The sequence below is a fragment of the Phytophthora cinnamomi genome, assembly GCF_018691715.1.
Source record: "Phytophthora cinnamomi strain GKB4 chromosome Unknown Contig15, whole genome shotgun sequence".
In the NCBI taxonomy this organism is placed as follows: domain Eukaryota; phylum Oomycota; class Peronosporomycetes; order Peronosporales; family Peronosporaceae; genus Phytophthora; species Phytophthora cinnamomi.
In genome coordinates, this window is record NW_027150948.1 from 333,931 (window position 1) to 472,397 (window position 138,467).

The 138,467-nt window shown below is 53.6% G+C and overlaps 28 protein-coding genes across 30 annotated transcripts; 16 read left to right on the forward strand and 12 right to left on the reverse strand.

Moving 5' to 3' along the window:
• Positions 1–2,023: 2,023 nt before the first annotated feature.
• IUM83_09516 (uncharacterized protein) lies at positions 2,024–3,475 on the forward strand (the record flags this gene model as incomplete). Its single annotated transcript, XM_067933961.1, has 1 exon — positions 2,024–3,475. The coding sequence occupies one exon, from the start codon at positions 2,024–2,026 to the stop codon at positions 3,473–3,475; it is 1,452 nt and encodes a 483-aa protein (XP_067796932.1).
• A 2,463-nt stretch (positions 3,476–5,938) lies between these two features.
• Positions 5,939–7,798, forward strand: IUM83_09517 (Protocadherin protein; the record flags this gene model as incomplete). Its single annotated transcript, XM_067933962.1, has 1 exon — positions 5,939–7,798. One exon carries the CDS (start codon positions 5,939–5,941, stop codon positions 7,796–7,798), a length of 1,860 nt encoding a protein of 619 aa, XP_067796931.1.
• A 1,900-nt stretch (positions 7,799–9,698) lies between these two features.
• IUM83_09518 (Potassium voltage-gated channel subfamily A member 5) lies at positions 9,699–13,000 on the forward strand (the record flags this gene model as incomplete). The annotated part of the gene is made up of 2 exons (XM_067933963.1): positions 9,699–10,840; positions 12,868–13,000. 2 exons carry the CDS (start codon positions 9,699–9,701, stop codon positions 12,998–13,000), a joined length of 1,275 nt encoding a protein of 424 aa, XP_067796936.1.
• Positions 13,001–14,717: 1,717 nt separating this feature from the next.
• Positions 14,718–16,094, reverse strand: IUM83_09519 (uncharacterized protein; the record flags this gene model as incomplete). Its single annotated transcript, XM_067933964.1, has 3 exons — positions 14,718–15,656; positions 15,739–15,936; positions 16,032–16,094. The coding sequence occupies 3 exons, from the start codon at positions 16,092–16,094 to the stop codon at positions 14,718–14,720; spliced, it is 1,200 nt and encodes a 399-aa protein (XP_067796935.1).
• Positions 16,095–16,266: 172 nt separating this feature from the next.
• On the forward strand, positions 16,267–17,760 carry IUM83_09520 (parafibromin-like protein; the record flags this gene model as incomplete). The annotated part of the gene is made up of 4 exons (XM_067933965.1): positions 16,267–17,264; positions 17,357–17,445; positions 17,514–17,590; positions 17,671–17,760. The coding sequence occupies 4 exons, from the start codon at positions 16,267–16,269 to the stop codon at positions 17,758–17,760; spliced, it is 1,254 nt and encodes a 417-aa protein (XP_067797051.1).
• A 285-nt stretch (positions 17,761–18,045) lies between these two features.
• IUM83_09521 (Voltage-gated Ion Channel (VIC) Superfamily) lies at positions 18,046–21,332 on the forward strand (the record flags this gene model as incomplete). The annotated part of the gene is made up of 4 exons (XM_067933966.1): positions 18,046–18,099; positions 18,194–18,232; positions 18,312–18,372; positions 18,535–21,332. 4 exons carry the CDS (start codon positions 18,046–18,048, stop codon positions 21,330–21,332), a joined length of 2,952 nt encoding a protein of 983 aa, XP_067797052.1.
• A 3,690-nt stretch (positions 21,333–25,022) lies between these two features.
• On the reverse strand, positions 25,023–28,936 carry IUM83_09522 (Valyl-tRNA synthetase; the record flags this gene model as incomplete). The annotated part of the gene is made up of 9 exons (XM_067933967.1): positions 25,023–25,279; positions 25,376–25,557; positions 25,632–25,717; positions 26,402–26,587; positions 26,664–26,816; positions 26,890–27,021; positions 27,088–27,519; positions 27,610–27,809; positions 27,877–28,936. 9 exons carry the CDS (start codon positions 28,934–28,936, stop codon positions 25,023–25,025), a joined length of 2,688 nt encoding a protein of 895 aa, XP_067796851.1.
• Positions 28,937–29,153: 217 nt separating this feature from the next.
• On the forward strand, positions 29,154–31,114 carry IUM83_09523 (peptidyl-prolyl cis-trans isomerase-like protein; the record flags this gene model as incomplete). Its single annotated transcript, XM_067933968.1, has 4 exons — positions 29,154–30,216; positions 30,895–30,968; positions 31,034–31,046; positions 31,110–31,114. The coding sequence occupies 4 exons, from the start codon at positions 29,154–29,156 to the stop codon at positions 31,112–31,114; spliced, it is 1,155 nt and encodes a 384-aa protein (XP_067797050.1).
• Positions 31,115–32,488: 1,374 nt separating this feature from the next.
• On the reverse strand, positions 32,489–33,175 carry IUM83_09524 (serine hydrolase-like; the record flags this gene model as incomplete). Its single annotated transcript, XM_067933969.1, has 1 exon — positions 32,489–33,175. The coding sequence occupies one exon, from the start codon at positions 33,173–33,175 to the stop codon at positions 32,489–32,491; it is 687 nt and encodes a 228-aa protein (XP_067797055.1).
• Positions 33,176–34,181: 1,006 nt separating this feature from the next.
• On the reverse strand, positions 34,182–36,018 carry IUM83_09525 (uncharacterized protein; the record flags this gene model as incomplete). The annotated part of the gene is made up of 2 exons (XM_067933970.1): positions 34,182–34,186; positions 34,251–36,018. 2 exons carry the CDS (start codon positions 36,016–36,018, stop codon positions 34,182–34,184), a joined length of 1,773 nt encoding a protein of 590 aa, XP_067797056.1.
• Positions 36,019–39,250: 3,232 nt separating this feature from the next.
• On the forward strand, positions 39,251–41,159 carry IUM83_09526 (uncharacterized protein; the record flags this gene model as incomplete). The annotated part of the gene is made up of 2 exons (XM_067933971.1): positions 39,251–41,090; positions 41,155–41,159. The coding sequence occupies 2 exons, from the start codon at positions 39,251–39,253 to the stop codon at positions 41,157–41,159; spliced, it is 1,845 nt and encodes a 614-aa protein (XP_067797053.1).
• A 1,092-nt stretch (positions 41,160–42,251) lies between these two features.
• IUM83_09527 (serine hydrolase-like) lies at positions 42,252–42,938 on the forward strand (the record flags this gene model as incomplete). Its single annotated transcript, XM_067933972.1, has 1 exon — positions 42,252–42,938. One exon carries the CDS (start codon positions 42,252–42,254, stop codon positions 42,936–42,938), a length of 687 nt encoding a protein of 228 aa, XP_067797054.1.
• Positions 42,939–44,094: 1,156 nt separating this feature from the next.
• Positions 44,095–44,337, reverse strand: IUM83_09528 (Peptidyl-prolyl cis-trans isomerase-like protein; the record flags this gene model as incomplete). The annotated part of the gene is made up of 1 exon (XM_067933973.1): positions 44,095–44,337. The coding sequence occupies one exon, from the start codon at positions 44,335–44,337 to the stop codon at positions 44,095–44,097; it is 243 nt and encodes an 80-aa protein (XP_067797048.1).
• Positions 44,338–53,903: 9,566 nt separating this feature from the next.
• Positions 53,904–54,482, forward strand: IUM83_09529 (serine hydrolase-like; the record flags this gene model as incomplete). The annotated part of the gene is made up of 1 exon (XM_067933974.1): positions 53,904–54,482. One exon carries the CDS (start codon positions 53,904–53,906, stop codon positions 54,480–54,482), a length of 579 nt encoding a protein of 192 aa, XP_067797049.1.
• Positions 54,483–55,663: 1,181 nt separating this feature from the next.
• Positions 55,664–56,049, reverse strand: IUM83_09530 (Peptidyl-prolyl cis-trans isomerase-like protein; the record flags this gene model as incomplete). Its single annotated transcript, XM_067933975.1, has 2 exons — positions 55,664–55,968; positions 56,037–56,049. The coding sequence occupies 2 exons, from the start codon at positions 56,047–56,049 to the stop codon at positions 55,664–55,666; spliced, it is 318 nt and encodes a 105-aa protein (XP_067796942.1).
• An 81-nt stretch (positions 56,050–56,130) lies between these two features.
• Positions 56,131–57,346, forward strand: IUM83_09531 (Pol Polyprotein; the record flags this gene model as incomplete). Of its 2 annotated transcripts, none has more annotated exons than XM_067933976.1 (2): positions 56,131–57,008; positions 57,190–57,346. In XM_067933976.1, 2 exons carry the CDS (start codon positions 56,131–56,133, stop codon positions 57,344–57,346), a joined length of 1,035 nt encoding a protein of 344 aa, XP_067796940.1. The 2 variants fall into 2 exon arrangements, with proteins under 2 accessions (XP_067796940.1, XP_067796941.1); XM_067933977.1 differs by having other exon boundaries at positions 56,629–57,008.
• Positions 57,347–57,725: 379 nt separating this feature from the next.
• IUM83_09532 (Integrase catalytic core protein) lies at positions 57,726–59,081 on the forward strand (the record flags this gene model as incomplete). The annotated part of the gene is made up of 1 exon (XM_067933978.1): positions 57,726–59,081. The coding sequence occupies one exon, from the start codon at positions 57,726–57,728 to the stop codon at positions 59,079–59,081; it is 1,356 nt and encodes a 451-aa protein (XP_067796944.1).
• A 2,121-nt stretch (positions 59,082–61,202) lies between these two features.
• Positions 61,203–65,116, forward strand: IUM83_09533 (Valyl-tRNA synthetase; the record flags this gene model as incomplete). Its single annotated transcript, XM_067933979.1, has 9 exons — positions 61,203–62,262; positions 62,330–62,529; positions 62,620–63,051; positions 63,118–63,249; positions 63,323–63,475; positions 63,552–63,737; positions 64,422–64,507; positions 64,582–64,763; positions 64,860–65,116. The coding sequence occupies 9 exons, from the start codon at positions 61,203–61,205 to the stop codon at positions 65,114–65,116; spliced, it is 2,688 nt and encodes an 895-aa protein (XP_067796943.1).
• Positions 65,117–71,718: 6,602 nt separating this feature from the next.
• Positions 71,719–74,258, forward strand: IUM83_09534 (Ankyrin repeat-containing protein; the record flags this gene model as incomplete). The annotated part of the gene is made up of 8 exons (XM_067933980.1): positions 71,719–72,261; positions 72,335–72,433; positions 72,503–72,680; positions 72,745–72,828; positions 73,243–73,421; positions 73,482–73,640; positions 73,703–74,047; positions 74,142–74,258. 8 exons carry the CDS (start codon positions 71,719–71,721, stop codon positions 74,256–74,258), a joined length of 1,704 nt encoding a protein of 567 aa, XP_067796938.1.
• A 20-nt stretch (positions 74,259–74,278) lies between these two features.
• On the reverse strand, positions 74,279–75,304 carry IUM83_09535 (mrna-capping enzyme-like; the record flags this gene model as incomplete). Its single annotated transcript, XM_067933981.1, has 1 exon — positions 74,279–75,304. One exon carries the CDS (start codon positions 75,302–75,304, stop codon positions 74,279–74,281), a length of 1,026 nt encoding a protein of 341 aa, XP_067796937.1.
• A 1,643-nt stretch (positions 75,305–76,947) lies between these two features.
• On the reverse strand, positions 76,948–78,150 carry IUM83_09536 (TBC1 domain family member 13 protein; the record flags this gene model as incomplete). The annotated part of the gene is made up of 3 exons (XM_067933982.1): positions 76,948–77,274; positions 77,340–77,690; positions 77,758–78,150. 3 exons carry the CDS (start codon positions 78,148–78,150, stop codon positions 76,948–76,950), a joined length of 1,071 nt encoding a protein of 356 aa, XP_067796939.1.
• Positions 78,151–79,462: 1,312 nt separating this feature from the next.
• On the forward strand, positions 79,463–81,379 carry IUM83_09537 (WRKY transcription factor 19; the record flags this gene model as incomplete). The annotated part of the gene is made up of 1 exon (XM_067933983.1): positions 79,463–81,379. The coding sequence occupies one exon, from the start codon at positions 79,463–79,465 to the stop codon at positions 81,377–81,379; it is 1,917 nt and encodes a 638-aa protein (XP_067797047.1).
• A 4,242-nt stretch (positions 81,380–85,621) lies between these two features.
• On the forward strand, positions 85,622–86,335 carry IUM83_09538 (Necrosis inducing-like protein NPP1 type; the record flags this gene model as incomplete). The annotated part of the gene is made up of 1 exon (XM_067933984.1): positions 85,622–86,335. The coding sequence occupies one exon, from the start codon at positions 85,622–85,624 to the stop codon at positions 86,333–86,335; it is 714 nt and encodes a 237-aa protein (XP_067796946.1).
• A 3,774-nt stretch (positions 86,336–90,109) lies between these two features.
• IUM83_09539 (uncharacterized protein) lies at positions 90,110–90,628 on the forward strand (the record flags this gene model as incomplete). Its single annotated transcript, XM_067933985.1, has 1 exon — positions 90,110–90,628. The coding sequence occupies one exon, from the start codon at positions 90,110–90,112 to the stop codon at positions 90,626–90,628; it is 519 nt and encodes a 172-aa protein (XP_067796945.1).
• A 2,936-nt stretch (positions 90,629–93,564) lies between these two features.
• On the reverse strand, positions 93,565–94,084 carry IUM83_09540 (uncharacterized protein; the record flags this gene model as incomplete). Its single annotated transcript, XM_067933986.1, has 2 exons — positions 93,565–93,886; positions 93,948–94,084. The coding sequence occupies 2 exons, from the start codon at positions 94,082–94,084 to the stop codon at positions 93,565–93,567; spliced, it is 459 nt and encodes a 152-aa protein (XP_067796833.1).
• Positions 94,085–95,092: 1,008 nt separating this feature from the next.
• Positions 95,093–95,459, reverse strand: IUM83_09541 (uncharacterized protein; the record flags this gene model as incomplete). The annotated part of the gene is made up of 3 exons (XM_067933987.1): positions 95,093–95,289; positions 95,363–95,378; positions 95,451–95,459. The coding sequence occupies 3 exons, from the start codon at positions 95,457–95,459 to the stop codon at positions 95,093–95,095; spliced, it is 222 nt and encodes a 73-aa protein (XP_067796834.1).
• A 2,214-nt stretch (positions 95,460–97,673) lies between these two features.
• IUM83_09542 (fact complex subunit) lies at positions 97,674–99,768 on the reverse strand (the record flags this gene model as incomplete). 2 transcript variants are annotated; one of them, XM_067933989.1, is made up of 10 exons in its annotated part: positions 97,674–97,777; positions 97,845–98,026; positions 98,105–98,288; positions 98,372–98,601; positions 98,664–98,727; positions 98,809–98,881; positions 98,952–98,984; positions 99,040–99,144; positions 99,210–99,272; positions 99,364–99,768. In XM_067933989.1, the coding sequence occupies 10 exons, from the start codon at positions 99,766–99,768 to the stop codon at positions 97,674–97,676; spliced, it is 1,443 nt and encodes a 480-aa protein (XP_067796836.1). The 2 variants fall into 2 exon arrangements, with proteins under 2 accessions (XP_067796836.1, XP_067796835.1); XM_067933988.1 differs by having other exon boundaries at positions 97,674–97,780.
• Positions 99,769–99,920: 152 nt separating this feature from the next.
• Positions 99,921–100,790, reverse strand: IUM83_09543 (RRP15 protein; the record flags this gene model as incomplete). The annotated part of the gene is made up of 1 exon (XM_067933990.1): positions 99,921–100,790. One exon carries the CDS (start codon positions 100,788–100,790, stop codon positions 99,921–99,923), a length of 870 nt encoding a protein of 289 aa, XP_067796837.1.
• Between the last annotated feature and the right edge of the window lie 37,677 nt (positions 100,791–138,467).

Genomic DNA, 138,467 nt, shown 5'->3' on the forward strand with positions numbered 1-138,467 from the left:
GATTGGCCAAAACTAAAAGCTACGAGACGACGGCAAAGCACTGTACAACCTAACAGGTCTCCATGGACCTGTAAATGCATTACCGCACGAGCCACAAACAGTTCGTGACCTGCCATAATTGTTTTCTCGTCTAGCTAGCAGCCCCGCCTCCTTCGTGGACAAAAGAACTTCGATGCGTTGTTCAATGTAGCCGACGACGACACGTGAGACTGGGAGACCGACATGGACCCTGGCCTGGAAGGGTGCGGAGCAGGTTCGAATGTATACGAGCTAATATTCAAATTCATACATCAGGCAACGCTACAGAATCCTAACCAAACTAGATAAGCTTACAGTGATAGCGTTATAGCAAGCCAGTGTGAATGTTACGCAGGATTGCATGTGCAGGAGTGCGAGCGGTTGGCGGATGTAGATTGGAAACTGCTACTACATGGGGTGCTCGGCTAAGCACGCATACTTGGGATAATGCTATAACGGAATGACGCTGAGTCGAGAGCGCGCGGGCTCCGACGCCACCGCTCGGAGGTCAGCATCCTCAGTGGGCTCGCCGTGATGTCCACCCCAAACGGCTCCTACTTCCATAGACCATTGCCGTTGTAGCGACACTGACCAGGGCGCGACGGCATGTAGCTCGACCTCTCAAACTTTTGATTGGGAGTACCGTGAAGTAAACCACCGTCGCCACGTGTAAAAATTGGTGTTTTTGATTGGTCGTTTTTTCCCCTGTGCGTTGAATTGATTTGCTGGAGCCATAGGTCCAAGGAGACCCGTAAGAAATCTCTGGTAGTGAAAGGGTTAATATCTTCTACCATTCGTCCACAATCGAAGATTATGTGCGTAGCTGTGCCTTTCATAGATTGTACAGTACAGAGAGGATACAGTAAGTGCAGCCGGAATAAAATCGCATGGAGCACTTGCGACGAGATCGGCTTGCCCACGTGTGTAGCACCGTTCGAGCCAAGCTTGTGGTCGACCTTTCACAGTCGCCAGGTATTAACACCAACGCCCTCCAGACTGCTCCCAGATTCAGGACTGAAGTTCGGACAGCCCGCTGTCCAGCAGGCACCAAAACGTACCCCCGGGCTGTGTGTTGTTACAACACAACACTGTTGTATAATGTACAGTGTGGCACATGCTGTAGCCAACGGCATCTGGATGAGCTGAGCGTCCACGACCGGCTGTTTGCTGCGTCTTCTTGCGTGGTTTATGTACAGTTACTGCACTCCACAGTGTGAAGTGCAGTATCTGTACGGGGCCGGCACTGTGAATCACAGTGCCGGCCCCCTGCGGGCTGCACACCGTGTGTGGGCAGCTATTCTGCAATATAAGTCTGATAAGTATTCCGCATACATGAATATACTGAGGCTTCTAGCCAATTGTACTTGGGTTATCTGAAAATCGAGGCATTCAGTGCGCGAGGGCGGAATGGGCTTTCCAACATCTGTCCGGTCGAAATATCTTCAAGAGACCTTAATCAACGACCAGGGCTTCCCGTGTTGCAGTGGCAGTCCATCACCATCCGGCGATGGCTCGCAGCCGATATCTATGCTTGCCTGATGGCGGTAGCCTCCCCAGTCGCCTCTTACTCAAGACTTCGTGGGGTTGCCGGCGTAGCTCCCCCTTCACGCACTCACCGCGTGGCAGCGAAAAGAATTCATTTTGCGCTGATCCTCACAAGTCCTGTCCGCTGATTTCCTTCGGCACAATCATGGCTCGATTGCGAGTGGTTCTCACCGTGCTCGCAGTTGTCGCCAGCTTCACTGCAGCCGCGGGCATCGACTGGGACGATAACGCTAGTTCAGCGTCGAGTTCTTCGTCTCGTGACTCCGCAACGCAGCCGCCTCGAACGACACGGCCGTCCCGTAGACATACAACTTCCCCGACCACGGCACCCCCGTCCGTGGAACTTGTGTCCGGGTCATCTTCACTAGACGATGACGAGCTACCCAGCACTTTCGCCACTCCCGCTACAGCCATTAGCACGGTCAGATCAACCTACCGGAATTGGGTCGGTCCATGGAGCATGTCGCCCGATACCGCGTGCTACCGAGAAGCCCACGTCATGGACGTCTGTCCAAGCAACTACGATCGCAACGAAAAGACCAGCACTTGCTGGACGGAATGTCCCATGGAGTATCCTGTAGAGTGCGGCATGGAATGCATCCGACAAAACGACGACTGCGGAATCGAGGTGGCCAGCAAGGTCTCGGCTGTAGCTATGATGATCTTCAGTACCGCTACGATGGGCGTGTTCGGCGAGCTGGCGAAACTGGGTAAGACGATCTCTTGGGCGGTCAAGTGTAGCAACTCGATGATGCTGGTGATGAGAGGTATCATTCGTTACATTCGCACCATGAAGGCGGAGGATCCACAGGCGACGGATCGCAAGTTGCTGATCTTGCTGTACCAGACGAGCACCGTCGTCACGGATCTACCTATCGCCATTACGGTCTGCATGGGGAAGGCTGTACCTCCGAACCTTCGACTGTCCCAATATGTGTTGTCGACGACGCAGTGGATGCTAATGCAAGCTCTTGCACACGACGACGACATTATCTCCAGTTGGTCGAGGTTCAAGGCCTTCCTTAAGGGGGCCAATTTCACGGAAGCCACCGAGGAGATCACAGAAGGGGAGATCTCGTCGCTCGAGACGGCCATGAAGCAGAACTCGACTTGCGGCGGCGACTTGAAATCGCTGACAGATCGCGTCTGGCTGACTGTGAATGAGTACAGGCAAGACAACCCGGGCATCACCGAAGACGAGTTGCGACTAAAGATGAGCGACTCGGATCTCGTACTCTACGATGTCCCCACTGTGACGAACAACTGCATGAAGCAGATGATCGCCGAGTCCACCAAAGAGACCGCCTACAAAACCCGCGAGACCCTCCGTAAAACCTTCGGAGTGATCATCAACGATCTCATCTCGTCCGGCAAGAGTGACAACGGTACCTCCTTAGAAGAGAAGCAAACTGCCTACAAGGTGATCGACACGGCTCTATCTACTGTCGCTGCTTCACTACTTGATCCCACCCGCCTCACGTTGCTGCTATCGGAGTACATCCAAACGATCTGTGGTCCGACGCAGTTTATAGGCGAGATCGATGACGGCACAGAGGCCGCCACGCTGGGTCTGAACACTCTCGAAGATGCCTTCAAGGGTAGTTCCATTTCCTGGACTAAGAAGGGTGACGGCCAAGTTATTCTCAACTTTACAAGCACAGACAAGAAGGACGTGACTGTGAACATTATGTCTGGCGGAGATAAAATCGACGAAGTGGATGTCGCCGCGGGCAAGACTGCCCAATGGAAGTCAAGCGTCAAGAAACTCGGTGGCAAAACGTTGTACTTGGATCGCTGGCGTCCCGGCTTCCTCGGTCTTCCCGGCACGGGCGGCGGGTCGCTAGTGTTGTGGGTCCCCAGAGCGTCACAGGGTGGCCACTTGGAAGTTGAAGTGAAAATCAATGTGAGTTAGAGGCGATCTACCGCTCAATCGAATCGTATAGAGAATAAAACTACCATGATCAAATACAAACCTACACGCTTGGACATTAATTTTGGCCTGGCGTAATGATTTGTCTCGTGGAATTAATACCCAATTTATGGTACATTTCAGCTTTTTCGTATACGAGAAGTGGCAATTTCCGCATACGCTTGACGCACTTAATTTTGTTGTAGCGCATACGGGTCTGAGAGTGCTTGAACGGCCTGGGTGAACACTACCGTACCAGAAACCGAGTTGTGATCTTCTGTTTTACTAGATCTTCCCACATACTGCCAGTCCCGCAGTCCCGTGGTTGATCTCTTACTGCTCTGAGTGCCATATATTGTTGGAGTGCCCGATTCTATCATTTTGGAGCACAATTTGAAAATTCGTCGATTCATGGCGTTGCTTCTTGGCAATTAAAGCCAGCGACCGTTCGAGATTATTGCGATCTTCCTCCCACAACTTTGCGCTGAGTTGTGCAACGCCAACCCGAAGGACAAACCACCTCCAAATCCCAAAATCATGGCAGTCGCTGCTTGAGCAACTTAACATCTTCAAAGCTTGAAGCTGTGCTTACCCCGCCAGGCGATCCAGGCGCGTTTGTCATCGTGCAACATCAATTAACCTTTAAGCTACACTAACTAGGCAACATTACCCTTGCCGTGCGCAACGTTACCCAGGGTAATTCAGAAGCACAGAAAAAACAATGCAGTGCAATTCAAGATAATGCAAGGGTAGATAACAGAACCCGCAAACAATTAATTTGCTGAATTCTCAATTAATCAACAGTTCAATTGTTTTTCCGATTGCAACTGGTCGTTTTGCGAGCACAAGGATATAAACGACACTTGCAATCTTTTCAGGTGATGTATCTGTGGTCAAAACTAGGGGAAATGAAGAATTACAGAACAGCTCTCGGTTGTAACGCGATTTGAAATTGACCACTTATCAGCAAAATTTGCATTCGATAGATCGATAAGCGAGAGGCATAGACACATAAAAAGAAAAAGCAAGAAGATCGTAGCTCGTTGTTTTTCTTTAACTGTTGTTCTATAGTTTTTGCAAAATTGTCTGGCAATCCTATAAAACTACCACATAAATTAACATGGTGTCTATAAGAATGTTTTAAGATTTAGTTTGTACAAATTCATTAAAAGCTATATCAAGCGGGCCTTAATTAATGACCGCGACCCAGCTTTTACGGAATAGTGCATGAATCTGTCATTTCCCCGACCTAAAAGCATAGCGACATGAGAGAGACGACCTCGGTTCGGATGTTGCTTCGTGAGCGCATCGAATGGTGCTACGAGAATCCATAGAGCGTGTATTACACGATAACAGAGTCTCTGCAACATCGACTCAAAATATATTGTATTATCCGGCCAGCAAAATTCCCGCGAAGGAGTATCCGCTCAAGCCTAGAGCGACTAGCATGTCCGAGTTCATCCAGCTGTCCATTCTTCCAGCTCGAGCTTTGCTCATCTGGTACTAAAGCGATGCGGTTACCTTGACGGGTGTGCTCAGATCGCAGCGAACGGACTACATACAGTGTGACCTAGCCTGAATAGCACGCGCATCTTATCACCGAACAATCCAGCGCTGTCACGCTTACACAACGGCTCAAAGTATCGTTCTGAATGGTGACAACAGTGGGAGGCTGGCGTGTACTTGCGGCCATCAGTATGTATGTACGCCAGTCCAACGTAGCCCAATGAGTGATTGGGCGAGCAGCGTGAAGATGCCCCGGAAAAGGGGCGAGGCCAGCGACTGGAGGTGATCTCCGTGGCTACGAAGCCGTTATTGCAGAAGTGGTGGTGCAGTTGTTGGGTTATTCACGATCTACGCATTCTATTCGCCGCAAGAACCAGCGTCTTGCCTTCCTAGCAAATCCGAGTGAGACCTTGATCGCTGACGACGATGACGACTTGAAGACAGCTGGCACACTCCACGATGTTGTTTCGAATCCCCCGTGTAAACGCTTCTTCCAGCTACACTCCGATTTGACAGATGTATAGGGAAAAGTATGCATTATGATTCGTCTCATTTTCTCGATAATGCATAGTGGAACGCTCATCCCCCATCTGACTACGACTGGCAAAAACTTCAAATTCGCCACTTTCCCCTCGCCTTTGTCACAATGAACGCTGGCGGCGTCACGACGGCCTTGGTGGACTAGCTCAGCGGAGACCAAGAATTTCAGTCGCATTTGGACCGAATAGCGCAGCAAGGTGCAACTCGCGGTGCAACTAGCACCCGTCAGGCCTAAGTCAGTATGGAGAGCGGCATGTTACAGCCTTCGAACACACCCAGCCTAAGCACGCACGCTTCACGTTTCACGCTCCGCTGTCTACAATTTACTGCCGGCCTCCTTGATCCCGTGTCATTCTACAATTTGCTTCGAACGGCGAAGACCAACGACGCACTCGGTACTTCCTCGCCCTCCGTGACTCGATGGTGAGGAAGACAGTGACACTATTGCGCATCCTGGCGACGCTGGCTGTGCTCGCCAGCGAATGCGACGCAGCGTTTGGAGGCAGCGCAGCATCTTCATCGACCTCGGGGTTTGTCGGCCAGGTTGAAGCGGCTCAAGTCGCTGTGCAGAGCAATGCTTCAGGTTCCTCCAACTCGACTGCGCTGCTCCCAACATCCCAATCGGCTGTGACGCAGGAGGACACTGCCCAGCAAGCAACTGTCGCGACGAATGTCTACGCTAACGCTTCCACTCAAAGTGTGAGCCAAGTTCAGACTACATCAACTGTCTCGAATGCTGGATCGGTGGCTGCTCTCGAAGCTACGACTTCGTCGAGCTCCTCGGCTTTGGTAGCGGACACCACTTCGACTACGACTTCCCTTCTGCCCAATTGGGTGGGTACCGTGGACCCGTCCGACGACGCCTGCTATCGCAAGACCTACATCTCAAGAACCTGTTCGACAGGCTACGCTTACGACAATATCGCCACGTGCTGGGCGCAGTGTCCGCTGAACTACCCCGTGCAGTGTGGCATGGAGTGTATCCCCCAGAACGATGACTGTGCGCTGGAGGTGATCACAAAGGTTCAATCGGTTGCTACTGTAGCGCTGAATGCAGCGACCTCGGGTGTGTTCGGACAGCTCAGCACGGCCAGCGCTGCGGTACAGCAAGGTGTTAAGTGCGGGCAAAAGCTGTTCACTGTCGTGAATGACATTGTGAAGTATGCGGAAAAGCTGCAGACTAGCTTCCCCAATGGGACAGAGGAGCAGATCATCTCACTCCTGAACAACTCGGATATCGTCATCAAGGACCTTCCTACCGCAGTGTGCGTCTGTCTCGGTCTGAACGTGCCTACGGACTACCTGAACCTGGCTTCCGAAGTCGTGAGCGTCGTGAACAAGGTGCTCACTCAAGCGGTCGAGAAGGGCTCCTCGCTGCTCAGTGTCGATACGTTCATGTCCTTCATCAGTTCTGTTGGAGCGGGAAGTTCTGTGGAGTCTCTGAGCGAGGACGACACGACCACGCTAGAGAAACTCATCGCGGAGGGCAAGACCTGTGGTACCCAGCTGCAGTCGATCATCACGAAAGTTACAGAAGCAGTTGCTGATATCAAAGCGGCCGACGCCGCATCTACGGTCAGTGCGATCCGCCTGGCCCTGAGCGACACCTCTCTCTTTTTGACTGAGATCCCCACGGTGACCAACAACTGCATCAAGAACATTACGAGCACAAGCGACGCGTACACTGTGCGTGACAAGATCCGCAAAGCTCTAAGCGTGATCACGGACAACCTCATCAACTCCTCCAACAACAATAACGGCAACGCTCTCTCAAGGGCCGATTATATCCTCAAGGTGGCCGACATGGGACTTGACGTCATCGCCATGTTCGACCCCACAGGCATCGCGAAAATGCTCGAGGAATTCATCCAGCCAGTGTGTGGCCCCACCTCTTTCATTGGCGAAATCGACGACGGCTCCCTCGCCGATGCACTCGCTCTCGTTGCGGACGGCGATGCCTTCGCAGACAGCTACGGCACCTGGACGCACGCTGGCGATGGAGCAGTCAACATTGCGTTTGAGAGCACGGATACAGAGGACGTGACGGTGGAAATTCACTCGGCTGGCGAGACCATCGACTCCGTCAAGGTAAAGAGCGGCGAGACGGTGACCTGGAACTCGACGGTGTCGGTGTTGCAGGACAAGACTATGTACTTCGACCGGTGGCGTCCGGGTCTCCTCGGCCTCCCCGGTTCGGGTGGCGGTTCGCTGGTGATGTGGGTCCCGCGCTCCTCAGAAGGGGGACACATCGACCTCGTTGCGAAGATTAACGTCAGTTAAGGAAGAGCGTAGCGCTGAGTCGATGGAAGACTCGACAGCTACACTGCATGTACGTGTACTGTAGTGCCATGGAGCTACAGAACACCTAGAAAAATGCTTGTAATTACATGAGCTGTACCAAGCTTCTTCGTAAGCAGAAGTGATGATGGGCAGAAGCTCTGACTCACATGATACGCTTTCTTGAGCTGTACATCCAGGAAGCTTAGAACCCGAACGTCCCTCACGACTGACAAAATGTGAGGGACTCGGCAATACGACCGCAGTGTCCCTCCAAGAAGACCACCACGACGATCGTACATATGCCGTAGCGGTCTTCGTTGTGGTCCGGTACAATAGGCGTACGTGCGAATTTTCTCGAGATGTTGTTGTCGCGCTCTACATGTAGAATTTCTATGAGCAAGCTTTGTGCCTCCGAAGGACAAAGCTTGCTCATCGAAACATATCGTGTTCGTGCTGTAGTGTTGTTCTGAATGGCAGCTAGATATGCGTCCGCGTTGGGCAGAGAGAATGAAATGAGCAAGAAAAACGCTGCAGGCTGCTCTTCAGCGAGAAATCACTGGCGTCGAAAGCTTCCACCTCACTTGGTGTACTGTTGCCGCAGCAGCAAATGGCTGCAACAGCTCCGCATTCAACACCTCAAGACTCCCATCCTCGCGCACCGGGCCCCGCTTTGAGAGCCGGCTCCAGTCCGCTTTACAACACCGGAAGCCGTGCGCAACCGCACAGAGCGCGGCCTCCAGTCGTTGAAGCTCTTGCTGTTCGCGCGGGACGTCAAGAAAACTGCATGACATCAACCTAGATGGTGTCTTTGCTGCCGACTCGTAACGCCGGGTGGACTCTTTTCTGCGGGGGAACGGGTGGTTGTCTGGGCCAAAGGCTTTAGTCCAAAGCAGGCACCGCACTCGCACAGTGCGAGTCGCACTTTGCACCGCGGGTTGATGGGTTTGTGGTGGTCGTACAGCGAGGCACACGTGCGACAACACGGAGTGGAGACTTCCGTCTGCGCAGGTGGCGTGAGGAAGACGCGGCGGCAATAACGACCGCAAGCTGGTCAGCTCCGCATGTCCGGCAGCCCCACCGCAAGGACTGGACAAGCTTGGCATGCAAGCGAACACGCAGCGCTGGCGGGGCTGCGGCGTCCTTGACGGTTCTCACTACATGTACACCGATGACGTTGCCTTCGCCTCTTGTCTACACACATCCCATTGCTCGCCAGCACCAAGGCGCGGGCGTCCAGCGCAGCCCCGGTACTGTACTGTGCTGAAGCGCACAATCTAACTGGTACTGTACATCTCCTTCCAAACTTTAATCTGGTCGTTGGAGGTGTAACATTCAACTTCGCCCACGTGGCTGACAAACTACTGTTTCTCGGCCTGGAGCGTTTGCCGCAGAGAGGGCCAAGGTGGAAATGGAGATCAGCTTGTTTGGGAGAAAGACCACCGGTTTTGGTTGAACATGATGTTCAACCAGGTCCAAGGTACATATACACAGAACACTATTCTCCGTCAAATTGCAGTGTACATGTAACTTAGACGCCCACGGTACTGTGCAGGTAGGCAAGCAGTTCAATACTTACTGCTTCGCCACCGGGTGAAGTTGTGTGCTCGCACTGTCCGTGACCATTAGCAACCGAGGCCATCTCGGGCTTTGCTCTGGTCGCACTCGCTTTACCAGCGGTATCGAAACGAACCGGTTTCGGGCACCCGTTTCTCGGTCGCAACGCGGTTTGGCCTGCAGCTCGTCACGAGCCTCGGCGGTATGACGTCCGGTGAGACTCTCGCACCAACCAGCAGGAGGCGCGCCCATAACACCGGGCCAACAAGATGCAGTCGCGGGTTTCGGGTTGCTCACTTTGTAATCGGCGGTGCTGCCTGCAGGAACGGGGGGAAGAGCCTCGAGGATGTTGAGGACATGGCTGCTACTTTTCCTGCTGTTCGTGCTCGCTCTGTGCGCGAACCGAGCGGCGGCGGTCAGCTTCGCCTCGTGGAGCACGCCCATCGATTCCTCCGCCAGCGGAGATGAGGGAGCACCAGGCGCGGTCTCACCTTTCCACGAGACCCCGTCGCCGTCGCCGTCGCCGTCGCCGTCGGCACCACCACCAACTGCCCCACAATCATTTTTCTCGTACACCTTGCTTCCGGATGTCAAGCTGAACATTCCGCTCAACGGCTCTGTGCCCCCCAACTGGGTGGGCCCCTCCATCGGAGACTTCACCGACTCGGCGTGCTACCGCAAGACGCACAAGAAGAACTCGCTGGGCGAGTGCTCGCAGGGCTACAACACGAGCGGACACAGGTGCTGGGCTCAATGCCCCATTTCGTACCCGGTGCAGTGCTTCGCCGAGTGCATCCCGCAGAACGATGACTGCACTCTGGAGCTCATGTCCAAGATCACCAACCCGGGCTACGTGGTACTCAACCTAGCCACGGCTGGAGTCTTCAATGCCATCTACAAGTCCTTCAAGACCGTCAGGAGAAGCCTCATGTGTGCGTTCAACATGTTCAACATCGCCGAAGGCATCTCTCGCTTTATGCGGTTCCGGCAGATGATGACGCCGAACGGCACCAAGGAGGAGATCCTCGCCATGGTATACCAGACCGACCTCTTCCTCGTCGACCTGCCCGTCGCCATCACGGCGTGCTTGGGCTATGAAGTGCCGAGGTACGCCTACTTCACGGACGCAGTCGTCACCGCTGCGGAAACCATGGTCAAGCAACTCATGATCAACCGTAACCTGATCATGAGCTCACTGGACAGCTTCTTGGCCTTCTTTAGGAATTCCACGGTAGGAAACGCGACGGACCTCGACGCGGAGACCGTGTCGAACCTTACGACAATGATCGACTCCGGTTCGACCTGCGGCTTCGAGCTCAAGCGACTCACCGACCGAGTCATCGCCAAGGTGACCAACATCCGCGACGAGAACCCGCAGGCCACCAACGAAGACATCCGCACCCAAATGAGCAAGACGCCGATCGTGCTGAACGGCGTCCCCACCGTCACCAACAACTGCATGGGCGAGCTGCTAAAGACGAAAAAGCCGTACGCCGCGTACCAGACGCGCGATACGCTGCGCAAGACCTTCGGAGTGATCATCGATCAACTGATCGATTCGTCGACCACAGATATGGGCAAGGCCATGGCTCGAGAAGACTACTGGATCAAGACTGCCAACTTCGGTCTGCAAGGACTCTCGGCACTGGACCCCACGGGTATCGCTTTCATGATGTTCAACTACGTGCAGCCTGTGTGCGGTCCGACGGAGTTTATTGGAGAAATTGACGATGGCTCCTGCACAGATGCCCTTGGTCTCACCACCAAAGATGACGCGTTCCGCGGCAGCGAAGGCACGTGGACCAAAAAGGGAGACGGCGTCGTCAATATCAAGTTTGTCAGCACGGACACCAAGAACGTCAAGGTGCGGATCCACTCAGGTGGCAAGAAGTTCGATTCGGTGAAAGTAGATGCCGGGGAAACCGTGACGTGGACATCAACGGTGGTGAAGCTGCAGGACAAGACCATGTACTTGGACCGTTGGCGTCCGGGCCTGTTTGGTCTCCCCGGAACGGGCGGTGGCTCGCTCCTGCTGTGGATTCCGAGGTCTTCCGAAGGCGGCCACCTGGAAATGACAGTGAAGATCAACAAAAGCTAGACTAGATAGAGAACTCAATAAATTATGAGCGCGCGTATGCGTGCGCGTTTGTGTCGATTCCTCGAGCAGCCAGTCTTTGTATCGAGGCGTTGCAGCCTGCATGTTGGTGCCCTGCCATGGAGAAGTCATGGAAGCGTACGTAGCAGTGCTCAAGTTGATCCACGCCAGAAAAATACGCCAACCCATCGTTTTGTCCGATAAAGTCATTTTATCCGCACCGCTTCTTGCTTTATCCTATGAGCGTCACAAGCAGGGGGTCGTAGTAACTGCAGTATATATTAACGATAGTAATGATATAATACCAATATAATATTAATATAATATCTATAAATTCCATGAATTGATATTAGTAATATAATATCAATAGATTTGAACTGATATTTTGATAGTAATAAATCGACCAATGTAATATACTGGACACCAAAGATTCAGTTGGTTATGCCTGGTTCCTACTACTTGCTACTAAAAATACTGGACACTCTAGAGAATCGAATGTTTGTTTGTTCTATTGACCAAGTCGCCACTTGATGCTGTAAGCGGTTCTTGTTATCTGAGTAGATTATATCACACATACCCACCAGGTACAACCCAAAATGCACCGTCCTGCCGATGAGGCTGACCTACGTTATCAGGAGAGACCAGTAGCGGCTGGCTCTGTCGTCCTGCATGAACGTGGTCAGGTTTCGAAATAAGTACTTAAATATCATAGTTTGCATATTATATGTTACCCACCCCGCCCGCCCGCTTTTCCCAGGGTGATCCGATGGCACTTTTCGAGTACCCGAATTTACCCGGTTCATTTTGCCGCATAAATTCCTAGGCGGTGAATTAATTATCAGTTTTCGCACAAGAAGGCGGACAACACGCACCCGAGTACACGTGGGTGGTCCAGACACCACCATTCACCCAAGGCCTTGTAAGATGTGCGCTTGGCCCGAAAGAAATCACCAGCAAGGACTTGACAACCGATATGGCGTCGCTGTCGCCCGACTCGCATTAGTCCAAGGTACGTAGCGCCTCCTGATATTCATGAATTGTACCAATCGTACTTAATCGTACGGAAATAGTAATTAATGTTAATATAATATTATTAATATGTATTTTACCAATCATCCTAATATATTTCATAGAATATATTAGAACATGTGATGCAGTATTAATATACTAGAATACCCCGATATCTGCGTTACTACGAAGCCAGCCACTTCTAATCTGAGATTCAGAATCTCGATCGCTGACTCGACTCGGCGAGTCGGACTCGGTGTCCAGCAATGCACACACCGAGATCCGGCGACACCCTCCATACGGTCATACGGTTCACCAGCCGAGATTTTAGGACGAGATCGGGATTCCATTGCCGTGTTGACGGCCCGCAAGAAAGCAAGGATTGCGCGTGTTGGAGTGGAAGGTGCGGCAGGAAAAACTGCAGGAAGCTCACGACGAGCTTTGGCTGCTGCATGGAGACTGTGACAGGAAAGCAGCTCAACACGTCCAGAGCCCTCGATACACCAGTGAAGCCAGCTGAAGCGGAAGGTAAAATCAACACCTGAGTGGCGTGAGCGAGCGCATGAGCAAACTGAAATGACACCAATTCAAGATTTGGAAGCTCGCCTCGCAGTTGCTCTACAGCATTGCGGAAGTTCCAACTCTCTTAAGTTGTACCCGTTCAGGTAGTTCCTTCATCGATACCAGAGATGGCTGCTGAAGCTTTCAGCAGGCCAACAGATCTCATCTGCTGGTTCTTCAACTTTCGTTTCACTGCGAATACCTCGTGCTGGTTGCGTATGTCGAATGTGCTGTGCCATTCGTGTATCTGAAGTACAAGTCAGTGCTTGAGCAGTTGCCGAATGTTGCTTTTTATCCTGGCGGCGTTGGCAAATGGGGAACGGCCCCAGTGACGAATTTGCTCGTGTATGCGGTTCTGGAGGTTGGATCGCTCCTGCTTCTCCACAGCTCCTTGAAGCACAAGTTTTCATTCTCACCGTTGTACTTGCTCGCGCTCGTTTTGGAGACGCAGTTGTACGCTGTACAAGCAACGCTGTTTGCGGTAATAATTTTCTTGCTCCAGTTTCAGCTCGCGCATCTAGGTCTGTGTTCCCTTTTCTTGGAGAAAGCAGTTCTTAAATTGTTAAAATAATCTCTTGGACCAAAGACACCCGTCGCTTCCAGTTCTTGCAAGCGAGTATATTGATTCCAGAAATAAGGTAAGGTGGGCTTGCCCATAGCCGTACACCGTCCAACGATCGCACCTGATACGTGCTGGAGTTACGAACCACATCAATAATCATCTTCAATAATCGCAGTGACTCTGTATTTTGGATTCCGGCACAGCGTTGATCTTGAATAATGTCTAGTACTATGCAGTAGTATTCATTTCTGTGCCAATGATAATGAATGTCGCTGGAAGAGCCTTTCAACCGAAAGCAGTTCATTGCGAAAACCTTTCGCCGCCGAATTGTGTCCGTTAGTTTCTTTTTGAAATGATACTCAATCTGTCCCCAAGGATTTTAATGAAGAGTCTTTGGCGAACAGTGAAGGTCCCCATAACTCTAATCATCAAGGGCATGAATATCCCGATAGGTATCGCTCCGATCTCAATCATGAATAGGATGGGAAATCCGATTGTAGCTGCTGCCAGGATGCATGTCCCCACGTATCCACAAGCTACTGATAGCACCGCGATGAATCGTGATAGACAGGGTAGTCGGGCCCAGGTACCAACTTGAGTGATAATGCGTTCCCCACAAAAGCGACCACAGCAATAAACGGAGCCAAAAGACCCAATTCGCAGTCCACCCTTCAGATGGGGGTCGCAATGGTAAACATCCCAGTAACAAGGCAATAGAAAAGGAGGGCAGCGGGGTGAGAAAGCACAGCACACACAAGCTGCTCAAGTCGTGGGTGTGGTAGAGCCAAGCTCTCGGTGCGCTCGACGGAATAGACCCTTGCATTTGGTTATTTCTTCAGGATACTTCCCCTGCGCGAAGCCTTCAGCCTACGTCATGGTACTGCGCCATCCTCCATTGATGCGGAAATGTGCTTAGCACCAGGATATTCTTAACTTACAGACATATCCTGCTGGTTGGGACGGGACCATTTTGTGCACGCGGGCATGGACCTCCTCAACTCGGCCAGAACTAGCTTCAGTCAGACTACCAAAACGTATTGCCTCATGCTTTCAAACTGGGTTCAAACTAGGTAAAACAATTCTGGGATGCATAGTTGCATTTGCAGCACAATTGCTAGAATAAGACTAACTGCACAGACTTACTGCAGTTTCTGGCTCCATCGTTGCAGCGAGGTTTCAAACCTGCGAATAAAGTAGTCTTCATTCTGAATGACATCAAGCGGTTCCACACGCATCAGATACAGCTCCCGCGTCTCCTCGAAAGCCAAAGCTAAGTTGTTGTGTACGAGTCGCGCGTCGACGATGTGCGCGTCGTGGGACAGAATGTTGTCGTCGAAAAACATGGCGTGGACGCCTTCATCAGCGTCATCTGGGTCCAGTACCAACAGTTTTCCGGCTGTTGGATCTTCCTTATTGCGGAACCAATGCGGATAGAAGTCACGCAGCGCCAATGTCGCCTGAGAGTCACGCCAGCGGCGAGCTAGGAAGTTGTGGATGTTGGGCAGACCTTGCACGATCTGGACCGAATCTTCCTGGGTAGTGTAGAATGCCAAGGGATCCGCATCATCAGCGACGTTGGGCTGCTTGAAGGTGCCCATAACCAGCGCCGTGGTGCCCTCCGCTCGCAAGAACGTCCCAAACCTAGGCATCTCTCCACCTGGCATCCCATGAAGATGAATGCGGCGATCAATTCCCCCATCCGATCCATCCATAGGCTTGATCAGTGGGAAACACGGATGCTTCCCCTCGCAGAAGCAGTTGAATTCTTGAGCCACGCGATGCAGATCATCACCAAACGTCCGGAAGATGAGGTTGAACTTGATCTCGTTCCGCTGCAAGTGCTCCATCAACCGGAAGAACGCCGGCACAATGAAGCAGTAGGGTGAGTCGCGCAGCCCCACTTGCTCCAGCTGCGCCTCACTCGCCGCCGTACTAGGCAGCAGCAGGTGTAGCAGCAGTTCCTCGTGTTCACTCGCGAGTCCCTCGCCGGGGTTGCCTTTCGCCGTGAAATCTTGACGCAGCACCTTCCTCATGTGCTTGTTATGCTTGGCAACCTGTGGGTCCCCAGACAAGGGGAACTGCAGTCGCAACAGCGTCACCCCTTCAGTTCCACCAACCGGCAACGGGGTCACCGCCAACCGCTCACTTCATTTGACCCACCTTGGCCCTCAGATACGACCCGTACGACACGCGGTCGTCCTCTCCCGTGTCCAGCTCCGCCGCTGGCCGCAGCGCTTCCTCCTCGTCCCAGACCCACTGGGCGTCTCCGTCCACGCGCCCCAGGGCCCGCTCCGTCAGCAGGTCGTTCAGAATGTGAGGCAGCGTCTTGCCCTGCACGGGGTCGTGCATGATCACCGTCTGCAGACACAGCAGGGCAACCACCGGCAACGCATCAACACGCACAATACCAATAAACCAGCGACGCCTCTCGCGCTGCCGCAGCACAGCCGGACCTTGTTCACATCGAAGTACAGCAGCACGTGCGGCGTCTCCGCCGTCCCGGTCTCGTCCGCCATCTTCGCCTGCTTAAGTGCGCAGTGGCGTACACTGTACTTAGTCCACTTTCAGTGTGCGCCACACCAAACATCTCGTCTGCTGAAGTGCGCAGCGTCGTCTGCGTACTTATCCCACCTCCGTGTACGCCACACCAAATACCCTCCAAGCGCACCAAGCACAAGCAAGCGGAGCATGGCCGACGCTGCCGAGATGGCGTCGCCGCTGGAGGCGCTGCGGCTCCTGCGCCAGCACCTGATCGAGGGCAAGCCCGTGGCCGTGGAGGGGGAGCACCTGGTGTTCCGCGACGCCGGCGGGGCGGAGCTGCGGCGCCTGCCCAAGCACAGCGCCACGGCCTACCACTCGAAGAAGCTGGACAAGAGCTACGACCTGCTGGCCGTCTACACGTGCTTCGCGCACGCCGAGCTGGGCTTCAGCGACTACGTGCTCAAGTGCCGCGAGCAGAAGGCGGCCATGGTGTCCACCGTGGACAAGAAGGAGCTCGTGGCCTTCCTCCGGGGCGACATCGAGGCCAGCGCGCAGATCCTGGACGCCAGCGGCCAGCCCACGGGCCGCAAGCCGTCAAGCTCCAGCGCCAGCAGCAGTAGCAGCAGCGCCAAGAAGAGGGAGGGCGCAGAGGACGAGGCACGCCGAGACGCTGCCGCCAAGAAGCGCAAGCTGCCGCCGCCCGACGCGCGCCACCACCGAGACAAGCACGACAAGACGCCCGAGGAGCTGCAGGCCGAGGCCCAGATGCGCCGCATCGCCGACAAGGAGTACGCCCACCGCAGCCGCACCACCGTGCTGGACGCGCACAAGACCAAGTTCGACAACGTGGCCAAGACGCTCGAGCTCGTGAACGCCGAGACGAAGGAGAAGATCGAGAAGGCCAGCAAGGCCTCGGCGCTGCTGGCCTCCACCACGGCCAGGAAGGAGCAGCTGCCGCTGCACCGCCTCGTCAAGGAGAAGATCCTCGGCACGCCGATCATCGTCGTGCCCGCGGGCTTCTCGGACCTGTTCACGATGCTCAACGCCAAGGACTTCCTCGAGGACGGCGTCTACGTCTCCAACATGCAGAAGAAGGCCGAGGGCCACCGCAAGCAGCAGTCGATCATGATCACCCACGAGGAGGACGGACACGTGTACACGTTCAAGGTCGTGGACACCGTCAGTCGATTCCGGGACAAGGACTGGTGCGTCAATTAAGCAGAGAGGGAGAGAGCGTCGTGTCGGGATTGTTGGCTAACTCGTTCTTGCTGCTGCTGCTGCTGGATGACGGGTGTAGGCGCTCGGTGGTCGGCGTCATCGTGTCGGGGCAGTCGTGGCAGTTTAAGGGCTGGAAGTGGAAATTCCCGCTCGAAGTGTTCAAGAAAGGTGGGCTATGGTTGGTGCAACTGCGGTGGTGCTTGCTCTGACATGACGAGTGCGCTATTGTGTTGTAGTGTGCGGAGTTCACATCTACAACCAAGGCTCGCAGCTGAACCCAGACATTAAGCAGTGGGACGTGAAGGTGCTTATGGTACGTTGTGTAGTCCATGCCCCCACGTTCAGATCGGCCTGGGATTTCGTGCTAATTTCACGCTTGTCGGCTGCGCGTAGATCCACCCCGACAAGCGGCATTTGGACAAGGTGGCAGCCAAAGAGTTCTGGCGCTACTTGTTTGCCTTCATCAAGCTGAAGCTGCAGTAAAACAAAAGCTCGCCCAAACTGCTAATTCGCTCTATCCAGTTGATGCCATTCTGCATCGCTTCGGCATTCCGTGCAGCAGTAGGAGATGTTACCGCAGAATTCCATGGCACGCTACCGCAGACAACACCATAACAGGCAAACAACAGCAAGCGCCGCTGGAACTTCGGAGTGTACTGTGTGTGGAACTCTTTTATACACTGATTTGACAGAGTGGGGTGTCTCCTCGTAACGAGAGGCTAGTTAGCTTCAGGGGCTGGACGAGTGTTGTGGCAGTCAGTCGCCTGAATGCGCCGAAGGCTGGAGGAGATTAATGCAGGCTTCGGGGCGATTCTAATTCCGGTACGTGCCTTGCTGTGATTGCGCCTGCACTCGCCTTCCTGTGTGGTTGAACCAGGTCTTCGGGAACTGATCGGTCTCGGTTGGCCCGGAATAGCTGGAGTGCAGCAAGCCGCTAATAGTCAGCAGTTTCAAGGTCGCTGCTGCCCGACGGTCGTTTTCGTTGATGTGAAGGCTGAGCTCTAATTCGAGATGAAGCTGCGACGTGTTTTCAGGGCGATGGTGACATTTTGGCGTTTGTAGTTGCAGCCCCGGAGAATTCGTCTTGGAAGCGGAGTCACGGAAGACGCTGCAGCCGAGGCGACAGGAGCGTTGCCGCAGTGCAGTCGATCTGCTGCGGACAGTACAGTAATCGTGCCATTGCCCAACGTGTTTCCAGTCGAAGCAACCATCTTCCCGACGTTCGGCTATCCTCGTAAATTCCGCGTGCGCGATTAGGACGGACGTACTCCACAACGCAAGAGGCGGGTGGGTACTCAGCCAAGGTGGCGCTACGACATCGCAAAAAGAAGCACGAGGAAGAGCCATCGGTAGTGGCAGTGGCAGATAGCGAGGAGCAAATAACGGGTCAAGTCACGCGTGCGGGACCGCAGATGCCGGCACTTTCTGCGAGCAGCCAGCGGGGAATCCCCGTCAAGAAGATCGGCGGGTCTACTGGCGGGGCATCAGACAGCAATGACGGTGTTGGACCCAAACGCACGCTACGTCACGCGATGACGTTATCCCATTTCCCGTCCAATCGCAGCTTGAATAAAGTAGCGCCAGAGGACGTGGTGTCACCACCGCCTCTGACGCGGAAGCAGAAGGTGCTTGCGTTTGTGGAGAACAAGTACGTGAGCGCCTTTATGACGGCGTGTACGATTTTCACGCTGTTCGGCGACGACTTTCGCGTGAGCTTTTTCCCGAAAAGTGCGGACACGCAAGTGTACAACGTATTGTTTGCTCTATTCATCTTCTTCGCCATTGAGCTCGTCCTCAACGTGTACAGCAGACCGAACTATTTCAACCACGGGCGGGGTTTCTCCTTTTACATGGACTTGATCTCGACGCTGTCAGTGATTCCTGATGTCGATTGGATATGGGTACAAATTGTTGGTACATCGACCTCGTCGAACTCGTCACAAACTGCTGCGCTTAAAGCTGGCCGAGCATCGCGTGCTGGTACGAAAGCTGGTCGAATAGTACGTCTTGTGCGTCTGTTTCGAGTGCTGCGTATTCTGCGCGTGGTCAAGAAAAACAAGAATGGGGAAGCCAAGAAAGTGCAGATCTCCGAACCATCAAAAATCGGCAAGGTGCTGACCGAGAAGACTACACGGCGATTGATAGTGCTGGTCCTCCTCATTATTATCGTATCGCCGATTATCGACGGCAGTGTAGATCCGACACAAGATGATTTCCAGACATCTCAGTTCGAGCGACTGCACCGCTACTCTCAGGACTACAACACAACTGGTACTATCTCGATGGCTCACATGCAAAGCCTCGTCAACGAATACGTGCGGGATTCCAACGGTTTACTTGTGCAGATTCAACTCGCAGGCATCGATGGTACCGTACTTAAGACATGGTTGGAGGAGCTTAAGTTTCAGCCACTCAGTAGCGATGGCAGTGATTGGCAGTTCGGGGCAAACCAGACTTTGACAACTAACCCGAAAACAGGGTGGTCAGCCTCATATCTCCTCGATGACTTGACCTCGAAGTACCGATCGACGGAGATTACTACCGTGGACAACCTGGGGTGCTATCTCAACGATGTGTGCGTCGACTGTGACTCGTCCAACGGCACGAGTTCCTGCCACTCCTACGTCACGTATGACATTTCGTCGTACACGAAAAACACGGCAAACTTGAATATCGGCAAGACAATCATCGTGATGTTTTGTTTTGGCGTGTCCATCTTCGTGCTTACCAAGGACGCAGAAACGATGGTTATCGGACCCATCGAACGTATGATGCGTCTCGTCACTCAGCTGGCTCAAAACCCACTGGGATCAACAGAGGCCAAGCGCGAGGAGTACGAGGAGGAGGCGACGACCGGCACGGATTACGAGACCAAGATGCTGGAGAATACACTGAGCAAAATTGGTCGGCTGTTGCAGGTGGGCTTTGGTGCTGCTGGCACGGAGATCATTGCGAAGAACATGGGAGGTGCCGGCGACCTAGACGTGATGATTCCGGGCAAGAAGATCACGTCCGTCTTCGGATTCGGCATCATCGAGCACTTTACCGAGACGTGTAGCATTCTCGAGGAGGATGTGATCACGTACATCAACACCATTGCAGAGATTGTGCACGGCGACGCCAAAGTATTCCACGGTGCAGCCAACAAAAATATTGGCTCGGCTTTCCTGCTCGCGTGGAAGATCTGCGATGGAGCACTGCCAGGCATGCGCGACCCTCGTGACCCTGCTGACAAACCCCGCATGCTTCCAGCTGAAAAGGCCAGAAAGCGCGAGGGCATTTATGTCAAAAGTACAGGATCAGGTACCGCCATGCGACGCATCGGACCGACCGAGCTCGTGGACAGTGCTCTGACCGCTGTTCTCAAGATGCGCGTCGATATCCATAACGCTAATCACCACGGCACATTACACAAGTACTGCAACAACACCAAGCTGATCGCTGCATTCGACAACTTCGAGGTACATCTGGGGTTTGGCCTACATATCGGTTGGGCCATTGAGGGCGCTATTGGCTCTAGATTCAAGATCGATGCCTCCTACTTGTCACCAAATGTGAACATGGCCGCGCGTCTCGAAGCAGCAACGGGTCAGTTCGACGTGCCGATGCTCATCTCCGAATGGTTTGTCGATGAATTATCAGCAGAAGCCCGTCGGTTCTGCCGCAAAATCGACCGCGTTGCTGTGAAGGGTAGCGAAATCCCCATGGACTTGTGGACGTTTGACATCGGGCGATATCCTGCAGAAGGTGTACCACCGGAGATCAGCGCCGAAGGTAGGCAAAAACCCGTCGAATTTGGCTTCGACGCCATTTACCCCGCACTTCAAGAGGGCATCCCGTCGGTCTTTTTCTCCAACTTTCACGAGGGCATCGGCGCCTACTTCGCTGGCAAGTGGGACGTAGCACGAGCCAAGCTCACAGCAGCAAACCAGATCTGGGAGGACGGCCCCACCAAGGTGGTGCTCAAGGTCATGGAGACGGAAGGACGGACAGAAGAGGGTGAGTTCGCAGCGCCCACGTGGTGGAAAGGGTTCCGGCAGCTCACGGAAAAGTAATAGCACATTAACCAGCGCAGACATTAAATAAAACTTGTATTTCTCATGCAACGTGCCGTCAACTTTATGTACTTAATTCTTTGCGACCAAGAAACGAAATTCATCGGGTGAGATTTTCTTTTGAATCCTTGGACTACTGTGGTTTCGACGTAACTATTGGCATCGTAGTACATACTCCGAGTAACCGCATTCGCAATCACAAGGCTAAAACGCTTCCAGATCATTTTTTTTTAATTCTAAAAAAAAGTTGTTCGAGTTATGAGGGTGGTCCTATGCAGCTGAACCATTTCGCAAAATGTTACTTCGAAGTATGTCCGCTGACCATAAAAAATAGGGGAAATTCAAAATTACGGACGTAATTTTGAACTATTATTATTTTTATTTGTATTGTATTTGTTGTGGTTAAGGCTACTACGCCTGCGCTGCATCCCCGCCTACTAATTCCATAATACACGTCCGTCAGGCGTATTTAACGGGAGAGCGCACTAAGAAGTAGCGTTAAATGAGTGTCCGCCGTGACAATAAGGTAGCCAACCTGCCACGGAACGCTTAGATCAGAGAGAAACTTAGAGTACACCTTTTCCAGGCCAAGTTCACCAAAAATAAGGCCAAATTCACAAAGAACAAAATCAAATGCATCGAATCTCAAATCAAATGCACAAAGTATGCACTCAGCATGTACCGTACACCTTTTTAATCATATACCCTGACAAATATGCAAAACTATCTCCCAGCAACCACCACACTGTAAGCCGGGTCTCAAGGCCTGCGTGTAAACGTGCGGTAACGCGACGTGCATAGCAACACCGCCGCGATATGGGAAAGAAGTTCATTGCTGACACAAGGCAGGCGGAGTAGCATTAGTCTGGTCAAAGAGCCCCATCGAGCTCAGCTGGGTGCTTCGGGTTGTAATAATGGAGAGAATCCTTGCATTGGGTCACCCTAACTAAAAAGCACAGTGCAAGATCATTCTTTTTCTGAGGATTATGCATTTGGCCTTGCACTTTGTGCATTTGTTTTGAGCTTCAGTGCATTTGATTTTGTTCTTTGTGAATTTGGCCTGGAAAAGGCGTACACTGAAGGAGAGATAACCTCTGTGAGATGGAGTAGGGCGCTGAGCGAGCACCCTGCAACCACGCACTCTCCTTTCGTGCCATGAATACGTCTTCACCGTTGTCGCTGTCAAAAGCGTCGATGAACCGTTGACAAGCGCTTTGTCAGCTTCCTGTCGTGTAGTTCTTAGAACGGCACCTTGATCTCACGAAGGCTGCGAACCATCTTACCGAAGGGATTGTAGAAGTAATATAGTGGTGTGCGTTCAATCTGTGTGTTTTTTATACGACAAGGTACGCTTGGTGCACGAAGCCTTCTATAATGGTGATTACGGTTCTCTACGGTTACTTTTTGGAATTGGTTCGAAATTACGGACGTAATTTGTTAAAAATTAATATGGTGACCGGAAAATGTCGGCTAATTCTGAGCCCCCCCCCCAACAAAGTAATCTAGTGCAAAATTAGCAGTAGCGCACCTTTAGATTTGTTTTGTTCTTGTTTTTGGGTCTCTTCTTTGAGAATGAGAGGCGGAGGGCCATCGTGCCGGACGGAGGTCATCGCAGCAACCTGGCTAAAAAAAAACTAATGACGTTTTTTGTTGATGATCACGAGAACGGCTCAGATCTCTCTGGACTGTAATCAACGGGCTGGTAATCAACGGGACCAGTGTGACTGTCCCGTTGATTACAGTAGAGGGATCTCGTTTGATCTGAGAAGTGATTTTGAAAATTACACATGTGATCCAGAAATAGTGAGTGTCTGGGAACCATGGAACTGGCAAAAGTCTGTAGCTGTTCTAAGACAACAGTAGATCTGGTCCTCAACCGTATTTCGTGGTACTCATAGAAAGAGTGAGCGCTGTAGCCTACATATGTTAAGGGCTGCGCAGGCGGACTCCACCTTACTTCACCGTGGAGTAAACCCTCTACCATAACATGGAAGAGGATTTCTCATTTTGATCCGGTATACACCAATTCATACAAATTACAAATTATGTATGATTTGGAACGACTCCCGTACAGTGCGCGTCAAAATGACTGGGTGACGTACTCATCGTGGAGTGGAGTCGACTTACAAACTGCTCTTTCCGCGAAAACACATGGACGAGAGGCAAATCGGAAAAATAAATCGCATCTGTCGGCATACCATCATCATTTCATTCATAGAGGTTTCGTATGTATAACAGTATAGTAAGTTGTAGTAGTACTTAGAATTCTGATGCCTTTGGGCTGTTCCCTTTCTATTCTGATCCAAAATATTCATCGTTTTTCTAAATGTAGAAGCTGTTGCGATGTGGACGAAACCTGTTATAGGAAAAGATACACCTCGTCGTCGGGGGAGGGACGGGGGGGGGGAGGTCTATTTGAGGCACTGCAAAATAGAGGATGATGGAGGCCGGGCAGCCCGGCCCGGGCTGCGTGAAATGAGTGTGGTACTGGGATCTGCATCGAGGGGATTCAACGACAAAATTCCAGTTTTGCCTCCGTGACACCGTGAACCCCGCAAAACCCACTAGGATAATATTATGAAGAATATTATTCAACACCTCGTGATACCTATGCCTGGCTATGCTATTTCGCGCCTGTCTCTGGCAGTAACGATTGTATGTACAGTACTGTATACCAAAATCTACCAACTGCATCCGTTTGGAACGGCCCGAGTATTACGGTCAGGCCTTATGTCGCATCCAGCACGCATTCGGCAACTCGCTTCATTCCAGCAAAACGTCTACTGTACGCAAGAACGATGAACAAGTGCATGCTTCATCTTATGATGGCGCTCCTTGCCCTTCTAGTGGGGGGTGAGGCTCTCTCGGCACCTGCAGCGGATTCCCAGGTTACGTTATCGAGTACGATCCTCTCAGGAGAAAGCCGCGGGGTACGGGCAGATATCGACGCCAAGCGGTCGCTTCGGGGGCTCAAAACGACGAATCGTGCCAGCGACGCAGAAGAAAGAGGCATGTCGGGGCTTGCGGAGAAGGTGAAGGTTTGGGCTACCAAGTCAAAACTTGGTCAAAAGGCGCAGGCGTGGATGCAGATGAGAAAGGAGGTGAAAGCTGCGCAACGACTGGAGCTGGCCAAGGAGTTGATTGCCAAAAAAGCCAAAGTCGAAGATATATATCGACAGACCAAGATCACACCTGACGACTACTTCAACATCATGGGTTTTCGTCACAGGTATCGTTTCGCTTCTATACCTAAAACCGCCTACCTGCGCTATCCCGGCCTCAAAAAGTGGGAGACGTACGAAGAGTATTACCACGTTATTCGTTCTACAAGGCGTATCAAGTTTCGGTAGGACACCCTCCTTCCCTGCACTTGAAACTGGAAATGCACTCGATCTGGAATTCGTGGCATGCCTGTCAAACACTAGCAAGATGAAGGCAATAGCACGTCGAGTACAGTGTACCATTAAAGACTCAGGCAAACGATACCTAGTACACTCTTCAAGTGTACTTCATCACGCGGGTACTGGAAGTGGGAGATTGGCTAGCGAGGTAAATGTTCGTAGTCTTCTCACAAGCGGATGGACTTCAGCTTCGTATTTTCCCCTTTATAAATGCTCACTCAGGTGAAAATTCCACCGTAGTAAAGTATTGATTCACGACAAGTCTATACGATTCATTAGGATTGATTACCTAGTAGAACTGTTGGAGCTCGCGCAGTGCGACCACACTCTTCTCCGTCGCGTGCAAGTCGGTCTGCAGCTGCGTGAGACGCTGCGCGTCTTGAGCTTGAACTGACTCGGGCACCTTACTGGCGTAGTGCGGGCCTTCTTGGCGGCGGATGAGTGCTTCGGCAGCGGAAGCACTCTTGAAGGCACGCTTTTCAAGCCTAGAGATCTCGCTCGCTACACGCTGCGTCGTCTCGGCATCGTCTGGTACTGCTAGCATCACTACAAGCATCAATTTAACGGACATGCAAATACGTCAGTTCGGGATATGAGTTTACTTCGAAGTACCTCACAAAATGTTCATAGGCAAGAGCGAACCTCGACAGGAGTCGGACACGGAGTGCGTCAGCACGTGAGGGGACGACAGCGACGACGAGCCATCGCCCGCAACGGTGATGTCCACATTCACACGGCACTGTGTTTCGAGGCCACGCTGCGCGTCCTTCAGCTCGGAGTGCACAGTCGTGTTGGAGCACACTATGCGAATCGTAGGGAACTCGCTGTGGCAAAGTACGGAAAGATTGTAAGAACAATGGGGGTATGACGGTGAGAATCAGCCCATCGACGAGCGTACCTGTCACCAACAGGAGTCGCATTCGGAGCCAGGACTTTGACGGTGTGCCGCAGCGAGCGGATTCCATGAATCACGTCGATAACAAGCTGAAGGCAAAAATAAATAGCTGAGATGGAGTTGCAGCATAAATCACTAAAAAAAACTTACCGCCATCCTTTCCTCGACATCTGCATCAATCCAAGAGCTCATGTGAGCTTCTTCCGGGTAATCGGAGCACAAAATTGAGGTTTCCACGTCCTGTTCACTTGGCGATGTAGTGAGCGGGTCGGCGTAGCGGATACGCTGCCATAACTCTTCCGTGACGAAGGGGGTGAAAGGGTGCAGCAAACGCATCGAGTAATCCAGGCACCGATGCAGCGTAGCTTGAGCGCAACGCTTATGTGCATGCTGTTCTTCAAGGGCGACGCCTTCCTCCAAACGATTGCCGTAAAGCACAGGCTTGCTGAATTCGATGTAGACATCGCACAACTCCTGCACAAAAAACCTTTGGATTGCCGCAACACTGGACGCGAGCTGATTCGCAGCTATTCCATTGTTCACTTCCGACACTACAGCGGCCTATAACCCCCAATAACGCAACACAAGTATTGTGAGAGAGAATGCATCATTCCAATAGCGACTTGCAGGTTTTTACTTACCAGTCGACTCATAATCCACCGGTCTGCAATAGTCATGCCTTCACGCAAATGCGAAAGGTCTATCTGTTTGCCCTTTGTAGCATTTGTGTCCGTCTCTAATAACGGCAAAGCGTAGCGAACAGCATTCCACACCTTGTTGCAAAAATGGCGGTACGATACGACGCGCTGGACGTCCATGTTGATCTGCCGGCCTTGCTGCAGGTACGAGGCCAGAGTGAAACGCAAAGCATCAGCACCACACGTAGGAATACCCGAAGGGTATTCCTTCTTCAGTTCTTTCTTGGCCTTCTTCAGCTCGCGCGGGCTAACATTTCCACCCTGATCAATTCGTGAAAATCGTCAGTACAAATCGCACGCTATTAACATAAATGTATCACCTTGCTTCAAGTTTTACCTGCAAGTCCGTGAGTAGCTGTTCCAGGCTGATGCCATTAATCACGTGCAACGGATCGATGACATTTCCAATACTCTTTGACATCTTCCGCCCTGCCTTATCACGTACCATAGGGTGCAGCAGCACCTTATCGAACGGCACGCGCCCGGAGAACTACAGGCCCAACAGCACACAACAACGTGTAAGTGCACGACTTGATCTCAGCCATCTTGAGGACTTTACAAACCTCTTCGCAAAGCATTGCCATCCGCGCAACCCAAAAAAATAGAATGTCCGAACCAGTCTCCATTACATCCAGCGGGTAGCTGGAAATCAGGTCTTTCGTAACAACTTCATCATTGTTCACATTGGGCCATCCCTAATAGCATCAAATTGAGTTAACAATGGAAATCACGCGGTAAGCAGAGTCACGGCAGCAACTTACAAAAGCCGACAGAGGAAGCAAGCCCGAACTGAACCACGTGTCGAGCACGTCCACATCTTGCTCTAGGTCGTCATCCTGCAGTTTGCATCCGATCTCAGCCTCAGCCTTCTGTCGGGCCTCCTCCAAAGATGATGCAACAAACCACTGGTCGCTCGCACCCGACGCACCAGCCGTACCAGGTTTTAGGCGGTACGCTGGGATGCGGTGACCCCACCATAGCTGACGGCTAACGCACCAATCCTGGATGTTGTCCAAGAAGAAAAACCACGTGTGTGCATGTGACTTGGGCTCGATGGTCATCACTCCGTTGCGGACGTTGTCAGCGGCGCGCTTAGCCATGGCGCTGCAGTCCACGTACCACTGCGGCATGAGCAGCGGCTCGATGATGTCTCCCGAACGCGAGCAGATCGACAGGGCAGTCGGGTGGTCGAGCTACAGTACCAAAACAAATGAATTAATGTAGGTCAAAATCAGATGTGACCAATACAGAAGGCTCATACTGGCAGGTATATGTCCACACACCTTGTCCACGTATAGATCCATGGCCTGCAGTTCCTCGACGACGCGTTTGCGCGCGTCGAACCTGTCCATGCCAATGAACCTTTCATCGATGTTGCCGCACAGCTTGCCATGCTTGTCAATCACTTCAACCTCGGGCAGCTCGTGGCGCCGTCCGCACTCGAAATCCTTCGGGTCATGCGCCGGGGTGACCTTCACCACACCTGGTCACAGCACCAACACATCAGTCTTCGACCGTAAGTAAAGTCCAAAGCACCTCCTCCCTCGTACCCGTTCCCAGCTCCATGTTCACCAGCACTTCGTCCGTGACGACCGGGATGCGTTCCTTCGAGAACGGGTGCACCACGAATTTCCCATGGAACTTCCTGTACCTCTCGTCGTCCGGGTGGACCGCGACCGCCACATCTCCGAAGATGGTCTCGGGTCGGGTGGTGTCCACCTCCACGAACTCTCCCGAGTCCGAGTCCGCCACCTGGTACCTGAACCTGTGCATGACGCCGAACTCGACGGGCTCCGCTCGTCCGGGCAGCGTCTTGTTCGTGGCCTTGTCCAGCTGCTCCAGGTCCACCTCGATGTCCGAGATGGCCGTCTGCAGCGTGGGGCACCAGTTGACCATCCTGCGTCGCCTGTACACCAGGCCCTTGTCGTGCAGCTGGACGAAGGCGTCCACCACGGCCTGCGACCGCTGCTCGTCCAGCGTGAAGTACGGCTGGTCCTTCTTCACGATGGCGCCCAGACGGTCGATCTGGGCCGTGATGCGGCCGCCGTACCGCTCGTTCCAGGCCCAGACCTGCTGCACGAAGGCCTGGCGCCCCAGGTCGTGGCGCGACTGGCCCGTCTCGCGCAGCAGCTTGCGCTCCACGACGCTCTGCGTGGCGATGCCCGCGTGGTCCAGGCCCGGCAGCCAGCGCACGTCGAAGCCGCGCATGCGGTGCCAGCGCGCGATGGCGTCCTGGATGGTCACGGTCAGCGCGTGGCCCAGGTGCAGCGCGCCCGTGACGTTGGGCGGCGGCAGGATCATGCTGAACACGGGCGGCGAGGGTGTAGCCATGCTCTCCAACTGTGGGTTCGGCTGCTGCAGCGCCTGCTGCCAGTGCGCTTGCCATCCACGCTCTACAACTGTCGGGTCGTACGTGGCGGCCAGGGGCAAAGTCTTCACGCGCTCGCGCAGCTCGCTGGAGAGCGGGATGGAAGGCAAGGAGGGGATGGACAGAACCGCCGAGCGATGCAGCGTCGAACGCGCCCCCAGGCAGCGAGCGAGCCGCCCGGTGGGGAGAGCTACGCGCCGCGACGCCAGCCCCTGGAGACACCTGCGCCGTGCCAGCATCATGCTCGCGAGCCACAGAGCTGCTTAAGTGCGGTCTAAGTCCGCGTATACTTTAATCAAATCACACATTCTCCTTGGATCTTGACCGAGAAATACCGGTAGATTGTAGTATAATAAGTAAATTGATAAAATTCGCCCCAGCCAAGAACCATATTTCAATTTTTCTGTTTGTTTTTGGCAAGCCCACTTTTGGCGTTACTTATTTGTGGACCATTTCAGCATGTCGGTGCTGGTGGAGACGACGGTGGGGGCGCTGGTGCTGGACCTGTTCGTGGCCGAGTGCCCGCGCGCGTGCGCCAACTTCCTCAAGCTGTGCAAGGCCAAGTACTACCACGGCTGCCTCTTCTTCAACGTGCAGGAGAACTTCATGGCGCAGGCGGGGGACCCCACGGCCACAGGCGCGGGCGGCGACTCCGTCTTCGGCCAGCTCTACGGCGCGCAGGCCCGCTTCTTCGAGGACGAGCTGCCGCGAGCCCGCGGGCTGACCCACGAAGCCCGCAGCGGGTTGCTGGGCATGGCCTCCGCGGCGCCCAATCAGAACGCGTCCCAGTTCTACCTCACCACGCGGGCCGAGGACATGGCATACCTTGACGAGCAGCACACTATTTTTGGCGAGGTGGCCGAGGGCATGGACGTACTAGCCACAATTAACTCGCTATTTGTGGACAAGGACCACCGGCCCTACCAGGACGTGCGCATCAAGCACACGTACGTGCTGGACGACCCGTTCCCGGACCCGAAGGGACTGGAGGAGATCGTCCCGCCCAGTTCTCCCACACGAGAGAGACCCGAGCAGGAACAGGTGGAGCCCCGACTCGCGGCCGACGAGAAGCTGGACGAGCATGAGGGCAGGACGGAGCAGGAGGTCGAGCAGGCCGTGAGGGAGAAGGAGGCCAAGTCCCGCGCCGTGGTGCTGGAGATGATCGGCGACCTGCCCGACGCAGACGTCAAGCCTCCGGAGGAGGTGCTGTTCGTGTGCAAGCTGAACCCCGTGACGGAGAGCGCGGACCTGGATATGGCCTTCTGCAGGTTCGGACAGTGCAAGTCCGAGGTCATCCGCGACCAGAAGACGGGCGACTCGCTGTGCTTCGCGTTCGTGGAGTTCACGGACCGCCGCCACTGCGAGGAGGCGTACTTCAAGATGAACAACGTGCTGCTGGACGACCGCCGCATCAAGGTGGACTTCAGCCAGTCGGTCTCGAAACTGTGGAATAAGGTCAAGCGACGTCCGTGGGAGAAGACGAGCAAGCGCGATGGCGACGCGTACTCGAACGAGAGGAAGGGTGGGCGTGGTGGTAGGAGTGGCGGTGACAGCGGACGACGGGAGTTGGGCGGTGATCTGCGCTTAAAATCACGAGGCGCAAAGGACTTCAAGCTCGTGGAGGAGGAGGAAGCTGCGCCGTCTCCAAAACGACGACGAAGTCGCAGTCCTGCTAGCGAAAAGCGCAGGCGTAGCCGTAGTCCAACTAAGGAGAAGCGCAGACGCAGTCGAAGTCGTACACGTGCTCGTGAAGATCGCCGTCGTAGTCGCAGTCGTGATCGCACGGAGCGAGGCCGACCGTCTTCTCGGGAGAAGGAGTCTTCGCGGTCGAGACGGGACCGTGACAGAAGCCGCAGCACAGACCGCGAACGTGGACGTCGTCACCGAAGCAGAAGCCGTAGTCGGGACCGTGGCAGTAGGTCTGGGCGTTGAATGCGGAAGCAAGGCCAGCACTCGCGCCAAGGCAGCCATAACCAGAAAACCAGAATTGAACGAGTTCGCAACCTTGGAGTGGATTTTTTGGTAACGGAAGCTGACTGGGTATGCTCTACGTTGAAGGCGACGCTTTAAGGGCGGGTGAGGGAGGTGGATTGGACATTAACGGATGCAAACGGGTGTGAAGATTCAGGGGCGGAAAGGCAGGATCCAACACTACACGAAGATTAGCGTTGATGAATTCGATGTACTGATGGTGGCTCAGGTCAAACTCGAGGAATTCGAACGATTCACAAGATCGAGAAGCGCACGGCCTCCCTAACTGACAAGAAGCGTCAAGTGGGCGATTTCGGGTTTCGGAAGGAAAAACAATCGGCGAGACGAGATACACGATCTAATATAAGTCCCAAAACTTAGGTACGACGCTTCTACGATCTGTAGCTAGCGCGTTTCATCCTGCACTAACGATTGTTGCTGCAGGTTAGGGCAATGTCGTGGGCTCGAGTTTCTGTTCTCGCTGCCGTGGAAATGCTCACCTGGTATTAGCTTCTTAACCCTCATAACAGCGTCATACCTCGAGTAATAGCGCTGGTGACCTCCTTTTTCATTTGAGCATGTGACGGGAATAATTGCACCCAGCAAGGATACGCAGCCAGCGGTGAGCTCTTCTGGTGTCTACCACCGAATCGACCCAGTCGAAAACTCATACGAGGATACGCGCTGTCGCAGCACATTTGTCTCGAACTGAGAATGGATGTCCACTATTACCATTTCCAGTTCTTGAAGTCACTTCAGGTGGCAATAACTTGCGGAGATTTGGACGTTGTGAGGTGGATCCTCAGCCGTTTTTCAGGGTGTACCATAGGCGTAGAAATTGTGGAGGAAGCTGCGCGCTGTGGTCGACAGGAAATTCTGGAAGGCTTAAAGAGACCACGACAGCGACGAACTGAACGCTATTGTGCGGGGTGGGAGGACATGGCGAACGCAGCTGAATCGGGACACGGTGACGAGCTTGCCCGTTGGCTGCATGAGAATAACCCGGGATCACGAAAGGGCTAGAGCAGCTATGCAGGTAGGCCCCTCTCGCTCATGCGCAGTGGCTTCTGGGACGCAAGGTGGCGCTGCACTCTCATTTTGCTGCCATTTGTGAAGGACACTTGCATACTGTGGAGTATTTGTGCGAGGTGGGCATTTTGTACGAGCCATGGCGCATATTGATCGACGCGGCTTCGAGTGGCCAGCTCAACGTGGTGAAATGGCTTTACGGCAATTTCGATCACGCTTCCCTGTTTCCGACAGTTGATGGCTTCAGTGGAGGCCTGTCCAAACACACGGACAAAGCGGCTAGCAACGGACATTGGCACGTGTATTGCAGTATTTAAATTCGGTTGCAGCATCAACAGGACAAAGTCGCGGACCGACCTGCTCTGAGTGGGCACTCTCCTCAGCGTGCGCCCAGGGCCATTTCGAGATCGCGAAGTGGTTGCACCAAGAATATCCTCAATTGCGCTTGCAGCCAAATTCTTCCTGCTCTTACTCTCGTCGCGAACGAGATGAACATCACCCGCGGCAACAGCTGCCAGAAGACCTCCTGCCAAAGTGAACTACTGCTGCCACAGTTGGCAGCAGTAGTTCGCTTTGACCCATATAGTGTCGTCATTAGATAAATTGAGGGGACGCAGTTCATCAACAGCGCTAGTTCTGTCCAGGAGGACACTCGCTAATTTTGTGCCTGTGCTTCAGCACAGCGCGCTGAACACCAGAGAGTTTTGCAAGTGTAGTGAAGAGTTTCCGGGACCTGTCGGAGCGAGCAAAGGGCGACGACGCTCTCTATTGTGTGCAATATTACGTCCTCCCCGTCACCCCCAGGCCTGGGCCGTCCTGGCCAGCACCTCCTGGGCGATGTCGTGGTACATCTGCGCGTGCTTGAGCGGCGACGGGAACTTGTGGCCCTCGTCGTGCTCGAAGCGGACTCTGCTCGCGGCCGCGAAGCTGCGGAAGAGCTTCTCCGCCTTGGGGGCCAGCGGGTCCGCCCTCCCGACCACGTGCACCGACGGCACGTCGATGGCCCCGTCCGCGGACGTGCGGGCCGCGTCCAGCAGCTGCTGCGTCTCGGGCGTGCGCGGGTAGAATCCCCCCACCAGCACGCAGACCCTCCAGGGCACGCGGCCGACGGTGGCCAGGTAGTGCGCCGTCAAGAGCGTGGCGGCGGCCGCCCCCTGGGAGAAGCCCAGCACGGCGTCCACGCCGCCCAGAGCCTGCACCTGGCCCACCAGGTAGTCCAGCGACTGTTCGAGGCCCTCGTAGCGGTAGGCCGCGCCGTCCTCGTGCCGGAGGGCGTCCCACCACTGGTAGAACGGCCCGCTCTGGCCGTAGAACGAGCGCACCAGCTCCGGCGCGGGGCCCGAGGCGGCCCACGGCGCGTCGATGCAGACCAGCTCGGCCTTGGCCCCGAAGGCCTGGCGCAGCGCCGCCGTCTGCCGCTGCAGGATGTCGCCGCTCGTGCGCCAGCCGTGCAGACACAGCACGCGGATAGGCCGCGCCATTCTTGACGGGTGAAGAGCGTCAAAGTGACGTCAAAAAAAGGAGGTTTTCGGAACTAAACGAAGCATTGTTTTCGACAGACCTAGTATTTTGTTTTTGACAGACTAGAGGGAGATTGATTGGCCGAGCGTCTTCAACTGCGTCGAGCAATGAAAAGTGAGAGCGGCAGCCAGCCAGACTCTCACTTCGCAGACATGTAGCCGAGCGCGGGAGGAACTAGCGCTCGTCGAGTTTTGGGCGGGGAAGGTGTGTACATTTACCCGCACTGCGGGGCGCGTTTCCAGTAAATGGTGGGCCAGCACGCACGAGTTTGTGCTGCACAGAAACTCCAGCACGTCTGCTTGTTGGTGAGAATGATGCTGCAGCGACCTCGCTGTTCTTTTCTATATTTTGTGCGAGCACTCGGTCGGCGGTGTGGCGAGTCGATACTCTACGGCTCTTACGGCGATGATCTTGGATCCGCCAGCCTGTTGTATCCTGGTCGAGGAGAGACAAACTACACTGGCACGAGTTTTTTTTTTCCTTTTTTTTGCCGAAGCTCCCGGAGCCACAACTATTGGCTCCAGTTTCACCGCAGCGACCAGTTACGTTAGTGGCACTCTTGTCTGGTGCTCAAAGAAAAGATTGTTTGGATGTAGCGCACAAAGTTAAGAGTCATGTCGCTCCAAACTTGCCAACTTCTCTAGCATGGACATTATCAAGCAGAAACGTAGACGATGACTACGATTTCAGCCAACCATTATGTATTACTGTAGTACTACGTATGATTCCCCTCACCCTCGTAAAGACAATGCCGTGACGACATTCATCGCGATAGCAGTACTAGGAACTGAAGTTTTTCTAAATGCTGCTGGATCCAACACAACACAAATACGTAGTTAAGGATTTATTATTTCTATTTTGCAGCGCATACCAGGAGTTCTACACTTATAGTAACGGCTCTATTATCTCTATTATGTGCGAGCTCGATTCAACAAGGTTTGCGGCGCCTAGCAAACTAACTAACATTCAGTCTAACGTTCAGATCCAAATGGCCCCCTTCAGCCGCGTGAGGGATCCACAACATCAAGGAACCACCTCCGGTGCCAGGAAGACCCAGGAAACCCGGGCGCCAACGATCCAAATACAGAGTTCGCCCACCCAGCTTCTCCACCGTCGAGTTCCACGTGGCTGTCCCACCAGCAGCAACGTCGATCTCGTCGATCTTGTCGCCTCCAGACATGATGTTCACCGTCACCTTCTCGATGTCAGTGCTCGTGAACTTGAGGATCACCTGACCATCTCCCTTCTTCGTCCAGGACATTGTGCTGTTCTTGAAAGCCCTCTGGATCATGTTGAGGCCCAACGTGTCGGGGTGGGTGCCGTCGTCGATCTCGCCGATGAACTGCGTGGGACCACAGATAGACTGGAAGTACTCGGAGATAAAACTGGAGACACCACTCATATCGAAACCCGTGACGACCCAGAAGTTGAGGCCCTGGTTCACCACCTGGTACGCGTATTCCATTGCCTTGTAGGACGTGCCGTTGTCGCTCTTCCCGGTTGTGATGAGGTCGTTAATGACTACACCGAACGTCTTGCGCAGCTTGTCACGCGTAGTGTAGGCGGTCTTTTCGTCCGACTGGGAAATTAGCAGCTCCATGCAGTTGCTCGTCACCGTGGCGATGTCCGTCTTCACGATATCCGTGTCCTGGATCTTCACGCGGAGCTCGTCCTTGGTGATACCAGGGTTCTGCTCGCGAAGAGCCTCGACGGTAGACCACGTGCGTTCCATGAGACCTTGCAGGTCGTGACCACAGGTCGAGTTCGACTTGAGAGCGTCCTTGAGGTATCCGATTTCACCCGCAGTGATCTGCTCGGGCGGGGCCGTGAAGTTGGCCCCTTTGATGAAGGCCTTGAAGCGATCCCAGCTCGTGACCAGGCTATCGTCATGGGCCAGAACCTGGGACAGAATGTACTGCGTCGTGGCCATGATTCGGTCCGCTAGCCACCACTCGCGAGTAGTCTTGCCACCTAGACACAGCTTGATGGTAATTGGCAATTCGACCACAACGGCGTTCGACTGGTAGAGCATCGTCATAATTTTGTCTTGAGATGCCTGCGGATCAGCTGTCTTGATTGAACGAACGTAGCGGTTGAGCGCTCGAAGCTCGCCGACTATCATGCAGGAGCACATGACGGCAGTCCTTACGCCCTTAGCCATCTCGGAGAATTTGCCAAACCAGTTGTCCATGACACCGTTGATCCCGACATTGAACACGGAGCCGACCTTGTAGAGCACTTCCCTTCCGCAGTCATCGTTCTGGCGGATGCACTCCATGCCGCACTCCACCGGGAACTCAATGGGGCACTCCGCCCAGCAGGTGTTGGTCTTTTCGTTGCGATCATAGTTTGACGGGCATTTTTTCATAATGTGCGCCTCACGCCAGCACGCGCTGTCTCCCTGGACGGAGCGAGGACCGACCCAGTTGCGGTATACTGGAACGACAGAGCTCTTGGTAGTGAGTGGAGTTGCGATCTCGTACGACGCACCGGAGCCAACGGTAACTGTAGCCGAGCAATTCGACGATGAGCTCGGCGACACAGATACCGAGACGTCCGACGACGAGCGCGTCGATCTCAATTTCCGTGCTGAGCCGAAAGACGGCCGCGGAGATCCGGCGGAAAACATCTTGAAGGCCTCGGCAAACGACACGGAGTCGAAATCCGATCCAGACGCCGAGGCCGACAGCGTTTCGATGACCTCAGCGATGGAGTCGGTGCCAGATACTGGCGCCGACCCTACCGAAGCGTGTGCGTTGGTGACCAATGTCAAACTGGCGAAAAGCAGCTGTAGCCACGCCATCGTGTAACTTGAGCGAGCTGAGGTGATGTGGCGTTGACGCCGCAAAAGTGAAAATGAGGTCAACAAGCTGGAGGTTTGGGTGTTGTACTTACACGTGCACCTGTACCTCCTCCGTCTACGGGTTGTGCTGTTCGGGTGTACATGTACCTGTAGCTGTACATGTCCATGCACATTTTCGACAATGCTGAAAACGCAGAACAGGTGTACTGTATGCGTTTTGATTGGTCGAACCACTTCAACTTTTTCGATGAAAAAGAGGAAGTCTGCTGCTTGGGCGTTCGGCTCTTAGACGCCGGATGTGAGCTCCTCTCTGCGGTTAAAGTGGACGAGCCTTCAATTCACTCCTCGACAACTGCCTGCGAGACGGAGGCAAGACCCGAGAGAGAGATAGAGAGAGAGAGAGAAGAGAGATAGATAGAGAGAGAGAGAGAGAGAAGGGTCACCAAGGCTGTGTATGCATCTTTCGTGCAGTACCGCAGACTTCCCTTCTATCAGAGTCGCGACAATTTCCAGGCTACATACTAAACATTCCGCACGTATCGTGTGTGAGACTCATCCCATGCAGAGTAACAAGTACCGGTACACGAGGCTCGAATCACTCGATTCGCATCGGGATCTACAGTACTAGTACAATGCACCGACTTCCCACGAAGCGGTACAGTACACGAACCACAGGGTGTGGTCCGTCGTCGCTGTGCGCTACGGTACATGTACATGTACACACGAGGATGTCGATTGGTACCTCCAAACACTGGAACAACTGGCGGGGGTCACACAGCCAGTGGTGGTAGCATGAGCTCAGCCGACACCGTCCTGTGCTTAACTGCTACGCAGCACCAGTCTTAAGCGCGTTTCTGTATTGTTGCCACGCTGCTAATGCATTTTGGGGTGATGCTTCCGCGGCCAAGTTGCTCATTGGTTTCTCGATGCAAGCACGCAGAGATCGGTGGCGGTACCGTGTCGCCTTTGGTGATCCGGCTCCGTGGGCAAAGCGCTGCTGGTTGTTGCATCCGTTGTGGCTCCGGCTTCCACGCGTCGTGGACCACGACGACCTGCAACGCGCCGATACTGTACCGCGATAGGCAGACCGCAGAGTGATAGCTACACACGCTCATCGTGGACCTCGGTCCGTACGTACAGTGCACATGAACGCTTTGGCTACAATCTTGAATGACATCAAGCAACGCGAAATGTGGTTTTCAAAGGGCATCATTGAACATATGCGCGACACTTTGCATCGCCATAACATAGTATTTTGAACGTTCAAAGCACCATCGAGCCGTCATTCGCGTCATTCAAGATGAGAGCGTTTGACAAACTGCAAAAGAGATCGTTGTCTACATGTAGTCATGCACAAGTATAATACATTGTAATACATTGCAATAGCAGTCGCGGCTGGAAGTAAAATACAGCCAGCAATCAACCGTAAACGGGGCCACGTACATGTATTACGTGACGTGCAGCGCTACGGTAGACGTCCACAACGAGTGCTTGAAACCGGCTGGCACTCCAATAGACCTTGTTCAGAAGCGTTGTTCTATTGAGACAAGACCATTGACGCCAATCAGAAGTGGCACTTGCCGTGCGTTGTCCTCGACTTGCTAAATCACAACTCTCCCCTTCACGGAGTCGACCAGGTTTCGGTAGGAGGACGCGATCTGTACGCGGCTCAGTGTCAGAAACGTGGGGCCGTCTCGGGCTCTACACCACCGGCAAATCGCACTCTGCTCCTTGTAGCCCACTCTCGGGAGACTATCGTGCAATACAGTGTACATGTAATAATACACTGTATTTCAGTAATTATAATATTCATAATAGGAAATATTCAAATCCTGCTAAGCAAGGTCGCCTCGCTAGCCGACATTTGACAGCATCGATTCACGCTAGATTGCTTTACATTGGCTTTGCATATTAGGCGTTTAGTTGTAGCATACCGCGCATTACGTAGTTTCGTGAATAACAGATCTCATTGTGATACAAATGCAATCCTTGTGTTTGCGTCATATGGCTCATAGTGCTCCATGTACTGCTGGTACGTCCAGCAGACTCACTGAATGTGGATTGCTCGTCGAAAGCGCTGCAGTGTTACTGGAAGTTTGGGTCGGCATTGTTGAGCGCTCTATGAGTGGCGTGCATCTCAAACTTTGGGTCGAAGGGCTCACAGTACAGCCTGTAGTACAGTACAGGCTGTAGGCGGTCACTTCTTTGGTTGATTATGTAGTGTGCTTGCATATTCTCTGAAAAGCAGATGCCGCTGAGCGCGACGAGCTTCCGACACAGCGCCCCGGCCATGGTGACGAACTGGGCCAATCAAGCCAAGTGACGATCGTGATGTGGCTCGACTTGCTAAATCACAGCGCGGGGCGGGACCCCGTCGACGGGTGCAGCATCACGATTTGCACCGACGTCCACTTTGCGAGGTCTAGAACGACCAAGCCGGAGCAAATGGTCTTGCGCTGTACAGGCAAATCGCGCTTTTAGCCCATTCTCGAGCTCAGAGTGCTCAACGCCGCGAATTTCATGAAAACGCCGCGAGTGTAACTATCGCCGAACAGCTACTAAACAAGCACCGGAGAACGCGCCAAATTTCAAGGTTGTGCCGCCAGATTTTCAGTTGTATTTCGGAAAGCTTTCAAGACCCCTACAAGTAGCACTCGTTTGGTAGGGCTGGCAGTAAGCGAGGCGGCAGTACAGTACGATTCTGGGTAGTGGTGCTAGCATGATTAAACGATATGTATGTACTTGGACGCATTAGACGAGGCCGGCCGCGAAGCCCTCCTCCACCGGAACACAACGGCGGACTCTGCTTTATCGTAGACGGAGGGAGGCATCCTCAAGAGCGCAGGAATCGAAGGACAACCGCTTCCCGTTTTACAACGCAAGCCACAATTGCGCAACGCGGAAGACACTATACAAGCGCATTGAGCCGAAAGTTACAGAGCCTATTGAGACTTTTCCACTCTTAATGGAAAACTGAACCAACGGAATACAATAATGCTTTGTTCCTCTGTAGCGGGAAAACATGCGGAGAGCTGGAGTTAGAAACCGCGATTAGATTGCAGACGTCACCCCAAGCGTGAGTTTTCAGTGGCGGCGGTTAAACTGTGCCCTAACTCGCCTTGGTAGTCGATCCCGGAATTGTCCCGAACCCCATCACATCGTTCATCAAAAAGGAACCCCAGCATGGTGACCCCACTCTCCTTTTTGCGGCGTCAGGCCCACACCTCTCGAGATGGCCTTGTTGAAGGCGCTTGCGGCCACTCTGGCCGTGGCTGCCCACGCACACAGCTCAAGCGGCTTCAGCATCACGAAGAATGGCACGCCTCGACCACCAACTAGAGCGCCCACTCCAGCTTCGGTCTCTGGCTCAGGGTCCATTGCTGAGATCATTGAGGCGCTCTCGGCCTCGGCCTCTGCGTCGGGTTCCGGCTCCGTGTCATTCGCTGACGCATTCAGCGTATTCTCTTCTTCTGGATCGGGTTCGTCACAGTCCTCAGGCTCATTTGCTTCGTCGAGACCATCCAAGTCTTCGCCTGTGTCTTCGGTGGCGGACGTCTCGGTCTCTGTGTCGTCGGGTTCGTCGTCGAATTATTCAGCACTGGTCACGGATGGCTCTGGTCGGTCATACGAGCTTGCAACGCCACTCACCGCCAAGAGCTCTGTCGTGCCTGTATACCGCAACTGGGTCGGTCCTCGCTCGGTTCAGGGTGACGCCGCTTGCTGGCGCGAAGCCCACATTATGAAAAAATGTCCGTCAAACTATGATCGCAACGAAAAGACCAACACCTGCTGGGCGGAGTGCCCCATTGAGTTCCCGGTGGAGTGCGGCATGGAGTGCATCCGCCAGAACGATGACTGCGGAAGGGAAGTGCTCTACAAGGTCGGCTCCGTGTTCAATGTCGGGATCAACGGTGTCATGGACAACTGGTTTGGCAAATTCTCCGAGATGGCTAAGGGCGTAAGGACTGCCGTCATGTGCTCCTGCATGATAGTTAGCGAGCTTCGAGCGCTCAACCGCTACATCCGTTCCATCAAAACCTCCGACCCGGAGGCGTCCCAAGACAAAATTCTGGCGATGCTCTACCAGTCGAACGCCGTTGTGGTCGAATTGCCAATTACCATCAAGCTGTGTCTAGGTGGCAAGACTACTCGCGAGTGGTGGCTAGCGGACCGAATCATGGCCACGACGCAGTACATTCTGTCCCAGGTTCTGGCCCATGACGATAGCCTGGTCACGAGCTGGGATCGCTTCAAGGCCTTCATCAAAGGGGCCAACTTCACGGCCCCGCCCGAGCAGATCACTGCGGGTGAAATCGGATACCTCAAGGACGCTCTCAAGTCGAACTCGACCTGTGGTCACGACCTGCAAGGTCTCATGGAACGCACGTGGTCTACCGTCGAGGCTCTTCGCGAGCAGAACCCTGGTATCACCAAGGACGAGCTCCGCGTGAAGATCCAGGACACGGATATCGTGAAGACGGACATCGCCACGGTGACGAGCAACTGCATGGAGCTGCTAATTTCCCAGTCGGACGAAAAGACCGCCTACACTACGCGTGACAAGCTGCGCAAGACGTTCGGTGTAGTCATTAACGACCTCATCACAACCGGGAAGAGCGACAACGGCACGTCCTACAAGGCAATGGAATACGCGTACCAGGTGGTGAACCAGGGCCTCAACTTCTGGGTCGTCACGGGTTTCGATATGAGTGGCGTCTCCAGTTTTATCTCCGAGTACTTCCAGTCTATCTGTGGTCCCACGCAGTTCATCGGCGAGATCGACGACGGCACCCACCCCGACACGTTGGGCCTCAACATGATCCAGAGGGCTTTCAAGAACAGCACAATGTCCTGGACGAAGAAGGGAGATGGTCAGGTGATCCTCAAGTTCACGAGCACTGACACCGAGAAGGTGACGGTGAACATCATGTCTGGAGGCGACAAGATTGACGAGATCGACGTTGCTGCTGGTGGGACAGCCACGTGGAACTCGACGGTGGAGAAGCTGGGTGGGCGAACTCTGTATTTGGATCGTTGGCGCCCGGGTTTCCTGGGTCTTCCTGGCACCGGAGGTGGTTCGTTGATGTTGTGGATCCCTCACGCGGCTGAAGGGGGCCATTTGGATCTGAACGTTAGACTGAATGTTAGTTAGTCAGATGCTGCGGGTACGCGCATATTTAGTATTAGTGAAAGTCAAAGTAGAAGTGTAAACTTATGAGCAGCAAAATGCTGCGAAATAGACGCAAGCAAATTACAAATAAATTTCTTGAATTGTACTTCTTAACGAAGCTTAGCTCTAACATGACTTTACGAAGTATTGGCACATGTAGTAATAATAAGACCCTCGCACGACACAATTTCAGCCGAAACCTTGTTTGCAGTGGAGACTCAGTGGCGCTTCCATGCCTGGATCGAGCAAGAGATGCGATTCGACCGAACCTACACTATTGCTACCTTAGTGTGACCTCAGTTACTACTGAGTCAGTAGTAACCTTCAAATGACTTGTTCCTAAAACTCAAATAGAAGGATTGATTTTTCTTTCCAATAAATACAGAACTATTGATATTTTTTCCAGAGTTTGCGGCAGACGCCGCACAACCCGAAGCATAGTACCTTCGTACGCTATACGTATCGGTGCTTGGATGGAGCGTGGCCGAAACGCCCCCAGCTAGTGCAGTAACTTGCTGTTTACAAAGTTAGTGTCGTAGCGACAGCAAAAATATGGCATCGCGCCTGCGGAAGTACGGATCGAAGCCCATAGCCACTTGTCCGTTCGAGTTCACTATCCAAAGATCGGTAGCGATGCACGTATACACCGACATCGATCTCCGAATACTAAACCGAGAAACCGATGAGGTTGCAGCAGCATCTTTCCAATCGGCCCCTTGATCATCTCACCAACAAGCAGACGTGATAGAGGTTCGGTGCAGTGCGTGCTGGCCCACCATTTACTGGAAAACGCGCCCCGCAGTGCGGGTAAATGTACACACCTTCCCCACCCAAAACGCGACGAACGCTAGTTCCTCCCGCGCTCGGCTACATGTCTGCGAAGTGAGAGTCTGGCTGGCTGCCGCTCTCACTTTTCATTGGTCGACGCAGTTGAAGACGCTCGGCCAATCAATCTCCCTCTAGTCTGTCAAAAACAAAATACTAGGTCTGTCGAAAACGACGCTTCGTTTAGTTCCGAAAACCTCTTTTTTGACGCCACTTTGACGCTCTTCACCCGTCAAGAATGGCGCGGCCTATCCGCGTGCTGTGTCTGCACGGCTGGCGCACGAGCGGCGACATCCTGCAGCGGCAGACGGCGGCGCTGCGCCAGGCCTTCGGGGCCAAGGCCGAGCTGGTCTGCATCGACGCGCCGTGGGCCGCCTCGGGCCCCGCGCCGGAGCTGGTGCGCTCGTTCTACGGCCAGAGCGGGCCGTTCTACCAGTGGTGGGACGCCCTCCGGCGCGAGGACGGCGCGGCCTACCGCTACGAGGGCCTCGAACAGTCGCTGGACTACCTGGTGGGCCAGGTGCAGGCTCTGGGCGGCGTGGACGCCGTGCTGGGCTTCTCCCAGGGGGCGGCCGCCGCCACGCTCTTGACGGCGCACTACCTGGCCACCGTCGGCCGCGTGCCCTGGAGGGTCTGCGTGCTGGTGGGGGGATTCTACCCGCGCACGCCCGAGACGCGGCAGCTGCTGGACGCGGCCCGCACGTCCGCGGACGGGGCCATCGACGTGCCGTCGGTGCACGTGGTCGGGAGGGCGGACCCGCTGGCCCCCAAGGCGGAGAAGCTCTTCCGCAGCTTCGCGGCCGCGAGCAGAGTCCGCTTCGAGCACGACGAGGGCCACAAGTTCCCGTCGCCGCTCAAGCACGCGCAGATGTACCACGACATCGCCCAGGAGGTGCTGGCCAGGACGGCCCAGGCCTGGGGGTGACGGGGAGGACGTAATATTGCACACAATAGAGAGCATCGTCGCCCTTTGCCCGCTCCGACAGGTCCCGGAAACTCTTCACTACACTTGCAAAACTCTGATGTTTGCGAACATTCTCAGCGCGCTGTGCTGAAGCACAGGCACAAAATTAGCGAGTGTCTTCCTGGACAGAACTAGCGTTGTTGATGAACTGCGTCCCCTCAATTTATCTAATGACGACACTATATGGGTCAAAGCGAACTACTGCTGCCAACTGTGGCAGCAGTAGTTCACTTTGGCAGGAGGTCTTCTGGCAGCTGTTGCCGCGGGTGATGTTCATCTCGTTCGCGACGAGAGTAAGAGCAGGAAGAATTTGGCTGCAAGCGCAATTGAGGATATTCTTGGTGCAACCACTTCGCGATCTCGAAATGGCCCTGGGCGCACGCTGAGGAGAGTGCCCACTCAGAGCAGGTCGGTCCGCGACTTTGTCCTGTTGATGCTGCGACCGAATTTAAATACTGCAATACACGTGCCAATGTCCGCTTTGTCCGTGTGTTTGGACAGGCCTCCACTGAAGTCATCAACTGTCGGAAACAGGGAAGCGTGATAGAACTTGCCGTAAAGCCATTTCACCACGTTGAGCTGGCCACTCGAAGCCGCGTCGATCAATATGCGCCATGGCTCGTACAAAATGCCCACCTCGCACAAATACTCCACAGTATGCAAGTGTCCTTCACAAATGGCAGCAAAATGAGAGTGCAGCGCCACCTTGCGTCCCAGAAGCCACTGCGCATGAGCGAGAGGGGCCTACCTGCATAGCTGCTCTAGCCCTTTCGTGATCCCGGGTTATTCTCATGCAGCCAACGGGCAAGCTCGTCACCGTGTCCCGATTCAGCTGCGCTCACCATGTCCTCCCCACCCCGCACAATAGCGTTCAGTTCGTCGCTGTCCTAAGTTTCATACTCAAGGATGACTTCCAGAATTTCAAGTTTTCGACTGGGTCGATTCGGTGGCTGGGTATCTTTGCTGGGTGTAATTATTTCCGTCATTTGCTCAAATGAAAAAGGAGGTCACCAGCGCTGTTACTCGAGGTACGATGCTGTTATGAGGGTTAAGAAGCTAATACCAGGTGAGCATTTCCACGGCAGCGAGAACAGAAACTCGAGCCCACGACATTGCCCTAACCTGCAGCAACAATCGTTAGTGCGCCGTAGAGCTGGCCGAAGACGGAGTCGCCGCCCGCGCCCGTGGCCGTGGGGTCCCCCGCCTGCTCCATGAAGTTCTCCTGCACGTTGAAGAAGAGGCAGCCGTGGTAGTACTTGGCCTTGCACAGCTTGGGGAAGTTGGCGCACGCGCGCGGGCACTCGGCCACGAACAGGTCCAGCACCAGCGCCCCCACCGTCGTCTCCACCAGCACCGACATGCTGAAATGGGCCACAAATAAGTAACGCCAAAAGTGGGCTTGCCAAAAACAAACAGAAAAATTGAAATATGGTTCTTGGCTGGGGCGAATTTTATCAATTTACTTATTATAATATAATACAATTTACTGGTATTTCTCGTAGAGATGGTTTTGGATTGGAAGAGTAAAGAACATTTTAACCCTTTGACTACCAGCCAGCTGGAGTGATTTATAGGTCCATAGGGACCCATGAGAGGTCTAATCGCAAGATGCGATTGGCCAAAACTAAAAGCTACGAGACGACGGCAAAGCACTGTACAACCTAACAGGTCTCCATGGACCTGTAAAATGCATTACCGCACGAGCCACAAACAGTTCGTGTGACCTGCCATAATTGTTTTCTCGTCTAGCTAGCAGCCCCGCCTCCCCTTCGTGGACAAAAGAACTTCGATGCGTTGTTCAATGTAGCCGACGACGACACGTGAGACTGGGAGACCGACACGGACCCTGGCCTGGAAGGGTGCGGAGCAGGTTCTAATGTATACGAGCTAATATTCAAATTCATACATCAGGCAACGCTACAGAATCCTAACCAAACTAGATAAGCTTACAGTGATAGCGTTATAGCAAGCCAATGTGAATGTTACGCAGGATTGCATGTGCAGGAGTGCGAGCGGTTGGCGGATGTAGATTGAAACTGCTACTACATCTACTACATGGGGTGCTCGGCTAAGCACGCATACTTGGGATAATGCTATAACGAAATGACGCTGAGTCGAGAGCGCGCGGGCTCCGACGCCACCGCTCGGAGGTCAGCATCCTCAGTGGGCTCGCCGTGATGTCCACCCCAAACGGCTCCTACTTCCGTAGACCATTGCCGTTGTAGCGACACTGACCAGGGCGCGACGGCATGTAGCTCGACCTCTCAAACTTTTGATTGGGAGTACCGTGAAGTAAACCACCGTCGCCACGTGTAAAAATTGGTGTTTTTGATTGGTCGTTTTTTTCCCTGTGCGTTGAATTGATTTGCTGGAGCCGTAGGTCCAAGGAGACCCGTAAGAAATCTCTGGTAGTGAAAGGGTTAAATGTCCCAAAACGTTTTAAACCGTTTTGAAGTGTCCAAAAGTCCAAAGTCAATGTGCCAGGATCTTTGAAAGCTACCGCGAACCCATTGACGTCTAGCAGTGCGAAAAGAGCTTCACCATGGCGACATCACAACGAAGTGCAGCCGACTTGCCAGCGAACTTATCGCCGGTGCCTCCTCCTCATGATCTGCTGGATTCTTCCCCATCAAGAAGGGCGTTGCGATCGCCCCCTGGCTCCGTCTTACGGAGATCTAATCGCTACAGCCCTTATCGAAGAGAAAATCTAGAGCCAAGTTCGTCAAGGAACGTCTTGACATCGCCGGCAGTCGCGCGCAGGGTGATGTTCTCACCTCAGCAAGGCTCACATACTTCAGCGTACGGGCCCACACCACCAGCTCCTGTAGCGTCGCCCCGTCAATCGACTCCGGCTCGATCATCCAGGTCAACAACCCCCGTGCGGTCACCCCGAACTCCTCGTACACAAATATTGTCAACTCCAACACGACCACCCCGTACTCCCCGTACTCCAGGATCGTCTAGGCGATCTAGGCCTTCACTATTGAAGACCGGGCGACCGCGTGACATGATTTGGAAGCACTACACCATTGAACGCGAAAACGGCAAAAAAAAACACGGGCGTTGCATCTACTGCGGCACGCTCAAGAAAAATGGTAAACCTAGTGGGAACTTGTTGAACCACTTGGTGAAGCCTAACCAGTGCCCTAGCGTCCCTATAGCTATTCAAACTTCACTACGACCTGTATCGGTTCCAGTACCAGCGACGACGAAAGAACCAAATGTGGAGCTTGCATCACATGATATTGATCAAGATGCTTTTGATCTGGCACTAGCTCGGGTGTTTTTGTCTGCGCACTGCCTTTCAATCTTGTGGAAGCTCAAGTATTTCGAGACTTTATTGCTTTGGTGGCACCGCCATTTTTGCAACAAGGTGTGGAATGCTGTTCGCTACCCTTTGCCGTTATTAGAGACGGACACTAATGCTACAAATGGCAAACAGATAGACCTTTCGCATTTGCGTGAAGGCATGACTATTGCAGACCGGTGGATTATGAGGCGACTGGTAAGTAAAAACCTGCAAGTCGATATTGGAATGATGCATTCTCTCTCACAATACTTGTGTTGCGTTATTGGGGGTTATAGGCCGCTGTAGTGTCGGAAGTGAACAATGGAATAGCTGCGAATCAGCTCGCGTCCAGTGTTGCGGCCATCCAAAGGTTTTTTGTGCAGGAGTTGTGCGATGTCTACATCGAATTCAGCAAGCCTGTGCTTTACGGCAATCGTTTGGAGGAAGGCGTCGCCCTTGAAGAACAGCATGCACAGAAGCGTTGCGCTCAAGCTACGCTGCATCGGTGCCTGGATTACTCGATGCGTTTGCTGCACCCTTTCACCCCGGTCGTCACGGAAGAGTTATGGCAGCGTATCCGCTACGCCGACCCGCTCACTACATCGCCAAGTGAACAGGACGTGGAAACCTCAATTTTGTGCTCCGATTACCCGGAAGAAGCTCACATGAGCTCTTGGATTGATGCAGATGCCGAGGAAAGGATGACGGTAAGTTTTTTTAGTGCTTTATGCTGCAACTCCATCTCAGCTATATATTTTTGCCTTCAGCTTGTTATCGACGTGATTCATGGAATCCGCTCGCTGCGGCACACCGTCAAAGTCCTGGCTCCGAATGCGACTCCTGTTGGTGACAGGTACGCTCGTCGATGGGCTGATTCTCACCGTCATACCCCATTGTTCTTACAATCTTTCCGTACTTTGCCACAGCGAGTTCCCTACGATTCGCATAGTGTGCTCCAACGCGACTGTGCACTCCGAGCTGAAGGACGCGCAGCGTGACCTCGAAACACAGTGCCGTGTGAATGTGGACATCTGCTGCAACCGTGATAGTACACTGCTTTTCTGCAACAGGCGTGTGATAGTAGGTTATCATAGTTGAGCAAAATGCACTTCAACCTATCTCTTAATCACTGGCACTAAGTATGATGTGAACTTGATGCGTAGATTCACGTCAAGTGTGATAGCCGTCTATCATAGATCAACGGCGACCTTTGATTTGATGTTGAGGAGCCACCTTTCAGTATGCCCCGAGGAAAGAAGAGGAGCCGAGATGATCCAAGCGATTCTGCCGCAGTAGCTGCGTCGCTCCAGTCCAAGCGAACGAGCAGCAGCACGAAGCGCACATACCGCTCGAAGATCAACACTATGAAGGAGTGGCTTCAACGTCACCACCCAGACTGTATTGACAGCGATGCAAGCGAGCTTCGCGTCCCCCTGCCGAAAAACGTCATCTTGGCGTTCTTTGGACACATCTGCAGCCCCGCACATGCATGTGACCGTGCCAACATGGACGCAAGAGACGCTCCAACCCCTCCGCTATCCGTGTTTTGTGTCTGGGGCTACCGTAGTGCGCTGGTTGACGTCTACCACAGTAAGTTGATTGAATTGGAGCAGCCAGCGGATACTGAATTGAGGCGAGTGCTTGATGGATACGAAAAAGTGATCAACAGCTTGAAGAAACGTGGGCTGATGAAGATAAATGAAGGGAAAAGTCAGCTGAAAACTAGTGGTTTTGATATGTTGGCGCTGAAGTTGATGACAATAACACCAGTGAAGAGAGGACAAGCATGGCATACAGTTCTGTTTGGGTGGGGTTATTTCGTCTTGATGTGGAACCTAATGAGTCGTTCGGACTCAATTAGCACCATTATGCTACAGCACATTGAATGGGTCGATGGCTGTCTCACTGTTGAGGAGCAAGGTCATAAAGGTGACCAGACTGGTGCTGAGAAATACGGAAAGCACGTGTACGCAAATCCATACGAACCTTCGCGTTGTCCTATTCTAGCTCTAGCGGTGCATCTATTTTGCTGCCCGGAGCGCTTAGCAGGTGGTAAACAGCAATTGTTTCTCGGTGACGATAGTAAAAATCGGTTTGGCCGAATGCTACGCCGTGTAATTGGTTCTTTGGGTGAAGACGAGATTTCAGTGCTAAGTTGCAGTCCTGGTGATATTGGAACGCACAGTCTACGCAAGGGCAGCAGTTCCTATGCCCTAGGACAAGTCAACGCCCCCACGCCCGTCTCCGTGTACCTAAGAATGGGCCAAAGCCTAGGAAAATTAAAACACCGGTACATTCATTTCGGCGAAGGAGCAGATCAGCTTTGCGGTAGAATGATTGCAGGGCTGCCATTTAATTCTGAGCAATTTGGGGTGCTGCCACCGCATTTTCCTCCGGTGGTAACAGCCCAAATGACTTGTGAATACTGGGAAAATTAGTGAGTGGCTTTGGAAATTATCCACGAGGCATACGGTCGTCGTTTCCGTATTTTGTGGCCTCGGTAATTCACCACGAACAGTTTTTGCGTGCTACCCTCAATTCTAGTCATCCGATTTTTGCAGCGAGAATTTTTTCGTCGAATCCTTTGCTAAATCTACAACGAGGCGCTACGGTTATAGCAATCGGTGCTTCTCCAGTCTGCGCGCTGAAAGCGACAGGCATACCAGCTCATCTTGCCATTGCAAAAGAGGTAAAAGATCTACGGCAAGAGGTCTCTGACCTAACCAATGAAATTAATCAGCTCAAGTCTGATGTATCCTCCGTGTTACCAGAAAATGTCGCTGCAAAAGTAGTTACTGAATTGAGGCAGCACTTTACTGTGAACGGAGTCGCCCCGGTATCGCTTCGAGACCTCTCTAGTCTTCGCTCCGACCTTGCAGCGGAGTTCCGAAGCGCGATCAGCGCTATTCAGCATCCTTACGATCCCAGAGCGGCTACGTCAACCGATGTGCAGCAACCAGATTGGCGGTCTTGGAGCTGGAACGACGGCCAACTTGCACATGTTGCACCTAAAGGCTGGGAGTTTCCTGCTCGAATGAGCGTGAAGCAGATGTGGAATCTATGGTTTTTTGGCAATAAGGACACCGGTATTCGACCGTATAGACTGATCAACAAGCAGCATGATATCAAAGTATCCGACAAGATGCGCCACTCACGCGTACGAAAAGTAATGGAGCATGTAGTTCATCTTGTAAATGAAGCAGGAATCTTACCAGAAGGAGTAAACAGTATCTCGGGAATGTCAGTGTCAGCAGCTGATGACGTCTTTGGCATCGCCTACGCAAATATGCTCTCCCCGTTATACGAAACTAAACCAAAGCGACCAGAAGAGATTACCTGTGGCACAATTTACAATCGACTGTGTAAATACCAGCAAAGAAAAACTAGTGAGCGCATACGCCAATTAAATTGAAAAGTACACATGACTCTGAGAATCTTACCTAGTAGCCAATCAGCTTGTGTGATATTTTGTGATCTGATTCCTATCACACTTGAAGTGGTTATATACTTTACTACGGTGGGATTTTCACCTGAGTAAGCATTTATAAAGGGGAAACGACGAAGCTGAAGTTGATCGCTTGTGAGAAGACTACGAACGTTTACCTCGTTAGCCAATTTCCCACTTCCAGAACCCGCGTGATGAAGTACACTTGACGTGTATTAGGTATCGTTTGCCCGAGTCTTTAATGGTAGGTACCCTGTACTCGATGTGCTATTGCCTTCAGCTTGCTAGTGTTTGGCAGGCAAATTCCAGATCCACGCCGCGAATTCCAGATCGAGTGCATTTCAGTGCAGTGAAGGAGGGTGTCCTACTCACGGAAACTTGATACGCTTGGTAGAACGAATAACGTGGTAATACTTTTCGTACGCCTCCCACTTTTTGAGGCCGGGATAGTAGTTGTAGACGTCGTCAGATATACGATCGAAACGATACCTGAAATCGAAACCCATGATGTTGAAGTAGTCGTCAGGTGTGATCTTGGTCCGTCGATATATATCTTCGACTTTGGCTTTATCGGCAATCAGCTTTTCGGCCAGCTCCAGTCGTTGCGCAGCTTTCACCTCCTTTCTCATCTGCATCCACGCCTGCGCCTTTTGACCAAGTTTTGACTTGGTAGCCCAAACCTTCACCTTCTCCGCAAGCCCCGACATGCCTCTTTCTTCTGCGTCGCTGGCACGATTCGTCGCTTTGAGCCCCCGAAGCGACCGCTTGGCGTCGATGTCTGCCCGTACCCCGCGGCTTTCTCCTGAGAGGATCGTACTCGATAACGTAACCTGGGAATCCGCTGCAGGTGCCGAGAGAGCCTCACCCCCCACTAGAAGGGCAAGGAGCGCCATCATAAGATGGAGCATGCACTTGTTCATCGTTCTTGCGTACAGTAGACGTTTTGCTGGAATGAAGCGAGTTGCCGAATGCGTGCTGGATGCGACATAAGTCCTGACCTTAATACTCAGGACGGATGCAGTTGGTAGATTTTGGTACTGTACATACAATCGTCACTGCCAGAGACAGGCGCGAAATAGCATAGCCAGGCATAGGTATCAGAGGTGTTGAATAATTATATTCATAATATTAACCTAGTGGGTTTTGCGGGGTTCACGGTGTCACGGAGGCAAAACTGGAATTTTGTCGTTGAATCCCCTCGATGCAGATCCCAGTACCACACTCATTTCACGCAGCCCGGGCCGGGCTGCCCGGCCTCCATCATCCTCTATTTTGCAGTGCCTCGAATAGACCTCCCCCCCCCCCCGTCCCTCCCCCGACGACGAGGTGTATCTTTTCCTATAACAGGTTTCGTCCACATCGCAACAGCTTCTACATTTAGAAAAACGATGAATATTTTGGATCAGAATAGAAAGGGAACAGCCCAAAGGCATCAGAATTCTAAGTACTACTACAACTTACTATACTGTTATACATACGAAACCTCTATGAATTAAATGATGATGGCATGCCGACAGATGCGATTTATTTTTCCGATTTGCTCCTCATCCACGTGTTTTCGCGAAAGAGCATGGTGTAATACTAGTGTACATGTATTGCGAGTTCCCCTCATACTGTATTTACCAAACCGGGCTGATCGGCCTAATCGATCGAAAGTTTGCCTATACAAATGCCAAGTCATTGGACAATCGACCAAGCTAAAACCGTATGTCATGAGCCACGATCACGGCGATTGAATACTTAAATACATAATATAGAAATTTGTAGGACCTCGGGCGATCTGCGGGACGACTGGGCTCGGTCGATTCAATCAATCGGGCCGGGAAATTTCAAGTAGAACCCGCAATATAATTAGGTGACCTTACTCCACGGTGGAGTAAGGTGGAGTTCACCGCCATGAGAGGATGCATCAAATGTGCATCAAATTAATAAGATGCATGCATCTTAGAACAGCTACAGACTTTTGCCAGTTTCATATTCCCGGTCACTTGCTATTTCTGGATCAAATGGGTAATTTTCAAGAGATCCAAACGAGAAATCCTGTCCAGTACCGAAATCAACGAGTCCCAGTGCGACTCGATCCGTCGATTACGGTACAGGGTTTCTCTTTTGGATCTCGTGATAGACAACGTTTACAAAAAAAAGTCAACAAAAAACCTCATTAGGTTTTTCTTAGCCAGATGCTCCGCCTCTCATTCTCAAAGAAGAGGCCCAGAAACAAGAATAAAAACAAATTTAAAGGTGCGCTACTGCTAATCTTGCACTAGATTACTTTGTTGTTGTTGTTGTTGGGGGGGGGTAGGATTAATAGCTTTTTGGCCGATCCGACCGAAATGGTCACCATATTTTTTAACAAATTACATCCGTAATTTTGAACCGATTCCAAAAAGCAACCCTAGAGTAACGTAATCACCATTATAGAAGGCTTCGCGCACCAAGCGTACTTTGTCGCTTTGTCGTATAACAAGCACACAGATCGAACGCACACCGCTATATTACTTCTACAATCCCTTCGGTAAGATGGCTCGCAGCCTTCGCGAGATCAAGGTACCGTTCTAAGAACTACACCTTTTCCAGGCCAAATTCACCAAGAACAAGGCCAAATTCACAAAGAACAAAATCAAATGCACTGAAGCCCAAATCAAATGCACAAAGTGCAAGGCCAAATGCACTTAAGCAAGTACAGTAGACCTTCCAAATAAAATACCCTGACAAATATGCAATTGTCAGTACTTGCTTCTTGCTGCTGGCTAGCAACCAACTGGCATGTCCTCGAGCGCCGCCACCTTGACGTGGAATCAGAGCGTGTGGCGGTAGCATGACGCACAAAGCTTCGCGGTCGCAACGCGGGGGAAGAGCGTCTCGAGCGAGCGTGTAGCGGTTATAGCGAGACGGCATGGCGCTCACGAAGAAGGTTGCAAAGTGAGCAAAGCCCAGCGTGCGTGAGACCCCCCTGGCCGCACGAGGCGAGCGAACCCAAGGATAAAGCAGGCAGCTCAGCTATTGGTGGAATCTAGGAGGGACAAGCAGGATTGGTGGGAGTGAAGGAGTGCCGTCGTGCTCAACGTGGTTGCTTTGGCGCGCAGTGGCGGGAATCCTTACGGCTGGTTCACCTACTAAACATAATAAACGTTGGCACATTCTATATAGTAGGATTGTGCACTTGAATTTGCGCATTGTGCATTTGATTTGGGTTTCAGTGCATTTGCTTTTGTTCTTTGTGAACTTGGCCTTGTTCTTGGTGAACTTGGCCTGGAAAAGGTGTACACGACAGGAAGCTGACAAGGCGCTTGCCAACGGTTCATCGACGCTTTTGACAGCGCCAACGGTGAAGACGTATTCACGGCATGAGAGGAGAGTGCGCGGTTGCAGGGTGCTCGCTCAGCGCCCTACTCCATCTCACAGAGGTTATTATCTCCCCTTCAGTGTACACCTTTTGTAGTATGTACACAAAATGTACCTTGGATACAATGCCATACAATGGTATCGCTGCTATATGTACCGGTACTCATAGCAATGTGGCGGGCCAGCACGTCAAAACAATCGCACCGGTATACATTCGAATGTACTCTAAGTTTCTCTCGGATCTAAGCGTTCCGTGGCAGGATGGCTACCTTATTGTCACGGCGGAGACTGATAGGGGTTCTCACGGTTGGAAAGTAAGTAAGTATCAGCAGCCAATCAAACCAAACCTTCGATCCCCACCCGTGAGTGCCGCTCTTTCTGGAAGAAAGGTACTGCTCGCCATTCGTCATACCAGCGATCATGATTCGTTGCGACTCGCTACTAGCGAGCGCCAAGCGCGCTGGCGTGGCTTGAAGCCGCCATGGTGGTCAACGAGATGGAGGGAACTGGAGGTGGCGGCGAAGAAGCTATGCTGCATGGAGCAAAAAGTAGCACTCGCTACTCTTATCAAGTTGCTCCGTGTGCGTGGGGATCGTGCTCTTGGCGGTGGGCATCTTGCGCTCGGGAGATGCGGTCATCGCCGTGACACTTATGTAGAGCGTGTTCGCTACGCAGCAGGAGATGGCCCTGACATAAAAAATATATTGAGTTATAATTGGTCAAAATAACACGCTTTACAGCAACACCACTGGAGATATTATTCGCCGTACCTTCCGAAGGTGGAGACGGATACGGTATCTGGAGATTGGGTGCAAAGGCTGAAATTGGCGAAGCGGCCAAGGCCGAGCTGGTCTGCATCGACGCGCCGTGGGCCGCCTCGGGCCCCGCGCCGGAGCTGGTGCGCTCGTTCTACGGCCAGAGCGGGCCGTTCTACCAGTGGTGGGACGCCCTCCGGCGCGAGGACGGCGCGGCCTACCGCTACGAGGGCCTCGAGCAGTCGCTGGACTACCTGGTGGGCCAGGTGCAGGCTCTGGGCGGCGTGGACGCCGTGCTGGGCTTCTCCCAGGGGGCGGCCGCCGCCACGCTCTTGACGGCGCACTACCTGGCCACCGTCGGCCGCGTGCCCTGGAGGGTCTGCGTGCTGGTGGGGGGATTCTACCCGCGCACGCCCGAGACGCGGCAGCTGCTGGACGCGGCCCGCACGTCCGCGGACGGGGCCATCGACGTGCCGTCGGTGCACGTGGTCGGGAGGGCGGACCCGCTAGCCCCCAAGGCGGAGAAGCTCTTCCGCAGCTTCGCGGCCGCGAGCAGAGTCCGCTTCGAGCACGACGAGGGCCACAAGTTCCCGTCGCCGCTCAAGCACGCGCAGATGTACCACGACATCGCCCAGGAGGTGCTGGCCAGGACGGCCCAGGCCTGGGGGTGACGGGGAGGACGTAATATTGCACACAATAGAGAGCGTCGTCGCCCTTTGCTCGCTCCGACAGGTCCCGGAAACTCTTCACTACACTTGCAAAACTCTCTGGTGTTCAGCGCGCTGTGCTGAAGCACAGGCACAAAATTAGCGAGTGTCCTCCTGGACAGAACTAGCGTTGTTGATGAACTGCGTCCCCCTCAATTTATCTAATGACGACACTATATGGGTCAAAGCGAACTACTGCTGCCAACTGTGGCAGCAGTAGTTCACTTTGGCAGGAGGTCTTCTGGCAGCTGTTGCCGCGGGTGATGTTCATCTCGTTCGCAACGAGAGTAAGAGCAGGAAACTGCCCTTGAGCGAAGAATTTGGCCGCAAGCGCAATTGAGGATATTCTTGGTGCAACCACTTCGCGATCTCGAAATGGCCCTGCCCTGGGCGCACGCTGAGGAGAGTGCCCACTCAGAGCAGGTCGGTCCGCGACTTTGTCCTGTTGATGCTGCAACCGAATTTAAATTGTACTACAATACACGTGCCAATGTCCGTTGCTAGCCGCTTTGTCCGTGTGTTTGGACAGGCCTCCACTGAAGCCATCAACTGTCGGAAACAGGGAAGCGTGATCGAACTTGCCGTAAAGCCATTTCACCACGTTGAGCTGGCCACTCGAAGCCGCGTTGATCAATATGCGCCATGGCTCGTACAAAATGCCCACCTCGCACAAATACTCCACAGTATGCAAGTGTCCTTCACAAATGGCAGCAAAATGAGAGTGCAGCGCCACCTTGCGTCCCAGAAGCCACTGCGCATGAGCGAGAGGGGCCTACCTGCATAGCTGCTCTAGCCCTTTCGTGATCCCGGGTTATTCTCATGCAGCCAACGGGCAAGCTCGTCACCGTGTCCCGATTCAGCTGCGCTCACCATGTCCTCCCCACCCCGCACAATAGCGTTCAGTTCGTCGCTGTCCTAAGTTTCATACTCAAGGATAACTTCCAGAATTTCAAGTTTTCGACTGGGTCGATTCGGTGGCTGGGTATCTTTGCTGGGTGTAATTATTCCCGTCATTTGCTCAAATGAAAAAGGAGGTCACCAGCGCTGTTACTCGAGGTACGATGCTGTTATGAGGGTTAAGAAGATGATACCAGGTGAGCATTTCCACGGCAGCGAGGACAGAAACTCGAGCCCACGACATTGCCCTAACCTGCAGCAACAATCGTTAGTGCGCCGTAGAGCTGGCCGAAGACGGAGTCGCCGCCCGCGCCCGTGGCCGTGGGGTCCCCCGCCTGCGCCATGAAGTTCTCCTGCACGTTGAAGAAGAGGCAGCCGTGGTAGTACTTGGCCTTGCACAGCTTGAGGAAGTTGGCGCACGCGCGCGGGCACTCGGTGTTGGAACTCGCAGTCGTTGCGTGCGATGGTACGGGCGGTTGCGGGCGTGAGTGGTCGCAGCCACAGTGGTTACCAAGGGTTGCAGGGCGGCGCGGTGGTTGCGAGGCGCGGCTCTCTGCACAGGAGTAGGAAACAGGTTAGATAATGCATCAGTTCTTCATTTCCCAGCTCCAGCTCACTTACCGTGATTTAACAGGTTATGAGCCCAATGGGCCCCGACACTTCCTCAAGCCCGCCCGAACCCGCCGACATCGTCCCAGACACTCAAGTTAGAAGACTGAGCACGACGACGGACCCGTTCGAGCTGTTCGAGGAGGCGCGCTCGCTCTCGGGCGCGTACGACGCTCACGCAAGGAGCGGTCGGGACTCTGACGCGAGCTCGGAGCGCATGGACCGAATTGAAGGGCTCCTCGAGGGGATGGCGGCGAAGTTTGCAGCGCAGCAGCTGCAGATGCAGACCCAGCTGCAGCAAGTGACAGAGGCGCAGCGTGCGCAGAAGGCACCACGGTCAAGTGGGCACAGGCTCTTTGCAACATCCTCCGAGCACGGGTCGGGCACCTTCGGCGACTACATGAAGACGCGCGACCGGAGCATGCGTATGGGCTCGCTGGACGAGTCCGCGGGAGCGAGGCCAGCACCAACACGGCTGCCGCATGCCGCACAAGAGCCGGAGTCGTTCCGAGCGCCGCAGCAGAACCCGCCGCCGCACGGAGCTGCTCCCGCGGCGCAGCAGCAGTACGTGCAGTTCGTCCCGCCGCAGAACTTCGGCCTGAAGATGCCGAAGATGAAGGACCTGGACTGGCCGGGGTTTCCGAAGTTCTCCGGCAAGGAGATTTACGCAGGGGTCGGTGCAGACTTCCTCGCGTGGGGCAAGAAGTTCGTGCAGCGCCTGGTGGCGGCGCAGTTGATGAGCGGCGGGGACTGGCCCGACGACTTCAAGATACTGGCATTGAACAACAAGTTGGAGGGGCCGGCGCTGGCCTTCTTCGACAAGATGCTGCCGAAGTGGGTGGCGGAGTCGAACACGGTGGAGCATGTCATGGACAGGATGCTGGGCTTCTACTCGACGAAGGTGCCGGTGTCGAAGGCGATGGACCTCATGTCCGAGACGAAGCCGAGCAACAAGACCTGGACGGAGCACTTCCAGTACCTAGTGTACGTGGCTGAGCGGGCAGGCTGCCCGGACCAGTTCGTGCTGCAGTGCCTCTGCGACTCAGCACCGGAACACGTGAAGAGGGCGATGCTGACTCGCCTGGACTCCAGTCGGGTTGACTACATCCAGCATGCATGGGAGCTCGTCGCGTTTGCGGCGGAGTATGAGATAAGCTCCGGCAAGACCCATGCTCGCAGTGGCGTGTCACGCAGTGGCCGCGGTGGTTTTGGTGGTCGAGGTGGCCACGGTGGCCAAGGTGGCCGAGGACAAGGATTCGTCGGACGTGTTGATGCCGGCGGAGATCGCGCGTGCTGGGGCTGTGGCAAGGAAGGCCACATGAAGCGCGACTGCCCTGGTGAAAAGACTCCGAAGGGCGGGAAGGTGACGCTCGCTGTGAGCAGTGCATGTACGACCCGTGGGCTGGCAGACGATGGCGTGTGGATCTTGGACAGTGGATCGAGTGTTCACCTGGTGAACGACGAGAGTCTACTGCGCGATACTGTGGACTACGTTGACTCGTGGAGCACCGCCAACGGAGGCGTGCTTAGTGTGACGAAGCGAGGGACGGTGGAGCTGCGCACCGTGGTGGACGGCAGCGAGAGCCGCGTCGACTTGACGAACGTGTACTACAGCAAGGGAGTGATTAATAACATCATCAGCTACGGCTTGCTTGAGGAAAAGGGGTGTACCTTACAAGGCTGAACAAGAGGAGCTACGTCATGCGTGAGTCGGACGAACGGCGCATCTTTGAGGTGCGACGCGCCAACGGTGTACTGCTGGTGGAGACTCTCGGTGGGTATGGCAAGCAGGAGCGCGTGAATGCAGTGATGGCAGCGGTCGAGAGCGGCGGCATCAGCGCCGATGCGGTGACCGAGTGCACGCTACTCGAGCTGCACAATCGCCTTGGCCATCTCGCGTTCGACACGCTGGAGCGCATGGCGGACGCTCCGGGTTCGGGCGTCAAGCTGACCAGTCGAGTCAGGCTGAACTGCCTCACTTGTGCACAAGGCAAGCAGCACAAGGTGAATCAATCCAAGAAGGACACGGGCCAGAACGCCCCGGTGGACAAGATCGGCGGTGTCATATGCAGTGACATCAAGGGGCCGATGACCCCGAGAGACAGGCACGGAAACCGCTACATGATCAACTTCGTGGACCACAGCTCAAACTACGTGAGAGCGTTCCTAGCTAAGAACAAGGTTGAGGCCACAAAGAAGTTCGAGCACTTCCTGGTCTTCTTTGAGAAGGAGTACAATTGCCGCATACACGTGCTGCGCACCGACGGCGGGGGCGAGTGCATGAACGTCGAGGAATTCTGTCGGGCGACCGGCGTGCGTCGGCAGGTGAGTGAAGCCAACAACCAGGCCTCGAACGGTAAGGCGGAGCGGATGCACAGGACAATCCTGAACATGGCCCGCTGCATGTTATTCGCGAGCGGGCTGCCGTTGAAGTTCTGGGGGTACGCGGTCGAGTACGCCGCGTACGTGCTCAACCGCAGCGCGTGCAGCGCCAACACCAGACGGATGTCGCCCATTGAGGTTCTGACGGGCAAGTGCCCGGACATGGCGGGCATCGTGACCTTCGGCAGTCCGTGCACGGTGTACCGAGACCCAGGCAAGAAGGCCTGGCAGCCAAGGGCCGAGGTGGGCATGATCGTCGGCAAGAACGACGAGACCAAGGGCTTCAAGGTGTACATCCCCAAGGACATGGTCGTGGTGACGACCCAGCACATCGAGAACGTCGAGACGCTCGACAGCAAACAGAATGTGCAGCTGCAGGCGCAGCTGAAGAGGGAGGATCCCGAGCTGTGGCGCTCGGTCGAGGAGCGTGAGGAGGCCACGCAGCAGAAGGAGAAGGTCCCCAAAAAGAAGAAGAAGCAGGCCAAGGGCAAGAAGAAGAAAAAGAAGGCACACGGCACGGATGGCGTCGGTGAAGACGCTGAAGGTGACCAAGGGTCAGAAGGAGCTGGGGAGCAGCTCGCCCCAATATGGCCAGCGCTGCTCCAGCAGCGAGAATGCAGACGCGGCACATGGGCGCCAAGCACGTGCCGGTCCAAGTGGTGCATGCCGTCGTGACGCCCGACCCGAGGAACTATCGAGAGGCGATGCGGGACGCGCGTGCGAACAAGTGGAAGGAGGCTATTAAGGTTGAATTCGAGGCGCTCGAGAGCAACAACACCTGGGAGGTGGTAGCGAGGCCTCGGAACAGCAAACTACTGCACACGAAGTGGGTCTTTAAGACCAAGACGCATGCTGACGGCACGGTAGAGCGTTACAAGGGCAGGCTTGTGGTATGCGGAAATGAACAGGAGTATGGGATCGATTACATCGTGACTTTTTCGGCCGTGTTGGACTTGACCACCGGCAAGTTGATCTTTGTGATGGCGCACGTCTGGGAAGTGCCGGCGCGCCACGGTGATGTGCCAAGTGCCTACGTCAAGGCTGACAAGGAGGAAGGGTTGGAGATCTACCTCTACATTCCGGACGGGATGGAGATCCCCGACGAGTTGCTCGCTCTGCTTGGGGTAAAGCACAAGGGCCAACTTGCGTTGCGTTTGATCAAGAGTCTGTACGGCCTTAAGCAGGCTGGCCGGTTGTGGAACAGGCTTCTTCACAAGATCCTGGTGAAGCTCGGGTTCTGCCAGTGCTACACGGACGGTTGTCTGTATTACAAGCGCGACGCGGGTGGTGTGACGCTTGTTGGCGTCTACGTCGACGACCTGCTGGTCACGGGTACAAGCAACGCTCGCGTGGACGCATTCTTCGAGGACATGGCTGTGCTGGAGCTCAAAGACTTGGGAGTCGTCTCGAAGTTCCTGGGCATCGGGTTCGAGTACGACAAGGACAAGGGGTGGCTGCTCGAGCAGCGCCAAGCGATCCTGGGGATGCTGGACAAGTTCGGGTTGAGCGAGGCGTCGGCAGTGCGGGTGCCTATTGGTGGCGAGCACGAGAGTGATGTCGATGGAGAGCTACTACCGAATGACGGGGCAGGTAGCCCTCAGAGGCCGACGGTGTAGACCTTCCAGTCCTTGGTCGGCAGTCTGTTGTGGGTCGCCCGGTGCACTAGGCCGGACATTGCCTACGCTGTGCATCGGGTGACGAGGCGCACGCACGAGCCTCGCGTAAGTGATTGGCGACTAGCTAAGAAGATTGCGCGCTACTTGAAAGGGACGGTGGACACTAAGTTCGCCATGCACGCGCCCAGGGGAAGCATGAGCGAGGACACTATTGTGGTGGAAGGGTACAGCGACGCCGACTTCGCCGGCGACCGCGTGGACCGCAAGTCGGTGAGCGGCGGTGTGCTGATGGTCTGTGGCATGGTGGTCGGATGGATCTGCAAGAAGCAGAGCAGCGTGGCCTTGTCGACCATGGAGGCGGAGTTCGTGGCAGCTTCGCAGGTGACGGCCGAAATGTTAGGCATCGTCGAGCTGCTGAGTGAGATAGGGATCAAGGTGGAGGTACCGTACAAGTTGCACGTGGACAACCAAGCGGCCATCAAGCAGATAGAAGGCGAAGACACGTCCGGGCGCGCGAAACACATCGATATAAGGCTGAAGTTTATCAAGGACTTGTCCAGGAACAAGGGTCTGAACGTCAGCTACTGCGAGTCGAAGTTGATGCGCGCGGACATCTTGACGAAGACCCTGCCGGCACCGAGGGTCGAGGAACTTCGGGTGCTCGTCATGCTCACGACGTGACCGCGCGAGAAGGAGTGTTGGAACTCGCAGTCGTTGCGTGCGATGGTACGGGCGGTTGCGGGCGGTTGCGGGCGTGAGTGGTCGCAGCCACAGTGGTTACCAAGGGTTGCAGGGCGGCGCGGTGGTTGCGAGGCGCGGCTCTCTGCACAGGAGTAGGAAACAGGTTAGATAATGCATCAGTTCTTCATTTCCCAGCTCCAGCTCACTTACCGTGATTTAACACTCGGCCACGAACAGGTCCAGCACCAGCGCCCCCACCGTCGTCTCCACCAGCACCGACATGCTGAAATGGTCCACAAATAAGTAACGCCAAAAGTGGGCTTGCCAAAAACAAACAGAAAAATTGAAATAGGGTTCTTGGCTGGGGCAAATTTTATTAATTTATTTATTATACTACAATCTACCGGTATTTCTCGGTCAAGATCCAAGGAGAATGTGTGATTTGATTAAAGTATACGCGGACTTAGACCGCACTTAAGCAGCTCTGTGGCTCGCGAGCATGATGCTGGCACGGCGCGGGTGTCTCCAGGGGCTGGCGTCGCGGCGCGTAGCTCTCCCCACAGGGCGGCTCGCTCGCTGCCTGGGGATGCGTTCGACGCTGCATCGCTCGGCGGTTCTGTCCATCCCCTCCTTGCCTTCCATCCCGCTCTCCAGCGAGTTGCGCGAGCGCGTGAAGACTTTGCCCCTGGCCGCCACGTACGACCCGACAGTTGTAGAGCGTGGATGGCAAGCGCACTGGCAGCAGGCGCTGCAGCAGCCGAACCCACAGTTGGAGAGCATGGCTACACCCTCGCCGCCCGTGTTCAGCATGATCCTGCCGCCGCCCAACGTCACGGGCGCGCTGCACCTGGGCCACGCGCTGACCGTGACCATCCAGGACGCCATCGCGCGCTGGCACCGCATGCGCGGCTTCGACGTGCGCTGGCTGCCGGGCCTGGACCACGCGGGCATCGCCACGCAGAGCGTCGTGGAGCGCAAGCTGCTGCGCGAGACGGGCCAGTCGCGCCACGACCTGGGGCGCCAGGCCTTCGTGCAGCAGGTCTGGGCCTGGAACGAGCGGTACGGCGGCCGCATCACGGCCCAGATCGACCGTCTGGGCGCCATCGTGAAGAAGGACCAGCCGTACTTCACGCTGGACGAGCAGCGGTCGCAGGCCGTGGTGGACGCCTTCGTCCAGCTGCACGACAAGGGCCTGGTGTACAGGCGACGCAGGATGGTCAACTGGTGCCCCACGCTGCAGACGGCCATCTCGGACATCGAGGTGGACCTGGAGCAGCTGGACAAGGCCACGAACAAGACGCTGCCCGGACGAGCGGAGCCCGTCGAGTTCGGCGTCATGCACAGGTTCAGGTACCAGGTGGCGGACTCGGACTCGGGAGAGTTCGTGGAGGTGGACACCACCCGACCCGAGACCATCTTCGGAGATGTGGCGGTCGCGGTCCACCCGGACGACAAGAGGTACAGGAAGTTCCATGGGAAATTCGTGGTGCACCCGTTCTCGAAGGAACGCATCCCGGTCGTCACCGACGAAGTGCTGGTGAACATGGAGCTGGGAACGGGTACGAGGGAGGAGGTGCTTTGGACTTTACTTACGGTCGAAGACTGATGTGTGGGTGCTGTGACCAGGTGTGGTGAAGGTCACCCCGGCGCATGACCCGAAGGATTTCGAGTGCGGACGGCGCCACGAGCTGCCCGAGGTTGAAGTGATTGACAAGCATGGCAAGCTGTGCGGCAACATCGATGAAAGGTTCATTGGCATGGACAGGTTCGACGCGCGCAAACGCGTCGTCGAGGAGCTGCAGGCCATGGATCTATACGTGGACAAGGTGTGTGGACATATACCTGCCAGTATGAGCCTTCTGTATTGGTCACATCTGATTTTGACCTACATTAATTCATTTGTTTTGGTACTGTAGCTCGACCACCCGACTGCCCTGTCGATCTGCTCGCGTTCGGGAGACATCATCGAGCCGCTGCTCATGCCGCAGTGGTACGTGGACTGCAGCGCCATGGCTAAGCGCGCCGCTGACAACGTCCGCAACGGAGTGATGACCATCGAGCCCAAGTCACATGCACACACGTGGTTTTTCTTCTTGGACAACATCCAGGATTGGTGCGTTAGCCGTCAGCTGTGGTGGGGTCACCGCATCCCAGCGTACCGCCTAAAACCTGGTACGGCTGGTACGCCGGGTGCGAGCGACCAGTGGTTTGTTGCATCATCTTTGGAGGAGGCCCGACAGAAGGCTGAGGCTGAGATCGGATGCAAACTGCAGGATGACGACCTAGAGCAAGATGTGGACGTGCTCGACACGTGGTTCAGTTCGGGCTTGCTTCCTCTGTCGGCTTTTGTAAGTTGCTGCCGTGACTCTGCTTACCGCGTGATTTCCATTGTTAACTCAATTTGATGCTATTAGGGATGGCCCAATGTGAACAATGATGAAGTTGTTACGAAAGACCTGATTTCCAGCTACCCGCTGGATGTAATGGAGACTGGTTCGGACATTCTATTTTTTTGGGTTGCGCGGATGGCAATGCTTTGCGAAGAGGTTTGTAAAGTCCTCAAGATGGCTGAGATCAAGTCGTGCACTTACACGTTGTTGTGTGCTGTTGGGCCTGTAGTTCTCCGGGCGCGTGCCGTTCGATAAGGTGCTGCTGCACCCTATGGTACGTGATAAGGCAGGGCGGAAGATGTCAAAGAGTATTGGAAATGTCATCGATCCGTTGCACGTGATTAATGGCATCAGCCTGGAACAGCTACTCACGGACTTGCAGGTAAGACTTGAAGCAAGGTGATACATTTATGTTAATAGCGTGCGATTTGTACTGACGATTTTCACGAATTGATCAGGGTGGAAATGTTAGCCCGCGCGAGCTGAAGAAGGCCGAGAAAGAACTGAAGAAGGAATACCCTTCGGGTATTCCTACGTGTGGTGCTGATGCTTTGCGTTTCACTCTGGCCTCGTACCTGCAGCAAGGCCGGCAGATCAACATGGACGTCCAGCGCGTCGTATCGTACCGCCATTTTTGCAACAAGGTGTGGAATGCTGTTCGCTACGCTTTGCCATTATTAGAGACGGACACAAATGCTACAAAGGGCAAACAGATAGACCTTTCGCATTTGCGTGAAGGCATGACTATTGCAGACCGGTGGATTATGAGTCGACTGGTAAGTAAAAACCTGCAAGTCGCTATTGGAATGATGCATTCTCTCTCACAATACTTGTGTTGCGTTATTGGGGGTTATAGGCAGCTGTAGTGTCGGAAGTGAACAATGGAATAGCTGCGAATCAGCTCGCGTCCAGTGTTGCGGCCATCCAAAGGTTTTTTGTGCAGGAGTTGTGCGATGTCTACATCGAATTCAGCAAGCCTGTGCTTTACGGCAATCGTTTGGAGGAAGGCGTCGCCATTGAAGAACAGCATGCACAGAAGCGTTGCGCTCAAGCTACGCTGCATCGGTGCCTGGATTACTCGATGCGTTTGCTGCACCCTTTCACCCCGTTCGTCACGGAAGAGTTATGGCAGCGTATCCGCTACGCCGACCCGCTCACTACATCGCCAAGTGAACAGGACGTGGAAACCTCAATTTTGTGCTCCGATTACCCGGAAGAAGCTCACATGAGCTCTTGGATTGATGCAGATGTCGAGGAAAGGATGACGGTAAGTTTTTTTTAGTGATTTATGCTGCAACTCCATCTCAGCTATTTATTTTTGCCTTCAGCTTGTTATCGACGTGATTCATGGAATCCGCTCGCTGCGGCACACCGTCAAAGTCCTGGCTCCGAATGCGACTCCTGTTGGTGACAGGTACGCTCGTCGATGGGCTGATTCTCACCGTCATACCCCCATTGTTCTTACAATCTTTCCGTACTTTGCCACAGCGAGTTCCCTACGATTCGCATAGTGTGCTCCAACGCGACTGTGCACTCCGAGCTGAAGGACGCGCAGCGTGACCTCGAAACACAGTGCCGTGTGAATGTGGACATCACCGTTACGGGCGATGGCTCGTCGTCGCTGTCGTCCCCTCACGTGCTGACGCACTCCGTGTCTGACTCCTGTCGAGGTTCGCTCTTGCCTATGAACAATTTGTGAGGTACTTCGAAGTAAACTCATATCCCGAACTGACGTATTTGCATGTCCGTTAAATTGATGCTTGTAGTGATGCTAGCAGTACCAGACGATGCCGAGACGACGCAGCGTGTAGCGAGCGAGATCTCTAGGCTTGAAAAGCGTGCCTTCAAGAGTGCTTCCGCTGCCGAAGCACTCATCCGCCGCCAAGAAGGCCCGCACTACGCCAGTAAGGTGCCCGAGTCAGTTCAAGCTCAAGACGCGCAGCGTCTCACGCAGCTGCAGACCGACTTGCACGCGACGGAGAAGAGTCTGGTCGCACTGCGCGAGCTCCAGCAGCTCTACTAGGTAACCGATCCTCGGGAACGAATCGTATAGACTTGTGAATCAATACTTTACTACGGTGGGATTTTCACCTGAGTAAGCATTTATAAAGGGGAAACGACGAAGCTGAAGTTGATCGCTTGTGAGAAGACTACGAACATTTACCTCGCTAGCCAATTTCCCACTTCCAGAACCCGCGTGATGAAGTACACTTGACGTGTATTAGGTATCGTTTGCCCGATTCTTTAATGGTAGGTACCCTGTACTCGATGTGCTATTGCCTTCAACTTGCTAGTGTTTGGCAGGCAAATTCCAGATCCACGCCGCGAATTCCAGATCGAGTGCATTTCAGTGCAGGGAAGGAGGGTGTCCTACTCACGGAAACTTGATACGCTTGGTAGAACGAATAACGTGGTAATACTTTTCGTACGCCTCCCACTTTTTGAGGCCGGGATAGTAGTTGTAGACGTCGTCAGATATACGACCGAAACGATACCTGTAATCGAAACCCATGATGTTGAAGTAGTCGTCAGGTGTGATCTTGGTCCGTCGATATATATCTTCGACTTTGGCTTTATCGGCAATCAGCTTTTCGGCCAGCTTCACTCGTTGCGCAGCTTTCACCTCCTTTCTCATCTGCATCCACGCCTGCGCCTTTTGACCAAGTTTTGACTTGGTGGCCCAAACCTTCACCTTCTCCGCAAGCCCCGACATGCCTCTTTCTTCTGCATCGCTGGCACCATTCGTCGTTTTGAGCCCCCGAAGCGACCGCATGGCGTCGTTGTCTGCCCGTACCCCGCGGCTTTCTCCTGAGAGGATCGTACTCGATAACGTAACCTGGGAATCCGCTGCAGGTGCCGAGAGAGCCTCACCCCCCACTAGAAGGGCAAGGAGCGCCATCATAAGATGGAGCATGCACTTGTTCATCGTTCTTGCGTACAGTAGACGTTTTGCTGGAATGAAGCGAGTTGCCGAATGCGTGCTGGATGCGACATAAGTCCTGACCTTAATACAGTGTTTTGCCTCAATAGCACAGCCATCACATCTAATAACCTCGCAGACTATATATAATCACCCTGTTTTTCACGAACAGCAAGATTCCAAACGGATGCAATCAAATTACCACAACCGTAGGGAAAACGTCAAAACAAAAGGTCACACTCATGTCATTGCGCGCCAAGATCACCTTGGTCGGTCGGACCAAGCTTTACCTGGTCTTGGCTAGTAATCTCGCTACATAAGAGAGCTCACGGCGAGTCGTGCGGTCGACTTAGAGGCTGCAGAAGTTGACGCTTGCGCGGCATCATTTGCGCCTACTCCCACTCGTAGTCGACTAGTATCTGTCACCCCATTTACTTGAGAAATTGTATACAAAGTAGCTGCAGAGGCAAAACACTAGGACGGATAGTCACATACAATCGAGCCAGACAGGCGCGAAATAGCATAGCCAGGCATAGGTATCACGAGGTGTTGAATAATATTCTTCATAATATTATCCTAGTGGGTTTTGCGAGGTTCATGGTGTCACGGAGGCAAAACTGGAATTTTGTCGTTGAATCCCCTCGATGCAGATCCCAGTACTCATTTCACGCAGCCCGGGCCGGGCTGCCCGGCCTCCATCATCCTCTATTTTGCAGTGCCTCAAATAGACCTCCCCCCCCCCCCCGTCCCTCCCCCGACGACGAGGTGTATCTTTTCCTATAACAGGTTTCGTCCACATCGCAACAGCTTCTACATTTAGAAAAACGATGAATATTTTGGATCAGAATAGAAAGGGAACAGCCCAAAGGCATCAGAATTCTAAGTACTACTACAACTTACTATACTGTTATACATACGAAACCTCTATGAATTAAATGATGATGGCATGCCGACAGATGCGATTTATTTTTCCGATTTGCTCCTCATCCACGTGTTTTCGCGAAAGAGCATGGTGTAATACTAGTGTACATGTATTGCGAGTTCCCCTCATACTGTATTTACCAAACCGGGCTGATCGGCCTAATCGATCGAAAGTTTGCATATACAAATGCCAAGTCATTGGACAATCGACCGAGCTAAAACCGTATGTCATGAGCCACGATCACGGCGATTGAGTACTTAAATACATAATATAGAAATTTGTAGGACCTCGGGCGATCTGCGGGACGATTGGGCTCGGTCGATTCAATCAATCGGGCCGGGAAATTTCAAGCAGAACCCGCAATATAATTAGGTGACCTTACTCCACGGTGGAGTAAGGTGGAGTTCACCGCCATGAGAGGATGCATCAAATGTACATCAAATTAATAAGATGCATGCATCTTAGAACAGCTACAGACTTTTGCCAGTTTCATTTTCCCGGTCACTTGCTATTTCTGGATCAAATGGGTAATTTTCAAGAGATCCAAACGAGAAATCCTGTCCAGTACCGAAATCAACGAGTCCCAGTGCGACTCGACCCGTCGATTACGGTACAGGGTTTCTCTTTTGGATCTCGTGATAGACAACGTTTACAAAAAAAAGTCAACAAAAAACCTCATTAGGTTTTTCTTAGCCAGATGCTCAATGGCCCTCCGCCTCTCATTCTCAAAGAAGAGGCCCAGAAACAAGAATAAAAACAAATTTAAAGGTGCGCTACTGCTAATCTTGCACTAGATTACTTTGTTGTTGTTGTTGTTGGGGGGGGGTAGGATTAATAGCTTTTTGGCCGATCCGACCGAAATGGTCACCATATTTTTTAACAAATTACGTCCGTAATTTTGAACCAATTCCAAAAAGCAACCCTAGAGAACCGTAATCACCATTATAGAAGGCTTCGCGCACCAAGCGTACTTTGTCGCTTTGTCGTATAACAAGCACACAGATCGAACGCACACTGCTATATTACTTCTACAATCCCTTCGGTAAGATGGCTCGCAGCCTTCGCGAGATCAAGGTACCGTTCTAAGAACTACACGACAGGAAGCTGACAAGGCGCTTGCCAACGGTTCATCGACGCTTTTGACAGTGACAACGGTGAAGACGTATTCACGGCACGAGAGGAGAGTGCGCGGTTGCAGGGTGCTCGCTCAGCGCCCTACTCCATCTCACAGAGGTTATTATCTCCCCTTCAGTGTACACCTTTTGTAGTATGTACACAAAATGTACCTTGGATACAATGCCATACAATGGTATCGCTGCTATATGTACCGGTACTCATAGCAATGTGGCGGGCCAGCACGTCAAAACAATCGCACCGGTATACATTCGAATGTACTCTAAGTTTCTCTCGGATCTAAGCGTTCCGTGGCAGGATGGCTACCTTATTGTCACGGCGGAGACTGATAGGGGTTCTCACGGTTGGAAAGTAAGTAAGTATCAGCAGCCAATCAAACCAAACCTTCGATCCCCACCCGTGAGTGCCGCTCTTTCTGGAAGAAAGGTACTGCTCGCCATTCGTCATACCAGCGATCATGATTCGTTGCGACTCGCTACTAGCGAGCGCCAAGCGCGCTGGCGTGGCTTGAAGCCGCCATGGTGGTCAACGAGATGGAGGGAACTGGAGGTGGCGGCGAAGAAGCTATGCTGCATGGAGCAAAAAGTAGCACTCGCTACTCTTATCAAGTTGCTCCGTGTGCGTGGGGATCGTGCTCTTGGCGGTGGGCATCTTGCGCTCGGGAGATGCGGTCATCGCCGTGACACTTATGTAGAGCGTGTTCGCTACGCAGCAGGAGATGGCCCTGAAATAAAAAATATATTGAGTTATAATTGGTCAAAATAACACGTTTTACAGCAACACCACTGGAGATATTATTCGCCGTACCTTCCGAAGGTGGAGACGGATACGGTATCTGGAGATTGGGTGCAAAGGCTGAAATTGGCGAAGCGGCCAAGGCCGAGCTGGTCTGCATCGACGCGCCGTGGGCCGCCTCGGGCCCCGCGCCGGAGCTGGTACGCTCGTTCTACGGCCAGAGCGGGCCGTTCTACCAGTGGTGGGACGCCCTCCGGCGCGAGGACGGCGCGGCCTACCGCTACGAGGGCCTCGAGCAGTCGCTGGACTACCTGGTGGGCCAGGTGCAGGCTCTGGGCGGCGTGGACGCCGTGCTGGGCTTCTCCCAGGGGGCGGCCGCCGCCACGCTCTTGACGGCGCACTACCTGGCCACCGTCGGCCGCGTGCCCTGGAGGGTCTGCGTGCTGGTGGGGGGATTCTACCCGCGCACGCCCGAGACGCGGCAGCTGCTGGACGCGGCCCGCACGTCCGCGGACGGGGCCATCGACGTGCCGTCGGTGCACGTGGTCGGGAGGGCGGACCCGCTAGCCCCCAAGGCGGAGAAGCTCTTCCGCAGCTTCGCGGCCGCGAGCAGAGTCCGCTTCGAGCACGACGAGGGCCACAAGTTCCCGTCGCCGCTCAAGCACGCGCAGATGTACCACGACATCGCCCAGGAGGTGCTGGCCAGGACGGCCCAGGCCTGGGGGTGACGGGGAGGACGTAATATTGCACACAATAGAGAGCATCGTCGCCCTTTGCCCGCTCCGACAGGTCCCGGAAACTCTTCACTACACTTGCAAAACTCTCCGATGTTTGCGGGTTGATTTTCGAAGTCGCCGAATACGGCGCATGTAGACCACGGGCGACGCCAGCAGTTTCCTAGGCACATTGAGGTGGAGAGTTTGGTTTTGAACAAGCTTGGTGTCTGCTGATGGGGTGTCGTTGTTGACCGGGGCAGCATTCTCAGCGCGGGTGATGTTCTCATCTCGTTCGCGACGAGAATAACCACCAGCACGACCAGGAAACGGAGACGCATTTTTCGGTCGCAGAGACGAAGGAAATTCTTGAATGTCCGCCTCGGATGTCAATTTTACGACGCGCTACAGGTACTCACCTCAACACGTGATGTTATTTAGCTTTTAAGCTACGAGCCAGCACAATAGACATCTACCAAACTCAGTTGTTGCTGAAGGCATCCTCTCGCTCAGCACACCATCGGGATATTTATTGAAATCGACCGTTTGCGAGTGTAAGGAACCACCCTGCCACGCGCTCTGCGCGATCCTAAAAACCCTAAAGGCTCGCTGCGCTCGATCCAACCCAAAACAAACGTGGGTTTATCAAATCCCAACCGTTGAAGTGTTGAGGCAATAGCTCCGTTGATGCTTAATCCTTCAGAGTGGTGGTAAATGAATCGGCGGTGCCTTCCAAACGAAGCAACTAGTGTTGGGACGCTTGGCTGCTGAGCTTCTGTTTCTTGGAAGTATGAAGGCGCCACACAGCATGAAACACAATGGCATCCAAAGCGGTAGCACCACTTTGTGGAGCCGTCTCCAGCCATCTTGTAAGGCCGTAGGTGTTGGGGATAGCAACAGCGAGTTGGAGCTGAGGCGTGTTTTGTTCCCGCTGCAGTGAACGCTTAACCTGACTGCATCGACCTTATTACCCGTGTTCGCGGTGGACAACCTGCGTGTGATTTTGGATTCTTCAGCACAGACACTAGGAGAGCTAGGTGCTAGCACCGATAGGACTTCTAACGATTTACTACTACTCACAGCCTCCCTCGCGTACTCTTAATTGGTTTTCTGATGTAGGGTAACGTCACTGGGAGACCAAGTAAAGTTACCCGCTGCCGATACTGTCGGGCTGCCGTCCAACGGTGGGAAGGTTAAAAATGCGGAAGTCGCCGTGAACTCGAACCGGACGGCGGTCCTCTGGTTGCATGGATATCGTTCGCGGTGCCTGGTGTTGCTAGATGCGTGCGTCGCTACGGAAGCGGGGGTCCACCTTATCGTTATCACTCTCCTGCCATTTGATTTCAGAGTGAAGATGCGCATTTGTGTCTTGTATTTTAATTACTCCGGTTCGACAAGACTGACGCGGTCACATTACTCGCCAACTAAATTTAACAGGCGATCCAGTTAAGAAGAGGGAAAAAAGGGCCCAAAATGGGGAAAATCGTCGAGCCAAGTAATTGCGGTCTTTATTTTCAGGTCGTGAAACTAGCATCATCAGATAGATCGATATTTCAAACCTATAAATATGCTATCTTTATTCACTTGAACGCAGCTCACATCTTAGCATGAGCGCTCGAAAACAGCGCCTCCGCCTGATTGCCCTTGGTGTGAATGCGACGCATGTCTAAATTCGGAAAACGAGGAGGTAGAGTGGTATGTATTGCCCCATCTCTCCACAATGTGTAGCTTCGTCTCCACAAGGACGGCAAGACGGCGGTGGGCTCGTGGGAGGGTGAGAACAATTTGTCCATCGCGCAGTTCGGCAGGGAGAGCGCGCAGTAAGCACCGCCTTCGGTCCTTGCAGTCGGTCTCTGTGGCTCAGGTGATGAGCGGATAGATTCCGCCACCAGAGTCTTCTCGTCCCCCCTCCAGTTGGATTTCTCAGTCCAACGCATCCCGTCTGTACCACTATCAAATGTCTCATACCTCCAAATCCCTACAAATGCTTCAAACAGCGCTAGTATCGGCATGCTGCTTGCATGCCTTGCCATGGCACAACCAGTGCAGCTACGAAAGCCGGGCTTGATTCATTCGTCATTAGAAATTCTAGTTATGTTCCGACTAAAATTTCATTGAAATAGGACAATTTCCGCATTTAATTTTTTTTTTTAGTTTCCCCCCAAAAAGTCACCTCTTAGCTGGATCTCAACTTGGACGAGATGGCGGCTGACTCGGCTCCGGTAGTGAATGAGGTGACTGAGCGGCTTGTCGTGCGTCTTCAGACACTGTATCGAGCGCGCCGTGCACGTCGAGAGGCGGTGGAGTTGGCCAACAGTGCCTACCTCAAATGCTGGGACGCTGTGAGTGGTTTGGCGTACTACTGCAATTTGCGTACGGGTCTTTCGTCCTGGAAGAAGCCGTTGCTGTTGGCAGCTCGAGATCCTATCGCGAATCCAGCTGATGACAGTGCTAAGATTCCAGAGATCACATTTGAGGCTACGAATGATCCAATCCCTGATCCAGTAGCACAATTGAGCTCGAAAGACCGCCAGAAACGCCATGAAGAGGGATTGGCATTCAAGGAGAAATGTGCGCAGGAAAAGCGAGAGTTGATGCTTCGGCATCGCAGGAAGATCGCTCGTGCCATGCGTCGCTTTGAGAAAAATATGCTGGACGAGAAAACGCGAAATCGGCAGGAGCGACAAGCGAGATTGAAGAACGACAACCAGCAGCTTTTGCAAGACCTCTACCATGGCAACAAGGTGCGCAAAATTTCGTGAGTTTGTACAGTTGAAGCGAGACAACCGACGTGTTCGCCCGCTCTGTTTTGAGCAGAAAGAGAATGTGCAGACCATCCGCGAGGCAGCATTGCAAGGCAACTTGGACCGGATCGAAAAGCTGCTGGACATGGGCTTCAGCGCCGACGCCGAGAGTGTACGTGGTCTTGCGGAGAGCTCCGCGACTTGACTCGGATTAGTTATCGCCTTTGTTGCTTGTTTGAAGGCCATGGGATTGACTCCGCTGTTAGCAGCATGTCAGAGTGGCCATCTGGAGGTTGTTCGGCGATTACTGTCCAGCGGAGCCAGCGTCAACCATGCGCATATTAAAACTGGCCGAACGGCACTAATGGAAGCTGCCAGTTGCGCGAAGCCTCCTGTCCTGAAGGAACTTCTTCGCTACGGTAATTTTGTTGCAGCACGCTGTGGGTAATGAAGCTGTTCTCTAACTCCAAATTTCGGTGAAAGGTGCTCGAATTTATGCTGAGGATGTGCAGGGTGAGACGGTCTTCGACTGCATGAAAGATGCAGCGAATCGAGAAGTCATCGCACGTGCGTGCCAAGTCTGGTCAATCGAGAACGCATCTCTCTTCCCAACAGAATTTCGACGGGTCTCCCTCGCATACGCTCTCATTAGCAAACGACAACGGGACGCCTATGAAGCCGAAAAGGTGGCCACACGCAGGGATCTCACTCAGTTAAAACAAGTACTCCAACGAAAGTGCGTGGACACCAAAATTCGCTACGATCAAGATGTACGCGGAAGCAGCTTTGAGCCGACACTTTTACGGCGACTTTCGTCTCTGGAGACAGCCGATTTGAAATACGATGCTGAGCGCCGAGTACTGCTGCTGGAAATCCAAGACGCCGTTGACAAGCTTCGCGAGAGCGAACGACCACGATTTATCCCTGAGGTCGTTATTCTAAACATCTTGTCGTTTTGTTCACGACACTGGTTTGATGCAGATCCCGCACAGCCGCAAGTTGTGAAGAAAAAGAAGACATCCAAAAAGAAGAAAATAGCGCGTACCAAATCGAAGTTTCTCATGGCTCTAAACGTTCCACCAACAGCGCTGCGACCACCACCTGATCAGCTACCAGAAGAACTTGAAGAGCAATTTACTTCTTTTCAGCAGTCGATAAAGGTAAACCATTCGATACTCGTGTTCACGAAGCCAGATCTCACAAATCTATGGTCCACGAAGGAACTGTGTGACCAACTGCAAGCAGCGACAGGCAGCGAACATTTCGACACGGCGAACGGCATATCAAGGGATTCAAGCGGGGCGAGTCTTGCCACACTCGATATTTTCGTTGAGCAAGCAGAAAATTTGCCGTACCGCGACCCACGAATTTGTGACATGGTAAACTGATTTCCTCCGTGCTTGTCAATAAATGATCTAACACTTTGTGTCATCCGTTGTAGATCGATCCTTTCGTACGGGTTTTCTTGCGGTCGTCCTCGGTACTTCAAAGTACAGAGGTGTTCAAGACGGAGATGCGAATCGGAGATCGCAATCCCGTGTGGGAATTTCGTTGCCAAATAACAGCAGTGCCGTCAACGCAAAAAGAGCTCTGCATTCAGGTTGTGGACACCAAACGTGAAGATGTAGCAGGTGAAATCACGGTCCCGTTGCGCTCACTCTTAGACCAAAAAGACCATTACGATTGGTATGTGATTCCACCAACACTTCGCCAACAAATTCTCGAGAAGAAGCCACGCGACCAGCCAGCGCGAATCCGAGTCTGCGTGAAGCTAACACACACGAAGGTAAGGTGAGCCAGGGCTGCTGGGGTGGCGCTATATTATCTCCTACGCGACTATCTCCACTACCTTCTCACCACTTCGTCTTTTGTCGTGACAGTCCATCGTGCTCACTCGCGAACTCCAGCAAATGTTGAAAACACGCGAGGTTCTTGTCAAGAAACGACGCGACGCCATCCAAGATACATTCAATACCCGATTGCAGCAGCTACCGTAACCCCGCCTCCAAGACCAAAGCTAACCCACCTCAGCTTCAAATCGCAAGTGTGTGCTGTGCTTTTCATCTTTCTCATCCCTGCCACGCTCACTTTTGCTGCTCTCACGTGCGTCAACATCTCCACGGCTATCACGATTGCTGCACTTGCCAGATCCGCGATGAGTGTTGCGCCTGTCCTTCTGCTCACCTTCATCGCGGTCAGCTGCGTTTTCACGGCTGTCACGACTATCACGCTTGCCAGGTCCGTCTCGCCTTCCATGCTTGCTACCTCTGTCATGACGCCCACCTTCACCGTCAGCATTGCCCCGATTTTCACGACGATCACGACTGTCGTGCTTGCCACCGTCGCGCATATCACGATTTCCGTGTCTACTAGAGCCCTCTCGCTTTCCACGATCACCATGACCACCACGCTTTCCATCCTTAGCCCTCTTGCCGTACTTGGCACTGGCCCAATCTGGGAGTTCCGGGAGTTGCACCTCCTCTTCTTCTTTTCCCAGTCTCTGGTACAGCTCCTCCACGTACATGTGTTTGACGAGTCCGGGCGGTCGCGCCACCTTGAAAGCTTCCAGCGCCTGCGTGACGGTGAGGTCCATCCTCTCCACCAGGTAGTTGACGATGAGGTACCCGGTCCTGTTGAGGCCGTGGGTGCAATGCACCGCGATGGCTCCTTCCGGTTCCTTCTCCACGAACTCGTCCACGATTTCCATGAACTTGGCTACATCTTTGGCGGCGGGCGGGCCATTGAAGCCCTCGATCCGGAGCTTGACGTAGTGCACGCCGGAGTCCTCGAACTCCTCGTAGCCATTGTAGTACTTGAACGTATTGGTCAGGTCGATGATCATCTTGACATTCAGATTTTGGGCGTCCTGGGCCTCCAGAAAGTCACGGGGTGCCCAAATCTCGTCGCTGATACTCTGAAATTGGGTCAAGTACTTGGCGTCCAGAGGCACGCGCAGCGGCACGAACCTCGAGGCGCCCACTAAAGTGCCCATTTTGGCCACGTCGACCCAGTTGTCGGGGATTCGGTCCTTCTTTTTGGGCATGGTGTCCCCCCGGCGCCGTCTGCGCTGGTAACGACGCGGATTGTGGCGCCCCGAGCGAGGCGGAGAGCGGCTGCGACTGCGGCGGCGGTGGCGATGACGAGGGGGCGAGGCACTGCGACTGCGACTGCGGCTGCGGCCTCGGGGCATCAACTTTTGGTGGCTCTAGTGTCGGTTTTAAGGATTGACAGGGATATCAATTTGTACACTTGGCTGGGAACCGAGTCGGTGGACACGCCCGTATCATCTATAAACAGATATCAGGCATGACAGGGATCGGTTAGGATTTAGAAATGCGTACAAATTATTAATACGCATTTTTAAATCCTTAATCATGCCTCTCAGAAATGAAGCACCTTACTATTTAATGGACCCGGTAGAGGTAATACCAATACAGTCAAACCTGTTTATATGAGGCCCCGTTGGTGGCCATCTACAACAATGATTCATATAAAATGGACTCAGTTAAAAAAAGTTATGTGGTGCACGTAAAGAAATCGCGCATAATTCGCTGCCGCTTTGCCTACACCGTAGTCTCCCGAACCAAAGCGGTCACGGTCTGTAAAGCTCTTCGTTCTCTATCAGTCTGCTCTCCGCATTGAAGCAGAAATGCAGACAGCTCCATGCAGTGTCTCAGAGCGATGGCAGGTTGAATTGTGGTTCCTGGTCCTCCTCCTCCTCCTCCTGCTCGTCCTGCGAAACTGCATACTTCCTGCTGCTTCGTCCACTATCACATCTGGCTCGTGCGCAGGCACGTCCTCGTCCACTGCCAGATACTCACTAGCGCTCACAGCGCCCTCCCACTTCGATAAAATCGCTGTCAAATCCACGCAGCGAGCATGGGGTTGTTCATGCCAGGATTCTGCTTGAGCTTTAGGTGCACTTGGAGCTTTTGTTCTAGCGTCAGACAGGTGCGAGGAGACATTGCGAGGGAAGGGGGCTTGCGTTGGGCGTTGGGCGTTGAGCAGTGGGGGCTTTGAAGAGTGTGTGGTCGTGAACAGTGTGAATCAAATAAACAGGTTAGACCTAATTTGGTCCTCCAAACTGTGACTCATATACCTTGTATACATATAAACAGCGGTTATACAAAAAATAAGTAAAATATTTGGTAGCAACAAAGCTTACATCAAATAAATGGCAAGGCTCAAATAGGGAGGATCATATAAACAGGTTTGTCTGTACTGGGCCCATTCGTCCCGGAACTACCTTTACAAACGAATATCACAAGAGAAAGCTTTCCGCACTACTCACAAACTTGTATATCGGCGGAAGTATGCAAAACAATTTCTTCCGGATCCAGAAAGATCTATGGCGCGATCTTGTGTACGCCTGTTTGAGATGAGAGACTGGGTATGCGTTCTTGCAACATGGGTTGTTTCCAGCCTAATTTCGGATTTCTGATTTTCGGGAATTAGGTTTCGAGTTCGAAACCAAGCCATTTGCTAATTCCTAATTTCGGGTGCATGGTGTGGTTTCGCCGACTATCGATTTTCAAAGCCGAGCCATTTTCCCTTAGGCTAATTTCAGTGCTAATTTCGGACGATTCGATTCAACGTGGTATCGATTCTTGGAGGTTGTTATTCCCGGCCTAATTTCGGGCGCCCGATGCGGATTTCGGACTGATTTCGGATCCGTCGCCGCACCTTTCAGCAGATTTTCGCGGCTTGGTCGAGGTTTCGATCAAGCTGCCGCATCTCCTCTGCGGAGAGCAAAAGTTGGCGGATGTCGAGGGTGGCGTCGGAGCAGTGCAGATTTTGCAGCCGCTTGAGGTCCGTGGTGAAGCCGTGCAGCAGCAGAAAACTGCGCTGGGAGCGGACGAGGGCGCAGTTGACGTAGTGCAGGAAGCTGAAGCGCTTCGGGTCGGCGAGTAGTGCGTCCCAGACGCGGAGCGTGTCGGGCATGGGGAACTCGCGCGCCAGCAGCGTCATGTACCACCGGAAGCTGTACAGGTCCGGGGTGAGCCCCACGGAATTCTGTTCGGCAAAAGTGGCGGAAGTTAGCATTGCGGGTTTAAGAGTGCGCTGATTGTAGAACGCACCAGGTGCTGCCACAGAGCGGCGTCGTGCTGCCGCAGCAGCTTTGCGAGGCGCGTCATCTGCAGATCGGCGCCGCTGAGCGGGTTTTCCGGGGTTCGAGTGTAGAGCACCTGCAGCGACGCCATGACTGCTGCGAACAGGAGATACGCGTCGGCTTCCACTTCGGACGCCGACACCGTGGCGGGGTTGCAGCTACAGACGTAGATTATCGGCGCAAGGACCTCGTTCATGCCTTGAATGTATCCAACGTCTGAGTGTATCCTGGAAAACACGAAGAGGATGTAGAGCATCTGCTGCTGCACGATACCCCCACCCGAGAAGAGTGGCAGCTCGCTGCGCGTCCGAAACACGTCCTGCCGTCATATGGTCAGCACCAGGTTACCAACGAGGTAAATGACACACCGACAAGGTGTATCCTACCTTTTCAATCTCTTTCATGAGGGAAATGTCGCTGTGGTGCTCGGCCTCTGTTCGAGCGGCCCCATTCCCGCGCTGAGAGGCGGTGCCGCCTACCAAGTCGCGCTTCCACATGTGGTAGTCATCTCGACGACACTGCAGCTGGTCGGGCCACTCGCGTGGGTCTCCCTTGACCACGCCGAGCAGCAGGCGCCACGCCAGCGGCCGGAGGACGTCCGACGCCGTGTCCGTACCAGCTTTACCGCTACTGCTTGCTAGACCTCGAGAAGAGGTGTCAGACTCTGAGATCCCCCTGAACACGAGTCCACGCAATTCCTCCACGTCGAACGTGCAAGTAGGCTGGTCGGTCTTGACACTCGGCAGCAGCATGCGCTGCAGACGTTCCAGTCGGTCCATCGTCTCGGTCTGCAATGGGGCGTCGAGGTTGTGTGCATCAAAACGGGGAGGAGCGGGTTAATCGAGCTGGGTTGCAGTCCCAGAATAGGCCGATCGCACTGATCATCCAGCTATACCACAGTACTCGCTGTCTGTGCGACTACTAATGGGCTGGGCTCCACACGACGAAATCCCAGGATTCTCGTGTCGTGCATTCCTGCACGCTGCGACAAAAAGCAAGTTGTTTATTTTTCGGTGCGCGAGATGGCTACAGTCGGATCCGATTCGCTGGGCAAGTTGAAGACGTAGGTAAAGGCGAACCAAGCAGCAACGATCTTCCTCGGCCTACGGGTCTGTCGCCCGTGATGGCGATGGCAATAGCCTGTAATCCGGTCAGCTAGTGTCTTTGCGCTGTCTGGTACTCCTGGTCCTCGCTCGACTCGTAGCACGGCAAAGCTGGGCGGCGAGTATCCTCAGGATATTATGCTGGCGCGCGAAATCTGCGACATGTTAGCGTGCCATCATTACCCTCTTTATCCGGATACTTCAACAATATCAGGATAGAAAACCGTTATTGATTGAAGCTGTATTACGATAACTTCGTCTATTACATATCGCCCAGTTCCCTTTCGAGCTGCACCACACGAAAAGCCCACCACAGCTCGCACTTTCGCCTTCAATGCACAGGTGGCACACCATCGCAAAGGCATCGATGCTTATGCCCTCATTGAGGTCGCCACCCTATACAAAGCAGCCTCATCCGGCAAAAATGGATACTTTCTTGAGCATAAAACGCGCTAAAGCGCCCGAATAGAGTAAATACCCAATTATAAAGCTGAGAAGAGCTGGACTCCGACGTAACACGAGTAAAACCGACCACGCGTGCGAGTACTGCAACAAAACCGACTTCGATGCTACAGTAGCTAGCGCATTGCACCGCAGCTGACATGCTGTAGCATAGCACATGAGTACATTGTAGTATATTGGTGGTCTTCCAATTAAGAAAGCGCGACTGCGGCACGCAGTCGCCCGCTGAGTTCGCTGTTCGCAGTCTCCACAGCTTCCGCCAGGCATCAATTCCCTTCGAGATTGCAGTGCTACGAAGGAGGGCGATGGCTCCACACCGCCACCACATCTTGTGGAGCCCTGTCGTCCCCAAATAAATAGGCCGCCTTCCCCAAATCCAAAGTTCAACACCTATGCGACATGTCGTCTGGTGTGGGTCACGCCTCTTATCTGGCGTGCCGCACACCAAAGAAGCTTCCGCCCACTTGGGGGGAGGGACCACAATCACAACCGCGCCGCGCCCACGACCATCACTCTTGAGCCCGAGATGGCGCACCCGGCCGGCCCCCACCCGACGTCGGTGCCCCCGCCGGCGCCTTCCTCCTCCTCGTCCTCCGCGCCGCACGAGCTGCCCGGCGTGAACCCGGAGCTGCTGCGCAGCATGATGGACTGCGTGGACACGACGCTCTTCTCGCCGGCGCAGCTGCAGAACTGGACGCAGATGAAGGCGCGCCTGACGGCCGCCGCCGAGCGCAACGCGCCCGTGTCGCTCACCGGCGGCGACCTGGCCATGGTGAAGACGGAGCTGGCGCGCACGCCCGACCTGAGCGACGCCGCCTTCCGCCAGCCGCTGCACCGCGAGGCCAGCATCCAGGACGTGCTGGCCTGTCTGCTGGACCAGCAGCCGCGCGCGCCCTCGAGCTCGCAGAGCGCGGGCGGCAGCTTCCTGGTCAACTCGGAGAACGCCAGGGCGGCGGCGGACGCCAAGCCGTCGCTCAAGAAGCTGCTGAGCAGCAACGACTTCACCATGACGGAGAAGAAGGAGAGTCTGCGCCACTTGCTGAGCTTCATCGACAATTCCTTCGCCAGCAACACGCCCGAGCCGCTCACGCAGGTGTACAAGGACTGCGAGGCCGGCACGCTGCAGCGCCTCTCGAGCCTGCAGCTCATGCGCAGCTTCATGACGCCCAACCCGCCCGGCGCGCAGAGCAACGCGCAGGGCGCCGGCGGCATGGGCACGCGCACCACGAGCTTCGAGATCATCCAGGCCATGCTCAACGCCACGTCCAACCAGGCCATCCAGAAGCCCATGACGAGCCAGGACAGCTTCCGCTTCCAGCACCTGGCGCGCACGCTCGAGTCCATCGAGACGGACGTGTCGGCGATTGACAACGAGGACTACGGAGGCGACGACGTCGTGCAGGTGGACAATCTGGATAATCTGCTGGATTACCACGGGTCTAACGGCAACTCGACGGCGAATGCGGCGGCGACCACTGGCGCACCGGCGCCGCCCACTCAATCGGCGGGCTTTGTGGACACACAGACGCTGCTGAACTCATCGCGGTCAATTTACACGGATATGACTCCGACGGGACCGCCCCTCTCGGGCTTCCCGTATACGATGGACAACCAGCAGCACCAGGGATACGGGACGACGGCGTCCGGCACGCTGCCCACGATGGACATGATGAACCAGCAGCAGCAGAGCCTCGCGTACCAGCAGCAACAGCAACAGCTTCTGCAGCAACAACTGCTGCGTCAGGAGCAGCAGCAGAAGCAGCAACAACAGTATAACCAGCTTTATCAGAACGCGCTGCTGCAGCAGCAACAGCAGAACGGCCTCATGATGTCCGCGCCCGGATACGTCGGCGCGAACCAGCCGATGCCGCAATTCCCCAGCATGCTCATGCAACCAGGGGCGGCCTTGCTTCCGCAGAAGCAGCAGCAGATGCGAGGGGGACACCCGCAGCAACAGATGCGGATATCGACACAGAACGGCAAGCCTGTCAAGGTGGACGCGAACGGTACACAGTTGTGCTCAGCGCTGGGCTGCAACCACGCGGCTCGTGTCAAGGGCATGTGCAAGCTGCATGGCGGCGGCCGACGATGCAAGGTCGAGGGATGTATGAAGAGTGCACAGACTGGCCACTTGTGCATTGCTCATGGTGGCGGAAAGCCGTGCAATGTTGAAGGATGTCCTAAGACGGCGCAGTCGCGAGGACTGTGCAAGCAGCACGGTGGCGGCGTGCGATGCAAGTTTGAGGGATGTACTAAGAGTTGCCAGTCGGGCGGCTTCTGCCGTGGTCACGGTGGTGGCAAGCGTTGTGAATACCCCCAATGTACTAAGTGGGCTCAAAAGAATGGACACTGCGCCAAGCACGCACAGGAGATTGCCGCGCAGCAATTACAGCAGCAGCAGGCGCTGCAGGCTCAAATGCAGCAGCAGCTTGTGCACCCTTGAGACTCGCGATCGTTTTATGAAAGAAGCAAAGCTGTCGACTGCCAGATGCCATACAAGGAGACGAGCAGGACGAGTGAGACGCAGTGGTGCAGAGCATGAGGCCGCAGCATTGCAGATAGGGCACGCGTGTAGTAGGTAGTTGGCTGCTCAAATAATAAAGCTACAGTCGGCTGAAATGCATCAAGAAATTGCCAAGCAAATTCCCAAGTCAGTAAAGCACGACAACCAGGACGATCCCCGTTAGGTTCTGAACTTCATTGTCAATTCTCGCCCCGATGTTGCAGAGTGCTCCTCGTTCTGCCCAGTACTGCTGTCATGGATACTACGCTCGAGGAGATGATTTCAAGCTGCCTCGGGTCGTCCCCGTACATGTCACTCTGTCGGGCGTGCAGTTATGGGTACCTTGTAGTACTACGGCCAGTTCCTCATTTCAGGAGTTTTATATTGTCGACATGATGGATACCTTAGTGGAAAACAGTAAGAAAATTAACTGCCGAAGACTGGAGCACCAAATCAATATCGTATTGTATTTTGCGGAGCCCTGTAACACAGGGGGCTGTTTACGGGAACGCAGCGCTGGAACTAATCGACAAAGCACAGTGGAGAGCTCAATGGTGTATGCTTTTTTTGTTTTTGAATTGAGGTTCATTGATGTCATTTAGCTAATACGAACAACTACTAAAGAAACCAATGGTGACTTGTTAGTCAGTGTTGGGCGACTGAGCTCGCTGGACTCAACGAACGCTATGAATATAAACAAATCGGCTGTGCTCCTGAGCATTTCATACGGTCATGTTTTGCTGGAGTCGCAGTGAATAACATTGTAGTAGAGTACGCGAAGATCAATGGTGGCGAGTTGCTCGCTAATGGCAGCCTGCTGAACGTGTCGGACGAAATGAACGCGAGCAATATTACGCGCGAGACGTTATTGAAAAGCGTCGCGTTTGGTCATGCCCTCTTGGCTGCAGTAGCTCAAGCAGTGAACAGCACGGTAGAAAATATGATGTCATCCACTGGCGGACTGTTAGCCAACGTCCGTCAGCTTCGGAAATCGTTCAACATTACAAAATCAGCGAATACGACCAAAACTGCTCTACTTCGGAGCTTCAAATCCAGCTCGCAGCCATTTATAATGTGAATAATTACGCTGGAGAGCTGGGGGCCAGCTCACCGAACTCTGCACAGGATAAAATTGGGCTGCTTTTTAACAATTCGGACGCATTTATCCGGGGCACTTGTTGTGTGCCTCGATCTGAATGTGTCGACGGACCACTTCAAGCTAGCTTCCAGGATGACCAGCATTATCGGCTCCGTGCTCCGGTGATGTGGTAACGTACAACTCTCGGTGCCAACTCCGTTATGATTTTAATGAGCTTGGCTGGCGAGAGCACAATGACCTTCAGCGTGAACGGTAAGTTCGACCTGATGGATCCTGTGTCAGCTGGGGGGGGGGGGGGGGGGGTCCTTCATCACCGAATCGCGCAGTATTTTCAGCAGAGCCTTCTCAGCACTTTTGTGACTTGGCTAGCAGTTCGCCACGCAGACCTCTTCTTCGAACTTCCAACAGCGCTTCTTCAATGCTTCCAAAGTTCTCGCGACACCATCGACATTCTCCCATGCGTTCCATTGAAGAGATTTGAACGACAAACTTGTAGCAAAGCGACCGTCGAGGTAGATCTACTTCTAGTGGGCTAGCCAAGATCGATTTTTGACAGGCGCATATCAAAAAAACTCGATGGTTTACATATGTAAACAGAGGACCTCTGAACTGCTCTCTTGAGCACATACGCCTTAGGAAGGTTGGTAAAATACCGTTCGAGAATGGAAAGGTGGGTATTTGGGAGAATCGAACACCAGGTCCCCAAGTCTTTTGATTTTTAACCCAGCCCATAACCGTATGCAATCGCTCTTATGTGAGGTAGTACAGTCCTTTGACGACCGTGTCGTCCAGTCATCCTCAGAACCCGGTGTTCTACGAACAAATAAAACCATCAAATCACTCTTTCGAAAAAACATTTTCTTTACGGACAAATTCGGTTTGTTTGCATCCGCCCACTCGCGGACCCTTATTACAACTCCCTCTCTCGTCTGGACAGAGCTTTACGATACTTTCAACCTCCCACCTCCTCACCTAGATACACCATTACTAGCATTACTAGCATGTCTTGGGGGAGGCTCGATTTTCTGGCATGACACTTGTCCTGGTAGAATGTTGTAGCAAAAAAAAAAACAGATTCCAGTGGGTCAACTCTTCTCACCGATTTACGTTGCCAATCCCACCAGCGTGTGTTTGCACGCACCCCCTGTTTTACAATGGTAGGAAACCCTGGTACGATGACATCGTACCAGGGTTTCCTAAAATACTATTGCCATGACATGTTATACATGACATGAAATAGATAATGGAAAATGGCCGAGGGAGAGGAGACATACATTATTGCATAATGCAGCAAGCTGAAATCAAGTTTGCGCGCGACTACCTAACTGCTTACCCGCCGTTCGCACCGTCGACAGGTTCCAAAAACGGCGGTTCATCTTGAGAAAGAGAATGTTCTCGAGCTGCACCAGCGCCATCGCTTGTCGAAGCGGCGACAAAATAATCCTTGCGTTGCTGAAAAAACGTTCAGCAACGTTGGAAGTCGGCGGGATTAAATACACCAGCTCGTACCTTTGCACATATCACACATATCGTTTTTAATATTGGAGTGGGTTTTCAATCGTGAAATAGGTTTTTGCACGGGGTGGCAACACCAAAAGAAGTTAATGTTGGCAAAGTTCGACAGCCGGAAATACATTACATGTATTGTATGAAAAATATGCCAGTTCTTGATATTGCTATATATTTTTATGAAATCCTGCATCTTACTGACAGAAATGAACTCTCCTTGAAGATTAATCTGGCCAGCGTAGGATAATGGGTAGTCATCCAACTTCCAGATACACCCGCTTGCACAGATCTTTTAGTGCAACTATTATATAGTATAGACAGCAAACAAGAAATTACCTGTGTCGATTGCCGATTCAAGTTCATTCAAGTTTGTGATTCTAGTCTGCTCTCTCTCCATGCTCACAGCGGATTAAATGCCCATCGTGAGCACACAAGCTGATGATTTTGAGTCACCACAGTATGGGATTATAGGCTAAACGCCCGCCGCTCTGGGAGTTCCAGTGGAAGTCTCTATTAGATAAATAGCTTGCTCTTCTTGCACGACACAACGCTCGTCTACCTCCCAATCGTTGAAGATTAGTCCAGAGTAGGATTATGGTGTTTGCAGTAGTCGCGCAAGTTGTGAGTACAGCTTCAACTACCGCGTCGGGTCGATTCAAGTGAAACTTGTGCCACCCCCCCTCCCTCCTCACACACACATACACAGGTCTATCACGGCTTATAGCACCATGGCACACGGCGCCATAGCTGATAAGTTACACCAACAACCTTCCCTGGCAGAACGGTGGCACCTATGAAGAGGGTGACGCGGTAGCCCACCGCCCTACTAAAGCTCCAGTGCCTCTCATATGCATGTATACCATCGTTTTCATAGGTGGTTTCTTCGTTCCCATGCCAGGTGCGAACGTATGTTCGCCGTGCGCGTGGAAAATATTTTTGTCAGCTCGTGCACTGGTGTTGCTTCATGGTTACTGCGGGGCTATGCCCCATCATATGAATGCGATTTGGCGGCGACTACAACAAAGTGCAAGCATTCTCGTACATGTAGCACTCGTTTTACTGCCTGTTACATTACGTCAAACACTAGCTCGGCACGACATCGTAGCTGAGTGTGTAAATGCGGATCTGCCGTGGTTCGAGGGTGATGCTACTGCTATAATACGTGCACTAGCCTCTACATATTGTTTTCTTCCGTGACCAGCTTGAATATTTACGTCACACAGTCGAGTACACCGTGCAGTTTCCAAGGACGTGTAGCAACTCATCGCGTTCATCGCGGCGTTTTTCTGTCCGTAATGGCCGCATCCGTGGTGCTACAGTAATGCTACCTCATACTGTTGTACATGTACACACGCGCGACTAGCACACAAACTCTCTATGATCAGGCAACCAACAAGTAGGTGCAGCACATTGTGGAAACTCTACTGCACTTCGTTGGACTGTGCATGGCAAGTAGCCTTGCTCCTTTGACAGGAATTGGCGCATCGTTCGATACCATGACCAGATCGGCTCAGTTTAAGATTCGCTTACAACCAACAAGCCTCCAGCGCCCACCCTACCACCACTTTTCGGCGATGAACTCCCGCATCTTCCTCGCCACCCTCGTCTCCGCAATCGCTGCTGCTGCCGACGTCGCTGCCGTTGATCACGATCAAGTTCGTCCATTTGCTCAGCCGAAAGCCGTCTCTGTCTCCGAAAAAGCTGCCGTCAAGTTCAAGCCCCAGATCCACATCACCAACGGATGCCACCCGTACCCCGCCGTGAACGCTGCTGGCGAAACGAGCGGCGGGCTTCAAACGCATGGGGCCCCCAGTGCTGGCTGCAAGGGCTCTGGTTGGGGTTCCCAGGTGTACGGCCGCTCCACTTGGTACAAAGGCCGCTGGGCCATCATGTACTCGTGGTACTTCCCCAAGGACTCGCCGTCCACCGGACTGGGACATCGTCATGACTGGGAGCACGTCATTGTGTGGATTGACAACCCGGCTACTACCAACCCGAAGATTCTTGCAGTCACTCCGTCTGCGCACAGCGGCTACTCCAAGTACGCCCCACCGAAGGCCGGCACTATCGCCGGTAACACGGCCAAGGTCAACTACGAGAGTCATTGGCCCGTGAATCACGCGCTGGATAGCACCGACGAGGATGGTGATACCCAGGACCTCATCATGTGGGAGCAGATGACCGACGCAGCGCGGCGCTCTCTCAACACTGTGAATTTCGGTGACGCCAACGTGCCCATGAACGAGGGGAATTTCATGAGGAAGATTGGCAACGCCTCTCCGTGGTAGATATCGGGGAAGTGTATGGGAGAGTATGCGTTGCAATACGTTTGGTCCTTGCATGAAGATTCTTGCATATTAGCGCAAGGATTTTAAAAGATCCGAGTGAGAAGTTGGTCGTAGTGACGATTCTGAAGTTCCTTTTATAATGCAAAATATTGTTTTTTTTGCAGGCGAATAAATCTGGGGTAGTAGTGGATGCATGGGGTTCCCAGGGGATATAGTGATGGAGGTCGGGGGTCGGAAATAGACTTACATGGCATTTGTATCGGAAGTCTCTCCGAGCGAGACTCGAATCCTCAAAGGAACGCTTGACCTTTGTGGGGCCTTTCCCACAGGGACACTAGGAATCCCCTTGAGTTGGCGCATAGTGCCGATTTCACGCCAGTTATCGACAATTTTGACAGCCTAATACTTTTTCTTAACGTGAAACACTACTGTACCTAGTTTCAAGGTCAGCTTTCTGGAATAGATTGACTGAAGTTCCTGCAGCACCGATCGCGCATAAATTCTAGATCGCAGCTTTCCTTACGTCTTCTTTAGCGAACCGACCAAAAACGTCTTATGTCTGTATTTCTATCCCACAAGGTCGATGAGCAGTGGAATCACTCCTGATTGAATTTTCAAGCACTTCAAGGGAATATCCGCATAACCTAAGGTAATCTTTGATTTTAATGTGAAAGTACACTACAGTAGAGGTCGGTGGTGATAATGAATAAAAGTGATACTGACTATTATAGCAGAGCGTGATGAATCACGACACCAGCGGGTTAGTTCGTTTGCGATTGCATCTCTTATGTATTAGGTTTCTATTCATGCTCATTTTAGACAGTTTTGAGCCAATCGAGCAAGCCTCGACCATATTATTATGGTGTTAGTATGGCACAGTGTGCTAGTTCAGATTTCTCTCTCGAGTTTGCGCGGCTAAAACATCAATAGATTCTCCACAAAAGCAACAAGAATGAAAATCACCGCAGACAAAAAATGATGTACGTACCGCGAAATGTTTTCTTGTTGCCAATGCTACCATAATGATAATGGAAACGTTGACAACAAGATAACTTTTCTATATGATAGGTCAATAGGTGCAGGCTAAATTCGCTGGTGCTGGTCGATGCATTGCCCAGCCCAAACTCGTTTGCCGACTTGGTGTTGGAGGAGAACGCGCTGCCCAGAGTTTCACGACGCGATCAAGCAAATCCGCAAACTGCGTACCGGTGCCAATACGGATACTTGGTGTCCGAGTATTCGTTGCTTCAAGTGTGGTTTCCACAAGCGCTCGTGTCAACTGAAACGAGCCAGCTCTTCGCACCGAGAACTTCAACTTCATCTCGAGAGTTTGACGCGAAACCAGCCGCCAGCTCCGTATCTGCGTGAAGACCGTCGCAAGCTGGTAATCCCGGAGACAATCACCTACAGTACTTCTCGCTCACGACGTTGAGTTTGAGTCGTAGAAGACCTGTAGCCAAGATCTTTTTGTGCTAGCGGCAATGTAAAGAGCTTCGCCAGTCTCGAAAGTGCGTGGCAGTGCAATTTACTGTTGCCGTGCTTGACGAGGATTGGCAGCAATGGACTTGTGGCAGCAGCGCCAGCCGCGGGGTCACCCCCGAGGGTGGGACCAGCGGTGGCCCGCCGATGTCCACGTGCGCGCACGTCATGCAGACGCGCGGATCTTCGCCCGAGTCAGCTGGTCGACAGCGCCGGACCTGTTCGGCTGGAAGCGTGTGCAGTCGGTGGCGCGTCGAGTCCGCCGCCAAAGATACGTCCACCATCAACGGATTGAAGACCTCGCTCGCGATCGAGCCGAGCAGGCGTACATGCACTTGCATTGCACTGCAAGTTGCAATGTTCCAAGGTCTGGCTCTGCCAACTTGGCAGTGCCAAGGCCGAGGCCACAGCAGCGGTGGGGCCACCGAGCAAGCATGCACACGAACACTACCATCACGCCGTGATTCACAGCGACGCCATGTCAAACGGGCGAGAATAAACACGCGGCGTGGCGCTCGTTAGCCCGGTAGACGCGGCGGCAATGGCGGCGATCATGCTCATGACGTTGTGCCGGCCCTAGCGAACCAGCAGTGCTGTTTGGCGATCTTTGGTTGGCGCAGTGCTACTCGAATAGGGGGCTGCCTAAAACGATGGTTGGGATTCGCCTGCACTTGAGCGTTGGTTGCAGTACATGGGCATTTGTTGGTTCGGCCTTATGCAAGCCTTTGGACGAGACAAGCAAGATGCTGAGTTTGCTAGAGCTGCGACTGGCGGTACGTGCCTCCCGGCCGTCTGATGTTCGCTAGTGTTCCCAGATTTCCGGCAACTCACGGAAGTGACGCGAGATCGGCAGCTCAATCCCCAAAGCGGCCGCGCCGCTAGGTTTCCCTTGAAGCTGCAGGGATGAGCGAGGTACATGTATTGAAAACCTAGGTCTTCAGGCTTGGCACCATCAGCCCTAACGCGCCGTTTACGCTCCTTGTGTCTTACGAGTCGAGCATTCATGCGTCTCGCAGATATGACCATCATAGCGAGCAGCTGTGTGCTCATTCTCCACGACCTGGGATCTGCAAATGGCAGATCCAGTGTTGGCAGTGCCGTGCCGAGCCGCAGTCCTCTTGTACTTGCGAGCCTGGATCCAGGACGACGACGATGCTGCGCACGGGGAGAAGCTGGCTGGCCTGGATTCTTCACTAGTGCACCCCCCAGCTGCGCCGCTGCGCTCTGTGCGCTGCACGACGTACGAAGCCGACCCGCTGCCAGTCTGCTGCTCGTGAGTGGTAACCTCGCCATGGCAGCTCAAGAACTGTCGACCAGCGCTCCTAAGCTTCTACATACGCCTGACAGGTACGGCCTGTTGCACTGATGCTCGCTCGAGTCGGCCGGTCAGCTGGTCGACATCCTGGCGAGGCTGCTGCCACCGGCCATCGGCATTGACACGCACCACGTCGATCCTCCCACTGTGTGTGGTCCACTCCGGTCTCTCTAGCGCCACACAACACAACGGGCTTTCGGCGGCACTGGAAAGTTTCCAGTGGAAACCCCTCGAGTGGAAACGAACGGCTCGCAACGGCAGCACTCCATCGCCTCCAAGCACTCGACCAACCTCATTTACCGTCCAGCACAGGACGGTGGGTGTTAGTTTAACCACCAACGCCTTGCATGTGGCTGGAAAAAAAAATCAGCAAGCGTGGCGACCGCGGTAATATATGTCGTGGTGATTCGGGCGACGACGCCATCACGCGTGAAACCAAACCATCGCCGGAAGCACGCAGCGGCTGCTCCGTCGCCATCACGTGGCGCGCACGCACACACGAGCGAGCGAGCGAGCAATGCTCGACCTGTAGCTGTCGGCGTACTTTACACGCAGCTGTAGCTGCATGTATAATACATGTAGCTGTAGCTGTAGATGCAGTGCCGCTGCTGGAAGCCTTCACATGCGCTGCGGCGGTGGCGCCACCGACTGGACTGCGGCACCACCGACCACTGGCCGGCGCATGGCCTCTGCAACCAGTTGGCGCGAGTCGCCGCAACTGCGGGCGCCGCGGCTCTGCACGCGCGGGCCCATCGCCTGCTGACTCGACGCCGCGCTCTTTGCGCTCTACGCCTGCCTGGCGGGCGCAATCGGCCGCTGACGTCCCCATTCCTGTATTCACCTGACTGCAGCGAGGCCGGTCGTGCGCGAAGGAGGCCAATTGTTCCGCGGCCGCCACCGAGAGACTCCGCTCGCAGACTCAGACACTCAGACGCCCACCCGCTCAGACACTCAGACACCCAGACAGACAGAAGCAGGCCATGCGACGCAGCATGGAGACCGCCGAGCAGAGCGTGGAGGCGAAGCGCGTGCGCTGGGGCACCGTGAGCGTGCTGGAGTTCCGCGTGGGCTACAACGCCAGCGCCGTGCCGGAGAGCGGGGGCCCGCCCGTGGGGCTGGTGGGGCGCCCCACGCGCCACTCGTACTCGATGCTGCCGGCCGCGGACGACGCCGCCGACAGCGACAGCGAGTGCGAGAGCGTGGACTCAGACGCGGACGCCGAGATGCTGCCGCTGCAGGGCTCGGGCCGCAGCCGCGACGAGCTGTGGCTGGAACCGATGGAGCGCGCGCGGCTGCTGGCGGAGGAGCACGGGTTCCCGCTGGAGGACATCGCGCTCATCTGCCGGGACGTGCGGGCCTCGCTGGACGCGCGCGCGTTCTCGCAGCTGGACGACGTGGCGGAGACGACGACGACGACGAAGATGCTGGAGGCCTCAAGCCTCACCTCGTGCGGCGGCTTGTTTGCGAGCAGCGCGAGGGAGAAGGTGCTGCTGTACTAGCTAGTCCCGAGGACGTCGGGCTGCCTAGTACAGCAAGCAAGCAGCTCGAGGTCGCCGCGTAAAATTATGGAGGGCGCCCGGGCGTCGCTCCCCCGCCAGTATTTATTGCTCCGTTCACCTGTAGCTATAAGGAGTCTTTATGGAAAACAAATAGACCGCCGTGTTCACTACTACTGCTGTGCATCAGACAGTTTTGCCGGCGTTCGTTTCGTGGTGAGTAGTGGATTGTAGTGCTGGTCATCAAGGCGAGTGGGGCCAGATGCGGGTGGTCGGTCATCCATCTATCGCACCCAAACACGGGATTTATCTGGCGGTGGCCACAGATTCGTGGTGTTGCTAGCACACTAGTGACGCGGCGAGTTCGATCGCGCCGACCCCCTTGCTGGCCCAACCGATGGCCACAGGCCCCAGCCAGCGAGAGAGTGCACGACGGTCCGAGTGAATCTCCTTAGCCCCGGTGGTGCCAACCCGTACGAGTCGACCGTATTCGGTTCGGTGATGCGTGCGTTGGCATTGTGCTTTCGACGTGCATGGCGATCGGCCGACCAGCTCTCGCGACTTACATGTATAATACGGAGCGCACTGAAGCTCGCTCACTCGCTCGATCTTATCATCGCGCGCTGCAAAATCTGGTCCTGCCAAGATGAACGGCGCAACTCGCAACTTGCGCCAGGGTGTTCACGACAACAGTATCCGCGAATCGTAGTGGTCGACCTGTAGCTCTGTACACGGGCCATACCACTGTAATTCGTTTAACATTTAGGTTCTATATTTTGTTCGGCATGCAATTTCGACGTATACGATCTACATGCAACCGCGTCTCCTGAATTTACCACCAATTCCTCTGCGTTAAAAGTCGTGGTAGGTTTTACCGACTGATCAACTACGGATACGCCTTTGTGGTTTCATCAAGCTGACGCCTACAGCACGTGCTGTATCGCGCCACAGCTTCCCCACCTTCTTCAAAAGGCATTCGGTACTACCGAAGTTCAGTGCATTTGCGAACACGTTCGCACGTGCGCAGTTCAACGACTGCACGCACCGAAACCCAGCTTCACCGCGAGAGTTTGATGGGAGACCAGCCGTCGACTCCGGATATGTACCTGAAACTTGAGCATGTAATCGCTCACGTATTACTGAACATGTACATGCTACCGCAATTGATTTTACACAAAAGTTGTTAATTTCATCACTTCCAAGCCCGTTTAAATACATGTACACGTAGCGCTGGCGACAATGTAAAGCGCTTCGCCAGTCTTGGAAGTGCGTGGCACTGCAACTTGCAGTTGCCCTGCTTGGCGAGGATCGACGCCAACTTGTGGCAGCAGCGCCAGCCGCGGGGTGGGACCAGCGGTGGCCCGCCGATGTCCACGCGCACTCACGTCATGCAGACGCGCAGATCTTCGCCCGAGTCAGCTGGCGACAGCGCCGGACCTGCTCGGCTAAAAGCGTGTGCAGTCGGTGGTGCGTCGAGTCCGCCTCCGAAGATACGTCCACCTTCAACTGATTGAAGACCTCGCTCTGGATCGAGCCAAGCCGATGTACATGCACTTGCACTTGCAGTGCGCCAAGGTCTGGCTCTGCCAAGGCCACGGCAGCGGTGGGGCCACCGAGCAAGCATGCACACCAACATCGCCATGTCAAACGGGCGAGAATAAACACGCGGCGTGGCGCTCGTTAGCCCGGCAGACGCGGCGGCAATGGCGACGCTCATGCTCATGACGTTGTGCCGGCCCCAGCGAACCAGCAGTGCTGCCTGGCGATCTTTTGTTGGCGCAGTTCTGCTCGGATAGGAGGTTGCCTTAAACGATGGCTGGGTAACCCGCTAACGCTCAAGTGCAGGCGAAACCCAGCCTGCACTTGAGCGTTGGCTTCAGTACACGGGGATTTGCTGGTTCGGCCTTATGCAAACCTTTGAACGAGTCAAGTACAGTAAGATGCTGAGGTTGCCGGAGCTGCGACTGGCGGCACGTGCTTCCCGCGGGAGTCCCAGTAAATGTACTGTAGTGCGTGCAGGAAGCACGCGTTCCAGGTTGCAACATGTGCTGCAACTTGCAGCATGTAGAACTTCCAAGTTGGAACACTCACGCCAGGCTCCAAGTTCCTTGTCTTCAGGCGATGAGCGAGCGATGCCGATCTCAGTGCTGTTAGATTTAAAGTCCATGACAGATAACCTCCGCACCACTCATCTGAAGGTATCCATACACCATGCTGCGAGGTTTACCATCAAAATCACTGCGCGGATACTGTTGTCGTGAACACCCTGGCGCAAGTTGCGAGTTGCGCCGTTCACCTCGGCAGGACCAGATTTTGCAGCGCGCGATGATAAGATCGAGCGAGTGAGCGAGCTTCAGTGCGCTCCGTATTATACATGTAAGTCGCGAGAGCTGGTCGGCCGATCGCCATGCACGTCGAAAGCACAATGCCAACGCACGCATCACCGAACCGAATACGGTCGACTCGTACGGGTTGGCACCACCGGGGCTAAGGAGATTCACTCGGACCGTCGTGCACTCTCTCGCTGGCTGGGGCCTGTGGCCATCGGTTGGGCCAGCAAGGGGGTCGGCGCGATCGAACTCGCCGCGTCACTAGTGTGCTAGCAACACCACGAATCTGTGGCCACCGCCAGATAAATCCCGTGTTTGGGTGCGATAGATGGATGACCGACCACCCGCATCTGGCCCCACTCGCCTTGATGACCAGCACTACAATCCACTACTCACCACGAAACGAACGCCGGCAAAACTGTCTGATGCACAGCAGTAGTAGTGAACACGGCGGTCTATTTGTTTTCCATAAAGACTCCTTATAGCTACAGGTGAACGGAGCAATAAATACTGGCGGGGGAGCGACGCCCGGGCGCCCTCCATAATTTTACGCGGCGACCTCGAGCTGCTTGCTTGCTGTACTAGGCAGCCCGACGTCCTCGGGACTAGCTAGTACAGCAGCACCTTCTCCCTCGCGCCGCTCGCAAACAAGCCGCCGCACGAGGTGAGGCTCGAGGCCTCCAGCATCTTCGTCGTCGTCGTCGTCGTCTCCGCCACGTCGTCCAGCTGCGAGAACGCGCGTGCGTCCAGCGAGGCCCGCACGTCCCGGCAGATGAGCGCGATGTCCTCCAGCGGGAACCCGTGCTCCTCCGCCAGCAGCCGCGCGCGCTCCATCGGTTCCAGCCACAGCTCGTCGCGGCTGCGGCCCGAGCCCTGCAGCGGCAGCATCTCGGCGTCCGCGTCTGAGTCCACGCTCTCGCACTCGCTGTCGCTGTCGGCGGCGTCGTCCGCGGCCGGCAGCATCGAGTACGAGTGGCGCGTGGGGCGCCCACCAGCCCACGGGCGGGCCCCCGCTCTCCGGCACGGCGCTGGCGTTGTAGCCCACGCGGAACTCCAGCACGCTCACGGTGCCCCAGCGCACGCGCTTCGCCTCCACGCTCTGCTCGGCGGTCTCCATGCTGCGTCGCATGGCCTGCTTCTGTCTGTCTGGGTGTCTGAGTGTCTGAGCGGGTGGGCGTCTGAGTGTCTGAGTCTGCGAGCGGAGTCTCTCGGTGGCGGCCGCGGAACAATTGGCCTCCTTCGCGCACGACCGGCCTCGCTGCAGTCAGGTGAATACAGGAATGGGGACGTCAGCGGCCGATTGCGCCCGCCAGGCAGGCGTAGAGCGCAAAGAGCGCGGCGTCGAGTCAGCAGGCGATGGGCCCGCGCGTGCAGAGCCGCGGCGCCCGCAGTTGCGGCGACTCGCGCCAACTGGTTGCAGAGGCCATGCGCCGGCCAGTGGTCGGTGGTGCCGCAGTCCAGTCGGTGGCGCCACCGCCGCAGCGCATGTGAAGGCTTCCAGCAGCGGCACTGCATCTACAGCTACAGCTACATGTATTATACATGCAGCTACAGCTGCGTGTAAAGTACGCCGACAGCTACAGGTCGAGCATTGCTCGCTCGCTCGCTCGTGTGTGCGTGCGCGCCACGTGATGGCGACGGAGCAGCCGCTGCGTGCTTCCGGCGATGGTTTGGTTTCACGCGTGATGGCGTCGTCGCCCGAATCACCACGACATATATTACCGCGGTCGCCACGCTTGCTGATTTATTTTTTCAGCCACATGCAAGGCGTTGGTGGTTAAACTAACACCCACCGTCCTGTGCTGGACGGTAAATGAGGTTGGTCGAGTGCTTGGAGGCGATGGAGTGCTGCCGTTGCGAGCCGTTCGTTTCCACTCGAGGGGTTTCCACTGGAAACTTTCCAGTGCCGCCGAAAGCCCGTTGTGTTGTGTGGCGCTAGAGAGACCGGAGTGGACCACACACAGTGGGAGGATCGACGTGGTGCGTGTCAATGCCGATGGCCGGTGGCAGCAGCCTCGCCAGGATGTCGACCAGCTGACCGGCCGACTCGAGCGAGCATCAGAGCAACAGTCAGGCGTATGTAGAAGCTTAGGAGCGCTGGTCGACAGTTCCTGAGCTGCTATGGCGAGGTTGCCACTCACGAGCAGCAGACTGGCAGCGGGTCGGCTTCGTACGTCGTGCAGCGCACAGAGCGCAGCGGCGCAGCTGGGGGGTGCACTAGTGAAGAATCCAGGCCAGCCAGCTTCTCCCCGTGCGCAGCATCGTCGTCGTCCTGGATCCAGGCTCGCAAGTACAAGAGGACTGCGGCTCGGCACGGCACTGCCAACACTGGATCTGCCATTTGCAGATCCCAGGTCGTGGAGAATGAGCACACAGCTGCTCGCTATGATGGTCATATCTGCGAGACGCATGAATGCTCGACTCTAAGACACAAGGAGCGTAAACGGCGCGTTAGGGCTGATGGTGCCAAGCCTGAAGACCTAGGTTTTCAATACCTCGCTCATCCCTGCAGCTTCAAGGGAAACCTAGCGGCGCGGCCGCTTTGGGGATTGAGCTGCCGATCTCGCGTCACTTCCGTGAGTTGCCGGAAATCTGGGAACACTAGCGAACATCAGACGGCCGGGAGGCACGTACCGCCAGTCGCAGCTCTAGCAAACTCAGCATCTTGCTTGTCTCGTCCAAAGGCTTGCATAAGGCCGAACCAACAAATGCCCATGTACTGCAACCAACGCTCAAGTGCAGGCGAATCCCAACCATCGTTTTAGGCAGCCCCCTATTCGAGTAGCACTGCGCCAACCAAAGATCGCCAAACAGCACTGCTGGTTCGCTAGGGCCGGCACAACGTCATGAGCATGATCGCCGCCATTGCCGCCGCGTCTACCGGGCTAACGAGCGCCACGCCGCGTGTTTATTCTCGCCCGTTTGACATGGCGTCGCTGTGAATCACGGCGTGATGGTAGTGTTCGTGTGCATGCTTGCTCGGTGGCCCCACCGCTGCTGTGGCCTCGGCCTTCGCACTGCCAAGTTGGCAGAGCCAGACCTTGGAACACTGCAACTTGCAGTGCAATGCAAGTGCATGTACGCCTGCTCGGCTCGATCGCGAGCGAGGTCTTCAATCCGTTGATGGTGGACGTATCTTTGGCGGCGGACTCGACGCGCCACCGACTGCACACGCTTCCAGCCGAACAGGTCCGGCGCTGTCGACCAGCTGACTCGGGCGAAGATCCGCGCGTCTGCATGACGTGCGCGCACGTGGACATCGGCGGGCCACCGCTGGTCCCACCCCGCGGCTGGCGCTGCTGCCACAAGTCCATTGCTGGCACGCAGTGTCAATCCTCGTCAAGCACGGCAACTGTAAATTGCAGTGCCACGCACTTTCGAGACTGGCGAAGCGCTTTACATTGCCGCCAGCACTAACAGATCTTGGTTACAGGTTGTCTACGACTCGAACTCAACGTCGTGAGCGAGAAGTTCTGTAGGTGATTGATTGTCTTCGGGGTTACCAGCTTGCGACGGTGTTCACGCAGATACGGAGCTGGCGGCTGGTCTCGCGTCAAACTCTCGAGATGAAGTTGGAGTTCTCGGAAGCTCGTTTCACTTGACATGAGCGCTTGTGGCAACCGCACTTCAAGCAACGAATACTCGTACACCCTAGAGCACCATACAGAAAAGCTCTCTTGTTGTCAACGTTTCCACTGTCATTATGGTAGCATTGGCAACATTTCGTGACCATTTCGTCTCATGAAATCATTCGTGGTGTACTTATACGTACACCATTTTGTGTCTGCGGTGTTTTTCATTCCTGTTGCCTTTATTGATTGCATCGATATCGGAGTATGGCTGAGGTTGCAGGTGAAGTACATTCGAAGGATTCACCGAAAGTTGACACAGCAGTTCTCCACGAAAATTGTGGCTGAAGCACTTCGACTGGAAGTCGAATATCGACCTCCGATCGATAATAACGTGGTGTTTCAGACGTTGCTAAGCGCTACCACTACGTAAACCGAGTTGTCTCAGAACTTGAGGTTGTCTCGGTGCCATGTCTCGGAAAAGCAGTGACTGCGAGCTCCAAGCGCAACTTGTGAATCGCCATGATGTTCTTTTCAGTGTGGGGGCCACGGAACAAGCAATCTAGGAGATGATGTCAAAGCGCGATATTGCGGGGAGAAAAGTGTTGTACGAGGAGGTACGTTCGTGACATCATTTACATGTTCTACATACTGCGATCTATGTGTTGTCGTATCAGTCAATATGTGTTGTCGTGTCAGCCGTTTGTAGTTGATAAATGCACCATGCTGAAGAATATGCGCTCGTCTATACAAAACGACACGGAGAAAGTTTCATCCTTACACACAATACCTCTCGGAAGTTTTCTTTTGCGGGACGGATGGCCTTTGACAGAAGCTCGCAGCAGTCGTGGACATTGTCGTATAATAACAATATATGGCGTGTTGTGAGCCGTGGCGAGGAGAAGGCAGGCATGCCGACCATTGAGGCCTATGTACTGGCGACGTTTCTTTCTCAAAAGCTGTTAGCTGCCTCGATTTGATGGCCCTAACAAAATGGCAGCTCACACTCGAGGCGTTCAGCGAGGGTGTTGAAGGTGTACGTCTAACTAACCACAACAGAAGTGCGCCATTTTAAAATGCAATAGCAACAATGCACTCCGATCGCCAGTGGCGCATTCAGAGCCACCTAGCAGTGATATTTTGTTGAACTCATTTCCACTGCATCGCGGACTCGCTAGTCACATTCTCTGCGGCTGATGTGCTTGACAGAACAGTGCCAACTTCCTTCGATTCCTTGGCTCCGCTTTTGTTTGCTGCTGCAACACAGGTATTACTTGGATGAATTCTGATTAATGGAAGCATTAATAAATGTGGACGCACCAAACGATCTCAACGCGTTGACTGCGCCGAATAGTTTACCCGGGGCGCCACGCTTAGCAACCGCTTTGCTGGCAGTTCTCGTTGCTATTGCGTCCGACAGTGTCTGCTGTCCATCGTCGTTGATTACGGCTGCACGAAGCTTGTATCGGTGGTCGGGAAGCAACTTTTCCAAAGTCGTCGTGCTAACCATGCAACAATTTGTGCTAGGTAAGAAGGAGCAAATTATAATTGTGAACTTCGCACGGGCCTCAGTTACGCACGTGATAGAGCGGTCATCGGTCTTGAATGCTGGCTCCCATTTACATGTCCCGTCAGGTTCGGGGGACGACAGATAAATTACACAGGTTACACCAGGTTGGCGATCACTATCCGCTAAAGCCCACATCAAAGTTAAGTCCGTTGGTCTGGTTTCAGTGACGCAGAGCACTGGTGCTGAAGGTTTTGCTGCAGCGAAGTAAATCGCGCCGGTTAGAGGGAGACACCGAAACTCGGTGACACCGAATGACAGTAACCCAAGGTGAACTTACCTTTTCTCGTCTTTGCAGGATCGGAGTCCGTGCTAAATTCACTCATACCATGCAGGTTGATGGCACAAATTGCGGCAACATACTCGGTATCAGCACTAAGACCACTGATTGACGTCTCCGTAGGGAATGCAACTGCCAGCATGATTTTCATCGGACTCGAAGATGAGGTAAGCTTAATTTTGTACCCAGACACAGGAACCACCTCATCCAAATTGGGCCGAGGTGGAGACCTGTATATGCATGCATTGATGACTCAGTACTTCGCATTGAGAACAGGAAACAGAGATCCTACCACAAAATCTTCAGTTCCGTGTCTGATACGGTCTCGAGAGTTGGTGCAGCAGGAATCGATGGGGCTGAAAAACACACGAGTTGTTGGTAAGTTAGCCAAGCTCGACGCACACGTGATAAACTACCAAGAGTGTCGTAGCACGTACGTTTTCCCGACAAATTCCTAAACAACTCTGTTATAGCTGGTGTTGTGCATACATCCACTGGCGTTAGCCCGTGCTGTGCAAACAGAAATAAGTAATCCGTCATTCTCCTAATTAACCAGATCATTCACAGCGAACCGTTGTACCTTGCTCTCTGCAACCCGAAGCTCAGCATCGCTCTATCCAGTATCAGCACGACGACAGTGACGAGGCACATCAACAAGCATCACGCACCTGCAGCAGTAGTTTGACAACCTCCACGCGTCCTTGCTGAGCAGCGAAAAACATGGGTGTGCACCCAGAACCATTTACACTGTTTATGCTTGCTCCACGCTTTATCTACAACAACAAAAGGTGGTCAAATTGCTGTCTATCGCAATACCCGAGAGAGGCTGGCAACTTACGAGGACATCGCAAATCGATGCATGTCCTTGGTAGGCCGCATAGTGTAACGGGGTATTCAGATTCTGTCATAGATCAAGAGGATAGGGTGCATTACACGAAAGCACAACATCATTAGCTCGAACATTGCCCTAATGTTCGTTCAAGTGTACTTACGCCGTATTCGGACGAGTCCTTTTGATTAATTAGCTCCGAGCCACTGTCCACGAGTCTTGCAACAACGTCTTCAAAGCCACCCCAGCACGCCGTATGGAGGTCGACTTTAAAGCGCTGCCGACCGAGCTCTTTGAGCCGTGCCAAAGTTTTCTCAACTTCTCCGGAAGCTTCGTCGCCTCTAGCTTGTCCGACCCACCACTCCGTAAACTCGTCTTGGTCAATCACGCCGTTGTCGTCACGGTCCAAAATGCGCAGCGCCTTGCGAAAGTCCCGCTCCGTGAGAACGCCGCCTAAGTCTGCCACTAGGTGCCGCAGCTCTGCAGCGTCAATCCACCCGCTGCTGTCTTCGTCATAGCAGGCGAACGCTGCTCGAACCGTCTCCGCCAGCTCCTTATCGTCGGCCATCGTTGCTGCTGGCCCCTGCCCGCTCTGGGAGCCTCGCCCGTTACACCAATCCCCACGACCACTCGAGTCGAGACACTACCAACTCGGTCTCATAACACTTCGATCCATTTCTAACAACCACCATACCAGCTCCACTACCAGTCCACTGTCCGTCAGTCTGTGCGCTGCACGTCCTGACTCCAGAGGTACCTAATGATCTCTCTCTGCTGCCCTCCGTCCGACTGCAGGAAGTCGCTCTGCGCCGTCTCGTCCTTCATCAGGTACGTCAGCGCGCTGCCGAACCTGAGCAGGTACGGCTCGATCTGCTGCCGCCACATGTCTGGATCCCACGGCACCTTGGTCACCTTGGTCTGGGCCGTGTCTGCCTTGAGATGCTCCACCAGCTCCCCCTCCCGCGCGTCCAGGATGAACAGGTACGTCTGCAGCTGGGCCACGTCGTACTTGGGCAGCGGCGTGAGGAACCTCCGCAGCCGGTTCTTGACCTCGATGACCCTCCCGTCGGCGCGGCCGTCGATCTTGCCGCCCACCAGCAGCCGGTGGCCGCCCACGGACGCGACCTCCCTCTTGGAGAACACGAGGTTGCGCTCCTGCACCTGCACGCGCCTCTGCGCCTCGTACTGCTCGATGCCCGCGCTCTCCTGCCTCACGCCGAAGCTCTTGTGCATGGCGGAGGTCACGAACTGCACCACCTCGGCCTTGAGTGCGGCGGGGGCGGCGGCCGGCAATGTCTGCGCCACTTTGGCCTGCGCGCGGGCCACCTGCTGCACCGTCTCGGCCTGCGCCGCCTCCTGCAGCAGCTCGCGCACGGCCGGGGCCGCCCCCAGGTCCTCCACCACGGCCTGCAGCTTCTCCTCGGGCGTGGGCAGCGCCAGCGACAGCCGCGCCTGCAGCTGCGCCACCTGCTGCGGGGCCGAGCGCCGCCACGCAGCCAGGAACACGTCCTCGATCTGGCGATACGGGTTCAGCGCGCTGATCACGGGCACCTCGCTCGCGAAGAGCATGATGCTCTTCGGTCGCGCCATTGTCGCGGGCACGGAAATGGTAATGTGGTGTGGCGCACGTCTTGAAGTCTCCCAGTAAAGTTACTGCATGTAAACTTAAACGCACTTGTTGGCAGAACCGATAGATTTGGAGAGAGCTGTATTCGGGATATTTATCGCTAGACACTACAACGAAGGCAACTAGACACCACAACGAAGAACCCGAATCCGATTGGCCAAAATTAATGTCTGTTTATAGGTGCACGTTGGGGGTCAGCAAGGCGTTAAATAGAACTTCTCAAAGGCAAACCTGTGAACTACGAGCCACTGCCTTCACGAAGCAGCAACCGGGTGACCATTGCGACGGCTTGGCGGGAGACGTTTTAGCGAGAGACTCGTAAGACATCCAGGAGCCAAACGCTCGCAGTCAAGCTGTCACACAAACCGATGCGAAGACCCGAAGCTTGAGGGCGCAGTGGCGGGCGCCCACCGAACACTTGAGAGGAAGATTGGAAGTTGAAAAGTGATTGATTGAATCGTTAGTTTGGCGTCGGCTCATTGCCGCCGCACAACCAGTAGTTCTTGGCGACCTGGACATGCAAACAAGTATCCAGGTCCCATCCTAAAGTCTATCAAGCTCAGAGCCTAACTCTATCCTTATCTACCAATGAGAATCTACTAATCCAAAACGTAGCTTGATCCAGATATGCGACCCGCGTCCCATAATCAAAAGTTCGGCTCGAGTACTTGATTCTTGCAAATCTCAAGGATTTTTAGCCAATGAGGTCGCATGAACTCCATGTTTATGCGTCCCATAATCACTATTATTCTTGATATTGACCAGTAGGATAGCATGTAACGAATATAAACCATGCAATGTTTCATTACGCTGTACAGCGTAAACAGAAAGGTATGCATTAGCAATTGACGTGGGAGTCCTCTGCCATCTCATTAGCAGACGGACGTCCACGTCACACAAGCCGCACTGAGACGTGCAGAGGGGCCGAACGTGACGGAGGGTGCAGTACTGGGCTGGCGAAGTGTGGTGGAGCGGGAATTAAATTATTCCGCGATCTCAACCCATCGATCAAGGGCAAGGGATGTAATACCTCGGAAGAGTGTCAAGGTCACAAGGGAGGTGCCACGGAAGCCGGAAACCAATACCTGGCATATTCGATCAGAATCGACGATATCGATCTCGAAGGGGATGACGCTGATCTTAAAGATAGACACTGAATCTCAGTCCCACTGATGACGCAAACACCGTAGAGAGAGTCAGCGAGGGCCAAGGAGCCAGTAATAACGCGCCAAGATTAGTGGTGTACAAAGACAGTACTAGGACATGGTAACACATTAAACAGAGTTGATTTTTCCTTCTTCATCACAAGTGGTCTTCGCCTTCGCGCTACCGGGCACGGGATATACTTTGGCCCACCCGACGTTCCGCCAAGTCCGCGACGCCACCAAGATCGAATCACCCCGGACGCCAGGATTGCTTGGCCCAGCGTCCGTCAACCCTCGTTTTCAACCCACCGCTAGAGGAAGCGGCAAGCAAGGAAAGGCAAGACAAGGTCACACACCGACCACAAGGCAACCCCAGGCCAAGATCAACATCGGCCTACGAGTCTCGATCCAGGTAACCCAAGATCAACGACTCGAACCCATACTGGCGCAGCGCGTAGAAATATCCCCGCTGCTGCCACAAGTTCCCGCCGTCCTTCAGACAGTCCAAAGTCTCGACCGCAAGCGCGTCTTCCGAGATCACCCGAAGAGCGATCTAGCCCACCGACGGGTACACAAGGTGAGGATCAGCAACTTCACAGAAGATCGGAGTACCCCCTCCGTTAGTCGGCCGTTCGGGCGCCGTATGCAAGAGGAACCCCGCGATCTGCAAATTTCGCGGAGCCACTTCGCCACAGAAGCGCTTTTGCTAAACTACAGTGTAGATCATCCAACACATTCAATGCCTATCGGCTTGTTGGAGGAGTATGGCTACGACCAGATAGAACGGCACGTATTGTTTCCTGATCCAGAAGTTGCAGGCCACTTCATCAGAGACTGTGCTGTAAATGCTAACAAGTGCGTAGTGATCAAAAGCAACAACGGAGACTACAAAAAGTGGGTGTGTTCTGCGAAGGGCTGCAAGTGGTTTGTCGCCATCTCTCGTAGACGAGTATAAGAAACAACCAAGAGCAAGAGAAAACGACCTGCCTCGAAGCTCAGCCATCACCCGCCAAATTCCTTAGATTTCGAATTCCAACCTGCAGCATGCGCAATGCTGTATATATCCTAAAGGTAAGGAACGTTCAACAATACGGAATCACATTAGAAGTTGCTAACCAGTGCAATTACAGTGGCTAACGATACCTTTTATCCTTACTCGTAAGTGCGCGGAGATTCCACACGGCTCGCACAGTGAAGACATCACAGTTAGTCACAGAAAAGATATCCATGTTTTCATATATGCCCACCTTCATCTCCTACAACGCGCATCATCTTCTGCCCTAAGCATGATTCCTCTCCTCCTCCCTCAACCTTTAAACGGCACGAGGCATTGTTACCACGCCATTGACCGCCAATTCGTGGGTGCCAACGGAGAAGAGAAATCTGCAAGGCGGAAGAATCAGGAGTAAGAGGAAAAACGATGTTGTTTTGATTTTATTCTACGCCTCGTCTCGTATGGATCCTCCCGTGCCAGCTTTGGCACCAGCTCCGGCAACAACAACACCACCTACATGCCGAAGCCGGCAGCGCTGGACACGGACTTGCCGGCCTGATCGTCGCGCACGAAGTAGCCTCAGATCTCGTCATCGTCGCACAACTTCTCATATGGCGCGCCTCTAACGGCGTAACCGCAGACTACTGCTGGCCTTTCCATGACCTCCACCTACGAGGGTGCACCGTCCTCTCTCGTTCGTTGGGGCGCGAGTGTTAGATTAAGGGCGTTTGCTGTGTCACGCACTGCATTAATTTTGGCCAATCGGCTTCGGGTTCTTCGTTGTGGTGTCTGGTTGCCTTCGTTGTGGTGTCTAGCGATAAATATCCCTGTATTTGTCGACGAGAGGAATTTCCATAATACAGTAGAAAACTACTGTTTTGTTTCCCAGGTGATTATGACTGGCCCAAAACCAGAAGAAGTTCTCTAAGTACGCATCTATAGATGCGTACTTAACTACGAACCAAAATAGAAACCCGTCTGCGAACGATTGCTTTATATTTAAACGCAGGTACAAACTACGCACAGACCGATAGAAACGCGACACTTCCTTACGAAAACCCGCGGCTGCTTTGCTTCATTGCCAAAATGGCAGACCCTACTACAAAAACACAGTCAACGTTTGGCAACGCTCGCTTCGTCCTGGATGCATTCGATGTCGACGCTGCTGTTGCGCTGGGGCTTCTACGAAGGGACGTTGCAATTGAAACGTCGGATCCTACCAGCTCCAAGTATGGTGTTGCGTACAATCAGCGCCGCAACATTGCAGACATTGAATTTCAGTCACAACAAGCAGCTAGGTCCGTATGCAAGGAGTTTGCAATACAGTGCGGTTTTCAGATTTTTGTCAAGCAGACCAGCGTCAAATCAAACAATTCCGGTAATGCAAAATACGCATGCAAAAAGCTGAACGGAATGCAGTTTTTTCATGTCGAGACCCCTGCCACCGAGCTACAATGCCCATTTTTCATCAACGTGTATGGAGAAAACGGTGAATGGAAGATAACCAGGGCGAATTTCTCTCACAATCACATCAAACACGTTGGATCGACTCAAGCTCCGTGTGCTGAAGGATCAATTTACCGACCATCAAAAGCTAAACGCAACACAACTCAGCAGATTTCAAAGCTTACAGCAACAGTGGAAACAGAAATGCTGCAGGCCCACAATCGGTCTCTTTCTGGAAAGGCCATTACGACATTTCTAAAAGGAAAAGGGTTTGATATTAGCCGAGCCGCTGCATCAAGGATGAAGACTGATATTGACGACAGGCTACACGGTGACGTAGTTGGGAGCTACCAGAAACTGCGATCGTACTTGGAATTAATGGCTCAGACAAATCCAGGTTCTACATGGCGATTTGTGTAGGCCTACTTTGGCTCACTACTTTAGCTTACACGTCGCGCTACGTGTATGAGGAAGCGTAGGAGTTTATTAATAATTTGAATTAATTATACTTGAGTCCACAAGTATAATATAAATCAAATAAAACACCAAGTAGCTAGTTTAAGGTAAAATGAGAACTGTATTGTTTGTCAATTGATTTTCCTCCTAAATCTGCTAAAACTGTTTATCATCTATGAAAGGAGTTGACAGCGGCTGGCTGTCAGAGCCCCGCCAATATGCACGTCTCTAATTGGTAGAAAGGTGCTGCTTTCTACCAATAGGATCTTTGGGTAGGTGTGGACCACTCATTGTGGTGGCCCACTTCAATGTATCCATTGGTATGTCTTACACCAATGTGAGGAAGTATCTAAAAACGTTTAACAGATATTTTATCTGTTAAAATCACAAGTGGCTTGTAGATAGTTGTTTGTGTAACCCCGTTACAATAGTCATTTGTTGTTTTAATAGATAAAATATCTGTTAAACGTTTTTGATACTTCCTCACATTGGTGTAAGACATACCAATGGATACATTGAAGTGGGCCACCACAATGAGTGGTCCACACCTACCCAAATATCCTATTGGTAGAAAGCAGCATCTTACTACCAATTAGAGACGTGCATATTGGCGGGGCTCTGACAGCCAGCCGCTGTCAACCCCTTTCATAGATGATAAACAGTTTTAGCAGATTTAGGAGGAAAATCAATTGACAAACAATACAGTTCTCATTTTACCTTAAACTAGCTACTTGGTGTTTTGTTTGATTTATATTATACTTGTGTACTCAAGTATAATTAACCCAAGTTATTACTAAGTACCTACGCTTCCTCATACACGTAGCGCGACTTGTAAGCTAACGTAGTGAGTCAAGTTAGACATACTACACCTGGTAGCACTTTGTAGTCCGTCCAACGACCGACTGCTTGACGTTCGTACGAGGTGTACGAACGCGGAGCCGAGAACCACATGAGCACGGAGGTGCCCATAGAGAGCTCCAATACGCCGGCAACGCATGTTGCACGCGCCGACTGCTCCCACCTGTCCGACCCAGAGTGGGAAGCCCTCCAACGACTGTCAATAGTCATTGGAGAAGCGGCGATAGCTACGATGCTGCGTACGCTATCGCCGACGGAGCAACATGGTGTTGCTCTGGGGTTCATCATGAAGGAGCAGCGTGATGCTGCTTCCTCAGTGACGGCATCGTCAGGGACGACACCGCGTGCTCAACCATTGAAATTGAGCGTAAGCAATTACGTGGGAAGAGAGGGTGAGCCTCTCCTCCGGTGGCTTGTCGAGTTCGACACAGCCATAGCGGCTCGACGCATCGTCGACCTGCTGTCGAAGGTCGCATTCGCCATGTCCTGCCTTGGGGGACGCGCAAGGAGTTGGGCGTACGAGCGCCGACTCTCCGATCCTACGTGCTTCAGCACGTACGAAGTATTCAAAGAGGAGCTTAGACAAGCGTTTGATCCCCCGCAAAATGAGTTCCGGTCGAGGGCGGAGTTCCTCGACCTTCAGCAGGGTAAGCATGACGTTCATGCTTACGCGCAGCGCGCACGATACTTGGTCTCAAATATCGTGACTAATCCAATCGACGAGGCGACTAAGGTCTTCACGTTCATGAAGGGACTGAGAGATGGGCCCGTGAAGACCTATCTCTTCCGAGAGTACCCGAGTACTCTCGAGGCTGCAATCACCCTTGCCATGCAAGAAGAGTTTAGCCTGCGGCAGGCTAAACTCCATGCAAACGCGCCGAGACCGCAACCGCGCCCGGTAGCGAGGACGGGAGGTCCAGAACCAATGGACCTCTCGAACGCAACAACTGCTGCTTACCAGTAACGTGCGATGCTTCCGTTGTGGAAGGATCGGTCACTTTGCACGGGAGTGCACAGCTCCCATGCCCCCTTGAGGTGGCCGTCGTGGCGATAGTAGGCATCGCCGCGGACCAACAAAAAACGCGAACATCCAGTAGGCGCGGGGCGTCCTACTGGTAATGCAGTCACGCGTGCCGATATCGGGCACGCGACACTGAGGACTGCAGCCCCCTGTGAGACTAGCTCTCGCTGCAAGAAACAAGATGACAGGCCGAACCTAGTCATCTTGAAAGTTTACTCGAAGAGAGCAAGTGAATCTCTTCGAGCATTGGTAGATTCAGGCGCGTCGAACAACTTTGTTCGGCTACGGAGCCTGCCGAGACTTGACTTCGAGGAGGTAAATGTACCTCGAAGTCTTCTGGAGGTACGACTGGCAACAGGTGCCATCGTAAAGACCGAGAAGTGCGTCGTGAACGTGCGCTTCTCGTACAAACAACGAGTGTTTGTCGAACACTTTATCGTCCTGGACCTGGACGATAAGTTCGACGTGGTAATGGGCATGCCGTGGCTTGCACGGCATGATCCGGTGATAGACTGGAAGAAGCGCACGCTCGTGCGCTTCGGCCGCGACAGCGGAACAGAGAGCGATGGACCTGTTACCGCAGCGCACACCAGCAGGTGCGCGCGGCTCACCAGTCGAGACAGCGCTCAATGCTGCTGTCCCGGAGTGCCCAAGAAGTGCGCGAGGGCGCGCACAAGTGAGACCAACGTCGGCAATGCTGCCGACGTCGGAAGAAAAAGATGTGCTGGTTCTGGGAGCCAACACCCACGTTCAAGCGTCTAAGGGACAGTGCCTGACCCAAAAAGGTCAGGTCGACAACGACGCGTCGGGTCCGGGAGCCAACGCAACCTTGGTCCTGAGGAGCTCCGCCAATGAACAGCGTCGAGGTGACAAAGGCGTGTCGACTCCGGGAGTTGACGCTGCAAACAGTGCGGACGGTTGCAAACGTACCACACTGACGCAATTTGCATGCTGTCGTGCAGTCGGGCTGCACGACGAAGCGCCATGCGATCAAGCCGGGCTTGATATCGCGCACCCGCAGACAGGGTCTGCCGGCGAAGGAATACATTTCCGTGCAGCCGGGCTGCACGAAGAAATATGCGGTCAAGCCGGGCTTGACACCGCGTACCCGCGGACAGGGTCCGCCGGCGAACAACTGTCCACGGCCGGGCCTGGACCAAAGAACAGCTGTGCGGAGACGGGCTCCGCACAACAAGAAGACGGCGCATGCAAAGAACGCTGGGCAAGTCTCGGTCCGAGACCGAGACGCCACGTGTAGTATGTCTAACTTGACTCACTACGTTAGCTTACAAGTCGCGCTACGTGTATGAGGAAGCGTAGGTACTTAGTAATAACTTGGGTTAATTATACTTGAGTACACAAGTATAATATAAATCAAACAAAACACCAAGTAGCTAGTTTAAGGTATAATGAGAACTGTATTGTTTGTAAATTGATCTTCCTCCTAAATCTGCTAAAACTGTTTATCATCTATAATAGGGGTTGACAGCGGCTGGCTGTCAGAGCCCCGCCAATATGGACGTCTCTAATTGGTAGAAAGATGCTGCTTTCTACCAATAGGATCTTTGGGTAGGTGTAGACCACTCACTGTGGTGGCCCACTTCAATGTATCCATTGGTATGTCTTACACCAATGTGAGGAAGTATCTAAAACTTTTAACAGATATTTTATCTGTTAAATTCACAAGTGGCTTGCAGCCACTTGTGCGTGTAACCCCGTTACACCATCCCCCCCTTAAGGTTAGACGCGCGGGGTTCCGCACGTCAATCTTTTGGAATTGACCATTCGTCAATTCTCCGCGTTTGGAGAAGAAATCCGCGCTCATTCAACGATGAGCGCGCCTCAGAAGAAGTCTTCTAAGTCGGTGGGGAGTCATCTCTCCATCGACGACTACTTCGAACGCCAGAAGGCGAAGTACGGCGACGTCGTCGACTTCGACGACGACGATGACGACGACGATGAAGATATGGAGGGCGAGGAGGACTCGCCCTCAAAGCGCAAAGACTCAGTGTCGAGCGAATCGCTCGACCCTCATGCCAAGAACATTCGCCCGCGTGAAGGGGACGAATCGGACGCTTCGAGTTCGAAGCGTTCGCGTACTGAGAGCGATACCCCACTCGTTTCTGCTGGGGCTCTCAGTACTCCGCGCGCTGCAGCTGCAGCGCGTGAAATCAAAGCTCAAGGCTCTCCGCGCGCTGCGCCTGCAGCGCGCGATCCGTGGATGCCGTCCGCGTCCGAGATTACGGACCGGTATGGGAACTCGGTACCTCCGAATGAGGTACCGCTGTACGTATGCAGCGCCATCAAAGATGACGCTGTGGCTGCCAAGCTGCACTTTGATGCGGAAACGCATCAAAGGCGCGATTACTACATCGGACTCTTTCATGAGCTCCGATGGTTTCAAAGCAAGAAGACATCTTCTCGCAGCAAAGTGCCCGAGTGGCAGGCACTTTGTCAAAGTTGGAACGCCTTTGTTGATAACTTCAACAAGAAACCGAGTGCTTACCGTGATCGGATTAAGCAAGCGCGTGATCGCTTCGAGACGTACTCGAAGCGTGGAAAGTTGGAGCAACTCCACGTTGCTGCGGTGGAGGCTAATGTGCCGTGCGCTGTGCCCGAGGGCTTTCAGTGCACGAAGTGCTTCCCAGGCGCGGTCCGCTTGAGCGACCGCGACCTGAACGGGTACACGTCATTCCGTGTGCCCGAAAGTCTCAAAGAGCTCCGTGCTAAAATCTTAGCACGTGAGGGTTCGGGCGCTAGCGATGACCGCAGCTCTCGCACTACTTCCGCTGCGCCAGCGCGTACTGCTCTTCGTACGCCTTCACCATTTCCGGAACTTCCTCCAGCAAGACGTTCCGCGGCTCCCATGTATCTTGATGGGGAGGAAATCCTCTCCAACGAATACGAAAACGAGCCCCTTGAGGGTTCGTTTTCGGGATACTATGGCCAACCATCCGCTCAACAATTCAGCGGGTTGAGCCGCGGGCGTCACGGATCGGCGGTTGCGGGGGTGGGAACACGCCCCGGGTATGATTAGCCCCGGGCTGATCAGTACGCGTCTCTCCACGACCGGGTGACCGCCGTGGAGCGTCTGCAGGGCGCTGAGTTCGCCGCCCTGACGCAGGAGCTGGCGAACAAGAAGGCTCAAGTCGCGGCGGTCTCGCAGACCGCCTCGAATATCCAGGTCGAGTTGGGGACCTGGATGAAGGGGTTGCTCCAGCGCGTCCGCGCGCTGGAGGAGAGGCTGCTCGTCGCCGAGGCCAAGGCTTCCGCTTCTGCCTCGGCTCCTGCCGAGGCTTCGGGTCAGCCGAGCTAGATGGCTCGTGCTGCAGGTATGGCTTCAGCCGTCTGACGTAAAAGGTCGGATGGAGGCGCATGCTAGACGGTATGCCTAGCGTGTATGCGTTGCCGTGCCGTGCCAACACAGTGAACGGCCCGATGAAGCGCGGAGCAAGCTTGCTTGCTCCGAAATCCGAAACTGCATGTTTAGGCAGGTTTTGGGTAGCTAACAAAGCCAATGAACTAACTTTGAATTCATTTGTGTTGCCTCTGCCCACATTGGCTGCGTTCAGCTTCTGTTGATCAACAGAAGCTGCTATTGTGTCTTGGACAAATCGAATTACGGCTTGTCTTTTGGTGATGAAACTGATTGCATCCGAGCTGAAGTCATTCAGCTCGCTCTCCGCTAGAGGCCCGGCCTCTGCGTGGTTCTTTGCGGTGTCTGCGCCCTGCGCAGACCCGTGGGCGTTGGCCTTGTTGTTGGGGGAGTCTGCGCCCTGCGCAGACTCATGCTTTTTGTTAGTTGTTGCAGCTGACACTGTGCAAGTGTCAGCCGTTTTCTGCGGCTGCTGTATTGCAGTCGTAGATCCTCCCCCACTTAAAGTGGGAGCCATCACTCCGAGTAAACTCGGTAGACGTGGATGCCGCGTGGCATTCACGTAGAACGGTGTATGCCCGGTCGAGGCATGCACTGAGTTATTGATGGCAAACTCTGCCATCGACAAACACTCGCTCCAGTATTGGAACGAGTGAGCGTAGCTCTTCCAAATGTTGACGAGCACGCGATTCACGCGCTCAGTTTGACCGTCCGTCTGCGGATGATCTGCAGTCGACATTGAAAGCTGGCTCCCAAGAAGTGTAAACGCTCCTTGCCACAGGTGCGCTGTGAAGCGCGGGTCTCTGTCCGACACGATGTCGGTAGGCATGCCATGGTGTTTGAACACCATGTCGACGAACAGACGGGCCGTCTGCTTCGCGGTCACCTCTGCTGGCACCGCAGCAAGATGTACCATCTTGCTGAAGCGGTCTACAAAGACCACAATACCGGTGTTCCCTCCGCTATCCGGGGGAAGACCAAAGATGAAGTCCAAAGACATGGACTTCCAACACTCCGACGGAGTCGGTAGTGATTGCAGTGGAGCCTGCGCGAATGGCGCAGGCTTTACGCGTTGGCATACCTCGCAAGCACGGATGTAGTTGCGCACCCACTTATACTGGTGGTGCCAGTAGAAGTCGCGTGTGAGAAGGACGTATGTCTTCTCACGTCCGAGATGTCCCGCAGTCGGGGCATCATGATATTCGTACATGATCCTGAGTCGCAGGTCATGGTCATTTGGCACGACAACGCGGTCCGCGTTGTCGTCGACTGCATTATAAAGCAGTATTCCGTCGTGCACTCGAAAGCGGTGTGCACGCGGACGGAGGTGCTTGGGCAGCTTCTGACGAGACTCGCCAGAAGGCGCTTTGCCATAGGCCAACAAGGGTTTCGTGTCCGCGTCGTGCGCGTATGCGGCCTGCCAAGATCGGCGCCTCCGTCAATCCCCGCTTGACTGCATCGAATGCCTTTTGGCAATCGGTTGTCCAATTCCACACAGCTTCCTTCTAAAGAAGCTGTGACAGCGGGCGGATCTTGCCCGCGTAATCCTCCACGTACTTGCACAAGTACGTGGCCAAGCCAAGGAACTGCCTCCGTTCCTTGACACTTGAAGGCGCTGGTCATTCATTGATCACTCTGACCTTTTCCGGGTCAGGGCGAACACCATTCTTCCCTACGAGACACCCGAGGACGGGTATCTCGCTCGCCCCGAAGATACACTTCTTCAGGTTCGCGTAGAGCTTATGCTTTCGCATAAGCTCAAGTAGCTTTCGGAGATGCACCCGGTGCATCTCAATGTCGGTCTTCCCGCCCACGGCCTGGCTGTGTATGAACACATCATCGAAGTAGCTCGGTGCGAAGTCGCGTACGGAGCGCAACAAGTGCGTCACGCACCTGTTGAAGGTCGAAGGGGTGTTCTTAAGCCCCTGCGGCATTACTAGCCACTCCCAGTGCTTGGCGTGCTCACTGCCGTGAAAGGTATATCGCTCTCACGCATTAGGATTTGATAAAATCCATCTCGCAAGTCGAGAGCATTGTAAACGGTGCTCCCGGCCATCGAATCGATGATAACATCTTTTCGCGGTATCGGCGTCTGCGCCGGTACCGTCGCATCGTTCAGCTTGTTATACGCATGAACGATGCGCCATCCGCCCTGTGGCTTTTTGACACAGAACGTCGGAGCACTGTGCGGGGACTTTGATTCCCGCACTTGTCCTGCTTTGCGACGACTTTCAAAGAAGTCGTCGATCGCCTCCACTTGATCTCGCGGCAGTGGCCACTGCCGCGTGACACAGTACTTCGTGCCCGGCACGAGATCAATCTCGTGCTGAATGCCCTTATCCTGCGGAAGCTCCGCAGGAATCTCTTCCGGGAGTACGTCTTTGTACTCCCTCAACAATTTGTAATAGGGACTCAACTTTAACGAGTCCCAACCTTGTTCCTCGAAGAGCTCTCGCTTCGACTTCGCACTGAGAGTGTCTTCACTCTCAGTGGTACTTCCCATGAAGAGCCGCCTCAGCTCTTCGCTCTCGCTCTTCGATCTTTCGCTGTCCGAAAGAACGCAGACCTGCTCGATGCGTCCATCGTGCAAGTCGCGCGTGAAGCGCTTCCAGCTCATGGCTGGAAGCGAAGTCAACTCCGACGCCGTCGTCGGAGGATTAACAAGTCCCATTTCACGATACTGGAATCCAGTATCGGTGCGCGTCAAGACGCTTAGCGTCTCTACGTCCGGCATCACCGCCTCAGACTGCCCAGCAAACAGTTCTCGTGGCGTCTCGGTCTCGGACCGAGACTTGCCCAGCGTTCTTTGCATGCGCCGTCTTCTTGTTGTGTGGAGCCCGTCTCCGCACAGCTGTTCTTTGGTCCAGGCCCGGCCGTGGACAGTTGTTCGCCGGCGGACCCTGTCCGCGGGTACGCGGTGTCAAGCCCGGCTTGACCGCATATTTCTTCGTGCAGCCCGGCTGCACGGAAATGTATTCCTTCGCCGGCAGACCCTGTCTGCGGGCGCGCGATATCAAGCCCGGCTTGATCGCATGGCGCTTCGTCGTGCAGCCCGACTGCACGACAGCATGCAAATTGCGTCAGTGTGGTACGTTTGCAACCGTCCGCACTGTTTGCAGCGTCAACTCCCGGAGTCGACACGCCTTTGTCACCTCGACGCTGTTCATTGGCGGAGCTCCTCAGGACCAAGGTTGCGTTGGCTCCCGGAGCCGACGCGTCGTTGTCGACCTGACCTTTTTGGGTCAGGCACTGTCCCTTAGACGCTTGAACGTGGGTGTTGGCTCCCAGAACCAGCACATCTTTTTCTTCCGACGTCGGCAGCATTGCCGACGTTGGTCTCACTTGTGCGCGCCCTCGCGCACTTCTTGGGCACTCCGGGACAGCAGCATTGAGCGCTGTCTCGACTGGTGAGCCGCGCGCACCTGCTGGTGTGCGCTGCGGTAACAGGGCCATCGCTCTCTGTTCCGCTGTCGCGGCCGAAGCGCACGAGCGTGCGCTTCTTCCAGTCTATCACCGGGTCATGCCGTGCAAGCCACGGCATGCCCATTACCACGTCGAACTTATCGTCCAGGTCCAGGACGATAAAGTATTCGACAAACACTCGTTGTTTGTACGAGAAGCGCACGTTCACGACGCACTTCTCGGTCTTTACGATGGCACCTGTTGCCAGTCGTACCTCCAGAAGACTTCGAGGTACATTTACCTCCTCGAAGTCAAGTCTCGGCAGGCTCCGTAGTCGAACAAAGTTGTTCGACGCGCCTGAATCTACCAATGCTCGAAGAGATTCACTTGCTCTCTTCGAGTAAACTTTCAAGATGACTAGGTTCGGCCTGTCATCTTGTTTCTTGCAGCGAGAGCTAGTCTCACAGGGGGCTGCAGTCCTCAGTGTCGCGTGCCCGATATCGGCACGCGTGACTGCATTACCAGTAGGGCGCCCCGCGCCTACTGGATGTTCGCGTTTTTTGTTGGTCCGCGGCGATGCCTACTATCGCCACGACGGCCACCTCAAGGGGGCATGGGAGCTGTGCACTCCCGTGCAAAGTGACCGATCCTTCCACAACGGAAGCATCGCACGTTACTGGTAAGCAGCAGTTGTTGCGTTCGAGACGTCCATTGGTTCTGGACCTCCCGTCCTCGCTACCGGGCGCGGTTGCGGTCTCGGCACGTTTGCATGGAGTTTAGCCTGCCGCAGGCTAAACTCTTCTTGCATGGCAAGGGTGATTGCAGCTTCGAGAGTACTTGGGTACCCTCGAAAGAGATAGGTCTTCACGGGCCCATCTCTAAGTCCTTTCATGAACGTGACGACCGTAGTCGCCTCGTCAATTGGATTAGTCACGATATTTGAGACCAAGTATCGTGCGCGCTGCGCGTAAGCATGAACGCCATGCTTACCCTGAAGTGGGTCTAACTTGACTCACTATTTTAGCTTACACGTCGCGCTACGTGTATGAGGAAGCGTAGGTACTTAGTAATAACTTGGGTTAATTATACTTGAGTACACAAGTATAATGTAAATCAAATAAAACACCAAGTAGCTAGTTTAAGGTAAAATGAGAACTGTATTGTTTGTCAATTGGTCTTCCTCCTAAATCTGCTAAAACTGTTTATCATCTATGAAAGGGGTTGACAGCGGCTGGCTGTCAGAGCCCCGCCAATATGCACGTCTCTAATTGATGGAAAGATGCTGCTTTCTACCAATAGGATCTTTGGGTAGGTGTGGACCACTCATTGTGGTGGCCCACTTCAATGTATCCATTGGTGTGACTTACACCAATGTGAGGAAGTATCTAAAAACTTTTAACAGATATTTTATCTGTTAAAATCACAAGTGGGTTGTAGCGACTTGTGCGTGTAACCCCGTTACAGCCAGTGCACAAGATTTGCCACAGCTGTCTGGTGAGATGTACTGAATTAGTAAGATCATTGCTGGAAAATGTCTCTTCGCGTGAAACATCGAGTTGCTAGATCACGGTAGAAAATGAAAGGCCCACAATGAACATTATATCTTTCAGGACATGCAGCGTGCACCACAGCCAACTCCATTTACCAAACGTCGTCATGACGAACCAGTCCAAAGTTAACAAGAAGGCATACGTGCGCCTGACGCTGGGTGAGAAGGCCATGGTGTGCGAGATGGCGCACAAGCAGACCGGTAACCGATCTTTCAGCATCCACGCACTTCAGTACATTAGAGTCTATAAAAGCAGTACATTATCGTCTATGCGCAACCTGTGCAGATATTGTAACCTCGCAGTTTTTTTTGGTCCCACCTTTGCAGATTCAGCGGGGACACCTGTATCACACCCTTTAGTTTTGACCTACCATGAAATGCATAACAACCCATGCGGTTGCTATTTTTGTGCGCCTGTAAATAGCGGAGATATTTTTTTTGATCAACCGCGGGACAGGTCAACTTTTGGATCAACTTTTTAATCGAGGAATTAGACAAATATGTAACAAATACTCTAATTTGTAGATAGTTTTTGCTCCAAAAGTTGATCCATTTCGCAGGACTGCTACCTTTAGAATATTATAAATTTTTATGGTAACTTATATTATTTTTGTAAGCTCAAATGGCGCGCCGTTCCAAGACTTGCCCCAAATGCAATAAGCGTTTTGCGATGCATGGAAACATGAAACGCTACCAGAACAAGGTGGTCACGTGCGGTGCGCAGTTTGTTAAGCAGCGCAAAGAACTGTCTAAACAAAAGAAAGCGTACCGTAACCGCTACGACTACCTCAAGCATAGAGATGGTTTTGGATTGAAAGAGTAAAGGACATTTAAATACTCCAAAACGTTTTAAACAGTTTAGAAGTATCCAGAAGTCCAAAAGCCAGTGTGAAGGGATCTTGGACAGCTGCAGTCAGCTAGCCGACCGCCACATCCAAAAGTCCAAAAGTCAGAGCGAGCGGATCTTAGCCATGGTGACGCCGGAGGAAGCTGCGGCCCACCCCCCGGCAAATCTACTACCTGCTGATGCCTCACGCGATTCTTACACGCATCCAAGCACGTTGAGGTCGCCACCCGACTCGGCCTCACGGAGGTCCTCTCGCTATAGCCCGTAGCAAAGAGCGTCTTCTCATCCAAGCCCGTCTGGGTATAGCCTGCAATCGCTGGCGGTCACACACAGGGTGATGTTCTCACCTCCTCCCTGCTCACCAAGTCCGGCGCAATCATCCTACTCACCCCACCCATCACCAGCGTCGGTGCGCTCGACTCGACAATCGACTCCTGGGCGGTCACCCCGCGCACTAACTCCAGCACATTCGCTTCGACAAATGACCTCTGCGCGATCGCCCCGTGCGCAAACTCCAACGCATTCGTCTTGCTCATCGACCCCTGCGCGGTCTCCCCGTGTTTCCCGTGCTCCAGGGTCAGCTACATGGCCACAAGCATCTCCACGAAGACAGGACGCCCTCGTGACGGGATTTGGCTGCATTTTACCATTCAGCGAGAACATGAAAAAAAAGCATGGGCGCTGCAACTACTGCGGCATGCTTAAAAAGAACAGTAAGCCTAGCGGCAATTTACTTAACCATTTGGTGAAGCCTGGGCAATGCCTTAATGTCCCCAGAGATGTTCTATTTCGCTGCGACCTACGCCAGCCCCAACAACGACGCAGACGACGGGTCCAACTGGGGACCCCATTAAGCGTGAGCTTGACCAAGATGCCTTTGACATGGCACTTGCTCGGGTATTTTTCGTCTGTGCGCTTCCATTCATACTCGTTGAAGCGCAAGTATTTCGCGACTTTATTGCAATGGTGGCTCCTTCAATCAAGTTGCTGTCAAGGCACAAACTGAGCACGATTCTCTTAAAACGGGTGACAGCTGAAATTCATTTAAAGGTTGTCAAGCTGATTAATCGATGCACCTACGTCTCGCTCGTCACGGACGGTTGGACAGATACCAACGGCTCAAGCATTATTAACTTCATGGTGGTTGCGCCTGGATTGCCGTCACTATTCTGGTCATCGTGGTCGACAAGGTCCAAGCAGCATACAGCGATGTATATCTCCGGCGAAATTGACAAAGTAATGCTGAAATCGAGCACGATACCACAGCGCAAGTTGTTGGTGTTGTCACTGACAACGCCAAGAACATGAGAAGTGCAACAGGTCAAGTCGAGATTATGCATCCGAACGCGATCAGTGGTGGATGCTCAGCCCATGTACTAAACCTACTGATGCAAGATATTGACCGCTTCCCAGTCGTAAAAGCTGTCCTGTCAAGAGCTGTGGCTGTTACTCGCTTTGTAAGGGATCGTCTAGCACTTTTAGACGAGTTCAAGAAATTGCAGCAAGGCGTAAGGGACGCAGGCTCAAGGGCAAAAAATATCGTATTACCTGTACCAACGCGTTGGTATTCTGTGCATGCTCGCCTGCGAAATGTGCTCAATAGACAGGAGGTACTCGAAAAACGTTTTTTCAGCGCGATGTACGAGCAATTCAGATACCGCTATCATGGAAATCAGTCGAATCGAAAAAACTGCTGTATGTGAGCGACTTGATTAGCGACAATGCCTTCTGGAGTAGTTTGCGAACTGTCGTGCGTCTATTTGATCCGGTTGTTGAGGCCCTACGCGCGCTGGAAGCGGATAGCGGATTTGTTTCCGGGGTCTACAGGTGGTTTAGATGGTTGCGATACCACGCGGCGTACGGTGTGACGTCACCGGAAGCGAAACCGGAGGCAGAACTAGCTGAGTCGGCGGAGAGCGACCCAGAACAAGGGGCGAATGATCAAACACTAGCTGAGATAGAGGTACTCAGTGATGCAGTGGAGTTAATATCGTCGGCTACACCTACTACCAACCATCCCTACAGTTCCGGTGCGGTCAGGGAGGGTCTACAAGACGACGGTATCTACAAATATGTCGTGCCTGTCCCGCTCGGCCAGCCCCAAAGCATATTTCGCGAGCGAATTCAGAAGCGGTGACGATATGCCCACACAAACGCGATAGCGGTCGCGTTTATGTGAATCCAGCCACGAATCTCGACGATTTCGTGGGTTCAGACGACGAAAACGTAGACGATCAAGTGTGTAAGCTGGCAGTGCGTTGTGGACTGATTTCACCTACTGCTGTTGCCACGCTAACTGCGGAAATTCTCACATTTAAGAGGATTAAGTGGGAGGGTGGTGGTGTGCTGCGAGAGAAGTATTCCGATCAACCCCCCAAGATTATTGGGGTTCTAAAAGTGTAAAACGATTTCCACTGCTCAAGAAAGTAGCCGATGTCGTATCTGCAATTCCGACGTCATCGGCAGCAAGCGAAAGAGCTTGGAACATCTTTGATCATATTCACTCCAAGCGGCGAAACAGGCTATCGGTAGAAAAGGTAGAAATGCTTGCATATGGCTACATCAACTACGGGTCAATCAAGAAAGAAGAGATCGATCTCGTACGTCATCAATCGTGTCCTGAACGTGTAGATGACGATTAATAAATTTACGTGTTTAATAGTAGCCTTTTCTCCTTCTCTATGATGTAAGTTATCGAACAGCCGCCCGTTGTGCCGCGTTGAAGTAGGCCAGTTGCTCGCGGCCCAGCTCGCGGAAGTTGCCGTTGTTCTGGAAGATGCCTCTCGAGTTGGGATGGCCAACCATGCGCCATTCACCCAGGAACAGGCGGTTGTTGGTCGGCACTTCCTTCAAGTTGCTCTGGTTGTATTGGTACATGACCGCGAGCACCTGTTCCTCCGTCTAGCCCTTGTAGCCCCCAGATGATGTACGCGTGGATTGTGTTCCACGTGTTGGTGTACTCTGGGGCACCGAGCATCCCCTTCAGGTGCGGACCAACAGATGCTGAATTGTTCCATCTGTAGTTAGTGTCGAGACCGAGGAACGCTGGGATGTTCCGCGTCACGCGGCGGCCCTGGTGCGCATGGTGCTCCTGCGATTGGTCACATCCGACAACGTGTCGACAAACCTATTACCTTCAAAGTCTAATTGGAATGGGAAACGCGTCCAAAAGTGTCTGAGACCTCACTGGATGTTCGTTTGGCACAACAATTTCGGACTTTTCCGGACTTTTAGACAATGTCCCAAAACATCCCTACTCAAGGGGTCGGATTAGTATCACCTAACCACCACCGTAACCTTCGCCCGACAATTGGACAAGTACACGTGCGGGCATTGGAAGATTTCCGTTAGAAATTACCAGAGCCTTTGGTGCGGTTCACAATATTCCTTCTCTCTCGAGAACCACAACATTCCAGTCCTCGGGTTTGTATTTTTTAATCGACGTCTTGACGAAATATTTCCAAAATGCGCGTCAACGCTCAGTAGAGTACGCAACATTCTGGTCCTGGTACTCTTTCATAATCGTCGTCTTCACATTTCGAAAGCAATATTTCGCTTGGGCGAATAGTTGTCAGCTCGTCGATTGCTCCATCTTGCATCGCAATCTCTACTTCTTTCTCCGAAATATCCATTTTAGGTATCTTTGTCGTAAGGCCTTTTTAAAGTGAAAAATACATATAATTATATTCGAGCGCGGAAACTGATGTTAGACTGCGTTCATGATTGCTTGTTCAAAGTCACACGAAACATACGCCGAATCTATAAAAATATTCGACCGCAGCGTTGGTGTGGTACAGCACGAAATCGTAAACTTTTGTCGTTTTACCGGTTGTTAGCGCATAGCAACCGGGAATATACAAATTCGAAATCGCGTCATAGACCATGACAACAACCAGCTGGTAGAAGATTGACGGCACAGATCGGAACGTGCCGTCAACAAAAAGCGAAGTATGCCGAGCCTTTAGTCCATCCAGCAAAGCTGGATGTCACCAAATAATGAAATAGTGAAGCGCCAGCACTTCATAGTATGAACCGTGATACTGGAAGAACTTAAGGTCATTGTTTTCACGGACATTGCACAACGGCTCAGTCTTTAGTGCCATGAATATATCATTCCCGAAGCTTTTCAGCTTCGTACGGTAAAACCGGCCTTGAACATGAGACTTGTTGATATCACTTGCCAATGCGTTGGTGTTTCGGTAGAATCTCTCCCGGATAATCTCCCAAACCGCAGTCGGCTGGAGAGTTGGTTGGCAAACACCGAGCTTCCAAAATATCTGCCGCTAAAATTGTCGTATTTGGAACTGGATCTGCTTCGGTGCCGCGTACTATGTCCCGGTTACAGGTCGCCTTGTGATCACATTTCTGAGTCACAACCCCATCTGCTCGTACGTAGAACTTGGCCTTGCACTTGGTCCGCTTATGAGAGCTGCAGCGGTAGTTTGTGGTCGTTGCCGTCTTGTGATATTTTGCGTAGAAAAACCTCTAAAAACAACTGGACCGGAACTTGGTATGTGCTCTTCGTTCAATCTTGACTCGACGTGCTCATCTTCCTTCGTTTCTTCTTTCTCAAGCTTCGTTTCTTCTTCATCTATGTTGCGGTTGTAGTGGTCAGTTGAAGTGCCTGTATTGTCGCTTGAACAATCCGACCAGACTTCTGTGTCTCCAGACTCTTGAGATGAAGACGACGCGGGGCGTAGAAATTCCATAACAGACGAGGTTGGACGAAAGGGAGGAGAGCTTGTAGTTTGATCGAAAATGTGAAAGTGTGTGCATGAAAGTGAAACAAACAGCACGAGATCAGGCGCCTCTGACGGTATTGATGCAACGAATAATAAATATAAGAATTGCGACATTAAACTGGTAAGAACTACATTTATCGACTTTAGCGATGTTATTAGCACAATACACAAGCTCCCATTCTTGCAAATTCACTATATATAATTTATCTGGGATAAGACCATCAACTCACAATGTACGCATCCAGAAATAGCCCTTTGTTTAAAAAAGATTTTGTATTATCCCAATTTTGATAAAAAAAAAAAAAGTTGATCCAAATTTGACCTGTCCCGCGGTTGATGAAAAAAGATGTATCTAAACAGCAGTTGAACACCATGGAGGATGTGAGAGTCGACTTCTATATTAAAATAAACCATCACCACTACACGGTTCATTCGCCGAAAAAAAAAAACAATTCCAGAATTCGCCTTGAGTGCTGGTAGCGATGCCTTTTAGCTACAACTGGGTGGAGATCGATAGGGTCGCATCAGATACCGCAGCGCTACAGAAGATTGGCGGTATGGAGTCATTGATTACTTACCATAGTACTTCGCGGCCATAGAGAGTTTGTACGATCAATATCGACGAACACGAGATGCGCTACAGGGTGTGCAAGTGCTCATCTACAACATGCAACATTGAAGGCTCTCCAGCGTGTACCTACTGGCTGAAGATGCTAGGTTGCGAGTCGACTGGACTCCACATTCTACACTAATGGAGAGCACTAGTCGAGTGCCCCCCCCCCCCCCGCCGCCCTGCCATCACTCTGCCATCACTCGTCAGATGAAGAACGAGATCATTCAATTGATTCTCCAGAACTACACACCAGCAAACATTCAACATTCCCTGATTGATACTTATTATCTCTCTAGCTCCACAGTACCCGCTCTCAACACAATTCAACACTTAGTCTACTACCACAAGAGTACCAACTTGAAGAATTCGGACCTTGTTGATGATATATTCCAGCTGGTGTGGCGCCACAGATGTCACAGTGGTTTAGATGATGACACAGCCTTTGCGTTTGGCTACGCGCTGGACGAACGCAGGACACTAATAGGCGGAGAAGGATTCGACGATGACTCTTGTATGATCGCTGTGTTGGCCAAGGCGATGATTCGCAACGCTGACAGACCGTCAAACTCATTCGTGTGGCCTATGGACGCAATATTCAAGATGAATACAGTTGGTTATCCTGTCTTTGTGTGTGGTGTCTCCGATATAGCTCTACATTTCCGTCCTGTCGCTCTGTTCATTATTTCACAGCGAACTACTGTTCCGTACGAGCAAGCCCTAGGAGCAATTACTACAATGTTTGCGGTTGTTGTTGGCCGACCTATTAGTGTTGACTACCTTATGATCGATGCTGAAGACGCACAATTCAACGGCTACAACCTTACCATTCAGCGCCCAGACACTACCTACCTTGTGTGCGTTTATCATGTTATGGAAAAGTCCCGTCTCCCGTCACTGGTTCGACGAATCACGCTAAACACCTCGTGTTCAGACACATTTACGAGATGAACTACAGCCGCAATTACGATGGGTTTGTTGCTTTCAAGAACAAGGCCATATTTGCATGGCCACAGCTACCAGAACTAGCTCATTTTATGAATTACTTTGTGGCGTAATGGCTTCGCACTCGCTATTGGGCGTGGCAGTGCTTCCATTCACCGAGCGGGTTCGCTAAGACAAACAATCCCTGCGAACAGTTTAATAAGGTGATCAAGTCCCAATGCACGCTCCATGTTCGTTCAAAGTGATGTACATTGTTGCAGAAACGTTAGGGTTTGTGTCAACACAAACCTGTCGTCCGGGTCGCATGTGCTGCGACGCCCATCGTTCACAAACCGGTGATGGCACACCACAAAAACTAGTATTGAAAGGCAGACTACTCGTATCGCAGCCCCGCCTTGATGTTCGTTTTCTCACGGGGAATATACGAGGAGGGATCGATACAATGCTCGTACGGGATGTTTGCTCGATTGGATATGCCTGTGACGATGCCAAATGCGGATAACGGTACAAGAACCGCATGGAGAGATGGGAGTAGCCGAACGACGGTTGGTCTGTAAATGTTTTAGTTCACACTCGTAGATGCCAAGCATTTTTCAAGTATTCTTGCTGCGTTTATAGCAGCGCTGATAGCTTGAGGACAGCTTCTACTGCGAGAAAAACCAAAATCAAAGGGTTTCCACAGCCGTCACTTGGGCCGACGAGGACGAGGTCGGGGGCATGGAGGTGAAAGGTTGCGCACGGCCACACTCGCGTTATGTACGGAGTAGTTGGCTATGCGGGCAACAGCACAGGATCTGTAGGTTCATTAGCATATATTCGAAGATTTGCTTATCATCGCATAAATTCACTTCGTTTCAAAACAGCTTGATTTCACAAAGGAATCAGCTTCGATCAAGAATGAGCTCTATGATAGCTGCTTGTGTAGAAACTGGAACGTGGGGATGCCTTGCGTCTTGACAAAAAACTTGGCAGGTGGTGAAAGTATTGGCTGATCTGGGTCCGTCGAGACACCGCCGCAATATGAATCTTGTGCGCCTTCTCTGTAGCAGGGCAATACTCGGCATGTGCTCGCTTGATGAGACTGACTGAGAAAGCAGGCGAAGGCTCTTCACAGGGATCCAGGTAGTCAGGCGGAACGCAGCTATTCCTTGCATTGTACTCAGTATGTCAGCTACCCGTGCAGCGACAGTTGCGTACACTTCATCAGTGCTTTCACCTCGACTCGGCATTGTAGTACAGCACTTTCCACGATATTGCACCCGCATCGATGGCTTCAGATAGACTGCCACGGTCGTACGCAGTTGTAGATGCAACAGTGATTCTGTCGTGTACACGCTGAAGTACCGTGTGTGGGCCTAGCTCCGTTCGTGAAGGCTTTGATGGAGTTCTTTTTCACGTGAACATTTCTTCAGAGTAGCCACCGATGGCGTTCGTGATTCTAGGATCTCTGAGTGTCCCGGGAAAACGCAGAAATTGGCGCTGATGAGGCAAGGCGACACGATGGATGGATTGTGACGCGGGGGACACCGACGAGAAGGTCCACGGGGCGGGGATGCTACATGACGCCTGAGTCGGATCCCTCCACGGTATCAGGGCTGATCTGGCGCTCGGTGCCCGGCTATATACAACCCCGTCACTCAAATCCCGTCACTCAAGACCCAGTTTTCTGGGACCCCGTCATGCGAACCCCGTTATACGGGACCCGTGATTAAGGGACACGAATCATATTGAAGATCAGGTGCGGGAAGCACGCCGGAAGGAAGGTTGGGTACAGAATAAGTGGTTAGACAGCTAGTAGCCAATAGCCAGGACATAGGATAGGGTAAGGCTCAGTCCCGAAAATTCTCTGAACCCCAAAGACCTCCCATCTTCTACGTTCAGGGGAATCACCAAGCGCCGGCAAGTCGAGCCACCAGGAACACGTGGCCCCCCCGACGCTCGCTGGCTCGGGTCTCACCACCCTTCAACCCCGTGTCTAAAAGGAGGGCACGTTAAACTATACCATCGACCGGCGCGCCCGATAACGCGCTGCCCAAGATGAAGGACCGCACTGGCCTGATAACCGCCGTGCATAAGACCGCGTAGGCCCGATAACGCCATGCAAGCCCGAGGACACGTCGGCTCGATAACGCCACACACCCAAGGGATTGGACACGCCTGCGTCCGAGCAGGGCGTCACCCGGAACCCCCCAACTCAGGTGGTTACCGACAAAATCTACAAGTGCCTCTCCGAAGATACGCTACTCAAACGACCGGGAAATAGCCCGGCACGCCCCAGATTGGACGTGCAGGGTTTGTGCGAGGACGAACTTACAGTAAATTACGGTTTCCTGCGAGGGCGCCACTCCACAATGGTGCCGTGACCCGGGAGTACTACATCGAATGACGGAGTAACGATCAAGCAGGCATCTGAGACAGGTGCGTCGTCGGTCGGATGGTCATCAACAGCAAGTGAGCACAGAGAGAGACCTAACGCATCGTGGAGCTCGGAGGGAACATTCACGACAGGTCAAGGGGCCAGCGACAATCAAGAGCGCAACGAAGAACACTTTGCCGTCCCCGATGTGACTCGCCACGAGGGAGCCACGAAGGGCCACGACTTGCGTCGTGGCCCTACTGGTCCGAAGCCTGAAAAAGCTGAAGACCGACAACCACCCCGCCACCACCACCAAGGCTGTCGCAAAGCGCACAAGAAGAAGAAGAAGTACTTGCGCGCGCCGGACTCGGCCGATGAGTCGTTGTCCAAGCCGCAAGGCAAGGACACGGGACGCCAGTACACCGCTGCGGAGATGCGTAACGTACTGGCCCGCACAGGACTGTTCCGGCTGCTGGAGCGTGACCCGATCCTGAGCTTTATCAAGCCCAAGCTGATTAGCGGGTTCACGGGTCCATTCCTGGCGCCAGACCTTGACAGCCTCACGAGCGCCATGCTCGCAGCGCCGACGCTCTTCGAGATGCTACGCGAATCCGGCTTTGTGCTGGGCGCGTTTGAGATGGAGAAGATGTACGACTGGGATCTTGAGGCATGGACGCGCACGACCCGCGACGTGCTGGAGCCGCTGACGGTTCTGGCGGGATCCGTCGAACGCGAACGAACCTCGTCCATGGCAGGCCCGACTCAAATGTCGGCGATGACACCGTCGCCCCCGCCTCGATACCAGTCGAGCGTAGACGCTGACAGCAGCCTGGAATCGCGTAAGCCTATGCCCATGAACCGGCCGCCGCGCGTAATGCAACTTGCGGCCGCGCTGGCGCGTGACGAACCTTTAACGCCCTCGGAAGAAGCGATCCCCAAGACCCTGGAAGACGCTATCATCCGACTCATGCGGTCGACAGCGATGCCCATGCCAAGCCCCCAGGCGCCCGTGCCTCCCTCCGAGCCACCTCCACCAACGCGTTCCGCGCCAGCAACGGTGCGACAACCAGAGCCGGTCGACGACGTCGCCATGGATTCGTCAGTTCACACTCAGCGTCGAGATCGGAACCTCGATGAGACGTGGACGAAGACCCCGACGATTTGTTCGACGTGGACATCGGGACGCCCGGAAATGCGGCCGCGGTTTCGACTACAACGGCCGGCGCGGGCCCCACGCGAGTACGCCTCTCAGCGTCTTCCGAGCTAAAGGAGTTTCAGGGACGAGATGCTAGTGAGGAGAAGGCCGAGCGTGGCTTCATCGTCTGAAGTCTGCGACGGAATAACGGGAGAAGAAGTTTGCGAGCTATTCAGCGACCTGGTGAAGGACCCTGCGCGCCAATGATACCTCCAGCTGCCAACGAAGGTCAAGAAGTCATGGCCAGAGCTGATGGAACAATTTCGCATCCAATATTGCGGGAAAGGGGTGTCGATGGCGAGTCGTTGCTATCACGCGATGCAGCGCCCCGACGAGACTCCGCTGGACTACTTGTACCGGCTCAATGTCGCCGGTCTACGAGCCAATATTCAGGTTCGCCACGCTCTTGGTCTTCTTGAAGTCCTCCGGACTATCGAACTGGTGTTCGTTGAATCCCTTGCTGATGGCTTCGTGCGTCTTCTTGTAGATGTTCGACTGGCAGAACAGGCTGTTAAAATCCTCCGACGACAACACGGATACTGGAAACGCTATGCGCCGCACAATTGGTACAAACAGGCCAAAATTCATGGGAAATTGGACAATCGCTGCGCTGTGCTGTTGCACGATACAGGAGCCGAGGTGTCCATTCTGGACACCACCTTTGCTCGTGATGTAGGCTGCCTGATCGACACGGACATCACGCAAGCGTGTGTGGGAATCCGTGATGAGACATATTACACAGTGGGGAGAGCGAGAGTCAGAATCACCTTGACTGGGAACTGGTGTACTACATGCACCTGTGGGTCGGAGGCTTGGCTGGCCAACACTTCATGGTGCCGGCTGGAGTCCACATTGACACGGCGGACGGCATGGCGTGCCTCCCCGACGAGGTGCACATTCAGATGATCGGGAGGAGGCCGCTGTACGGCACAAGGATGCACCCGGTGAATGTTAAGACGCCTGTACGGCTGAACCCGGGACGCACGTATGAGATCATGCTTCGGTCAGACCGGAATGCGCCACTGCTGTGGGTAACGCGAGGGGAGTCATGGGTCACCACGTTCGTGAAAGGCAAGGTTGGGAGAAAAACATACCTATGTGACCTTGTGAATCCCTGTAGGTGTCGTTTACCTTCGGTGGGACGGAATTCACTAGTTGCGTTGTTTTCACTATGAAGAGGCCTTGAGTGTTGAGCGCTTAAACATCATCAAACAGTAAGTCTCCACGACTGGGTGCGAAATCACAGGTAAGCCTTCCTAGATAACCAAAAATGCAGAGAGTTAATATGCAAATATACAGCCGCTACTTATTCTTTTGGACCCTTGAGCGGGGTCCGTACACCAGTCTACTTAAGTTTCTTCCGGACCACTGGTCAAATCCGAAAGCACCCTTCCCTCACGCGCACCAGCTCCCACAAGGAGATAATTAACTCCAAACACAAGACTTCGAGAAAGCTCAACTCCAAACGGAGGACAGCCTTCAGTCAAACAATATAGAGTCCTATTACACAGTAGTCAATCGATTGGATCCAGGGGCGACTACACACAACCTCCTAGAAACGCAGTTAATATGAAATATGAGGTCTCCAGAAGGAGAACCAACAACTGGAATATGAAATAGGACAGGTCACTTCGAGGCGCGCGTCGCCCGATCACCGCTTAACTTGGTTTTAGCTTTTGGGAGAGTTCCACGGCGGTAATCGCGGTCACGACGCGTCCAGACGCAGGCCTCGTAGCTCAAGGCCACCGGCAGGGTTGGTTCCTCCGGACAGACTTGTTCCTCTCACTGCTTGACAGCACCACTTCGCCCCTAAGGACTCAGCAGCACTTGGGCTCTTCTTGGCAAATTGAACTCTCTGGTTATATAGTCTGTTAGGCGTGTGTACCTACAATCTCTCTGGAAGCATCGAATTTATCTTGAATTCACTATGGTCGGGCGTGGCGTAATCACGTCGCACGCCGAGCAGGTCATGGATCGGGCAGGAATCTGGTCGGTGCATAACATTTCATGGTCGGTCTTCTTGGTCGGTCGTTAACATCTTGGTTGGACTATACTTGAACTTGGAAGGACTTTCTGGGTACATCTCCGGACTTTCTGGGTACAACTCAGGCGGCGACTGGTCGCATGTGGTCGGGAGGTCATCCGGAGCCTGGCGTTCGGAGTTTCTTCGTCTGGAATCGGGAGACTGGGGATTCTGGTGATGACTTGGGCTCAGTATACTTCATCGTCAAGCGTTCCCGGGCGGCATCCTTCCTCACTCAACCTCCACCGGTTTGGATTCTCAGCTTGTACGTGCCCCTGTTCTCCGCCATGGTTGACGCTCTCTAGTGTCGCATGCTTTTTTTTTCTCGGACCCATCGCGGGCAGGGTTACCGGATAGGCGCTTGTGAAATTTCTGAGGTCGTGTCACTAGATTGGGAGCGCCATCGTGATCGACTCGTGCAGGAGGGGCAGTTTGTAGTGGGTCTAACTTGACTCACTACTTTAGCTTACACGTCGCACTACGTGTATGAGGAAGCGTAAGCACTTAGTAATTACTTAGGTTAATTATATTTGAATACACAAATATAATTTAATTCCGATAAGACTCCAAGTGACTTAGATTAGGTAAAATGAGAACTGTATTTGTTTGTAAGTTGATCTTCCTCCTAAATCTGTTAAAACTGTTTATCATCTATGAAAGGGGTTGACAGCGGCTGGCTGTGAGAGCCCCACCAATATGCACGTCTCTAATTGGTAGAAAGATGCTGCTTTCTACCAATAGGATCTTTGGGTAGGTGTGGACCACTCATTGTGGTGGCCCACTTCAATGTATCCATTGGTGTGACTTACACCAAGGTGAGGAAGTATCTAAAACTTTTAACAGATATTGTATCTGTTAAAATCACAAGTGGGTTGTAGCGACTTGTGCGTGTAACCCCGTTACACCATCCCCCCTTAAGGTTAGACGCGCGGGGTCTCCGCACGTCAATCTTCTGAATTGACCATTCGTCAATTCTCCGCGTTTGGAGAAGAAACCCGCGCTCATTCAACGATGAGCGCGCCTCAAGAAAAGAAGAACCCGAAGGCGGTGGAGAGTCATCTCTCCATCGATGACTACTTCGAGCGCCAGAAGGCGAAGTATGGCGACGTCGTCGACTTCGACGACGACGATGAAGACATGGAGGACGAGGAGGACTCGTTCTCAAAGCGCAAGGACTCAGTGTCGAGCGAATCGCTCGGCCCTCATGCTAAGAACATTCGCCCGCGTGAAGGGGACGAACCGGACGCTTCGAGTTCGAAGCGTTCGCAAACTGAGAGTGATACCCCACTCGCTTCCGCTGGGGCTCTCAGTACTCCGCGCGCTGCAGCCGCAGTGCGTGATTCTAAAGCGCTGGGCTCTCCGCGCGCTGCAGGCGCAGGGCGCGATCCGTGGATGCCGTCCGTGTCCGAGATCACGGACCGGTATGGGAATTCGGTACCTCCGAATGAGGTGCCGCTGTACGTGTGCAGCGCCATCAAAGATGACGCGGTGGCTGCCGAGCTGCACTTTGGTGCGGAAACGCACCAAAGGCGCGATTATTACATCGGACTCTTTCATGAGCTCCGATGGTTTCAAAGCAAGAAGACCACTTCTCACAGCAAAGTGCCCGAATGGCAGGCACTTTGTCAAAGCTGGAACGCCTTTGTTGAAAACTTCAACAAGAGGCCGAGTGCTTACCGTGATCGGATTAAGCAAGCGCGTGATCGCTTCGAGACGTACTCGAAGCGTGGAAAGCTGGAGCAACTTCATGTTGCTGCTGAGGAGGCTAATGTGCCGTGCGCTGTGCCCGAGGGCTTTCAGTGCACGAAGTGCTTCCCAGGCGCGGTCCGCTTGAGCGACCGCGACCTGAACGGGTACACGTCGTTCCGTGTGCCCGAAAGTCTCAAAGAGCTCCGTGCTAAGTTCTTAGCACGTGAGGGTTCGGGCGCTAGCGATGATCGCAGCGCTCGTATTACTTCCGCTGCACCAGCGCGTACTGCTCTTCGTACGCCCTCACCATTTCCGGAACGTCCTCCAGCAAGACGTTCCGCGGCTCCCATGTATCTTGATGGGGAGGAAATCCTCTCCAACGAATACGAAAACGAGTCCCTTGAGGGTTCGTTTTCGGGATACTATGGTCAATAATCCGCTCAACAATCCAGCGGGTTGAGCCGCGGGCGTCACGGATCGGTGGTGGCGGGGGTGGGAACACGCCCCGGGTATGATCAGCACCGGGCTGATCAGTATGCGCCTCTCCACGACCGGGTGACCGCCGTGGAGCGTCTGCAGGGCGCTGAGTTCGCCGCCCTGAAGCAGGAGCTGGCGAACCAGATGGCCCAAGTCGCGGTGGTCTCGCAGACCGCCTCGAATATGCAGGTCGAGTTGGGGACCCAGATGAAGGGGTTGCTCCAGCGCGTCCGCGCGCTGGAGGAGAGGCTGCTCGTCGCCGAGGCTAAGGCATGCGCTTCTGCCTCGGCTCCTGCCGAGGCTTCGAGTCAGCCGAGCTAGATGGCTCGTGCTGCAGGTATGGCTTCAGCCCCCCCCCGACGTAAAAGGTCGGATGGAGGCGCATGCTAGACGGTATGTCTAGCGTGTATGCGTTGCCGTGCCGTGCCAACACAATGAACGGCCCGATGAAGCGCGGAGCAGAGCAAGCTTACTTGCTCCGAAATCCGAAACTGCATGTTTAGGCAGGTTTTGCGTAGCTAACAAAACCAATGAACTAACTCTGAATTCATTTGTGTTGCCTCTGCCCACATTGTCTGCGTTCAGCTTCTGTTGGTCAACAGAAGCTGCTATTGCATCTTGGACAAACCGAATCACGGCTTGTCTTTTCGTAATGAAGTTGATTGCATCCGAGCTGAAGTCATTCAGCTCGCTCTCCGCTAGAGGCCCGGCCTCTGCGTGGTACTTCGCGGTGTCTGCGCCCTGCGCAGACCCGTGGTCTTTGTCCTTGTTGTTGGGGGAGTCTGCGCCCTGCGCAGACTCATGCATTTTGTTCGTTATTGCAGCTGACACTGTGCAAGTGTCAGCGGTTTTCTGCGGCTGTTGTATTGCAGTCGTAGATCCTCTCCCACTTAAAGTGGGAGCCATCACTCCGAGTAAACTCGGTAGACGTGGATGCCGCATAGCATTCACGTAGAACGGTGTATGCCCGGTTGAAGCATCCACTGAGTTGTTGATGGCAAACTCTGCCATCGATAAACACTCGCTCCAGTATTGGAACGAGTGAGCGTAGCTCTTCAAAATGTCGACGAGCACGCGCTCGGTTTGACCGTCCGTCTGCGGATGATCCGCAGTCGACGGTGAAAGCTGGCTCCCAAGAAGTGTAAACACTTCTTGCCACAGGTGCGCTGTGAAGCGCGGGTCTCTGTCCGACGCGATGTCGGTCGGCATGACATGGTGTTTGAACACCATGTCGACGAACAGACGGGCCGTCTGCTTCGCGGTCACCTCTGCCGGCACCGCAGCAAGATGTACAATCTTGCTGAAGCGGTCGACGAAGACCACAACACCGGTATTCCCTCCGCTGTCCGGGGGAAGACCAAATATGAAGGCCAATGATATGGACTTCCAACATTCCAGAGTCGGTAGTGATTGTAACGGAGCCTGCGCGAATGGCGCAGGCTCTACGCGTTGGCATACCTCGCAAGCACAGATGTACTTGCGCACCCACTTATACCGGTGGTGCCAGTAGAAGTCGCGCGTGAGAAGGACGCATGTCTTCTCACGTCCGAGATGTCCCGCAGTCGGGGCATCATGATATTCGTACATGATCCTGAGTCGCAGGTCATGGTCGTTCGGCACGACAACGCGATCCGCGTTGTCGTCGACTGCATTGTAAAGCAGTAATCCGTCGTGCACTCGAAAGCGGTGTGCACGCGCTCGAAGGTGCTTGGGCAGCTTCTGACGAGACTTGTCAGAAGGCGCTGTGCCATAGGCCAGCAAGAGCTTCGTGTCCGCGTTGTGCGAGTACGCGGCCTTCACATCATCCAACAGAGACGATGTGGATTTGCTCGATCGCATGACGTCAATGGCATCGACGTCAGCAGCTTCTGCGTAGTCCGGCCGACATGATAACGCGTCGGCCACTACATTCAATCTTCCGGGTTTGTATGCGACCCGGAAGTTATACCCCGCAAAGAATGAGATCCATCTCGCCATTCTTTGTGATATGTGTGGCGACTTCACTGCGGTGCGCAGTGATGCATGGTGGGTGTAGACCACGAATGGTCTACTTCCAAGAAAATACACTCGGAACTTTGCGAGTGCGTATTTCATGGCAAGGAGTTCCTTGTCATGTACCGGATAATTACGCTCAGCTTGCTTCAGCTAACGCGACTGGTAATAGACGACACGATCACGGCCCTCGTGATCGTGCTGCATCAACGCACATCCGATCGTGAAATCGGATGCGTCACACACTACGTGGAAAGGACGGTCTTGGTCAGCCACTGCCAAGATCGGTGCCTCAGTCAAGCCCCGCTTGACTGCATCGAATGTCTTTTGGCAATCGGTTGTCCAATTCCACACAGCTTCCTTCTTAAGAAGCTGTGACAGCGGGCGGATCTTGCCCGCGTAATCCTCCACGTACTTGCACAAGTACGTGGCCAAGCCAAGGAACTGTCTCAGTTCCTTGACATTTGAAGGCGTTGGCCATTCATTAATCACTCTGACCTTTTCCGGGTCAGGGCGAACGCCATTTTTCCCTACGAGACACCCGAGGACGGGTATCTCGCTCGCCCCGAAGATACGCTTCTTCAGGTTCGCGTAGAGCTTATGCTTTCGGCGCGAAGTCGCGCACGGAGCGCAACAAGTGCGTCACGCACCTGTTTAAAGTCGCAGGGGCATTTTTAAGCCCCTGTGGCATTACTAGCCATTCCCAGAGCATGCCGCTTGGCGAGCTCACTGCCGTGAGAGGGATATCGCTCTCACGCATGTGGATTTGATAGAATCCATCGCGCAAGTCGAGAGCACTGTAAACGGAGCTCCCGGCCATCGAAGCGATGATAACACCTTTTCGCGGTATCGGCGTCTGCGCCGGTACCGTCGCATCGTTCAGCTTGTTATACGCATGAACGATGCGCCATCCGCCCTGTGGCTTTTTGACACAGAACGTCGGAGCACTGTGCGGGGACTTTGATTCCCGCACTTGTCCTGCTTTGCGACGACTAGCAAAGAAGTCGTCGATTGCTTTTACCTGCTCTCGCGGCAGTGGCCACTGCCGCGTGACACAGTACTTCGTGCCCGGCACGAGATCAATCTCGTGCTGAATGCCCTTATCCTGCGGAAGCTCCGCAGGAATTTCTTCCGGGAGTACGTCTTTGTACTCCCTCAACAATTCGTAATAGGGACTCGACTTCAGCGAGTCCCAACCTTGTTCCTCGAAGCGCTCTCGCTTCGTCTTCGCACTGAGAGTGTCTTCACTCTCAGTGGTAGCTCCCATGAAGAGCTGCCTCAGCTCTTCGCTCTCGCTTTCCGTTCTTTCGCTGTTCGACAGAACGCAGACCTGCTCGATGCGTCCATCGTGCAAGTCGCGTGTGAAGCGCTTCCAGCTCATGGTTGGAAGCGAAGTCAACTCCGGCGCCGTCGTCGGAGGATTAGCGAGTTCCATTTCACGATACTGGAAACCACTATCGGTGCGCGTCAAGACGCTAAGCGTCTTGACGTCCGGCGTCACCGCCTCAGTCTGCCCGGCAGACTGCTCTTGTTGCGTCTCGGTCCCGGACCGAGACTTGCGCAGCGTTTTCCACTTGCGCCGTCTTCTTGTTGTGCGGAGCCCGGCTCCGCACAGTTGTTCTTCTGGTCCAGGCCCGGGCGTGGAAAGTTGTTCGCCGGCGGACCCTGTCTGCGGGCGCGCGATATCAAGCCCGGCTGCACGACAGCATGCAAATTGCGTAAGTGCGGTACGTTTGCAACCGTCCACACTGTTTGCAGCGTCAACTCCCGGAGTTGACACGCCTTCGTCACCTCGACGCCATTCATTGGCGGAGCCCCTCATGACCGAGGGTGCGTCGGCTCCCGGAGCCGACGCGTCGTTGTCGACCTGACCTCTTCGGGTCAGGGACTTTCTCATGCGTACTTGAACGTGGGTACTGGTTCCCGGAACCAGTACACCTTTTTCTTCCGACGTCGGCAGCCTTGCCGACGTTGGTCCCAGTTGTGCGCGCCCTCGCGCACTTCTTGGGGACTCCGGGACAGCAGCATTAAGCGCTGTCTCGACTGGTGAGCCGCGCGCACCCATTGGTGCGTGCGCTGCGGTAACAGGGCCATCGCTCTCTGTCCCGCTGTCGCAGCCGAAGCGCACGAGCGCGCGCTTCTTCCAGTCTATCACCGGATCATGCCGTGGCTTGCACGGCATGCCCATTACCATGTCGAACTTATCGTCCAGGTCCAGGACGATAAAGTGTTCGACAAACACTCGTTGTTTGTACGAGAAGCGCACGTTTACGACGCGCTTCTCGGTCTTCACGATGGCACCTGTTGCCAGTCGTACCTCCAGAAGACTTCGAGGTACATTTACCTCCTCGAAATCAAGTCTCGGCAGGCTCCGTAGTCGAACAAAGTAGTTCGACGCGCCTGAATCTACCAATGCTCGAAGAGATTCACTTGCTCTCTTCGAGTAAACTTTCAAGATGACCAGGTTCGGCCTGTCATCTTGTTTCTTGCAGCGAGAGCTAGTCTCACAGGGGGCCGCAGTCCTCAGTGTCGCGTGCCCGATATCGGCACGCATGACTGCATTACCAGTAGGGCGCCCCGCGCCTACTGGATGTTCGCGTTTTTTGTTGGTCCGCGGCGATGCCTAGTATCGCCACGACGGCCACCTCAAGGGGGCATGGGAGCTGTGCACTCCCGTGCAAAGTGACCGATCCTTCCACGACGGAAGCACCCCACGTTGACTCCTTGCTACTGGTAACCACCAGTTGTTGCGTTCGAGAGGTCCATTGGTTCCGGACCTCCCGGCCTCGCTACCGGGCGCGGTTGCGGCCTCGGCACGTTCACATGCAGTTTAGCCTGCCGCAGGCTAAACTCTTCTTGCATGGCAAGGGTGATTGCAGCTTCGAGAGTACTCGGGTACTCTCGGAAGAGATAGGTCTTCACAGGCCCATCTCTAAGCCCCTTCATGAACGTGACGACCTTGGTCGCCTCGTCAATCGGGTTAGTCACGATATTTGATACCAAATATCGTGCGCGCTGCGCGTAAGCATGGACGTCATGCTTACCCTGCTGAAGGTCGAGGAACTCCGCCCTCGACCGGAACTCGTTTTGCGGGGGCTCAAACGCTTGTTTGAGCTCCTCTTTGAACACTTCGTACGTGCTGAAGCACGTAGGATCGGAGAGTCGGCGTCCATACGCCCAACTCCTTGCGCGTCCGCCAAGGCAGGACATGGCGAACGCGACCTTCGACAGCGGGTCGACGACGCGTCGAGCCGCTATGGCTGTGTCGAGCTCGGCAATCCATCGGAGGAGAGGCTCGCCCTCTCTTCCCACGTAATTGCTTACGCTCAACTTTAATGGTTGAGCACGCGGTGTCGTCCCTGACGACGCCGTCACTGACGAAGCAGCATCACGCTGCTCCTTTATGATGAACCCCAGAGCAACACCATGTTGCTCCGTCGGCGATAGCGTACGCAGCATCGTAGCTATCGCCGCTTCTCCAATGACTGTTGACAGTCGTTGGAGGGCTTCCCACTCTGGGTCGGACAGGTGGGAGCAGTCCGCGCGTGCAACATGCGTTGCAGGCGTATCGGAGCTCTCCATGGGCACCTCCATGCTCATGTGGTTCTCAGCTCCGCGTTCGTACACTTCGTACGAACGTCAAGCAGCCGGTCGTTGGACGGACTACAAAGTGCTACCAGGTGTAGTGGGTCTAACTTGACTCACTACTTTAGCTTACACGTCGCGCTACGTGTATGAGGAAGCGTGAGTACTTAGTAATTACTTGAGTTAATTATATTTGAATACACAAATATAATATAAATCAAATCAGACTCCAAGTGGCTTAGATTAGGTAAAATGAGAACTGTATTGTTTGTAAATTGATCTTCCTCCTAAATCTGCTAAAACTGTTTATCATCTATGAAAAGGGGTTGACGGTGGCTGGCTGTCAGAGCCCCGCCAATATGCACGTCCCTAATTGGTAGAAAGATGCTGCTTTCTACCAATAGGATCTTTGGGTAGGTGTGGACCACTCATTGTGGTGGCCCACTTCAATGTATCCATTGGTGTGACTTACACCAAGGTGAGGAAGTATCTAAAACTTTTAACAGATATTGTATCTGTTAAAATCACAAGTGGGTTGTAGCGACTTGTGCGTGTAACCCCGTTACACAGTTCGAGCGATATTACAAGATGGGAGTGGACGCGTTCGAAGAGATGGTGGAGGCGCTGAAACCTGCGCTGATCAAGTCGCACAACCGGACAGGCATAAGGGTTCGTTAGTCTGAGTTTTATATTACTATTGTTGAAGTCAGGGAGGCGGAGGTGCGCTGCACCTGCCGAAGAGCGGCATCACGTTCCGGCTGGAGTTTCGTGACATCCAAGCCTCTCGCATGACAGTCATGGATCTGCATGTCGAGGGTTGCAAGTGCTTGTCGACGACGAGCAAGTATTCCGTACACGGCAGCAAGTCTTTCACCAACACATATCGCTCCATCTTTTCTCGTTGAGGGCGCGCTACCGCTGATTTCTGCTCAATCAACTCGCTTTTGGTGCTAGCAGATTCGGTTTCCACCAGCTTACTCACCGCTTCCGTAAGATGTGGCACTGGACTAATACTCCTCCTCCTATTTTCTTGCGGTTGACGCTTTCGATTGACTTTTTTGTTCTTGTTTGCCCCTACCTCCGTCTCCTTGGATTCGCCATCTTCAGTATCTTTGTACATGCAAGCAGCGCAGAATTCACGACCATAACAGCGCTGTTCGCGTCAAAAGTGCACATACACGGCAACCTTATCTCCATGGCAAAAATTCCAAAACTCAGCATGGGACCCATAGAGCTGGCACCTTCCTTCTTCTGCAGCGGCGAACCGAGAACTGCACTATCCCTCAATTTAGCCCCTGAATGTGATCTAATTTGGCTAGAATCGATCCCGTCAAACAATGCGTCATCGGAAACGAGACGTTTAAAGTCTTCATTCAATGTATTGAAGGATTCTGCAACTTCTTCCCAGAACCTCTGACCACCTCCACCAACTCTCACCGCGCAAGCATGTCACTAGAAGACACAAAGCACTAAAATAAAAACGCTTCGGACAGGAGTAGGTTCAGTAGTCGGTACAAACCGTGACGAGATCGCTCCTCAGCGCTCGCTATCTTTCCTTCGGGCGCGTTTAGCAACGCGGTGATGCTCAAGAAGCATGAAACATGCCCATAGCCCCACCGTACCCGTTCAAAATGGCCACTCGTTCCACCTTGTTCGTGCTCTTCGCAACTGAGAGTTTACGCGCGGTGCACTCTAGCTTCAATTGATCGACTGTCCTACTGCTATAGTCGACTATGGTACCCGGCGGCGTTGAACACCCCGCGCGATCTGCCTCCTCCTGCTGCTGCTGCTGTTGTTGCTGCTGTAGTAAGGGATTACAATGCGTTCAATACAGCGTCAATACCCATTCGCTCATTCGCCTTCGAAATTCATGTCACTGGAGATCCCTCTGCATAGGCGCTACCCTAGCCTTTCGGGCGCAAGTTCGAAAATGAGGCTCTCTGCGCAGTCCCCGCGGGCTGCCCGCTTATACGCCAGCAGCATATATCTTGACAGGTGGGTGGCTTAGTCTGGTGAGACGACGTTTTAGACTCACCAGACTAAGTGGCTCTTTATGTAAGGAACTATGTCAGATCATATGGCAAATCTATGTCGCCCATGGAGAGACTGTTATTGAGGTTTTGGGCGGCGTCCAATGGAATACATGTATTGTACTGTTACTGAGAATGAGGTACACAAGACTAGGGTGTAGGGTGGGATTTGCACCAACCTGTACTAATGTTAATGCTCAGATTAGAGGCAAGTTCGCAATCCTTAAAAGTCGATAAAGCACGTTTGCCGCGAACACTCTGCCATTCGGGGTTTTCTCGCTTACAATGACATACTCCCAAGACTTAAGATGGAGGGCTATTATTTTGCTATAACGACACTCCGGCTCATATGTGTAACGGGGTTACATGGAATAGTGACCCTGGCACTATTCAGGGATGACTACACAAGGTTACTCCCCTGCAACAGGCTTCAGAGCCAACCGATACATTTTATATCGGATAAACTATAGGGGACGTCAGATTTGTATCCAGGTCAAATCCGTACTAACCTATAAGTACACTCAGTCTTAGATATACCGTATTTCGACCAATCCGCCCCCTTAGGCCAGGGACACGTGAACTGCCGTTCACTGAGAGTTTGTATATTCCCGTAAGCACATTTCCTCTGTGAAAGGTGCTCGTATCGCCCTGGCGCACTTGTAGTCAACCTTACACCTACCCGGGTAGATTGGACTACATGAATCCTGTGTGGTCTCAACGAGTGAGCTAAGATGGATAAAAGAGAGTTTCCTCACTTGAACGACTCGCAGTTCGAGGCCTTTCGGGAGATGGCAGGCAGCTTTGAGACAGATGCTCCGCTTAGCTTAGTGGCAGAGACGCCAGGTGAGCAGGTTGAACGCATCAATGCTCGATACCTACGAACAAGGGCTCATCACCCATGT